The sequence below is a fragment of the Cibotium barometz genome, chromosome 17, assembly GCF_041138505.1.
Source record: "Cibotium barometz isolate CiBa-2024 chromosome 17, ASM4113850v1, whole genome shotgun sequence".
Taxonomy (NCBI): domain Eukaryota; kingdom Viridiplantae; phylum Streptophyta; class Polypodiopsida; order Cyatheales; family Cibotiaceae; genus Cibotium; species Cibotium barometz.
In genome coordinates this window covers 37,418,273-37,562,451 of record NC_141062.1, presented here as the reverse complement: position 1 = coordinate 37,562,451, position 144,179 = coordinate 37,418,273, and the positions used below count along the sequence as shown (strand labels likewise).

The following is a 144,179-nucleotide window of genomic DNA, read 5'->3' as shown; positions in this document are numbered from 1 at the left end:
TGCCATGCAATGCAATACATGCAAAGGACATACAATGACTTGCAACAAACAAGCGCATGTAAAGAGTATTAAAAGACATGTAATCACATGCAAAGGTATACAATCACCTTCAGCGGTATGCAATTTCATGCAAAGATTAATAAAGGACAAAATTGATTATACATGGTCATGCAAGCACATGCAAAGAATAATAAAGGGCATCCATTCCCATGCAATACAATGACATATATGCAAAGGACATACAATGACATGCAAGAACATGCAAGCATATGCAAAGGAATATAAATAAGTGGCTAAGATCTTGAGAAAGGGGGATAAAATGTGTGTGTGTGTGAGAGAGAGAGAGAGAGAGAGAGAGAGAGAGAGAGAGAGAGAGAGAGAGCTTGACAAGGTAGGGGGAAGCGAAAGAACCCTTGACAAGGTTGGGGGAGAGAGACAAAGAAATAATAAGATGAGGTGAGAGAGACAGAGAGGAAGGTGGAGAGAGATAGAGAGAGAGAGAGATGACATGAGAGAGAGTGAGAGAGAGAGGGAGTGAGGTAAGGTGTGGGAATGAAGTGAGAGAGAGAAAGGTTGGGGCGCTTAGCGTAGTTTTACATAAAATGAATTACATGTAGTGTAACCATGCTTTGGCCAAAAATAGTAGGAGTAATGTTAACCATTGCGGTTAACATACCCCCTCCCTAATTCGGGTCCGTCCTCAAAATCGGCAAGAAAGCTTAGTGTGGCAGTAGTAGAGGGAGTAGTTGTGGACAAAATCGTACCACAATTTGGGGTATTGGGGGGAGTGGTGGAAAGCTTTGTAGCTGTCTAGAGTACTGTCTCTGGCATCGTGGGTCCCTCCATCCGCCTATTGACATCCCCACGGCCAACTGACGATACGCCGAGTACCTTGCCTAGTGCTTCCAAGGAGAAGATCCATTTGGCACCTCTGCCAAAGCAGAAGCCCAAATGCTCCGCTTGCAAGATATTGTCAATCGCCTCTAGTAGGAGAATAACGCCCTTCGAGATTGGATGGCGGATGGCTAATGGGAGCTGACGGTGGCCAAAGAAAACAAAGTCCGAGCCACCACCATGCTAGAACAAAGCACATTGAGGTGCATTATCACTTTGTGAGGGAGAAGGTTCTAGCAAGAGATATAGATATGGCATATATATTATCACTTTGTGTGGCTGACATCTTCACGAAGGCATTGGACACAGAGAAGCTCCACAGGTTTAGGAGCTTACTTGGAGTGCAGTGTGTGGAGTTGAGCTCGAGGGAGAGTGTTGAGATATCGAGCTCAACTAGTGCTACGGCAGACATTGATGACTCGCCTGGGTGATAGCTTCTGCATCTACACCACTGGCATGGTTGGTGAGATTATGGGTGATATGCGGCCAGTGGAATGACAGGCTGTGTGACAGCCATTTTGGATTACTAGAGACTGGCATAGTTATAGCGCCAGCTCATTTAGTCGGGTTCACATTATGGACCGACCCTTGTATGTTGTAGTAGTAGAGTACTAACCCATATAGTGTGTACTCTTATCTTTATGTTATGTTGGTTGAGTAGAGAAGAAGAAGATAGAAGAAAATTAAGGTATCCATCTCTCTCTTGTGTGTGTGTTTGCTTGCTAGGGTTTGAAGCTATCCCTCTCCCCCACATTCTCTTTAGATGGGGATCCACCACCTTGAGAGTTAGCATGTAGGCCGAGATTCGAGCGATGTGGGAAGCCTTCTAGGGCTCACCCCCTAGATGAAGGCCCCTAACAACCAACTTGCCCAAGAGGGCTTTACCTTGAATAGCTAGATCAATGATGCCCAACCCACTATGATGATGGGGCTGAATAATAACTCTTCTGGCCACCTTGGCCCTCATAGGACAATCATGTCAAAGGATCTTCTACATGGACATTTACCTTGCCCATATTAACCAATCAAATAGAAGAATTCAAATACTATGAATGGAACATCAAACCTTGCACTAAGCATAAAATAAACACATAAGATAATAATTAAATATACAAGATCGGATGTAATCCCCCCTCGGACAATTGTGGCTCCTCCTCCAACACATGATATTTAATTATATTATCACAAATATCCCTTGGAGCCCTATTAAAGATGTATGATTAGGCATGATTAGGGCTAGTTTATAAGTGTATTATGGTTGAAATTAGTAGGTTGGGCATACACAATCAAAATCGATACTTTCATAGAGTGCTTTGCAAAAATCTTCAAGAGCCAAAAATGGGGCCCAAATAACCTCAAATCTAAATTGGGGCCCCATAGAATATATTGCCCCTTTGCTTCACCATGAAGGGCGCCTCAAGGTGTGACAATGCACCTTACTATTGTGCTTGTTTGCTGCTCTTGTGCCTTGTAGCTACCTGCAGAGATTTGCAAATCAAAGGGAAAGAGATGGAGTTACCCTTACTTGTGTACTGCCTCCTTTGCTTGCCTCTTGAGCACATATGTTGATGAAGTGGATCCTCCATGCAATGAAAAGTGAAGTGAGGAAAACTCCCCCACATCAAGAGGAAGTGAGATTTTAAGGACTAATAAAAAGACAAATGCTAAGTTAAAGAGGGATACCTAACTAGAGATAGTTTGGCTTTACACATGAGAAGAAAACCCTAAAAGCAAATCATGAAAACCCAAGAAAGGCTTGAAGGATAGAGAACCGGATTCTTATCTTTAGAAGCAAAAGGATAAAGAATGGGAGCATACCAACAAGATGTCCAAGTTGGAAGGAACCCTCCACAAATCTAAGGCCTCAAATGACACCCTTCCCATCTAACTCAGGCTTCAATTATGTAGTCAAAATTAAGACAAAATTGAATTCATGTACCTTGCCGACGGGTGCGATGCCTTGCTCGTACACATTGCTGTAAAATTGGAACACAAAACTAATAATCACATCAGCCCTATACATCTTTATACTCTAGACAAGAAGCACATCGAGCTGTTTGTTTCAAAACTATGAGAAAACAAGTTTCATGTACCTCGTCGGGCACGACGCCTTGTTCGTACACAAGGCTGGAAAAAGTGAAACAAAAAATTAATAATCAAATCAGCCCTAAACATCGTTATGCGCAAGGCAAAGAGCACATCGAGCCTGTTCGTTTCAAATACTTGTTTGTAGAAAATGGACACCAAGCTAGAAAGTTATGACAAAAACAATTCAGCAGTGGATATATACATGAGAAAAACCATAAAGAAGGCTGATTTGTATTGATTCAATCCAGAAAACTTCAATCTAAATCCCAACACCCAAATACTACCATGTTCAACTCTCATGTTGCCAATGTAGGAACTCCAAAAGCATACAACAATCAGGTGAGCCTGAGCATAAACATACATCATCCTACAAATTGCAAACCCTCCTTGTTTTCACAAGCTTCCAATCTTCGTGTACCTTCTCCCAATCTATGCTCTCCACATTAGGACCAAGAAGAGAAACTCTCATTAAAGCTTCAAGAGTGTTTACTTTCAAACATTGACGTTGATCACTTTTGATCATATTTTGTTTTGAGAAGCCTCGTTCGCATGACATTGATGAAACTGGAAGCACCAAAAAGATTTGCCATAGCTTCATCATGTTGGAGTATGTCTCATGCCACTTCTGAGTTCAAGAAAAGGCACAGTTAGAAAGAAGATCCAATTGCCTCTTCAAGTAGGCAACTCTTGCCTCGTTGCGTACCTAAACATTGCTTCCAATGTGTCCCATGCAAGCTTCGATGTCTTGCAAGACCGAATGTGTGGAATAATAGTCCTTTTCACTGAAAGGGCTATCAAGGACATGGCATGTGCATCCCTAGAGTCCCATCTCTTCTGCTCTTGTGTGGGAACAGGTTCTACCTCAGGAACTCTTTGAGCACCTCCCCTTTGAGGCGTTGCTGGCTGTATGGTAAGTGGGCGTGTGTCGTCACCACAAAAGCCCTTTGGCTACTAGCAAATTACGGATCATGAAACTCTAGAGGGATCCATCCAACTTGTCCTCTTGGGTGAGCACACCAAATACATCTATAGCATTTTGAGCCATGTCGACAAAATACACTTGTAGGCAAACCAAGCACCAATGTGCACTGCCAAGCAACCAAATGTCATGTGTAAATTTTTGCCTACAACCTGCAGCAAGTATAAACCTGCACCAAATTGTCCAATCACACACAATGTGTATGCATATGTGACAAATCACCGCCGCTGTAATCTCCAGTTACATGCTCCAATATGAAAAGCCCCAATTTTTATGCACTGCAATTACTTCAATGTGCATTCAATTGCCCAATTTTCACAAAAGCCCAAAATTTCTGCAACTAGAAGAGGCTTAATTTGTTGATTTTGAACTTAATTTGAAAAACCCCCAAATTCCAACCAAAGTAGCATGTTCAATTTTTGGCAATTCTGCATCAAATTGAGAAGTCTACATATGGTGCTTCCTGCAATTTTCCATGCAAAGGGGAATTTTGCCAAACTTCCAAAATTCTCTAAACCGGCACCAGAATGTCTACAACAAATATTTATTTTTATTTTTCTTTTGGAACAAAAATACCTACAACAAATGACCTTGAGATGACCAGAAGGAGGGACTATTGGTGCTGGTTTGCAGGGTTATTGTTGCAGAGCAAAAGAAGGGACTGCTGGTGTGGAGGTAGCGAAGAAGGGACTATTGGTGTTAGTTGGGCAGGGCCAGGTGCAGGTGGCTACCCAATCGGCGACGTTCGGCGCAAAGAGCAGGCTGTTGGTGTGGCGGTGGCGGGGACTGGGACGAATGGAATGGCAGGCTGCCCGACGGTGATTGGGTGGAGCTGTGCTCTGGCCACCTCACCTGCTTCTGCGAGCGTCGTCGGCGAGCTGGGTAGCGGCGGTGCTCTCCCCACTAACTCCGCTGCTATGGGAGGCCGAATCGGGCGGCAAGCGCCTGGGAGCTGGGCGGTGGCACCGCTTTCCCCACTAACTCTGCCAACTGTGGGAGGCCGAATCGGGCGGCGGTAGCTCTGACAGGCGGTGGACGTCGATTGTGCCAATAGAAATCCAAACGCTACCGGACAGATTTTTCGATGGAAATCCATAGCTCTGATATACCAATTAATGGTGGACTCACACACAGCAATGCATCATGTAGATTAGAGTCCTCCATCTCACAAAGAAGATGGCCCCTCCCTTACCAAAGCAGGTATGGTACTCAGAGGTAGTTGAATGGTTTCATGCACATGGATTGGAGATGGATCATCTCTCCCCTTTTTAATACAGCCTAGACTCCCCACACCTCGTCCTCTCACGGCGGCAGGGGATCAACCGGATCATCATCTATTGACTTGGGTATCATCATCAGAGTAAGGGATGAAATGTGTGAGTTCTACAAGGAGCATTTTTTGAGATTCACCAAGGAAGGATGGATTCTTCAAGATTCTGAGGTACATGCATATCCACATGTCACATGCTATGTGCATCATGATTGGTCATATCAAAGTATTCTCCCACTGCCTCTGAGTAGAGACTAGGAGAGCCGAGAACATCCCACGAGAGGAGTGGATATGCAGAGTATGCACCATAGGGGAAGTAGAGGATGAGGCTCACTATATGTTCAGATGCCCAACATATTATGCGATACGGGGAGATTTCATTGCCTCTTCTGGGAGGGTTTCAGGCCATAGGCATGGGTGATGCAATAAGAGGACAAGAGATGTCTCGAGACGTACCCAATAGAGCTCGGACAACACTAGGATGGAGTATTGAGAGGACATGTTGAGAGACTTTGCCAGCCCATACAAGACGTTGCCCAGAGATCCATCATTGCTTTCTTCACGGCACGAGGATCCACATCAACCACTTGTGCCGACATTGCCACATCGGCATAAGCTCATACTACCTATACACATGGGCCATATTTGGGTCGGAGAGGAGTCCGAAGTGAGTAGACCTACTCCATCCTACATGCTAGCAGCTGTTGAAACTACGGTGAGCTATTGGCTTGAAGGTGAAGGTAGCCATGGCTATGAAGTAGAAAGAGATAGAGAGAGTTTAGAGAGAGAAGACAATGAGTGAAGTACATGACTCAATGATGTGATTGTTGATTGATTTCTTCAATGAAGTACATGCACCTTTATAGGTTACAAAGGTTGCCTAATGATATAATTTCTTATGTCAGGCACATAATTATCTAGATATTATTATAACCCTCTAAGCGATGATTCACACATACACTACCACACTCATAAGTGTGGGTTAACACACAAGTAAGACCTTGATTTCCAACAAATCCCTGCTGCGCCCAGTAGCTCAATGGTGGTAGAAGGCACCGGCAATCCACTCCCCACGTTGTGAGCACCACCTCGGTATCACACGTGTGAGGTGGCAAATCGTAACCACCGGAGAGCCGTTGTCAAGAACAAGAAGACTCAACATAAAAAGGCAACTGGCCTCTACAAATGGGGATGAGAGTTAATGCTGTATTAGGCAAGAGTAGAGATGAATGCTCAGATAGAAGGAATCTATGAAGGGTGTTGTAGTTGTATGCTCAACAGATAGTTGACAGTTGTGTCATGATGCTTGTTATAATGATAATACTCGGGGAATGTTAGTCTGTAATGGGTAATTGCTCTATACTAGTCTGTAATACTTTCGGAATATAACTAAGAGCACGCTTGTCATCTCATTGTTGTTTTGAGTTGTTCTCTACATTGTGTGGATTAAGTCTGTAGTATCTCTGTTCTACTGAATATGCTTGCTTTATATGAGAGTGAGTGAAATAGTTAGTGGATATATGCAGAGTGAGAACTGAGAGAGTGAGCATGAAGGTTTGTTCATCTCAGTAGAGTAGTGTTTTGTGTGTTCCCATAACCATATGAGAGTTGTTCGTACCTGGAAACTCTAGTGGGTGACTGTACGTCTCCCACGGCATTACCTGACTGGTCTGTTACCACAAACTACTACCTTGCCATTTCGCTGAGAGAGAAATCAGCGAGAAACACCTGGGGATCTTGCTGCTGGGGAAACAACAAACATACTGCTAGGGAAAACATCCGTGGAGTAGCATTTTGTACCATCAGCCAAATGAAAGTTTAGGACCACTTAGAACAAGTTTGAGGAGAAACCTTAGCATGGAAGGAACTTTCTAGAGAAGACAATATGGAGAGCTTTGCACCACACCATTCAATCAACTTCAAGTATGCTTCATGCATGTTATTGGATCTAAGGATGGTGGAAAGTAATGCCTTCCAAGAGACCCTCTAGGAAGCTCACAGCTAGGAGTGTCTCCTCACACCATTACAATCAAGAAGAGAGTGCTGAAACTTCTGCAATCCTGCACGAGCAAGAAGAAGTGTCAGAATTCAGGCACAACTTGGACTAAGCAAAGGAGTGCCAAGAGTGAGAAGCCGGGCATAGTCCAAGTCCGGAAGCCCAAGAAGGGTGGAGCAACTAAACGAGGAAGAACAACCACAACAAAACCCTTGGAAAAGATTCAAGGGAGCCATGGTGTCGTTAGCCAAAATTTTCCCGGTGTTCTTAGGAGAAAAAGAGGAAGATGCAGATCTGCATGTGAGGAGGTTTGAGCAATACTGGAAAGTGGCCAAACCTCAGGATGTGGAAGAGCCAGAGCTGAGTGAAATTTGCAGAGATGCTTTCGTGAATACCTTCAAAGACAGAGCCACGGAGTGGGTGTCAAGATATCAGGGAAATCATTACCATACCTTCAAAGACAGAGCCACGGAGTGGGTGTCAAGATATCAGGGAAATCATTACCATACTTATGAGGAGGTCATGACTGCTTTTCTGGGAACATTTCACAAAATAAAGTTTACAACTCAACTCTGTGATCAAATGAAAGAGCTCTGACAAGAGGATATGGATGTGGAAGCTTATGCAACAAAGTTGCTAAGCTTGAGGTGGCAGAGAGTGGTAGAACAAATCCGACCCTCTATGTAAATTGTTCTTGATTGGTTTGTCCAAGGGCTTAAGCCATATATCCACGCAATAATCAGCACAAAAAATAAGTAGAAATTGAAGAGGAGTTCAAAGAACTAAGTGGAGCTGGCCAAAATGGTTGAAAAAAGAAGTCGAGAATGAGATAAAAAAAGAAGCCTAGGAAGAGTGTCACCACTGAAGAGGACGATTCAAGCGACTCCTCGCAGGACTCTCCAGTTAGTGAAAAAGAAGAAAGACAAAAAGAAGAAAATCGGGAAGACACAAACAAGCTCCAGAGAATTGATGTTGCAGGTAAAGTAGCTGATGGGATGTAGGAAATGAAAAAGAGCAAGGGCTCAAATTTTCGCAAGAATGTGTTTTGTTCCCAATGCAAGTATGAGGTTACCTCAAGGAGGAATGCACTGTGCCACCAACTTGCACCATTTAATATGTACAATCATAGCACATGGAACTATAAGTACAACATAAAAAATAGAGCTTCCATGGTGAATAGCATGAAAGGAGCATAAAGAAAACCCCCAAGAATGGGAATGTATGTAAACAGAGGTCACAAAAGAAGGAGAAACCAAGAACGAGCCGGTGGTTCTACAACCTTCACGTGCTATTATTGTCAATAGCCTGGACACACCAAAGCAGAATGTATCATGAAGAAAAAGCATGATGAAGAAAGACAAGCAAAATTGATGCAGCTCAAAGAAAATCCGTCAAGCGTTAACATGATGTAGGCGTATGACATACAGAAGGAGGTGCATGGCATCTTGGCAATCACAAGCACAAAAGCTAATGAATCTGGTGTAGTAAAAACCCCGCTTCATAACCAAAACTCAACCCAAGCCTACAAGAAGGCAGATGTGGACTAGGATCAGTGAAAAAGGTGAGAATTCAAACTATTAAGGAAATCGAGAAAAGGAAAGGAAAGCAAAAGAAGGATGGCTCGTGAAATCATTATGGATTTTCTAGAAACAAGTGGAAGCAAGCATGCAGAGCACCTCAATAAGGAATGCCTGGAAGAACACCAAAAGAATGTTGACTAGTTACAAACCAATGTAATATCAATGATGCTAGATAGACAGGTTCAGTTGAGACAAGTGCTGGACTTATGTCCAAGATTCAAGGCCAAAATCTTGATGGTAGGCAATGAAGGATTGAGCAAGGAACTGAAGAACTCAACAGAAGAAGAAACCTCGGAATGCAGCAATATGCAAGCCGAAGAACCATCAATGTCCAGAGATGATGAAGTGGCCAAAGTCACAATTCAACTTAACAATGTACTCATCAATGATGCAGTGGTGGTGGATGGAGGATCCGGAGTGAATGTCATCACTGAGGAAACTGCATTGGTCTCAAGTGGGAGTCCATTCCGTTCAACATAAGAATGGCAGATAACATGGTAGTAGTACCTGAAGGAATCATCAAGAATGTCCCAAAATGAAAATCAACCAAGTTGACTTCAAGGTCAATGTGGTGGTTATTACCACAAAAAACCATATCGGGTCTTACCAGGTGTTATTAGGAAGGCCCTGATTAAGACATGGCAAGGTGAAGTAGGATGGGCCAAGAACAGAATCATCATCAGAAAAGGAAAGTGGAAAGTGCAGGTTGATCTCTTTGATGCAAGGGGATCAGTGAAACCTGCTCAGAGACCTGTCCATGCAGAAACATTCAACATGTCAGAAGGCTTTGATGACGACGAAGAGAACAAAATACTCCGTGAGCACTTGGACCTGATGCCCTTATACATGTTGAATGTGGATGAAGTAATAAAGCATTATGTAGAAGCAAAGGGTGAAAATAAGGAGGCACCAGACAATCAAATGAAGAAAGAAGTAGATTTTGAAAGAATAGAGGGCTCAAAATTGAGCAAAACCTTGCAAGAAAAAACCTCGGAAGAAATCAAATGGGCTCAGAATCTGGGACAAGAAGAAGAGACTAGTCCATGTAGAAACATTCAATATGTCAGAAGGCTTTGACGACAAAGAGAACAGAATACTTCGTGAACACCCAGACCTGATGCCCTTGTACATGTTGAATGTGGATGAAGTAATAAGGCATTATGGAGAAGCAAAGGGTGAAAATAAGGAGGCACCAGACAATCAAAATGAAGAAAGAAGCAGATTTTGAAAAGATAGAGGGCTCAAAATTGAGCAAAACCTTGCAAGAAAAAACCTCGAAAGAAATCAAATGGGCTCGGAATCTGGAACAAGAAGAAGAGACTAGTCCATGCAGAAACATTCAATATGTCAGAAGGCTTATGGTTGCAGAGGTACACAAATACAAGGCTGAAGTTGAATTCGGCCAAGTGTGCTTTTGTAGTAAAATCCAGAACATTGCTAGGACACATTGTGTCAGCAGCCCAGGGATTGGCTATAGATCCGTCTAAGGCAGAGGCCATATCCAAAATGTCTGTTCCTCAGAACGTTAAGCAACTTAAAAGATTCCTTGGCAAGGTGAAGCGGCATGTGAGATTTTGAAGTATCTAACACATGTAGCTTACCCATTATATGCACTTACCAAGAAAGATGCAAAGTATGAATGGAGTCTAGAATGTCAGAAGGCATTCCATTGGCTGAAAAGCATGGTGTCATCTGCACCGATGATGATCAACTCGGAATGGAATTTAATGTTCCATGTTTATGTAGATGCTTTAGACAAAGCAATAGGCAGCGCACTGATGGAGAGAAAACAAAAAGGTTATATGCAACCTATCCATTATGCTAGCAAAGCCCTCACAAGGGCAAAAAGGAACTACATCACAACAGAACAAGAAGCCCTTTCAATGATTTATGCTGTGAACAAGTTCTGGCGCAGTATCTCTTGGGAAACAAACTTGTTTTCCATGTGGATCATCAAGCACTCATTTATCTGGTGAACAAAACTTTTTTGGTGGGGAAAATGCCAAGATGGATGCTCCTACTTTAAGAATTCGAGTTCACCATCTAGCACACACCCAGAAAAGAAAATGCAGTTGGCAGATTTTTTGTCCAGACTAGATTCCAGAGAACCTGCCTTGGGGGGTGTAGAAGATCAATTACCAAACACTAATTTATTCACAATAGTAGTAGTTGAAGTGGAAGAAAACTGGTATTATGACATGATGATGCAGTTCCTGGAAGATGGGACTTTTTCGGAAGGTTACATCGTTGACAGGAAAAAAAGAATTGCCTTGAGAAGCAAAAATTTCACCATGATTACTGGGTAGCTCTACAAAAGAGGCATAGACCAAATCTTATGCAGATGTGTCCCAGATAGTGAGCAGCAAGCCGTGTTAAGAGAAGCACACTGTGGGATCACTGGGGAAGACACATGGGCAGAGAAATAATAACCTGAAAAATTTTGCAAGGAGGCATGTGGTAGCCAATTGTCATAAGGGATGCCAACAGTGAAGTAAAGAACTATGGTGTTTGTCAGTGAATGGATCAACCTAGAGATTCCGATAGATTGCCCATTTCACCTATATTGTCGCTATCTCCATTCATGAAGTGGATTGGCTTTTGTTGGACCAATCAAGCCACCCGCAAAGAGCAGTAGATGTGAGTACATGATTGTGGCTACTAACTATTTTACCAAGTGGCCAGAAGCTAGAGCTATAAAGAGCAACTCCGTAGAAGAGGTGGTGAAGTTCCTCTTCAAGGACATCATTGCTAGGCATGGATTGCTGGTGGAAATAGTTAGTGACCAAGACACGCATTTCATGAATAAAGTAATGAAAGGGTTGATGGAGAGATACCTGATCAATCACAAGAAGTCCTCACCCTACTACCCACAGTGCAACGGCCACGCAGAATCAACCAACAAGGTTCTGACCAAGATTCTAAAGAAAATTGTAAATGCTAACAAAAATGATTGGGACCAGAATCTAGATGCAACCCTATTGGCATTCCGCACATCCCTACAAAGTCTCAACTAGACAAACACCATTCAAGCTGGTCTATGGGTTGGAAGCAATTATGCCCATGGAGTCGTCAGGGTCCTACAACTCTTCCCATTGATGCTCCAACAGTTTTTCAAATCCACACTTCCTTGCCCACTCCTGATGCTCTTTCTTCCTCATATCGGGGATGACCATTGGCATGCAAAGGCTTTTATCAGGCCTTTTGACTGGCCTCTGGGACTTGTGGATCTTTGACCTGGTGATGTTTTCTGAGAAAGTGCTACAGATAGGTGCAAGAGTTGTGCGCAAGAGGGTAGATTGTGAATGTGTGTTTTAGACTCCTTGTATTCTTTGTTGCGATGTTTTCTCCTTTTCACTTCCTATTTTGGGGCGTTGTCATTTTCAGCTTCCTGCTTTTTGATGTGATGTGATCCTTGATTTATATCATGGCCGCCATCTCGGCATAATGGCGTTAAAGCATTCTCACTATGTTCCCGTCTTACCGTTGTTGTTGTTTGCGAGACGAGTGGGGTTTTAATGATGTTGTGACACTTGTCCTCCATGCAGATGCTTATGCCATCCACGTGGCCTTTTGAGTTGTTGACGTGGATCGGGCTGGCACACACTTGGTCACTTGCTTTTTTAATGTCTTGGCTTTGATTGATTGCGGAGAGTCTGGCTACCCTTGTGGATTGGCAATCCTTTCGCGGCTTTGTGGTCTTTTGACTTTTTTGGATCCGCCTCCACTAGTGAGATCATGCCATAGTATATGCTCCGAAAACCGGCTCCTGGTCTTTCGCTTCTGCTTCTTCCAATGTAGTCACCACAGGGTGGCCTTTGTATTTTCTCATCCTGAAGCCATTCACTGTCTTTGGAAAAGGTGTACCATCCAAGTTTTCTAAGGTAAAGGCATTCTGGCTGATCGGGTCTTTCACTATGAATGGTCTGATCCACCGGATTTTGAATTTTCTGGGGTGAGCTCCCAGCTTGGAACTGTAGACCAATACAAGATCTCCTTTCTCAAAAATCATGTACTCGAGATGCCTATCAATCCAAGACTTTCTTCTTCGCTTCACTATCTCCGCCTTTATAGAACTGATTTGCCTTTCTTCCTTTGATGCATGGAATGCTCTCCCGTGTACGTGGGATCCTCTTCTCCTCTCAATTCTGAATTTTTCTTCTATTTCTTCTCTCGCGCGTGTGAAGGCCTCTTAATAGGCACAATTTTATAAACCATTAATCATACTTAAATTTTGATTATGATTGAGCAATAGTTAAGTAAATGGTTAATCCTCCTCTTTGATTACAGAGAAGGAGGGGGTGGAGAGAGAAGGTTAGATGGAAGAAGATGGAGAGAGGAGAGTGGAAAGAGAAGAGACTTTCTCTCTCTTTTGAAAATCGCAACACCCGGGCGGGGGGGGGGGGGGGAAATCACCACCCCCCCATAATTCGTCCAAGCTTTTCAAAGCTTGGAAAAAAGCTGGAAAAAGAGGAGAAAATACAAAATTTGGGAAAAAAAATCTTTATATATTTCTAAAAATTATTTTCTTGAAAACTCTCGCCTTTCCGCATTCTCGGGAAACCTTTTGGCTTTTCGATTTCGTATTCTAGGAAGACCATTGGGATTCTGAAGTTTTCTGACCGTTCGTATTCTTATGCGTTCAGGGGTAAATTAAAAATTTTAAAAAATTTCTAAAAATTAGTGAAAAATTAGACAAAGGTTATTTTAAATTTCTGGAAAATGTGGAGTTGGTGTTTGGCACATGGTGTGTCCATTCGGGCGCATGTGACCATTCAAATTCCTTTAAAAATATATTTTTTGACCAAGAAAATTAAAAAATCCATTAAAATTATAAATTTTCCTTCGATTTGAGAATTGTCGAGCGGAATTGGAAATTTTGTGAACGATTCTCAGGAGAAATTAGGAATATTCTAGAAATTATTTTTAGAAATCCTAAAAATTGGTACTTTTAAAATATCAATGGTATTTTGGCAAATCTAATTGTTAAAAATTTTCTGGAAAAATATAGGTTGGAATGCCATAAGATAGGATTGGTGGAATTCGGGAGTTTCAAATTGGTAAGGTATGTATGGGTGGTATCATGGTGGTATGGGACGCTAGCGATCCCTCACATATATTATCTTATGGAATAATTTGGGCTCAAGATTGTTGCTTTGCTAACATCACTTAGCATGTTGACCTCAACATTCAAAGACAATCTCATTTTCTGAATTCATTTAAAGTTGTTGTGTGGGCATTCTCTAGATAAACTTCTTTTATATATAGCCTGCATGTATTGATGAGTGTAATCTCGTCGGCATTTTCACTTGTTGAAATCTCTTTCCTTAGAGTTCAACGAGTTTATCTTGTTGTGTTCGGATTAAGGAAATTTGGATTTTTCTTTTATTGGCATTTCTTTCTCTAGTTCCGTACTTTAGGTGATCTATACAATCAACCTAATGGTTTACGGATTGACATATGTGACTCATCGAGACGTTGATGATTCTCTATGTTGATATGGGTAACTCGGGATGTCGATAATTCCATGAGCAGATGTGGGTACATCGGGCCGCCGATGGATACCTGGTTCCTACGGTTATAATGCCATGTTTTCCTACTTTATTCCGAATGGTTTATAACGAGGAAACAACTTTGAGTATGAGTTCCTCTGATCATCCGCAATCTGATGGACAAATAGAGCATATGAATGAGATTGTAGAGGATATGTTTTATGCATATGTCTTTGGAAAATCATCAAATTGGGAAAAGTATCTTCCAATGATGGAATTCGCCTATAACAGTTCTAAACATATGGCTATTGGTTTTAGTCCGTGCGTATGAGTATCAACCCAGGACACCTATTGATGTCGGTCTTAAGGACATCGAGCTTGATGCATCGAGGGATTAATTGCGTGATATGCAGGAAATGCTGACCGAAGCTCAGGATTCTATCAGGAGTGCTAAGGATAGGGCACGGTTCTATGCTGATAGAGGACGCTCAACTTGGTCTTTTGAACCAGGAGCATTGGTTTATTTAAAAGTTCATAAAGATTCTCAGACTTTGTCGAAAGGAAAATGCTCAAATTTATCTCCTAGATATTGTGGTCCATTTCGATTTATACATCGGATTGGCACGGTTGCGTATGAACTTAAACTACCTCCACATGTTAGAGTTCATCTAGTCTTTTATATCAATAGATTGAAAGGGAAACTGGGAGGTGAGGATAACACAATTACTCCTTAAGAACTCGTTGAAGTCGAAGAATTATACTATGTTCCACATGAACCTGATTGAATTCAGGGAAAGGAAACTTTGTAGTTGACTAATCCTTGAGGTTAAAATTAGGTGGAAAGATAGGGAAATAGAGGATTCGACTTGGGAGTCGATTGAGATTGTTCAGCGCAGTTCTCCTTCTTTTCATTGTAAGAGTGCAATGTTTTGAGAGAGGAGAAGTATGTTATATGCACATTATGTATACATATACTAGGAGGCTAACCCACATTAGGCTTGTGAGCATGGGAGCATGGGAACAAGCTCTAGTGGAGCATGGGTTAGGACTAACCTTAAGGGTTAAGGTTAGGGTTAGGCATCCAAGGGTCACACATGGGAGATGGAGAGTCAAGAGTCACTTGAGGGCCCTCCTATATAATAGGGGCATGGGACACACTCAAGGGAGGCTTAGGCTATGGTCTCTTGAGGCTAGGTTATGTTATGTTCCTCTTGTGTAGAGGATCATAACTACTCACCTACCATTTCACACTATAGTTACATGCTGGTGGATTGGAGTTATACCTCTTGATGGTACGGGACACATCAAGGTAAAGGTATGATGTACTTCATTATAATTCATGTGTGCGTTCTTTGGGCTCGGGGGTGGTCGGGTGGATGAGTTTATGCCTGATTTATGCATGTTTATGCATAACAATTATCTAGAGAGATCTTAGGGTTTTAAAAGCAAGATGTGCTAGTGTGGGACCCCCCAACCCCTTATTCCTGTTTTGGTTTCAAAACCCATCTGTCAACGTGATGATGAAGTCCAAGCCATCATATGTGTGTCAGAGTAGCATCATTAGAGAGGTCCAAATGCTCTACTTTACACATACCATTTTTTAAGGCCAGAATTACCATAATAAGCGCTAGCGATGCTAAATTCGTAGTGCACAAAACTATTTCGATTCAAAATTCACAACCCTTTGCCATTTATTGACCGTTCAAAAATCTTATTGTATGCTAGCAATAACATAAACAATATTATTAAACTTAGCTACCCTCAACCAACTACACATGCCTACAATAAAAGAAGTCATCGCTAACGAGAGTTAAGTAAATGATAATAGCCATTTTGCTAATTAACATAATTATTCGCTCCATTTCATAAATGATAAAAAATGAATCGCCATCATTGAGTCCCATTAGCTTTATATTTAAAACAATTGGCAAACACACGATAATTGACACATTTATCATAAGGAAGCTAACTATGGCAGCGAGGACCAAAAAGCACATTTGAAGGTCCTAAAAAAAAGTTTAAACCCTTGAGAAACCTTACGAATAAGATATTCACAGCACTCTAATATACCAAGCTAAATTAATTGAGCCAAGAAAAAATAAAATAAAATAAAATTGGGTGCTCTATTATTATTTGTTATTAGCTTGGGGATTAGTAATTTTCTCTCATAGTAATAATTGTGTGTATATTAGACCTAACAAGTCTGGTGATCAATCTATCTTGGCACGTTGCATTTGCAGTGCGGGGTACATCTTCTCTCCGAGGTTAGTGCGTGCGAGCTTTGGGCTCTGTGTTTTTCTCCCTGCTTCTGTATGGCATCTCTAATGTCTTTGCGCCCATCGTCTCTTTCCCCCCATGGGTTTTCTGATGTGTCTTTATTCTGTGGTTTGCTGTCGGTGTTTGAGGGTTTCATTTGCTTCGTTCCTTTCTTAATTCTTGCTTTTAGGGTTTCGAATTGTCTCAGTCTGTGTGTTGATGTGCATGCGGGAGCCTCTGTCGCCATTTGTTTGCCGATTTTTCTGTTTAGGGTTTTTTCTCGCTGTGTTTTTGTGTCTTTTAGAGGGTTTCCCTGTGTATTTGTGTGTGTGCGTTTCGGGGTTTTCCTTCAGCGTTTTACCCAGTCGAGGGTTTCTTCTGTGCCCATTTTAGGGTTTTCTGGATTTTCTCCCGAGGGCCTTCTTAAACGAGCTCTTAATGACAGCAGAAAGGAAACCTTACATGCACGATGAAAGATTAGTTCAGGGTTTAAGGTGCTTTGTATATGAGCTTCCTGTTGCTGTGTATAAAAATGTGGCTATGTTCTTACTTCCGTAACAGAGACCCTGGATTGCATGTAGGGTTTCCTTTACTGGTGGGATCTCGACTGTGCCTCCTCTCACCTTGTTTATTTCTGCAGGTTTGTGCTTGCTTTGAAGGGGAGCAGCAGTGTTTTGCAAGAACCTTTTTGGACGAAAGCACAGAGGTGAGAGTGTGTCTTGGTGACTGCATCATGGCTGTTGTGCTGTTGATAAGTATCTCTAACTTACCTGTCTTCTCTTGCACATGATGCAGCCCATCATCGCCATGTCTGCCGAAGCTGAGTATCGCTGCTTTATCGGAGGTCTTTCTTGGGAAACCACTGACAGCGATCTGGAAGAAGCGTTTCGACCGTATGGCAACATTCTCGAAGCAAAGGTTCTTGACAGTCGTCGTGATGGTTCTTTTTGGATATGTGCTTCTCTGATTAGCGGTCTTTTTTGGCAAAGGTAGCTTCCTTACGTCTTAGTAGCTGGCTGTTCTGGAGTCTTCGTACAGGAACTGGTGATATTTTTTAGGGATTAAATCATGGAAAGGAAGCATGTACTTGTAATTAATTGGGTTGCCAGATTTTACTTAGATATTTTTAGTTGTTCATATGGCTATCATGAAAGCTAGCATATGCCAGTTGTTTATGTGTTCACTTGAGTGGTGGCTGTCACCATTTTCTGGGTTGCTAGCTCAGGTCGTGTGGCGGTGTAGTGCAGGCTATTTCAGCTAGTTGGAGTTCATATGCCTTTTGCTTATGCTCTTGCAGGTAGTGATCAATAGAGATACCGGGCGCTCAAAAGGTTTTGGCTTTGTGACATTTCGTGAAGAGCGAGAGATGCAGGAGGCGATTGATCAGATGCATGGAATGAAACTGGATGGCAGACCCATTACCGTCGACAAGGCCCAGGGCAAGGCTCAAGGTGGTGGGGGTGGTGGTGGTGGTAGAGGCGGTGGAAGCAATGAGGGCTGTTTCAAATGCGGACAGGCAGGCCATTGGGCAAGGGATTGTCCAAGTGGTGGAGGTGGTGGTTATCGTGACAGCTACAGCAGTGGCCGTGGAGATCGTGATGGCAGAGGTGACCGATATGGAGGTGGTGGAAGTCGATATGGTAGTGAGCGCAATGGTGATCGGTATGGTGGTGGACGCTCTAGCTCAAATCGAGAGAATGGTGGACGTGATCGCTACAGTAGCGGTGGGCCTTCTCGGAATGATGGTGGAGGCTATCGAGATCGATCGGGCCCTTATGATCGTGAGTCGAGCGGTAAATATGGTGGTGGCTCTGCAAGGAATGATAGTCGTGGCCATCGCAGCTCATATGAAGATCGCGATTAAGTCTTGCCATGTTTTCTACTATCAAAATTTTTGATGTGTCTTAACTGCTATCTTTGAATTTTATCAGCTTTTGATAGTGATTTTTCCCTTGCTTAATTGAGACCTGTGTAAGAACGTGCGTGCGTATGGCTATCAAGGTTTGACTTAACATAGGGTTATAGTTTTTTGTCACACTTATTTTTTATTTGCTGGCTTTGTTATCTTGTTTTAACCTCTCAATTTAGAGCTTTTATCTTTTTGCGTCAACATTGCTGTCTTGTGATCAACCCTTGTGGTGATGAATCTAGACCTCTACATTGACTACATACCTTACTGCAAGTATATATCAAGCATGGGAACCAACTACATATCTTCCAAATTGGTGTCATATCTTCATAAATAGCATTGTCCAAAGGTGTACATTAAAGTTACAAGACACTTTGTTAATAGGACCTGCCTTGTTTTTTATTATTCTCATTGCTTAAACAAGCCCCAAAAAACACTTCTTGCTTCCGGAATCCTCTTCTATGGCCATGTGTAATGCCTCTTAAGTCCTCTGTTTCTGAAGCAAACTACTACCTAGTGTTCACATTATGCCACCACCCACCATTCTCATGCTGGATTTGGCATGTCTGGATGCTTCTCATTCTATCCTCATGGCTAAAAAATGGGCCTACTTCCTTTCTCGTTGGTGATTGCTTTTTGTCATAACAAAGTTTCCTTATTTGTTGTTGCCTATTGCTCCTACTACTATGCCCTTCACTCCTCCCAAGTGCTTTTGGAATTGTTTCTGGAGCTAGAGGACCATATCCTACTCTCCCAAAGTCAAGCTATGTGTGCAGTAAGTAGAAATTTTGGTTTTTAGTTAGGTTTTAGCAATTAAACAATAATTAAGCTCTTTTTAGGATTTAATTATGTTGTAAGTATGATGTGGAGTGTTACAATGAGTGACAGGTTCGAACTTGATGTTTTTGAATGAGGAATTCAAAAAGCTTTTACAAGACCACTTAATCTCTTCACATGCACACAAATCCTCTGATTCATGCTACATTCGAGCCACCATAGCTCACCCAGTTTCAACATGGTATCAGAGCGTTGACTACCGCCTGCTGGCCCGACTTTACACTATACGTCACTCGCAAGTCCACTTATGCTCAGCGCTGCCTGCCTGAGATATGCGTGTCTCACTTGTAGAAGCTGCTCGACCAAGCGCCACGCTGCTGCCTTATTGTGCTGTAGCCTGTATATGGAGACTACCCTGTGTCACCACATGCGAACTATAGTCGCCTAGTCAAGTGTTGCTCGCATGTTTGCCGAGGTCTTCAGTCAGCATCACCAACAGAGCTACCCGCTTTCGCTAGCTGTAGCTACTCCATATATATATATATATATATATATATATATATATATATTTCTTGAGTCATCTCTCCACATCAAATATCAAGCTTGGTTTTTTCTTCATTCTCTGTAATTTGCCTAATTAGAGTAATTAGGCTTAGTTACTTTGATAAAATTCAAAATTGAGGGTGCATACCTTGCATTAAAGTGATGCTCTAGCCTCCTATAGCATTAATTTCAAAAAACCCTTTTTTTAAAACCCTAAATTTTAGGGGATATTCTCTGGAAGGGACTAGACACTGACATTGGATCCCTATCCCCTTTGTTAAGACCTTCCCATCATTTCTTTGCCTATTATGATTGAGAAGTATGATGGAGAACACTTCCATACTTGGCAAACGAAGCTAAAATTTAGGCTTATCAGAGAAGGCCCTTGGACTTTTGTGTTGAAGGGGAAGATGAGATGCTTGAACACGAAGATGCAGCTCAAAGAGCCTAGAAACTAAGGGATCAAGGAGCCTAGAAACTAAGGGATCAAGGAGCCTTTGGTTTTATAGTCCTTGGCCTCTTGGACAATTTCATACATCATGTTGTAGATCTCCTGACATCCAAAGAGACTATGAGAAGCTGGATATGCTTTTCAGAGCACACGGAAAGAACTCTAAATTTTCATTGCAGATAGAGTTCTATGGACTTTGCAACCACATGAGAGCTTTGATGCTCATGTGAACAAAATGAAGTCCCTCATGAACCAACTTGTTGCCCTTAAAGCTAAAGTGGAAGAAGATGTAGTCGTAGTCGTATTGATCGAGTCAATGACAGATGAGCTTTACGGAAACCTCATCACCACTTTGAAGAACTTGCCTAGCTGTAAGGGGTCATAACCTCATCACCACTTTGAAGAGGTCATAACCTCATCACCACTTTGAAGAACTTGCCTAGTCTTACCTTGTAAGGGGTCATAACCTCCTTCAAGGAAGATGAACAAAGAAGTAGGGGGAAGCAGCTCCTTCACAAAGAACTTCAAAGGTATGAAATGTTCACTCTGTCGGGTAGGAACAATCATATAGAAAACGATTGTTACTCAAAAAAGCTGTGGAAACATTGTGGAAAAATTAACCACAATGAGAACAACTGGTTTTACAAAAAAGTAGAGACCAATATCATGGATGGGATAGAGATTCCCACAGAGAAAGCAAACTATTGTTATGATTATTGGGCTTTTTAAAGTCCAAGTTATATGTTGTTTTTTGTTGTGAGTGTGTGACATGATCCTGTGTTGTCTCTACCCATGGGATTCCATAATTGGCTTGTGAAACAAGAGCCATGTGATTTATCCTTGACCAGGAAAACTCACATGAGAAATCATGAGCCTAGGTTTTATTCTTGACACATCATGAGGTAATCCCTTGAGGAGGAGGAGGAGGAGGAGGAGGAGGAGGAGGAGGCGGAGGGGGGGGGTGGGGGGGTCTCGCTGATTTTCCTCTCAGCGCGGAATGGCAAGACAACAGTCTGTGGTGACAGACTAGTTAGGCAGTGCCGTGGGAGACGTACAGTCACCCACCAAAGTTTCCAGGTACGAACACCAACTCTCATATGGTCATGGGGACACACAGAACACTACTCTATTGAGCAAACCTTCACTCTCACTCTCTCAGTTCTTCTCACTTTGCATCTATCCACTAACTATCTCACTCCTCACTCTCTCATACAAAGACAACATATTCAGTAGAACAGAGATATTGCAGGCTCAATCCACACAATGTAGAGAACAACTCAGAACAACAATGAGATAGCAAGTGTGCTATTAGTTATATTCCGGAAGCATTACAGACTAGTTCATACTAACATTCCTTGAGTATTATCATTATAATAAGCATCATGACACAACTGTCAACTATCTGTTGAGAGCATACAACTACATCACCCTTCATAGATTCCTTCTATCTGAGCATTCATCTCTACTCTTGCCTAACACAACGTTAACCCTCGTCTCCATCTGTAGAGGCCAGTTGCCCTTTTATGCCGAGTCTTCTTGTTCTTGACAATGGCTCTCCGGTGGTTACAGTTTGCCACCTCCACACGTGTGATATCGAGGTGGTGCTTACGACGTGGGGAGTGGTTTGCTGGTGCCTTCTGCCACACCACTGAGCTACTGGGCGCAACACCTGGCACGCCCGTTGCTCAAGCTTCTACTCCTGAACCCGTTTGCCCTGACAAATTTCTCTTTGAATCTTATGAACATCTCTAGGGGAGTATGGTTCGAGATGTATATGCCATCTAAGTATGTGGCATGCTTCTGCATTCTCTTTAGTTTTTCTGCTTGTTCTTCTGTCGATTTGTGGCATCTTCTGATCAAAAACTTTTGTTATTGGTCTAAGTGGGGTTTGCCCTAAAATCTTCTTTTCTGCCATTGGTATCGGCCTCCACTCAACCTGTACAGCTTCTTCATACTCTGCTGGATCATCTGTAGGTGAGCTTTGCACCTTTTCCGCTTCCGAGTCTCAGGTATCCCACTTCCAGATATTGACACTTGTGGGTAGTTCCATTCTAGGTGGGAGTATCCTTCTTCCCTCTGGTGTCTGTGAGAATAGGAATTGTGAGCATGGGTGTTCTGGGGGAAGAGGCTTCCTGGTGAGCATTGGCCTTATTCTGTCTACATTCTGGAAATATGGTGGTAGCTCTTTGTTGGCCCTCAGCAACTTAGAGAACATTACATGTGAGGCTTCAAAAAATGAGTTATCCAAGCGGGCCTACGGAGCTGTTGACCAGTCTCGATCTTTGAGGTGCTCATTCTCTTTGTGTAGGGCTTGGTTGGCATCATTCAATTTTCAGACCTCAACCAATAGCTCTCCTCGTTCATTTCTGGGAACTCCGGGTGACAACATTGTTGTGCTCTCAATGGCTACCTTGATATCGGCCTTCACCCTTTGTTGAAGTCTGGCCACTTCTTCCTTTGCTTCCATGAGCTCTGTTTTCCATTGTAGTCTTGTCTTCTGGGTTTGCTGCACCCTTTCTACCATCTTCTTTGTCTCTTCTATTTGCATTTGGAGGGTGGCTCTGTAACTTTCCCAATCTCCGGGCCCTTCTTCTTTGAGCTGATTCTCATTTTCCATGCAGTGCTACATTTCTAATTCCAGTGCATTCAGCTCATTGATGGTGTCTATCTCAAATTTAGTACTCCTTTCAAGCCTTTGTTTGTACTCCTCTACCTGATCTTTGGCCTTGATCTCTGTCTTGGAGGGATTCTCTCAATATATCTGCATAGTCTCTGGAAGGTGTGGCATCTTGCAACTCCTATTGCAACGCCTTATTTCTTTCAGCTAATTTCTTTGCCTCCTTTTCCCAGTGTTCCACTTTCCAAGTGGTGACCTTTAGTGCTTGTGCCAGATTTTTGGTCCTCATCTTTCACTTGCTTTCCTTTTCCTGAAGTGCTTGTTTTCGGGGACTCTTGGCCCATTGGCTGTTGCTGTTGTTATTGTTGTGGCTGCTATTTTTGCTGCTACTACTGGCGGCTCCCTGTCTGCATCATCATCTTTATCCAAGTCATGAATGACCTATTGCGGTTTGCAAGACATCTGTTCCTGAATTTCTATCAAGGCTTGCTGCGCCTGATCCCACACCTTACTGAGTCTGGCCTTTGCTATTTTCATCACCACTGCTTTGGCGTCTAGTGGTAGGCACAAAACTTCTTCTTCGTCTTGGTTTTTCAGGGCTTGGGTTTCTGATTATGCTACAGCCACCGCTATTGTGTTGTCCGGTACTTCGTCGTTCGATCCTTGTATGGTATTAGCCCAGACGTTTGCTGGCTTTCGTGCTTCTACTAAGTCTGTAGAGTCTCTACACCTGAGCTTGGAGTAGGTGCCTTTCGCTGATGAGGGATCTGATGGTCCCCTCACTCAGCTCCTTTTATTGCACTAAGGTCCTCTCTGTGATGGCGATCTTTTTCTGCATCTCCTCGTTTTGTTGTGCCATCATCGGTGTTTTGCTTTCTAACTCTTTAGCTTTAGTCGTGGCGTTCACTAGCATTCCATGCTGTTTACGATTCCAGGCACACATGTCATTGATTGTGCTCCGAGCCTTCTTCTCATACTCCTTCTCAGACCAGAGAGCTTGTGAGAGGATGTTCTGGGCTACAGTCTCATTAGCCCTTTGTATACATGTGGCTGCTGGCTGGGAAGTCATGCCTCCAATTCTCCGGATAGCTTGAAGTTGTGTCTTGGCCCTTCCTGCACCTTTTGTGCCAGATTTGCTACCTAAGGCTGTAGTTCTACTAGAATAACCACCTTCTGTTCTTATGGGCAGTTTCCCCTTATGAGCTTCTTCTTCTTTCTTTTTCTGCTGCTCTCCCTATTTCCTTTTCTTCTCTTCTTTCTCCTTTCTTTTTTCTTCTTCTTCCTTCTTCTTTTCCTCTTCTTCAAGCTTCTTCTTCCTTTCTTCCGCAAAACAGCTTCCTGCTTCTGTCTCTCCTCCAACTCCTTTTTTCTTTCTTCTTCTGCCCTTTGTTTCTTCACCTCTTCTGGGTTAGGTAGCATCTCTTCATCTACCTTGTGTTTTCTCTTCTTGCTGGCTTTCTGAGCAATCTTTTGCCATTCCTCCTCATCATCTAAGTCATCCTCAAATGAACTCAAAGTGACCTTGGCAGCTTTCGAAGATCCTCCAGCTTCCTTATGTTGATGTCTGACATGGACATCTCCTATCCGATGATCCACTGACCTGGTAGCTTGAGAAATTGCTTGTAGATGCGCGTGTATTACTGTGGACTGTTTCTCCTTAGCCCAAGTGCCTACTGTTTGCCATATTTTCTTTGTAGATGGCGGCCCAGTTTATTTTTTCTCCCACCTCTGCTGCTCTGAGCAGTCTGTAGTTCTTGTTGGACATATCCTCTGTCTTACACTGCATTTCAGTAGAAAATTGGCAGAAAATCGAAAACATATCTGCGGAAAACCCGCAAAAATGCAATAAAAATACATTTTTACCCATAAAAATGCTCTAAAAATTTCTTTTAAAATTAGAATTTTTTTTTAAAATTATAGAAATTCAAGGAATTTATTCTACCAAAAATATCCGCGAGATAAGATATGCAGGATTATGGTAAAAATTTCCATTAATGCTTATTTTAAACCACAAAAAATAGAAAAAAATAGCATTAAACTCACGAAATTTCCCCGCAACGTCGATTCATCCATTGAATAGAAGAAATGCGCGTTCCAACCGCCATACCGATGATCCACGTGTAAATCATAAACACAAATCAATAAAATAACATTTTTATTTAGTAAATATTAAAATTTACTTCAAAAAATGCTAAAAATTATAATAAGAAAGAAAAAATAACAACAATTAACTAGAGATTACTCTGATACCACTATTAAAACCCTAAGATCTCTCTAGATAATTGTTATGCATAAACATGCATAAATCAAGCATAAACTCATCCACCCAACCACCCCCAAGCCCAAGGGACGCACACATGAAATAATGAAGTACATCATAACTTTACCTTGATGTCCCATACCATCAAGAGGTTCAAGATAACATCAAGAGACCATAGCCTAAGCCTCCCTTGAGTGTGCCCCATGCCCCTATTATATAGGAAGGCCCTCAAGTGACTCTTGACTCTCCATCTCCCATGTGTGACCCTTGGATGCCTGACCCTAACCTTAGCCCTTAAGGTTAGCCTTCCTAACCCATGCTCCACTAGAGCTTGTTCCCATGCTCACAAGCCTATTGTGGGTTAGCCTCCTAGTATATATGCACACATAATGTGCATATAACACTGCATGTGGTTGCTATGAGTTTGTGTGGGTTAATCTGGATGACTACCTCTACATTACTAGTCTTGGAGGCTTAAAGACATATACTCTAAGCCCTAAGTCTGTGTCAAATATTCCCTACATCACTACCAAGATTACAACAAAGCAATGGAAAGAGCTATCGAACATGAAGGAGAAACGATGTGCTTGCTTGGGCTTCACTTTGGAGAAGTGATTCTACATTTTGTGAGCCTTGTGCAAGGATGGCCACCCTCTCCATTCTATGCATGGGAGGCTTGTGTGAGGATGGCCACCCTCTCCACTCTAGACAATGGAAGCTTGTGCAAGGGTGAGGAGTGAGCTTCTTCTCACTATCTTGGGAGGCTTGTGCGAGGGTGAGGAGTGAGCTTCTTCTCACTATCTTGGGAGGCTTGTGCGAGGGTGAGGAGTGAGCTTCTTCTCACTATCTTGGGAATCAATGGTGCTCCACATTCTCAGTGCACTCCTTGATTCCTTCCTTACCACCATGAGTCAAAAACCTTCAATGCCAACATAGTAGTTTTACATTCTCAACACACTCCTTGATTCCTTACCTACCATGAGTCAAAAACCTTCAGTGCCAACATAGTAGTTTTACATTTTGTTCAAATACACAAGCATGGAAGATGAGATATTGTTACTACTTTTGTTACTTTACTTAATGCATTGAGAAGACACTTTCTTTAGCCTAGTAAGGCCTCATCCCGAAGCTGACTTGAGGCGGCCTAGCTTGTCTTGGTTCAAGAAGGAGAGTTCATCCTAAGTAAGCAAAGATCTAGATCTAAAATCTTGTTACATTTTATTTCAAATACACAAGCATTTTGTTTCAAATACACAAGCATGGAAGCGGAGCTATTGTTACTATGGGTACTTGTTACTTTTACTTAATGTAATGAGAAGAAGCTCCCCCTAACCTGGTAGGGCCTCATCTTGAGGCCTAGCTTGTGTTGGTTCTGGAAGGAGAGCTCATCCCGAGAGCAAGCAAAGATCTTGATAGTGTAAGATTAGATAGAGCAAAGGGTGTTGTTGTAGATCCAAAATCTTCACTAGCTCTTCCTATGTTTCACTGTAGGCAATAAAGATGTCTTACATGCTCAAGCTTTAAGTTAATTTTTTGAAGGTTCAAAAATTAGCATTTTAAATTGTTATTTTTGTTGCTCATTTATCTCTTCACTCATGATGAAAGTATCTTTCTTGGGCCCGATTCAAACTATACTTGATGGAAGAGGTAGTGCGCTAAGGTGGGGGGAGAGGAGGGTGGTGGGAGGCAACTTCATTCAATACACTCACCCACACAATCCACTAACGAAAGCAAGCAACAAGAGAAAGCAAACATGCAAGAAGGCCTCACCACAAGAGTACAAGACTAGATTTCATTATGGTAATGGGATTATGTGTATTCTCATTAGTTAAAAATGAATTATATACATACCTCATATTTACAATTCCAAGTTTCCCAAGGAATGTCCAGCAGCCCAAAAAAACTTAAAAAAAAAACTAATTTACTAGGATATGTACACACTACCATTGTATATGCTACACATGTCAAAAACTTGATAATTACGGATCAATTGACTTTATACAAGTCGTAAGCTTGGTGATATCCCAAAATCCATTACATAAAGCACATTGTGCGCATGTAAAAGATGTGATAAAAGAGTGCATTGTACATATATAAAAGATGTGACTAAAAAAGGTGTCGTGCTCAGAATAATATTAACAAGTGTGGTATTAGCACCGAGTGTTGATCATTTTTGGGTATTTAGCTCTACTACTACATATGCCTTTGTGCCACCTTAAAGAAGGACAAAGCTTGATGATAAGAGAGTCAATTTCATTTTCATAGGTTATAGTAGTGAAAGCAAGGGCTATAGGCTCCCCAATCTCACTATTATGAAGATTCAAACTAGCAAGGATGCAATTTTTAAAGAAGAGGAAAGTTTGCAATCCACTCACACTCCATTAGAATAAGTTATTTTGACACTTCTGATTCATGAAAGTGTAGGATAGGATCACGTTAGCCCTCAAAATCAACCTCATTTAGTCATTAGGCGAATTTTAGACTCAACTTTGGGCCTTTTTCCTCTAGAGAGAGAAAGGCTTTAGACTAATAGGAAGAGAGCCACCATAACGGAACTTTTGATAATTAGATGTTTTTCATATATTCTTTATATGAATATATTGTTATTAAAGAAATACGAAATGCATTTGACCACACTTTATAATGTCATTTCTTTAATATATATGAAAATTAGAGTGTTGTCAGCTCATTTAATAAATCTTAGCTCATTTAATGAACGATTTTCAATCTAAAAATTTCCCTCGTTTAGCTCATTTAATAAAAGTGCTTTTTTTCCTCTAAAAATTGAAATGTTCTCTTCAAAGTTCCTAGCTTAGTTAATGAATGGATTTCCCTCTAAAAATTTCCCACATTTTGGAGGTTATCTCTTCTTCCATCTCATCTTCTTTCATCTTCTTACATTTGCTTTTATTTTCTATTTGCTTCAATGGAAACCACACATCCTAGGCATCCTTGCTCCTCTACTAGAGCTATTATAGTATACAACAGTTTTGATATGGATAATCAAAGGTATATTCCTACCACAATCTCTATAGGTAGTTGGATTATGTTGCAGACGAGGAAGCGGAAAAAAACAAAGAATGAGTTCATCGACACTTACAAAGGCAGAGTTCAAGATTTCAAACTCTCTGACACAGGTAGGAGCATTAAAGAAGTCCTTATACAACATGCCTACATGCACTTAGAACTGTGTCTGCAACGTTTGCCTAATGGAATTCCACTCCATAGACCAAACTGTAAGTAAATGTTTTTACATTATGATTATGTAATGTGTTTCATTTCTATACTTTACTTCTCTTGTATTCGTATGTATAGATATATATCCTTTATAATCTTGGTTGACTCTAGCAGCCTATAGATAGTATTGTGGGAATCTTCGATGCTTTTCATGTATCCATTGGTGTGGTTGAGCAGCTATACAAAGAAACATAAAGCAGGTCTTTGGCAAAGAGAGGAGTTTTCTTTTATAATGAATTTTACACGGCACCTCATAGTGTTACACGTTATGGATCTTTGAAAGCATTAGCACCGCCTTCATTCGACACTCCAGAATGGCCAATACCAACAGCACAAACAAGTGAGTGCTTTAGATTAAAGATATACCAAGACGTGCAGAGGTGTATAAGACCAAATGTCACAAGTCGTCAGGTGAAAATCGTTGTCTTTATGTCATTGCATGTTTTTGTTGACTTCTTTTATGATGAGGAGGTCAGAAAAACATCTTCAATGTTTATCTATAAATTAGAGAAATGTTTGGATTTCTTAGGTCAAAATTGGGATGTGAATGAATTAAATGGGGTTACCTACAAAATCCATAGGAAATCTATTGTCTGTAAATATATAATTGGCTCCCAGAATTTTCTTTTAGCCTTTCATTATATGAGATAGCATTATGTCAATGGAAAATTTATAGCAATTGATCAGGACTTGGAGGATGACATTGAAAATCCATTGATGTTATTAGAGGTATGGTTTGAACATGAGCTCTTCACAGTACTCAATATAAGGTCAAACATCTCACTGCATCAAGTGAGAACAAACTTGGCAAATGAGGATGACCTACAAGTGCCTGATGATAATATGTTCAAGTGCAATGACCATAAGGTATGTTATTCAATCTAACCTCGAAAAAGTATTCATTTCAAAACTATGCCATAATCATTATTAATTATATACATTACTTTGATTTTTGGAAATAGGTACCAAGGAGAAAAGAAAGGACCATTCAATGTAAAGATATTACAAGGAAGCAAGTTTTTGTGGTGCAAACGACCATCACATAGAGATAAATGGAGATGAATGTATTTTTGACAGCATATAGTTACATCAATCATGATAACATTTTGTATTTCTTAGAGCAATAGAAACTAAGAAAAATATTTTACATTTTTTTATTGGATGTTTAAAACATTGATAGCATGTTCTCTTTTTTTCCTACTAAGTTTGCTCTTGGGTGTGGGAAGATTCTTGTTGTTGGGGCGGTGAAGCTTGTCGTTGAGGGGGTGCTTGCTCTTCGAGGCGCTCTTGGGGTGGTTGCTCTTCCGGATGCTCTTGGGGTGGTTGCTCTTGGGGATGGGAAGTTTACTCTTCTGGAACAAAAGTTTGCTGTCATTGTTGCGGGGTTGAAGCTTGACTTTGCACAGTTTGCTGTTGTCAGGAACTCGAAGGTTCCAAATCGACGTCTTTAGATCCATCAGATTTTGGAAGCTCGACAACCAACTTGTCGACTTGTGTTCGGGGGTACTGCCGTGGTGGCGGTGGTCCTGGTTGTAGCCGTGGTGGAGGGGGCACAAATGCAACAGGAATATTAGGCGGCCTGCTATGAATGTTGATAATAATATGCTCAATGGTCTGTTCCCTGAACAGCCCTAAATCCACATCGGAGTATTCTAATAATCGTTGGATTCTACAAAAAGCCAAAAATAGATATGTATCGTTAAAGAATGAGCAAGGAAAGTAAGATATATTAAAAAAAGAGCATGCCTACATTTTCTGTGGGCAATGAGAGAACTAAGTGTAGTAGCAACTTTGCATTGTAGCACACCCTCCAACTGCAACTATGGCCATCATGTTACTGTGTGGGACTCTACATCTCACAGTCCTTGTGTGTTCTAGTAGTGTGTCTTGGATTATGGCCTCAAGACTAGTTATTAGCTTTCTAACCGATCTGCACGAAACATTACTGTTGTCAATATACTGAAAGTTCTCTAACTACTTCTCCCTATCCCTCTCTCTCTCTCTCTCTCTCTCTCTCTCTCTCTCCAACAACTCATTACGATATATGAATAATGATTGTGTAGACTTACTGTCTCACGGTGCCATGGAATTCTTCACCTGAATTGGCCAAGTAACAAGTCTTGGATTCCATATCGTAAAAGATCAAACTCCAGTGTGAACTACAACATGCAATTAGGAGTATCAGAAGTAATATAAAAAATATATAGTAAATTTAGGTCACAATACTAAGACTATAAATGAGATTGCATGTCACTAACTTCTCATTATATGCCATTAGAATTATTTAAGCTACATTGAAATTTATCGGACTAAACCATGGTCATACATCAACCAATGATGTATGTTGTGCAGTAAGGACCGAGGAAAGGAGGGAATCTACAATATATACATGATTTTGAACATCGAATGGGAGATTTGATATAATCAAGCTGCACAAGAAAATTACATTATATTAGTTACTTTGGACAAGCAAACTGCTTTAGAATCAAGATGATGATGACAAGGCGTAGCAAACCTTAGAGCTGCTATCATAATTCTATTGTTGACCTCCCTTGAAACATTGGACAAAACATCAATCTCCTCTGCATCGAAAGGGAAAAATTGCGCGGTGCCTCGCATCGGAAGTCTAACGTGAAACGAGGGGAAAAAATAACTCAAAACTTGAAGATTCGACTTATGCATTTCTCAAACTGCTGCTTTCTTCAACCACAATTCTTGGAGCTCCTGCATCCTGGCTTAGTCTCTAATCCTTTGTGCATTGAGCCTTGTGTCACGAGAATGACTAGGCTCTATCACTTCTGTGATCTTAACTTTCTTCATCAAAGGAGGGATTTCCAAAATTCCTTTCATTCTTTTGTCACTAAGTAGAATGGGCTCCAGTGTACGGTCATATCTGAACCTGAGTAACTGAAGTGAGTTCATGTCTTTCGACATTACAATGATTCTAATTTCTATGTGCATGCGCGGCAAGGACGTAGCTATCTTGAAAAAACTCGACAAACCAGTCTTCCGCAGCCTCTTGCAAACATCTTAGGCCAGAGGCCTGCTAATGCATACTAATGCCAAAATCTTCGCATATCGACCTCACTACACGCTGGAACGGCAACTTTGGAACCGCACAATGCATATGTTTCTCCATCTTCCTTAGAAGGACGGATCTATGTTGGTCATATCTGCGTCTCCTCATTGAGTGCAGTGCATACATTTTCTTTCCCGAAGTAGCTTCTTTACCTACTTTAGGATCATTTGTAGATGAGAGACTTGCGATCTTCTTCGTACGCGCCATCTGAAAATAGTCATAATGTTACATGATAAGTTTTCTCAATAAATACATAGGACAATAAAATAGCAACAAATCACTACAATGCGATTTGGGCATATCAGATACAATCACAACACAATCCTCGCGTTGTAGTGATTTATCACGCTTAGCGCTTAAAAAAATAAAATAATACAAAAACTACTGAAAAAGTTAACTTGGATATAACAAAATAACTTCAAATCACTACAACGCGAGATATGGGTACATCAGACAAAATCTACATCAACTCCTCATGTTGTAGTGATTTCTCACACAGACCCTTTCATTTGACAAAATAACACATGAACAATACACCCAACAATACCAATGACGATAAAATAGCTTCAAATCACTACAACGCAATATAGGTACATTAGACCTAATCGTCATACCCTCCTTGCGTTGTAGTGATTTCTTGCACAGAGCGTTTTATTTCACAAAGTAAGTCATGAAAATAAATCATAGATAACATACATGACACAAAACAATGTATTGGACAAGAAAGTATGTCCAATCCTTTATTATCTTACATAGAACTTTCGTGGTGGTCGACGTGACATATTTCCTAGCTTTGTAGATGGATCCTTTCGGGAGGATTGAGGTCGAGTCTGATGCTGGCCTTCAAGAAACCCCAGATGAAAAGTTGTTCGACTTTCTTTATAAAGTTTAATAGCATCATTGCTATCCTGAAATCTCACGCATGTTTAATTTCAATTTCTCCATCGAAGACATGATCGTTTCTACATGTTCGTATCTTGAGGAGAAAGAGCAGCAATTTCAGCAGATCACTTCGAGTGGTATAGTCATGTTTGATGGCGTTTAGTACGTGTACGTGAATGATATTGAGCCTTCAACAACCCTAAGACAAAAGTTAAACATGAATGCTTTAAAGGTGCCAGATGATAAGAAGAGGATACACAGTAAGTGCCCCATTCACAATCGCAAGTGTCGTCTCGTCGCCTACCACTATGGATTTATCTGCTACCTGCATGAAGAAATTGAGGAGAAGGCAGAGGAACCTCCAAGAGAAGAAGATGAAGTTCAAGAGATTGCGGAGGAGATAAACTTGGATGCGGAGAGGGACTTAAGTGAGCAGTTGGATATTGACACACTCAAAAGAGAAGACACCTCTGTGGGTATAGGTGACGAGCAGCCCTCTACGATAGAGGAGGCAGGGGACATTCCAACCCCACTCCTCCCCACATTTCCTATTGGTGACAAAGAATATTTGTTAACTACATATATTCAAGTTGTGTTTGCACATAAGGGAAGACTACTATCTAGCCATCATTGTACATAATCTTGAGGATGATGAAGATTTTGTCGATCCAGATTTGGATAAATATCTCTTATTGGATTCAAATGTCAAGGACAATGAGTTCCATTCTACGCATCATATAAACTAATGGTTCCCTTGAAACCCTCTCCTACCAACTAACTTGCATGTTTTATTTTAGCTAGATTGGTTGGTTAGCATGTGTGACAAAGTGGCATCAGCTAGATTGGTTGGTAGGCATGTTTTATTTCAGTTAGATTGGTTAGCATGTGTGACAAAGTGGCATCATCCACATCCTACAAAAAAAGATTAACATATGAGAATCTAAAGTGTAAGCTCTATGTTCTGAAAATAACTTACCCCCACAAGGTGCTTCCTCCAATGGGGGTATCTTATGTACCATAATCTCACCAACCATGCCAGTGGCACAAGTGCGAAAGCTATCACCCAGGCAAGTCTGCAACACTAGTTGGGCTCTATATCTCAAAAATCCTTAGGTAGCATCCACCAGCATGCATCACGGGAGTTACCGGCATGCATTGGGAGCTACGAGCATGCACCAAGAGAGCTCATGTTGCATAGTGCATATGCCGAGTACTACCTAAGCATGAGGCTTATGCATATGGCTAATGCATTAGTCTCATGCATAAGGCTTATGCATGAGGTTTACGCATGAGGCTTTAAAAATTAGCCTCATGCATATGCCATATGCATAACGGTTGTGCATTACCTCATGCATAAGAAGCTATACGCATAAGATATATGCATGATTTATGCATTAGAGAGATATAACCTTTGTTGTGATACCAATGTAACATGCCTTTGTAAGGACTGTGGCACGGGTATCTAGCTTATCTTCAAGAAAACAATAAATTCACATGTAAAACCTTGATAAAATCTGAAAATAAACAAAAGAGAGAGAGAGAGAGTAGAGAGAGAAGACAGTACACTAGGGGTTGGAATAGCCTAGGGTCGAACCCCCCCCTTCAAGTTATATTAGATAAAACTTCTTAGAGGAGTCTTGAGTATAAGTTCTTAAAGGTAGAGAGCTCTCTTGTCTTTCTACATGTCTCATCAATGAGAGAACAGTTGAATGTCTCAACAATGAGAGAGAGAGAGAGAGAGAGAGAGAGAGTAGAGAGAGAAGACAATACACTAGGGGTTGGAATAACCTAGGGTCGAAACCCCCCCCCCCCTTTTGAGTTATATTAGATAAAACCGCTTAAAGGAGTCTTGAGTACAAGTTAAGTTCTTAAAGGTAGAAAGCTCTCTTGTCTTTTTACATGTCTTGAGTACAAGTTATTAAAGGTAGAGGAGTCTTGAGTACAAGTTATATTAGATAAAACTGCTTAGAGGAGTCTTGAGGACAAGTTCTTAAAGGTAGAGAGCTCTCTTGTCTTTTTACCTGTCTCAACAACAATGAGAGAATAGTTGAATATATAGTTCTTGCCCAAAAGCACTTTAAAACTCACTTATAACAAAAAAGGCACCTTTTTAATAAGCCACCAACTAAGCCAACAATCCATGGTTAGTAAGTTTCCATCAGTGATTTTCTTGTTTATCCACCATGATCTAATGTACCTGTACTTCTAAAGTGCCCTTTCTTCACTCAATGCACAACGTCACTAATGGGAAAAGTCATTTGTGCTCGTCTTGAAAATTTTGACTACATATTGAACTATATGGATATTTAAGCTTTGTTCCCAATGAAAAAGACATAACTACTCATGACCTTCCAATTTATTTTCTAGTCCATTTGTTGTAGATGCCTTACTGCCCTCCAATTAGCTCCTATCTTATCAACCCTTATTTACTGGTCTATTGTTGTAGACTCCTTACCTCCAATTAACTCTTGTCTCATCGGCCATAAAGCCATAAAAATCTAGTTTAGGAAAGCCTTTGTGCATACACAACATCATTAATCATCTCCCTGAATAAAACTTGTGCATCTGTGTCTTCTTCTTTCATTTTACACAAGTAATTATCAAAAGCTATCACAAGCTACATGCCATCATATAACATTTGTACGAAAATGAATAAATTTTAGGAGTTCTACAAGATCATAGTGTATCTTGGATCATACACATGCACAACCATGGTTGTCCATCATTGCACATGCTTGATGTTGATCAAAGCAAACCTAAGCCTTTTTAAAATCATCGTCTCCTGTTTGACGCATATGGTTTGCTAACTCAACCTGAGGCGGGTCCTATGGTTGACATTTTAAATACATAGCACCTCTCCGACTCATCCAAAGCTTATCCTAGAAAATGACTACCATGGAAGTGCATTGTCTCTTCAAATAAAAAATACTGGACTCTACACCTTGCACTATACCATTGTTTTTCTAAAAGCACGTACCATCCTTCTAAATCTACAAGAGAAATTGATAACTTATAAATTTATTTAAAATTGTATTAAGAATCATAATCATGAAGTTAAAATGTGTATAGAGTTAAACTTACCTTTGACATTGGACCAAGGTATGCATGTGTTCCAATAATTATGACAACTCTATATTTTGCGAATAACCAGCACTTATACATTTTCTAACAACTGCATGCAATACTAGTTGTTTTTTAATATCCATTTGAATCTTCCTTGGACCAGTTGTAGCAAGACTTTTGCATAAGTATCCTTATCTTTTGCAATGCTAGCGGACAAAAACTAGCACTCCCTTACCGGCTAGGTTTCTCCGCCTTGAAGTGCATCTTTGCACCTCATGCAAACGTTCCCCTTGATATATCATTAGTCTGCTCATATATATGTCATCGGGCATAAAATAGTACATTGTAGCGTCTTAAAGTAGAAGCAAGCTAGAGAGCCATATCCATTTGATATAAAGTTGCTTATAGTGTAAGTTGATAAATATAATGAAATTACAAAATGTAAACCTTTTCTTTTGTAAGTTAGAAAATATAAAGCAAGGTTCAATTCATGCTAACTAGCATCTATCCTATTTGCATATATTGCAATTATTTAGACAACATCAGCACATGCTAACATATCTTCTACTAGTAAATTTGACAAGTGTAAACTGAGTTTCAACTCAAATTACTTCTACCCCTATCCTAAGTAATTTCACAAATGTAAAGCAAGATTATGAGGAGAACTAGCTAATACTCAATGATGGATTTGTTTGTTACAAGTTGCAAGTTTTAGCTTTTTACGTGGTGCATGTAGTAGTGGCTCTCTCTCTCTCTCTATATATATATATATATATATGTGTGTGTGTGTGTGTGTGTGTGTGTTTAGGGGTTGCACTACGCTATGGCTATCTATCCCCTTCCTCTCTCTGTTTCCATGTGTTATAACATATTTAGACATTTTAGGTCCCTTTGAAACATCAAATTAAGATGTGGCTTTGTTCAATTTTCCAAAATTACATACCCTTATGATCCAAATTTTCTTGATTTTTTTCCATTTTTTTGCTTCACTTGGATGCCCTTTCTATTTCATTTTGTAAAGGGAAGCTGAACAGACATGGCGAAACCTAAAGGAAACTTTGTCTCTCTGTGTCATCAATGCACAAAAGCTTCTTTTGGATAAAGATAAGTTTATCTCACTTTCTTGTGGTGGCTACAAACGGTAACACATTGCCCTCTCTTTTTAAATAGTTCAATCTCTAATTTTTAGACAATTTTTTTCTCTAGGATTGAGTTGCTACAATCAAAATTTTTACCTCACTATCTTTTTTTGGTGGGATAATTTCTTAAAATTTTCTCTTGGGATTTGCGTTTCACATTTTGTAGGAAATATTATTTTATTATGTTTTACATGTTTAGAATCCTCAAACATTCACCTTTAAAAAAAATAGTGTTTGTCTCATGATTTCATGTATTTTATTTTGTGTTTTAAAATATTTTTCAAGCTCCTCATATTCATGCCTTACCAAGGTTCATACATATCATGAGATAAGTAAGGTACACTTATAATTTTTTTGAATAATCTTCTAGACATATGCATGGGGGATAATCAACTTAGTGTGCTAAATTTTATAATCTGGACAATATCAAGGTATATAGTAAAATTTCTATGAATCAACTTCTAAAAAGATTTAGATATATTTTATCATGTTTAGAATAGAAAATTAATGAATTTGTGTGTGTGTGTGTGTGTGTGTGTAAATCCATGTATCAATACATTAAAAAAACTTAGATAAATAGTGGCACATCCCTCTCTTCGTCTTTTGGGATAGGTTATGGGACATCAATTCAAGCACTAGTTATTTGAGGAAGAAATTGTTTAAGGTAGTTAGAGATTGTTTAAAATAAAGTTTCATCCAACTTGACATCTCCATGTGGAAACCCCACCCTAGATGGTATGATAGACCCATTTTATGATCTCAACATCCCTGAGACCTGGGCTCACAAATATTAGAAGATAACAAAAAAAAACTATGAGGTCCTCCATAGATAGATCTCAACAACTTCTCTTCACTACATCTCCACCCATGACTTAAAACTTCAACAAAAATAGCACTCATCTGACACTTAGCAGCTTCACTTGAGCAGATTTGCAATGAATCAAGTATCTAAAGGGGGTCTTGCACATAAGTCCAAGGGCACACACCTGTTATGCTCCTCTTCTCTGCAAACTTGAAAAAAGTGTAGGTACTCCAGCGTGCATCTTCGTGATAAAAACAAACCTACAGGAGACTCCCTCTTGTGTAGTCTTCCACTCTGGTGGTCTCACATGCCCAACCCCTTGCAACTATCCTTGAAAATCATCTCCCTTGACCTTCATATAGCTGTCGCTACCTTGATTCTCTTCCAGAACCTTTGTAGCCCATCTCCCTAGGATCGCCATACTCTTCCTATTTAAATTTAGCGCACCTGCGCCTTTTTTATTGGATGCCACGTCACTTTTTGCCACCTTGGATTGACTATACATGACCTTTCATACTTTACATCCATCTATACAGTGGGTTTAGGAGGGGTTTGGGATTCCCCACACATTTAGCCCACCCCACTAGAGTGAAAACACTATTTCCCTTATGCTCCCAACCGCTCTCTTCCACACACTATTTTATATAGTTTTATATACAACAAAAACGTGATCCATATAGCATCTTATCTCCCTCTTGGATCAAAGGGGTAAAACTACATCCTTCCAATCCATCTAAACAATTTGATCCATCCACCTAGGATCAAACACTTGCATACAATCTAGAAACGACATCATGGTGGTCCTGCCCTTATTATCAATTGGCTACATCATCCATGCATATTTACTGTGCAGCCTCTTGCCTACCTCTCCATTCTTGTTATTTTTGAGCTCACACATCTCAAAACACTTTATAGATCTCTTCTCCTTCATTACACCTGCACAAACATTTTTATTCACCACATCATCAAGCCCAACTTCCGCAACATCCTGAACACTACCCTCCAAAACACTCAAATCAAAGACTGCTGCACCTCTTCGTCAGCATCCATAACCTCCTCATCCCACTATTTGCTCACAACATCCAAGACTCCATCATCTTCGACATACATTCCATAATTCACCTGGGCAGCATCAATATGTTCACCATCATCTAAACCCTCAGGTTCTTCAAACAAAACATAGAAGCCTTCCAAGGCGTCACTCAATAAAACATCCTTATCCTCATCCATGCTACTGTCCATATATTCACACATATATGCTTGTTGCACCATGTTAGCACCATCACTTGAATCACAGAAGGGCAATTCTGACAAACCCTCTCCCTCATACTCCACTGCATTATCATCAACCAAACTTGCCAACTCCAACGTCTCATCCTTTGATGAATCTTCCTACAATTCAGGCACTTCTGGTTCTTCCAACATTCCAGGGGTTTCCTTTCCCTTCATAACAGACCCACCAATCACTAAGAATTCCCTCGTCCCTTCACCAACATCCTTTACCTTGAACTGTGGGCACACAAACACACAACTTGTGCTTTCTACAGCTTCACAACCATACTGATCCAAAGCCTTTGCATCCATTGATATACTACTCACACATGAATCCATATCCAACACACTGCTTCTGGCAGGTCACATATTAAGTAAATTAAATGCAACAACTCTACTAGGGGCCTAGTGGATGGCATTCTAGCCTTCCATCTCACCTTCTTCTCCTGATACATAGCCATCTTCATAGCCTCTACAAAAGTGGGTGGGTCTTTCACCTCCACCCTCTCCTTGATCTTTCTAATCAATCCTCCAACAAACCTGTCCTTCTTAAAAAAATCAGGATTCTATTTTCCTCCCAAGCTCTTCATCATCTTCCTCCAGGCAGCTCCCAACATGACTACAAAGTCTGACACTTCCTCATCCTCTCCTTGGCTCAACCTAGTCAGCTTTCTCCACAAGTCTTCTGAAGTGTCCACCTTCCTATACTTCCTCCTTAGGGCTTCCCTCAAAGTGTCCCAGCTTGCTCTCTCAACATTTGTAGCCTCATACCCATACCATTCCAAAGTTGCATCCTCTAGTAACAAACTCACCATCTTTAGCTTGTAGGAACCCTCATCCATGTTGTTCCTCAAGGCTTCCAATTCAACACTCCTCAAAAACATATCAACATCTTCTCCCTTTTGACCTCTGAACACCTCATACCCAAAATAAGCCATTGGTCTTGAGTTGATTAACAAATGGAATCCAACCTGCTAACCAAAGCCCTAAGCAAAAGCTTTCCAATCCTCAGTGGGGGCACCAAATGATGTGTGGTGGCTAGGTGATGGCCTCTCCTACACCACCTGCAGGCACACAAGAAGAAGACATTGTGGGATGAAAACTGGGGGACAACCAAATCCTAGCTCCAAGGGCAGCAATCATATCACCAATTGTCCCCAACCCTCCAGCTAACTGAATGGGACACTTCAACACCCTCCCAACCTCCCTCTCAGTCTCAATTGCCTCCTCAAACTGACCTCCCAAGTCAACTCTCCTCTCCAAAAGCTCTAATCATCTACCTCTAAGAGCCTATGCTAACAACAACTTACAACCATCACCTGAATCACAGAAGGGAAATTTAGACAAACCCTCTCTCTCATACTCCACTGCATCATCATCAAAGAAACCTGCCAACTCCAACGTCTCATCCTTTGATGGATCTTCCCACAATTCAAGCACTTGTGGTTCTTTCAACATTCTAGGGGTTTCCTATCCCTTCATTAATAGACCCACCAATCACTAAGCGTTCCCTCATCCCTTCGCCACCAACATCCTTTACCTAAAACTCTAGGCACATAGCCACACATCTTGCACTCTCTGCAGCTTCACAACCATACTGATCCAAAGCCTTTGCATCCGCTGATATACTACTCACATAGGAATCCATATCCATCACATTACTTCTAGTAGGCCACACATCAAGGCCACACATCAAGTAAATCAAATGCAACAACTCTGTTAGGCCTAGCAGGATGGCATTCGAGCCTTCTGTCGCACCTTTTTCTCCTCATACATAGCCATCTTCACAGCCTCTACAAACGTGGGTGGGTCTTTCACCTCCACCCTCTCCTTGATCTTTCTAATAATCAGTCCTCCAACAAACCTGTCCTTCTTCAAAAAATCAAGAGAACTGTGTTTTCCTCCCAATCTCTTCATCATCTTCCTCTAGGCATCTCCAAACCTGACTATCTGACACTTCCTCATTCTCTCCTTGGCTCAACCTAGTGAGCTTTCTCCACAAGTCGTCCACCTTCCCATACTTCCTCCTCAGGGCTTCCCTCAAAGTTTACTCACTTTCTCTCGCAACATTTGCAGACTCATACTCATACCATTCCAAAGTCACATCCTCTAGTAACAAATTAACCATCTTTAGCTTGTGGTCTGTCTTGTTGATCAACAGATAGACTCCAAAAGCAAAAGCTTTCTAATCCTCAGTGGGGGCACTAGCGATGTGTGGTGGTTGGGTGATGGCCCCTCTACTACACCACCTGCAGGCACACAAGTAGAAGACACAATGGGATATCAAAGAAGAAAGTTTATAGTAGGTTTGAAACCCATAATTAAATCAGAGGTGAACATGTTTCGATCGCATTCTCTTAGCTTGACTATTTCCTTAGCCTTGATTTGTGAAAAGAAAAATAGTTTTCCCAAGGAAGTAATGACATCTCAAACCTTGACATCAAAGTTTTTAAAGCCTAAACCTCTCCAAAATCATTTGATAAACCCCTCAATGGTAATAACACAGGTTTTGATACTAAGGTTGATGTTTCACACCAATATGCTAATAAAGATACTTCAAAGAAGTGTTATAGGTGCAACGAGATTGGACATATTGCACCGAATTGTCCAGAGAAGTCGAAGTTTACTTCACTTGGATTAAAAATGATCGATGTGATTGATGATGAAGAAGAATACCCGGATGACTTCTCCGACTCTTGAGGTAACATATTCATTTCATTTGATTAATTTTTACAATAAATTTTATTTAAGACTTTTTGTAAATTCCAAGGAGAGTTTTTATGCATCAAAAGTAGAACTTCTTGAAGGAACGAGCCCTTCCATCTTGAACTATGATTTATGAATTTTTCACTACTATGTATTAGTCTTGTGGTATGGGACACAAAGATTAATATTGTGTGAAGGATTCCGATGCATACTAATCTCTAGATTTATGTGGGATAATTTCTGGTGGTATAGGACACTAGAATTTATTACACATAGAGTTCCTTGATACAATGCCTCTATATCATAATTAGAGAAGATTCTAGAATTTGTATATGGTAAGACATTGATCTCCTTTGCTCACAATAAGCAAACATGCAACAGAGGTTAGTTGCTTATCCAAGCAGGAGGGATGTTACATAATGTCCACCCTTTAGCTGAACAGGGACACCTGTACGCTAGTGTGCCATCCTAGTGAATTGGTATTGAGGGTGATCCCCACATTAAATACTAGTTACTTAGTGTTATTGGTATAGCTTGAGACCATGCTTGATGGGTGTATATTGTTGAGGTGTAACAAGTAGTGCCATGCTTGTCGATTGTATTATGGCAAAGTGAAACAAGTGGACTATGCTAGATAACTGCACGGTTGAAGCGTAACAAGTGGTTTATGCAATTGACGTGCCATGCTAATTGAAGTGTAATAAGTGGTATAACATGCTAATTGAAGTGTAGAAAGTGGCAATACATGCCATGCTAGATGATGTGTGTAATGATATTCTCATCGTAGTGAAACAAGTGGTGAGTGTATGTTGTGTTTATGCCTGTCAATGTTTCATATTGGGATTGATTGTAGAGAAGGTAATTAATTGAAACAACTAATGTGTTTATGTTTGTGAGATAGGTGAAGAGTAGTGCGTGTGTTGCACATGGAGGATCTTGTCTATATCATCTCAAAATATTGTTATTTTGTTGGCCAGGTGCCAAATGTTATACGAGTTATTTATGCACGCTTGTGTGTGGCGTTGGTATATTACTAACACATATGTTAAAAGAATTTTGTTTATTTACACTTAGTGTGTGAATAAGCTCTAGTACTTGAGCTATTTTTATAAAAGTGGAAAAGTAACCCCTAATTTATACACACAACTATTATTAGCCTCCTAGGGCTGTATACTGAATACAATTCTCAAAATACTCATATCGTGGAAGTGGGAGCTACACACATGAGGGGAAAGATTGCACCCAATAGTGTGTTGATGGTGATGTCTACTTTATCTCATATTTTATTTTATGCTATGCTCAATCTTTTCAATTTGATTCGATTCTATGGTTTAATTCTTGATGTATATGTGAGATTTGATTAATTCCTCAAGAAGTACATGAGTTCCCGTGATAACTTTACCACATGGAGAGGTGTGGAATACCTCCATTTCTTTACTATTGGTCCATGAGTAGAAAAAAATGCTAATGTGTTAAGAGATGGGTAGTTGATTTTTTTAAGTGAAGTAGCAATAAACATTTGCATATTCCATGCATCTAAACAAGCATACCAATAGCTTGAACAAACAATTTCTTAAATTTAAGGCCTTGCAAATTAAACTAGAAATAACGAGAGGAAAGGTAGAGGTTTTCAACCAAGGATAGCTCCTCACTTAACCACATATAAAGAGACTTGATATTTAAAGCTATGCATGTAGGTTCTTATGGAGGTAAATACTTAGCTACCTTATTGTTACTCTTTTTCTAAAATTTGAGAGTGGGTAGTGAAATTACATGCCACTAGGGTACATTGGACCTAATACCACCACTTTGGGAGGCATAGGTGCTACCATACTTGAATTAGTCATAGATTGGACTAAGGAGAACATTTCTCTATTTTTTGTGAAAAGAAGATGGAGGTAAGATTGCACAAGAAGTTCTTCATATTGAGACATTTCAAGACGGTTTATTAGTGTTCTTAATTCTTTAAAAGAATTTCCATATCCTTAAGCCATAGTGGAAAATGTGAATTTGGGATTCTTTAAGCAATTGAGAAGGATTCTCAAGAACTCATTACACACGAGGGTGAAAATGCAATGAAAAAAGACCATAACTTCTCTTAATCATCTTATTGACATAGACGATTATATGTTTTGCATATTGCTAAATCAGAGAGCAAAGGCTAATAATCTTTTTCTTAGAGATAAACTAATATTTCCTAGTGTATATACTTTCAAAAAAAACTTTGAGACTTTCCTTAAACTATGGTATTTTTTACACTAACTATAGAGGTAAAACATTACACCACCTTTATAAACTAATTCTTTAATACATTTTTACTTTATGGTCCTTCTTCATACAAATATTATATTTCTTTTATTGTCCACACATGCCACATTACTATCCATATCCAATCTTGTCCGTTAGGAACTTGCACATGGCAATATGTACTTCCAACACCTAATAAGAAAAAAATCCAAACAACACTATGTGGCTTTTGTTAGTTTCCTTAGTATCAAATTTGACAAGTGAAGTAATGATTGGACTCTTTTAAAAAATATGGCACCATTGAATCAAAAGAGGAGGTGTCTTTAAAAAAAAGAGGAGGTGTCTTTAAAAAAAAGAAAACATTGAATGTTGGAACAATGTTAAAAGGATACATAATAAAGTCAAATTCAAAAAAGAACTTTTCCTTTCTAACAAAAAGCGTGAAACTTGTTGAGAGCACATAATAAAGACACATACGAACATGTTTTTGAGAGGCTCTCCCCTTGAGTATGTTTTAAGAGGTTCTCTCCTTGAATAATGGATGTGTGTTGTTCTCCCCTAGAATAATGAAGGATCTTATGCAAAAAGGAGAAGCATTTTTTCTTTAGTAACTTTTTTTTAAATATTTTCTTAGAAATCTCTCTCTCTCTCTCTCTCTCTCTCTCTCTCTCTCTCTCTCTCTCTCTCTCTCTCTCTTTACCTTTTCTTCTCTCATAATACATGACACAAATAAGCCAATCATTAAGAAAAAACCCATATCTTGGAGTGGTAGCATGTTGCTAATCATGGATCAATACGAAAAAAATGGAGGCCACACATTTCCATGTGATAGTGTTTCACATCCTTATGATCCACACACACACACACAAAGTACATTTTATATATTATATTGTTTCCAACTATCATTAATGTGTTATCCACAATATCCCTTTTTTGTCATTCCTGAAAAAATCTAAAAGGGCCCTCCCCCCATGTCATTCTAGGGCTAGTAGCTAAACTCTTGCCCTTTTTCCTTGCACACTCTCTCTCTACAGCCATGGGGAACATATTTTCCCATCACCCTTCATGACATCACTACTTAGAAACCTTAAGAAGGTGGATACAGATAGCAGGGAAGAAACTAGCAGCAGGGAGAGCTTTTTCCATGCCCAACAAGAAGAAACTAGTGTGATGCCATATCTAGAGGCAAAAGTTACCCAACTTCTATATAACCAAGCCAACCACACTAGATAACTAATGCAAAGAAAGGTAGAACAACACTTTGAGGCCCAAATGCTATCCACAAAGCCCATGCCAATATGCATAGAGCCCACGTAGGTACCCTAGAGTTGCTCTCACAGAGGCCTAGGACAATCTTCAAGAAGAATAGTTAGAAATCCATAAACTCAAGGAAGACGATCAGGTCAGGAGGAATGCATCACAAAAACTCAATGAAGACCTAAAGATCACAAAAGCACAAATTGCCTCTATGTAAGGTCAACTCCAGTTACAAGGGACTCAGTACAAAGGACATGGAGCTTAAGGAAAGGCACTTCATACAAGGGACATAGAGATTAGGGAAAGGGAGACCCAAAAAGAGATCATAGCAAACCAACTCACAAAAGCACAAGATCAATTAAAGGCAAACAAGGAGGTTGAAGCGGGACTCCATCTCTCTATATTGGGAGAGGACATGATTAGGCTAGTAGAGAAGGAACTCAAAAGCACCCGCAAAGCTCGATCCAAGCAAGTGAAGACACAAAGGAGCTAGTGGGCATGGCCCACCACCCGTTTTGGGAATTGTGTGGCTAGACAAAATGGCATATTCCTTATCTCCTCCAAAAAAAGCATTGGCTCTACAACTTCCCTCAACAATAAGCTCCACATCACTAAATATTGGATGATCCAAACTATGAACTGTTTCATCGAAGCTTGTGGCAAGAAGGAGCTTATTCTAGCTTTTGGACCCCGGACATTACTTGGGCGGTGACATTGTAAATATGAGGTAGCTTGTATATAATAATTTTGACTAATGATAAAGACATAATCTCTTGTCACAATTGAGTCTAGATTTGTGCTCTTGTGGTGATGCTTGCTTGTATGTTTTCCTTCTCTCTTTGATGCACGATTGCTTGCTAGTGGATTGTGTTTGAGTGTAAAAGTGATGATACTTGCTCCCCTCTTCTCCCTTTCCTTATCAATCTCCTTCTCTCCCCTATTCTTACACTCACATTGGCATTGAGGTTGAGATAGAGCTTTCCATAGCTCTCTTTCCCTTTACTACCTACCCAAGTGCATAGCTCCTTTGTGGTGACACCAAAGCAAGCAAGTTTGAGGACCCTATCTTTTTCACAATAGAGGGTTGTTCCCCTAAGAATGGCTAAGGGTGCAAACCGGCTATGATCCTTGTGTTCTTCGCTTTTTTTCTCTTATGTAAGGTACAAGAGTTTGGTGAACAACTAATATTTACACAACCTTTAAATACAACCTTTAAATCATATTACTTGCTCCCCTCTTCTCTCTTTCCTTATCAATCTCCTTCTCTCCCCTATTCTTGCACTCACATTGGCATTGAGGTTGAGATAGAGCTTTCCATAGCTCTCTTCCCCTTTACTACCTACCCAAGTGCATAGCTCCTTTGTGTGGTGACACCAAAGCAAGTTTGAGGACCCTATCTTTTTCACAATAGAGGGTTGTTCCCCTAAGAACGGCTAAGGGTGCAAACCGGCTATGATCCTTGTGTTCTTCACTTTTTTTCTCTTATGTAAGGTACAAGAGTTTGGTGAACAACTAATATTTACACAACCTTTAAATCATATTATTATAGCTTATTTGTCTTTTTTTAAACTCATTTTCACAACCCCATTATCCCATTATACCTCTCATACACAATCTCTCTAAAAAAAAACCTCCACCACCCTAGACAAGATATTGCACTCTATGTTGTATAATCCTCTACATAATCTATGTCCTCGAATCTCTAATTAGCACCTCTTTCTCTTCAAATCCTTTGTCTTCTTGTTTGCCTTGTAGATCATTTGCCTATACAACATCTAAACTCACTTGATTGGTTTAGGATGTTGTTAAAACTTGAGGATCCAAGCTCCCATGAAGATTGTGATAAGCTAAGCTAAGCTAAGATTAGTACTAATCTAAGCTAGGGTGGATGAAACCTAAGAAGAATCATAATGATGAATAAACTAAACTATTAAGCTTTAGACTTAAGCACAATTAGGTTACAAGATTAAGACTTGTACTCATAAAGAGGCTTGAGAGCATTGCTTGATTTCAATAATGGAAAGTGACCCCTTTTATGAGGGAGGTACAACGAGGCTTTGATAGATCACGTGGCATAACTCTAACTAAGTGACTTGGCACTCTAGCATCACTCATTTCAACACCCCCCCTGATGCTAGATTGGGTACGCCTCTCTCTCCCCTTGTGATAGGCTACTTTGGCCCTTGTGCTACTTTGGTAGTACTATAGCTACTTTGGCTATGAAAAATTCAGCTTGAGTGCATCATATGGCCTTAGAGGCTGATTACATCACACTTTTTGTAGAGATAAGAGGGGTGAAGTATATAATAGTTCTGTCTTTAGAAGGGTGCATCTTCTGATGGAGTGTCTTTGACCTCGATGTAGTTTGCCTACTTCTTTTTGTGATAGCAATCTTCTTCTAGGTGACCAAATTTTCCACAGTAGTCCACAAACAAGCTTTGGTTCATCTTTATTCCGACATTTATTCTTTATGTGACCAAGTTTTCCATAGTGATAGCATCATGCATTGATTTGTCCTTTGAAATCTCCCACCCTTTGCATAGAGTGCTTGCTCACTTAAATGTGATTTGAATGATTCTTTATCCTCTTGAATTTCACACATTTTTAAGTGTATAAATAAGTGATTCATATGGTTCTTTGTCAACACTCTTTAACAACACAACAATAGATTTATCTTCTTCAATAACTTTCTTCAAAGCACTAAGTTGTTGCTTGATACCTTTGAACTTGCTAATGTGTTGTGCCATAGTCTCGGTGTCCTTCTTGTCGAGGTTTCTTGTCGAGGTTGTAAAACTCCATGAGAAGGTTGATCTTTGAGCTCTTTGAGTCAACGCTATTAGTGTTTAATGAGCTAATATTAGTGTAGTGAGACCTGAAGGACGTGAACGCTGAGCAAGAGACTAGCCATGTTAAAGGTTGAGGATCCAAGCTCCCATGGAGATGATGATAAGCTAACCTAAGCTAAGATTAGTACTAATCTAAGCTAGGGTGGATGAAACCTAAGAACAATCATAATGATGAATAAACTAAACTATTAGAGATAAGAGGGGTGAAGTATACAATAGTTCTGTCTTTAGAAGGGTGCATCTTCTGATGGAGTGTCTTTGACCTCGATGTAGTTTGCCTACTTCTTTTTGTGATAGCAATCTTTTTCTAGGTGACCAAATTGAATGGACATGCAAGATCCTCATATTTTTACATGTAAAACTTTTTTTCTCAATTTCAAAAAATTATGTAAATCTTAACACATTTTAGTTTCGATTTAAAAAAGGATCCAACACATGTTTATGAACATGGGTACATAGGACAAGACAACATTGAACGTATATTGCATTCTGGATTGTGGGACTATGTGACAAGTTGGATGGCTTGGGTGGTCAACTCCCTTGAGTCAAAAGATTAGTAGCCAATTTTGTCAACTAAATCGGTATTAGTCTTTCTCGCCCTAAACACAACACACATATACCATATGGTAAGCAATTCAACATTTTACACTTAAAAAATCACCTATAATGGGAGTTTTGATTGTGTAGTATAAAAAAGATAGTTACCTATAATGGGGGGGTTTTCATTGTGTAGTATAAAAGATAGTTACCTAAAATGGGGCCTTACATTGTGTAGTATAGGGGCTTGAATTTAACAAGCTAAGAGACACTTACATAAATGCCCTTAAACAATTCCACAAAGGGTAGTGATTTGATGAGTGGAATTTCTTTATCATAATTTCACTTGAGCATGATTTTAAAATGTCCGTCTAAGCTACATTGAGGAGTGACCATGATAGTTGCTAGTAAAGGTATCAATGAGCAATGCTATGGATTGAGTTTGGACATCTAATACCAAGGTCCCCCATATCTTTTGAGTTGATGCAAGGAGGTTCACTTAACTTCTCAATTGTGACCAATAAATGGCTTTGATTTTAGCCTTGATTTGTAGCATGAACCCATTGGAAGCAATTTCCTAGATAGAAAATCCTATTATTTTGGTTGGCAATCCAAGTGGGTAATAATCTCATCTGTGTCTACAACTTGACAAGGGAAGATGGTTTTGCAATGAAAATGGGTTGAAATTTGAAATTTGAAATTTGTGGGTATTTATCATGATTGCCATATGCAACATGGAAAAATTAGAAGATATGGCCCCAAGGTCATTAGTGGCATCTAAAGTAAAAGAAGATATATCCTAACCTCATCCAAGGTGAAATACGTAATGTCACACGACAAGGTACATGATACTGGTAATGCTAAATCAGCACCAAAGAAGGTATCCATAGGGTGAAGAAACCCCATTATTAATGGAAGCTTTGATAAAAAAATAGTTGTTTGGCTCATTTTGCCAAGTGGTTCAAAAAACAAAAACAAAAAAGCATCTTTTCTTAGTTGTAATATCAATTAAATTAAAACTGTCTTGTACAACTCCAGGAGCTCTACTGAAAATGCAAATGAGCAAGCTGGAAACATTCCTTAAACCACGGCTAGAACATAACTTTTGCAAGTGCTACATGAAAATTGAGCTTCTCATGCCAATTTCAAGCAAGTTCGCAGGCCCCCCGTGTTTGAAACCACTATGGTGTGTGGGATTTATTTACATGACCTCTATTGCCGATTACTGCAGTCTCAAGGATATAAATTCCTTGTGAATCATGCTTCTTACATTCAGATTATGTCAAATGAACATGAGGCACACATATGTAAGGCTGCGTAGTCGTCCAACTAATTGCAAGATTTACAGACAGATTGAAATGGACACACACACACACACACACACACACACACAGAGAAAGAGAGAGAGAAGGTGAGCTTGATGAGTACTTCAGAAAAATCATAGTGAGACATTCATACCCTGATGCAGATCACATGCATTTCACAATGCAGCTTCGCTCTGATACCAAATCTGACTTCATCTCATAAGCTTCTTAAAGTTCAAACACTGGTTCTTCTGAACTCTTTAAAGGACACCATGAAATGTAGTAATTGAATAGAGATTTTTACAAATGGTAAGCGACGATTCCAACAGGATAGTCACAATCTGCACAATTTTTTCACAATCCAAAATGAAACTCTTCAGTTGTGAATTATTTAGGCTGTACCAAACTAGTGCACAACAAACCCCCCCCCCCCCCCCCCCCCTCTTCTCATGAGATGTAAGTGCATGTGCAGCACTGCTTGAGACTCCATGTTTCTAATGTACAGCAAGAGCCAGATGCCTGTAAATCTTTCCACATGGAAAAGGCTAAAGGCCACATGATTGGTCACTGCCATGTATCTTGAGGCGATTTAAAATGATAAAATGGCCTTGTTTTCACTGCTCCAAATAGAGCACTAGTATATGTACCTCCTCTCAATCCTGAATTTAAGTCCAAACCAAATTTTATGACATGTCAACTTCTGTCTTCCATACTATGTCCTTTAACCCTGTTGAAAAGTTCTGGCAGAACTGCAAGTAAGAGAAGTAAACCGAGTTAATTCATACAGTGATGAAGCATTGAGGGTCTTTACAGACAGGTGTGTAAGGACCCTAAATCTTCACAACTTCCACCATAAAACAGAAACTGTGTTTATACCTTGTGGTACTCTAGTGTGTCACCCCCTGCCTTTTTTACTTCCACAACAAAAAGTGCAGGAGCAACCTCAAAAACCTGTCATAAATCACCTCTAATCTTGTAAGAGATTCCCATCCCTACAGAAATGCTCCAGCCTTCAGACAGCACAAGTCCTCAGTTTGTAGCGGCTTACCTCTGTTGCTATCGACAAATGCCCTTTTCTCCCTGTTTGAGCACCTTGCAGCTTCATCTGCATGAGCACGCCTCAAAATTATTCACACAAAGATGCGTGTACGTGTGCACGTGTGAACAAAACAACCTGCAGAGAGTGCATGTCCATACCTTGTAGTCATGTTTTTGGACATTGAAGCCAAGAGGTTTGGCAGTCTCCTCCATCTTTGAAATGATCTCAGGCGCAGGGTGCTTGGACGTGAATCGTGTCTCCTGCTTAATCCCCTATTCAAACATTGCAAGCAACATCAATCGTAAATCACATTAGCACATGTGTGGGAATGTGCATGCAATGAATCAGGAAAAAGGCTGCACACCTGTTTCATCTCAAATAATCCAGAAAGATTTAGACCCCTAGAGAGAGAGATGAGCTCAAAGGCATTGAGAAGGGTAGGTTTTGATGCTTTGGGCTCTTTCTTCTCGGTCACAAAATGCTCCTGCAAGGATGCCATGGAAGAGCGTTTGAGTAAAACTAAGTACTAAGACCTTCGCTCAAGCATCAACCCATTCATAAGGGCATACTTTTGCCTCGCTGAAGACCGCATCCACATCATCCAAATTGATTTCCTCATCCACCTTGAATTTCTCGGGTTTGTAGCCTTCCTTGAACCATGCATCTTTAAGAATTTGCACAATTGTGATTCGCTGTATAACATGCACATGGCTCTTAGTCGGGATGATAGCTTGTCTCTTCACAAAAAAGCAAACTAGTCAAACGAATCATGTATTCATGCTTTCAGTGGAGCATTACATGCTTGACATTTGAAGTCAATATTCTTTTGATCAAGTTTTGAGCTCCCAATGAGAACCAAGGTGGACATGTGTATTCACCTTTGCGAATCTGGTACCATGACAATAGCAACAATAAGCATCGCACAAAGTATAGATTAATATTTAAGCTATGTTAAAGGCAGCCATGGTTCAAAGCAAATAGGCTGGATACCCAACAGTCCCCACCCACTTAGCAGACAGGATTTTGACGGTCAAGGTTGCCAATGGACAGCGGCCCCCATCGATGGGTGGAGATAATTGTGTATCCAGCCTTAGTTTCAAAAGCAGTAGACCACAGGCCAACCTTTTTGTAAAGCTGGAGTAGATTGCTATCTTCAAAGGGCAAGAATCCCGCCATTAAGACAAACAGAATTACACCACACGACCACAGGTCTGCTTTTGCTCCATCATAACCTTTGTCATAGATGACCTGTTATTAAAAGATGACAAAATAAATGCCACTTAACAAAAAAAGAAATGAATGCTAATCTTGTATGCTGCAAATCCACTGTAGTAATACCTCGGGGGCAACATAATTTGGTGTTCCGCATGTGGTATGTAGAAGTCCATCCTTCTGTAGATAATGCATCAGTGACAAAACTATCAGGAAAGCTGTTCCAACACCCGACTCAATAACACACAGCACAGCAAGCTTCCAAACCATCTGGATTGCTTACTGACATACCCAGCATTGTTCTGGCAATGCACTCAATCCGAAATCAGAAATTTTCAAATTACCATTCGCATCCAGCAGAAGATTCTCAGGCTGCAACACAAAGTTTTATAAGTCACAGACTGCAGCATAAAAAGGATTGGGCAAGGGGTGGAATTGGATGTACCACACACTCGCATGCACATGCACAAACATATACATGCATAATTGCGTCATGTAAGCATACATACTTTATTAAGATGAATACTCAATACCTCTCCTGTCAGTTAGAAACTAATAAACAATACATCTCCTATATGTAGAGACCTTATTAAAAAAACCATCTCCTGTGCACTCAGGTGACAGTACCTTGATACATAGTACATACTTTATCAAGATGAATACTCAATACCTCTACTGTAAGTTAAATACATTAGAAGGTCATAATATAAAGAATAGGTCTCATGTACATAAAGAGATCTTTAAAAGAAAACCATCTCCTGTGCACTCAGGTAATACATCATATATAATTTTCAGTGATGCCCGCATTTGAATGATCGGCAGGAGATTCAAAGCACTAATAAACACAACAAAGGTAAGCTTGTAACCTTCAAATCTCGGTGACACACCCCCCTGCTGTGACAGTAGTCCACTGCATTGATGAGTTGTTGGAAGTACTTCCTGGCTTCCCCTTCTGACAGTTTTCCTTGCCGTTTCTGAGCACAAACCGCATGTCGATAAGAATCATGACAATGAGACCTTCACATCCACTCTCTCCATACCTAGAACAGTGGTATTTGTTTGAAGAAAAGAAGCTTCTAAAGCCATTCAATACTTACAATCTTGTTGAAGAGCTCCCCTCCAGTGACAAACTCTAGAACAAAATACACCTTGGTTTTGCTGGCCATTACCTAAATGCACAAAAACATCTTCATTAAGGTGTGATTCTTCACGAGAGAGGATCGGTTGGAACTTGGATTAGACCCAAATTAAGCAGGATCAAAGACCCAAATCAAGCAGGAATAGAGACCCAAATTAAGTAAGATTACAACCACATTGAGATCTGGCATTGCTTAGGCTTACCTCGTAGAGCTGCACGATGTTTGGATGCTTTACCAGCTTCATTGTTGAAATTTCTCGTTTGATCTACAAAAACAAGTGCCCAACACATAATTACTCAGAAAAGGAGTGATTAGGAAGGGGATTAGGAACGCGCACGAGAGAGGATTCAAATTTCAGACACACCCACCAGCTGGACCATCTTGTTCTTGAGGATTTTCTCCTTGTCGAGGATTTTGATGGCGAAGTGGTGGCCGGTGTGAATGTGCTTGGCATGCTTGACCTTGGCAAAGGTGCCCTCGCCCAGGGTACGACCAAGCTCGTACATCCCAACGCGAGTCCTCACCGAAGCATTGGAAGAAGAAGAAGAAGAAGAGGAGGAGGAGGAGCTCAAAGCTTCACTCATCTTTTCACCTTCTACTAGTCGAAGATCTTCTAAGTCTCCTCACAATATGCTACACAAATCTTATCACAGCTCCCATGAAGATCACACCTGTGTGCACAGTTATCTGCGCATACGTGTCTGCCTATCAAGATGGCGCTGGTATTTGCCAATCTCCTCTTGCCCCCTGTTTGCAAGCTTCCTTACGCAACAACGACAGCCTTCCAGTGCGAATTGGCTCTTCGAGCTTTTAGGGTATGGCGCGCATGATATACGAGAGGCACGAAGACAGATGGCTATGGCGCGCTGAGAGAAAAGGTTTCCTTCAAATCAGTTCACGCCACCAAATACTATCATGAATATAATAATATATGCACATCCACCACCAAATATAAATTATGTATATAATTTGTATTTATTTATTTATTTAGACATGTTACATCCACATATATAATTAGCTCACTCTAAATCCCTTCACTATATATATATATTGTTCTATATATATGTATGTGGGTATCTTACAAAAGGTGGAACTTAAGTAGTAGCTCACACTAAAACCCTTCACAATATGTGCCTCTTCATGAGAGAGCCGGGAACATCTCTCGTCGTATATTTGTGTGCTTGAACGCATGTATGGGCGTGTGCACGCACATGTGTGTGTGCATACGTGCGTTTGCGTATGTGTGAGAGAGAGTCTTTAAAGTGTCGTTCTTATCGGTACACAAAGATAAACTTCATCATCTTTGGGGACTTAATCTAGATAGAAAATGTGAGAGATTATCTTTAGCACTTATGTCTTACAAAGGGTTCATGCACCTTGATCATCTCAAGTAACTCGCTCCCTTCCAGTGAATGATTGAATGCGAACCGCAGAGGTGAAATGTCTATTGAATGGTGGCCAATAATGGCTCATGGGGCAATAAATATTTAATGCATGGCCAAGGTTGCCTAGTAATTTATGGCTCATGGGGTAGCAAATATTTAATGAATGGCCAAGAGCGCCCTATTATGCATTTGGGATATTACCTCTATCAAGATTGCTGATTCTAGTTCTACTGACACCTTTCCAAGTCAATGGACCTTGACTATGATTTTCATCGTTTTTCATGTTACACTGAGTCTCTTATTTTAAAAAAAAGCCTTTAATTGCGGAAATTTGATATCATGCTTCAAGTTCCTTTCATACATGGGCATGCTTCAAGACATTTTAAAACTAGAATAAATCTAGATAGATGTGCAACCTATTAGCTCATCCCTTACCTCTTGTGTATCAATAAAAGAAAAATCTCATGATTATGTATTTATTTTAACCACTTTTTATTTATTTAAATCCCTTACATTCACCTTTTATTCTAAAGCTTGTTCTACAAATTATGAAAGTCTTCCAAGCATTGAACTTTTTGTGACACCTAGTTATATTTTTTTAAGGGCATGCTTGTAAGAGATTCCAAGTTCGCACTTATATGATTTTTTTTGAGGTGAGAATACGCATTCCCTTTTGAGGTTTCACTCAACCGAAAACTTGAAAGGAAAGGACATATAATTCAACAAATTTATGCCATTATTATTATTAAACAAATTACTTTTTGAGTTTAGAGTTTTAAAATTTCAATCGACATTAGGATGAGATGAGGTAGACCTTCTTCAAATAGTGGCTCTCACACACCCACATATTTTATCAAATAGACCAAGATAAAATACTACCTTTACAACCAAAGAAAAAAATAGGGGCTAATCTTCACCAATTAGCTATTTTTTTGGGGTTTTTTTGTTAAAAAAAATAATCTAGTATCTTAAAATATTCACCCAAATTTTTGGCCATTTTGAAGGTTTTAGAAAATATTCGCCCAATTTTGGACATTTTAGGACATTTGTTGAAAACATTCTCCCCATTTTCTATAATTTTAGATTTATATAGAAGAAATAATCGCCAACCCACCTACTCTCATATATTCATCGAGGCATCTTTTTTTTAACCCTGTTTACAACTATCAATAACATGGCACATGTCTTTTTGAATAAATTCCTTTTTAAGTTCATAGTTTTAAAATTTCAAGCAGCATTAAGATGAGATGAGGTAGTCCTTCTTCAAACAGTGACTCTCACACACGCACATCTTTAATCAAATAGACCAAGATAAAATACCACATCTTCTCATGAAAGCTAAAGGCTAAATCTCTTAAAATTCAAATCAAATAGACCAAGATAAAATATTGCCTTTATAACTATTAATAACATGACACAAGTCTCTTCTTATGAAGGCCAAAGGCTACGTCTCTTAATTCACAACTTGTAGAAGATCATTTACCGTTGACAAAATTTTACAAACATAGCTATCCAAAGGCATGCCTTAGTTCATTTTTTTGAGAAGTTAACACATCTTACAACCTCGCATATCCAAATTAACCCATGCACACAATCTCCCAATGCTTTACTTACTTTTTTCTACACATGATAATTCTTTACCATCCTCCTCCTAAGAGCATTTGTCACATTGAACTTACCCTACTTATCCATGTTATTGTCACCAAGTTCCTTCTCCCAATGCTGTACTTACTTTCTTCTAAACATGATAACATTCTCCTCCTAAGAGCATTCGTCACATTGAATTTACCTTGGTTATTTATTTTATTTTTAACAAGTTCCTTTGTGCTCATTCTAGGATTCTTCTTTGATTCATATCTTTATTTTAATGCCATGGGTAATATTCTATTCTCCTTTTCTTTCATTAATAACCTACTTTGTGTATTTTATGCATGATATTGTTATTATGTTAAGTCACATTCTTATAGTAGGCCCATTATTTTATCCACTAACCTTTCTCTACCTAATTTTTACGAAGGCTCGTGTGCCATGCAATGTGTACTTTCCATAATGTATGCTTATTTTTAAAACGAGAAACAAAATTTCAAGGATCCTTTCTCACACATGCATGTTGGATAAATGTAATCCCAACTCCTTAGTCCAATTTAATATGTGGTGGTTAGGCTAGTGGTCAGTGGTTGGTGTAAAGCCTACAAATGGTTGGTGCATATGGTTCATGCAACTCATGCAACTAAAAATAGGGTAGAGGAGTCTCTAAATAAGATACAAGTCGTGATCAAGTGATTATGTAATTTTGGTTCATGCCTAATCATAATTAGTGTCTTCTTGTGTTAATCTCAAAGCAATTTTTTGCATATACTAGTTTTTGTCCCTCATATTCATGATGTTTTGTACAAGCTTTGATCCACCTTGAGTATGTTTTGATCAATGTTCATAGGTGAATTATCATATCCAACATTTGGTATTAGAGCATGACCCAATTAGGTTTAGTTTATTAGCAAAACCCTAATTTTTCTCTTAATCACCATAGCCAGTTTTTCTCTGTTTAGACAGCATACTATAGATTGCTTCCATGCTTGCATCTGAGGTGATTATACCCCAATACTTTGATATAGGCCTCTTGCCTTGCTCCCACGCATGCCCTAAAATGAAGATCATAGGCAGATTTCGTCGCATCTTCACGAATTTCTCATCGCCATCAAAACAGGCCGTTTTCTGCTAATCCGGTTCATTCAGCGCCGTCTCTACGAATTAGTCTAATTCCTCTTGGGTGCTTCAAGTCTATTATGTGAGGATTCAGCATATCAAATCTTGTAGCATTTGGTCCACATGAGCTGCTGTACGACACGTTTTTCCAGTCGCCTGTTTTCTGCCTCTTTTGCTCCAACAACATGGTGATTATTATTTTGATCTATATTGATGATATTATTATTATTTGGGCTTAAATCATCTATATGAGCAAGTTATCAACATCAAGCATCATATTGCATCATCATGAGCTCCAAATTCCCCGACAAATTCAACAGAACTGGGTTTCATACCTGGCAAATCAAGGTGAAGGGCTACCTCATGAAGAAAAATCTGTGGAGTACGGTCAAGCCACTTCCTGAAGATGAAGCACGTATTTCACAGATTAGTGTCTTCTTGTGTTAATCTCAAAGCAATTTTCTGCATATACTAGTTTTTGTCCCTCATATTCATGATGTTTTGTACGAGCTTTGATCCACCTTGAGTATGTTTTGATCAATGTTCATAGTTGAATTATCATATCCAACAATGCATTCCTAAGAATAGTTTTTGCATCTTCTATTTTTCACTAGCATGCCCCTATCTCGATTAAGATATTAATAAGCACATGAAAAATTTGACTTTATTTGTTCTTTGTATAGGCTTTAGGATCTTGCAATTACAATGAAGTGTTTTGGGAGCCAAATCATAGAAAAGAACTTGCTTTTTTTTGTCATAGATTTGGAAATATCACCCCAAAAATAATTCCTTGAAGTGTAGAAAGTTCTATAAGACTTTGTATCCATCCAAAAAAATAGTGGAATTTGTTGAATAATTTAAACATCAAGTTCATTATTATTGTACGTGAGACCTCTACTCCTCTATCTATGGTAGCGGAATCACACTAAGGGCAGAGCGACTCACTCAAGGCCTCATATCACAATGTCCTAACACTTAACTATTGTATTAGCTCCTCCTAGTCTAACTAGAACAATCCTTTAGTAGGAAAGATAAATGATTCCTCTAGGTGTTTTCCCTTTATAATTTTCACAACCAACCAAGTCACATCGAGTGGCTCTCCAAGGCTCAACAAGATGTCCTCACTCCTCAATTATAAAGGTAATTCTTCTATCTATGTTTATGACTGCCAAACTAAATTACTCGTCCCAAGTTTTTCTCGTTCTAAAACATAACTTTGTTTCATTCTTGAAAAGTACCCGTAGCTTAGGTTTTTTTCGTATTTCAGGTGCAATTTGGGGCTCGTTTGCAAGCTATAAGGTTTTTGCAGGCATCTCGAGGGAGTGTTAGTTCGACTTGTTTTTGTTCGATTTTGGGTATTCTTCACAGCAGAAGCAGCATATTTAGTGTGTTGATAGGGCTGTCATCATCTTCGACATTGTATCTTTGAGCTCATCTTCAATAGCTTCAACAACATCGTCAACATTATCATCGATTTCTGCATTCCTGCGAAGTATCATTATAGGGTTTAGTTTAGCTTAACCTTTTTGACCAACTTTTGCACCTTCTTGAATGCAAGGTTTTTTTGACACTAGGTTGTGGCACACACTTTGGGTCACGTGCTTGGGTATTTTGGGACACACAATTAGTACATTAGTGTTAGATATTTATGGTAGTACTAAAGTGAGGCCATGTACTGATGCCATGGGAACTTTTGTCCCACTGGGTTTTCCTCCCTGGCCATGTGGTGTGAACAGACACATTAAGTTTAGATACTACATAAGTAACCACATTAAGTTTAGCTACTACATGCGGTGTGAACGCACACATTAAGTTTAGCTACTACACAAGTACCCACATCCATTGTTGGCCCTTGGTCTGGAGCATACATTGTATCTAAAGCTGCCTTGCATCCCCTTACCGATAGTCACCACAAAAGCTTCAATTCAACCCACTAATGATTTTGTTGGCTTGGTTGCTAGATTTAAAATTTTAATTTTCCTGCTCTGCAAAGACGTGAACCCCACGCCTGGGCCACTTGGTGATGGACGCCATGTGCCATGTGGTAGATCCTTAGTTGCTTTCCACGTGGTACACCTTTCTCCTTAAGAGAATATAAAGATAAGAGATAGAGATATAGAGATGGCCAAAATCCATCATGGAGAGACTGAGTGTAAGTTTTATCTAATAGGGCACCAAAATGTTGTTTTGCATTTCTATTAAATATATTCTGTGAGTTTTTCAAGAAGAAGAATGTTTTTCTAAGGTTGAGAATTGATGCTCATTTGTTCTTTCTTCTTTGTAATTGTAGAGAGATTCATCTCTTTGCCCTTTGAGCTAGCCATTCTCTCTCATACTCTACACCCTTTTGTTCTTCTCATTGAGCATTGTGTGTGTGTGTGTGAGTTCATCTCCATTGTGAGCTAACAGTGGTATAAGAGCCGGTTTCTTTTCTTCACCATTGAGAGCTTTGATTTTAGTTGTGGAGTCTTCTACTTCTTGTAATCAGCAAGTATTTGGTGTTTTCAAGCTTTCATTAGAACTCTCAGTTCAGCAATGGTATCTCTAAGCTTCTTCGAGACACTTTCCTCTTTGCACACTATAACTTAGGAAGGATCTTTCTTTTGAGGTTCATTATAAGCTTTTCCATAGCACACTGCTTTACTGTGTTGTACTCCTAAAGATTTTTCAGTCAAAAAGATTTTTTACAAGATTTTCCATAGCACACTACTTTGTTGTGTTATGCTCCTAAATATTTTTCAATCAAAAATATTTTTTACAAGCTTTTGCAACTCGTGCTATTGACAAGAATTTGGATCTTGGGGAGACACTTCACTTTCTATCATACAGACTTAAAATATAAACTTCAATTATTACCATGAGCAAGATAGTGTAATTATAATTAAAAACACATGAGAGAGTATTGGGTGCAAATCTATCCCCCCCCCCAAGAAGTATCGACATACTTCTACTTCTTGGGTTTTCATGACTTTATTAATAAAATTAACCCATATGCCAAAAATAGTTGCACGCTTATGCATGGGCTTGCCCTTTACAAAAATAGAGATTGCTTTTTCCCAAAGCTAATACAAATTATGTTGTAGTAAATACTAGGCCAAAATACAAAAAATGAGAATCGTTCAAGTAATAGCTCACGCCATATCACCACCATCATGTCCCAGCCATACTGGCTTACGAGCACAAAGCTCGTCAATCTCTCCAACCTACAGGTTGTCCATTCATACACATCAGAAACTAGCAAAAAATACTAAAATTACACAACAACACATAAGCATTAAATCCAACAACTAGTTCCAGCCATCCCCAATTTCATATGTCCTACACATGGAATATTCGGAATCACCCAAGTGCTATGCTATGAACATAGTGGTAATTAGGCGTCCCCAATTAACCACAAAAGGACAAACGACGGACAAACCGTAACATCCCTCCTACCCAGGATAGCAACTTTCCTCAGTTGTTGCGTCAGATAAAAAACTGGCCCATGTTTGAAAGTAAGTTTGGATGAAGTCGGGATAGGCGTGGAATAACTGCTCAGGCATCCATTTAGCATTCTCTTGCGGGGATGATTTTTAAAGGTCAAAAGATATCTATTATACATTGTACCTGTGCGAGTGGTAGTGGTCTCATGGTCAATAATAGCTTTAGGTTGAAGTTCTTCTACAAGACTAGGTGCTTCCTCATATACGTAATGTGTATGGAGTGGTCCCTTATAAGGCCTCAATCGACTAATATGGAAAGAATTATGAATTCTCTAATGAGAAGTGAAGGCCTATAGGTCATTGACCTTATGATGAGTAATTTGAAAAGGACCATTAAAACGAGGAGCTAACTTAACAACATGGTTAGTTTCAACACTTTTAAGATATCTCTTTTCAATACGAAAAAACATATTGACCTACTTGAAAAACCATGTGCTTTCTTAGCATGTTTAGTGTATTGCTCTTGTGCTTTGAAAATGGCATTATGAGAACATGATCATGAATGGAAGTAAAATCAATGGTGAATTGATCTGCAGCTTCAATAGTGTGTGACAAACGAGTGATAGGAGTAGGTAAAACTTTGTCATACACAATTGCAAAAGGTGCTTTTCCACCAGTGGATGAATGTGGTGTGTTATTGTATGCAAATTGCAAAATATGGATATACTTATCCCATTGTTTAGGTTGTGATGAAACATATGCATGAAGTAAATCCAATATTGTGCTATTTGTCACTTCAGTTTGACCATTAGATTTAGGATGAAATGGAGTGGAAAAATCCAGTTTAGTGCCTAAATTATCAAATAATGTAGTCCAAAAATCACTACAAAACTTTGAATCTCGATAAAAAACAATCACTTATGGTAAACCATGATGTGTGAAAATCTTTTTAACAAACAAGTGTACAACTTTATGTGCAATAAAAGTCTCGTTTTACAAGGTAGAAAATATGCATGTTTACTAAATCTATCAATAATAGTCCAAATCATATCATTATGGCTTGCAGTCATGGGAAATCCAATGATAAAATCCATAGAAATATGTTCCCAAAAGGATCGTTAGTAATTGGAAGAGGCATAAGCAAACCAAGCTTCTTACCCTTGTAACTTTTCACTTTTTGATAAACATCACATTAAAAAACAAATCTATCTACATCATATTTCATTTTAGGCCAATAAAAGTCACTAAAGATGGTCTAGAATGTAAATGAAACACCTCAATGCCCTGCATAAGGTGGCTGATGTAATTCCTCTATAATAGAATGTCTAAAGGGTCAAGTAATGCATAATCTTTTCTGAAAGAAAAGATATCCATCATCATAGGAATGCTCAGCAAAAGGGTTCCAATGATTTTCTCTCAATCTAGACCTTACAGGGTTATTTGTTAACTTAACTACAAAGAAAATTGAGTGCAAGGTATGGTTCACAACATTTTTTAAAGTTTTATTTTAGTTATTTATTACATTTCCATAGCCACCACCATAGCCAAAGAGGGGCAAGAGCTCTAGTCACCACCCAACAAAAAGGAATGAGGATAAGTGTCCACATTGCCAGGCTTATATAGTGGCTTGTTTACCCACACTAGCCCGTGCACCCACGGGGCTCCGACCCGGGCGCCTCACCCCTGAACCCCAAAAACACCCACCAAACGCACTCTGGCGTGAAATGTGGTGCCAAAGAGCACAAGGAAGAGGTAGGGAGTGAGAAAGAGTAGCCAAGAAAGTGTAAAGCATAGCATATAGCCACATGAGAAAAGGGATTTATGTCACATTGTTGTACAAGTCGAAGGGTGCATCTCCTCATACAAAAGGGAGCCATTTCAAGCAATGAAATCATATCACTTGCACTTATCTCAAGTCTTTTTATGTGTCCAAGCTAATTTATCTTGGTGTCTAATTGTACTTGAGTGCATCTTTTATCCACCCTAGATTAGTGTTGTGATTAGTATAGGATTAGTTTATCATTAGGTGGATGTTTTGTCTTTAGGAGAGCTTGATCCATAATTCTTAACATGGTATCAGAGCCTAGGTCTAGCTCTCTTAGTTTAGGTTTGGCTTATTAAGTGATTAGTATATTTGATTAGAGCTTCATTAGTGAGAATTAGGGATTAATTAGAGTACCCTTATTCTCATTCATTGTCATGTAGTCTTCTTCTCCAAGCAAGTAGGAGCTCTATTGTATGCAAAGTAGGCACCACTATTATGTGGTAGCAAGAAACTCAAGAAGAAAATAGTAGAGGCAACATCAAGTTCAGCACAAGAAGAAGAAAAAGAGGTAGATAGCCATCAAAGCAAGGAGTTTGTAGGAAGAAAAAGTGGTAGATAGCCCTCGTCCATCAAAGCAAGCAGTTTGTAAGTGTGTTTGCCATTTTGGGCACATCACCGATTGTGCCCTCATCTCAAACGGCGCTGGTTGATGTGACGAGCCTAATCCCATGCAAGAGGACTCGAAGGCGTTTGCCAAGAGGGAGGAGAAAGTTCTCGAATTTTCTGACCAAGCCGTTAACAATAGAAGAGGCCACAAGGACAGCAATGAGCTCAGCACTTGCAACCATGCCAGCCTGATGGTGGTAGAGCCAAAGGAGATTAAGTACGAAGCATTATGCAATGAAGTTCACACCAAAGGAGCTATCAAAGAGCCAAGATTCAAGCCAAAGAGAAAAAATCAAGAGCCAATAAGCATCCAGCAATGCAAAGAAGAAAAAGGACATGACATCGACATGAAGAACAAAGGAATCAACAAGGGATCTTCATCAAGCAAAAGCGAGGAGATCTCGAGACAGCAGAGCAGCACTAAGCAACTACCAACCAGTACGCAATTCTTAAACAAAATTTGTTGTAAAAAATTTATAATTCCTACAAAAAGTGCCTGTAACTACCCTCTGCAACCGATGATGTAGCCAAGGTAGAAGAAATAGCCAAAAAATTTGTAACCCTACTCTGAGAAGAGACCTCTAGACCTCAAAGATAGGTCAAGTGTCTATCAAGGGGGGGGGGGGGACCTCACTCTTAGAGTTGACCTCTAGGACTCAAAGATAGTTCAAGTCACCATCAAGGGGAGGTGAAAATATGTTGTAAAACCTCGCATCCAACCACCTTGAGTAGCCCAAAGATTTGGCACCAAGGGGGGGTATTGAGAAATGTGGTGCCAAAGAGTACAAGGAAGAGGTAGGGAGTGACAAAGAGTAGCCAAGAAAGTGCAAGGCATAGCATGCAACCACATGAGAAAAGGGATTTATCCCACATTGTTGTACAAACCCAAGGGTGCACCTCCTCATATAAAAGGGGGCCATTTTAAGCAATGAAATTATATCACTTGAACTTATATCTTAAGTCTCTATGTATCCAAGTTAATTCATCTTGGTGTCTAATTGTACTTGAGTGCATCTTAATTAGCACACACTCATCATGAGTTTTCTTCATTTTTATCCACCCTAGATTAGTGTAGGATTAGTTTATCATTAGGTAGATGTTTTATTTTTAGGAGAGCTTGATCTATGATTCTTACCAATATAGTGGCCTGCCTACCCACACTAGCACGGCCACCCACGGTCCTTCGACCTTGGACACTCTCGCCGCCACACGTGCTCCGGCGTGTGGACTCCATGTTCAGTTGGGCTCTGCCCCACCACCGCTCTACGGGTGACGCACGCGTGCCGTTATTACAAGCTACGTGACATTACCCCCCCTTCTAAAGAGTTTTTGTCTGTGAAAACAAATTGGGGAAAGCTGTTAGTAAGTGTATGTAGTTGGACCTTTTCTAGTTTATTCTTTCACTTAACAAGTGAATATTGATACGTAGTAAACCTTGTATTCCGATCTCTCAACTATAACTTCAAGGCAAACTACGTGCCCTAGTTTTTTCATGCCACTAGCACAAAAGTTAGATGTACTTGAGATCTCTCTGGGAACTCAAGTTTATGACTACACTACCAACCATTTGTAGACTATGCTACTAAATATTTGTAGACTATGCTACTAAATATTTGTAGACTATGCTACCAGGCTATGCTACTAACTTGTTGACTCTTTTCCTTGCATATCCCTATGGCCATAGGAGATCTAGACTAGAGTCCATAAAACAATTTAAATGGAGCAAATCTAGTCATGAACAACAAAAAACAGATTTCAAAGGTGAGAGGTACTCCTCTCCAATAGATTATTCATCTATGCACGCACAAGCATATGATCTAGAACCTCATTGGGTTTCTAGTTTGACCACCATTAATCTACGGATGGTTAATATCACTCTTACTTAGAGTGATATTTAACCTTTGAAGATTTTCCTTCAAAGATGAATAATAAACTTTCTATCTCTACCCAACACTATATCTGCGGGCAGGCCACATAGCTTGTAGAGATGTTTGATAAAGAGCCTAGCGACCTTAGATGTTTCACGTCTTTTTAGTTGGAAGAAACTTTGTCATCCTATTTACTCTTCCCTCCTTCAAGAAGAGTTTTCGTCCACAAAAATGGTTTAGAAAGTTGTAAATAAGTGTCTGTGTGTAGACCATATGGTCATCTACACCTGTAACTTTCCTAAGTACTACGACAAGGAAAGCAAGACACACAGCCCCTTTTTTCCCTAAGGACTACGACCAAGGAAACATGTATGGTAGGAAGTCCTCTTTTCATGTTATGCATAAGAATGAATTATGTATCAATTTCTTAAAATTTTTGCCATAGCTCTGCTGCTATTACTAAAAATTTTCAATATTTTTGAAAAGAATAAGACTTATAATGTAATTATAAGTCTTATTTTTTTGCCATAGCTCTGCTGCTATTACTGACAATTTTTAATATTTTTGAAAAGAATAAGACTTATAATGTAATTATGATAGTATAACTATCTTTTAACCTTAAATCCAATTTATGGATTTAACTCATAAGATTATCATAATTTACTAGCATATAAGTATAAAAAACCATTTTCTTAACCTCTAGCTTCACAAGCCTAGAGTTTGATTTGTGAATTGAGAATTTCTCCATGAGAAGCATCAATTGAATAGAGAATTGGTCATAGGAATGACCATTCTTTGGGAGAGAGAGAGAGAGATAAACATAAAAAGCATCCTAATTAAGCATAAATGTAAACTTTTCTTAATTATTCATTACAACTCTTAAGAAAAGCTTGATTTGCATTATAAACACTTAATTTAGAAACTTCTCAAGCTTGAGAGGAGTTGAGAAGTGAAAACATTGAGAATAGTAGAGAAAAACTATAAAATTACACTTTACCTCTTGTTTTTGCTTGCTTCTCTATCTTAGAAGAAGCCCCCAACCAATCAATTGGTTAGTGTGTTGAAAGGAAAGCTCCAAGGATGGTTGAAGAGAGAGAGAGGCTCCACTCTCTCCAAAAGTAGAGGATTTTTAAGTGATAATAAAAAATATCATTATTTTAATGTATAATACTGGCATGGTATAGTTCACAGATTTTTTTACAAAAGACTAAGGATCTATTTATAGGTGAGGGAGGCCTCTAACCAAGTCCAACTAGGTTCTAGAATTTTCCAGGTTCAGTTTGGCTGAATTTGGACAAGATTTGGACCTAGTTTGGTTCCCTTTTGATTTGGTTTGATCTAGGAGAGAGGAGAGATAAAAATATCACAATTTTATTGAATTAAAAACTCCATCACATGTGTGAAATAGGCGCCTCCTTGAAGTCTCTCCCCCTCCTTACCAAGGTGTCAAAAATGTATCATTATACCAAAATATCTCATTTTTTTAGTAATATCTCATAGTTTTTAACTAATAAACCTTATACTACTCAGTCAACTCTTCATCTTATGTGGGCATTTGCACTACCAGAATGCAAGGGCAATCATGAATCTTATGCAATGAGAGCTGAAACTCCAAGAGGATGGAAGAAACAAAGGTGTTTCCCTGGTAGCGACGCCCAAAATGTTATGGGTTACCACACCTCCAATAGGGAACTCAACACATTCAACTAAAGGATGAGCAATAGATCACAACTGTCGTAGGGCACTTACCAATGCTTCGAACTTGAGTCCCTTGAGGTCTCCAAGCTCGCTTGTTAAGCTCCACCTCCACGCTGTCACCGTAGAGCTGTCACACCGTAGAGTCGCTCGCAACATTGCATAAGGCAATCACTCTCTCTCTCTCACTCTTCCACACAAGCATGAATCACACAATCATAGAAGAGGAACAATGCTAGAATCACTCTCTCAATCTCTCTCACTCTTCCACACAAGCATGAATCACACAATCATAAAAGAGGAACAATGCTAGAATGCTCTCTCAATCTCTCTCAAGACACAAGGGAGAGCTCTCTATAGCACAAAGGGGATTTTGTTTTTTCATTATGAGAAAATGCCTTATATACATTTGGCCCTTATTCACACTTGGGCACCCAAAACATACTTACTAGGCCTTGGGTGGCCAATATCTCATAATGTACAACTTTTATAGTGCCGTTTCATGATACTTATTAATGTCCTCAATTGGAGGATCATGCTTGTTTATCCAAAATGGGATTAACGTCATCATGTCCAATTATTGAACCATTATCGCGTTGTAATGATTTGACAAACTTTACCAAATCACTACAACACAATAGGGGTCGTCATGTCTAATTATTGGACCCTTTTCACGTAATGATTTGAAAACTTTGTCAATCCACTACAACATGATACGAGTTGTTATGTCCAATTGTTGGACCCTTATCGTGTTGTAGTGATTTTGTTTTCCTAGGGCTATCTTCTTATTGTTGGTCCAAATGCTTACTCTCTCTAGAGAAAAAAGACGCGAAATTGAGTCTAATCTCCAATAATGCTTTCACTACTACTAGTATTGTAGTGATTCAAAAACTTTGCCAAATCACTACATAATAGGGATCGTACATTGAAGTGATTTGGAAACTTTACCAAATCACTACAACGCGATAGGGGTCATCATGTCCAACTGTTGGATCCGTATCACATTATAGTGATTTGGCAAACTTTTCCAAATTACTACAACCCAATAGGGGTTATCATGTCCAATTGTTGGACCCTTATCTCATGGTAGTGATTTGGAAACTTTGCCAAATCACTACAACACGATAGGGGTCGTCATGTCTAATTGTTGCACCCTTACCACATTGTAGTGATTTTGTTTTCCTAAGGCTCTCTTCCAATTGGTCCAAAATCTTTCTTTCTAGAGAAAAAAGGCCCAAAATCAAGTTCAATTCTCCAGTAATGATTTTGCTAGTGTTGTAGTGATTTGGAAACTTTGCCAAATCATTCAACACAATAGGGGTCTTCATGTCCAATTGTTGGACCCTTATCGCATTGTAGTGATTTTGTTTTCCTAGGGCTCTCTTCCAATTGGTCCAAAATCTTTCTCTCTAGAGAAAAAAGGCTTGAAATCTAGTCCAATTCTCCCCTAATGCTTTTGCTAGTGTTGTTGTGATTTGAAAACTTTGCCAAATCATTACAACACAATAGGGGTCTTCATGTCCAATTGTTGGACCCTTATTGCATTGTAGTGATTTTGTTTTCCTAGGGCTCTCTTCTTATTATTAGTCCAAACTCTTACTCTCTCTAAGAGTTTGGACCAACAAATATTTTATGCCTCAAAATTCTAGAGGGAAGAACTACACAACATATAGACTGAAGATAACTCTTGAAATTTTATTATAAGTAGAAAGGTTACAATCTTAATGTGATTCGAAAACCTTTAGGATATGTGGTTCGATACAAACAAAGCAACTTTTGGAAGCTTCACTCTTGCTTCTGATTTTCTTACCATCTAACTTAAAATATAAATCTCTTAATGAATCACTACACATTAATTGGATCTCTTTTCTAAGAAAGGCCAATGGCTAATGGCTTTCTAGATTGAACACTAATAGGTCTCAAACTTGTGATTGGATTACAATAACTATGATGGAGAAGAGTGAGTTTCATCATGCCGGCTTCAACGGCTCACTTTTCACGGCCTAACTTTTCATGCCTAACTTTTTCCTCACAGCCTGCAGATTCACAAACTCACTCTAACCATGCACCTCCATGCCACAACCTTCCCCTGACTATTAACACACCCCAGGATTGCTCCTCCAATAACAAACTCCTAAATCCAACTAACCTATTATCCATTATTTATTTATTTTTTTAAAAGGAAAAGAAAAAAGAAAAGATGGTATCAACCCCACCAGTCGCGGTAGACTGATCCGAGGTGCATGTACACATGTCAGCCTCGGAGTTAGAAGCTCTTGAGACCCCAACTGCGACTCAAGCCAGTGCCCCCAGCAAGTCAAAGAAAGAGGCTAGCACAGCGCCCAAAGATGAACTTTTTGGGCCCTTATGCCCAAACCTTCCATGGGGCCATCATCAGCAAAGAAGCTCTCACGACCCATGGAAAGGTAGTCCTCCAGTAACACAGCCCAAAATGCCTACAAATTCTGGAGGAGGCTGGGGTTAAAGCAAAGCTGGACAAGGTTGGTCAAGGTAAGATGGCGCAGATACTCCCAATAAGTATGACACAGAACTATGTGCAAAATACCTCAAGACCTATGACAAGGGAACCAAAAGAGGAACCATCACCAAAGCAGATGGCACTACCAAGCAACTCCTCATCACAAAAGATCTCATACGGGATGCTCTGCAACTTCCGCTCTTAGTCAAGGTCCACGCACACTCCATTGACAAGATGCCTCTGGATGCCATGCTCAAGAAAAGTTCATACAACTCGAATAGGGCCGAGTACGAAAACAACCAGGATGAGGCTATTAAGAAAGCTTACAGGGCCATGTCCTTGATGCTGCAAGTGAAGCCCATGGACAGATACAATAGGGTTAGTCTAAATAGGATTACAAAAGCACATGAGGAGAAAGAAGATGACTGGGCACACTACGTCCATAAGGAGATGGAGAATTACTTGAAGACACACTAATCAAAAATTTGTAACCCATACCTCTTCACACAGGTTCTAAATCATGTAGCAAAAAGGCCTCTCAAGGAGCCCGAACTAGAGGAGCACATGCAGTTGGCACTGCTACCAGACCAACCCACATTAACAGCTGAAGAAAAGCAAGAAGGGCAGGCAATCTTGATGGAGACTAAGGAAATCATGAAGCAGATCAAGAAGGGGTGAAAGAAGAAAACAAATAAGAAGATGAGGGGAATGCTACCAGATATAGCTGCTGAGTCATAGAGATTAGAGGCGAAAGTGGCCCAGGAAATCCGCACGTACCAAGAGGCCCTGCAAGAGACAACTCTCAACCAAGAGGCCCTGCAAGAGACAACTCTCAACCAAGCCACATAGGAGCCCCTACAAAACATTAAGGAGCAACAACAACAAATGCTTACATGGATAAGGGCATGGCACAGAATTCCAGACCCCGCAATTGTGGCTAGTGTTAGATTTTTAAAATTGGTGGTGGTGCTGATAGACCAACCAAAGGACTCCTATGATGGATATGAAGCAGAACACCTGAAGTTCAACATGAACCAAGGGCCATCCGACAGAGGTATCATGCTTTACTACCACCGACTACGATGTCTTTCAGGCTACATGCATATCAGTTTCAAAGACATGGTGGATACAGGATTCTAGAGATCACACTCAGCATTCAGACCGCAGACTCAAAAAGCTCCAATCCAGAAGGAACTTCTACCGACATGAGTTCAGTGACCAGGTCTTTAGACCTCGGTAACAGGTTTTGTAGACAGAACCTACATTAGGAAGGGGGGGAATGTTAATCCCGTTTTGGATTAACAAGCATAATCCTCCAATTGAAGACATTGATAAGTGTCATGAAACGGCACTATAAAAGTTGTACATTATGAGATATTGGCCACCCAAGGCCTAGTAATAAGTAAGTTTTGAGCGCCCAAGTGTGAATAAGGGCCAAATGTATCTAAGGCATTTTCTCATAATGAAAAGACACAATCCCCTTTGTGCTATAGAGAGCTCTCCCTTGTGTCTTGAGAGAGAGAGAGAGAGAGAGAGAGAGAGAGAGAGCATTCTAGCATTGTTCCTCTTCTATGCTTGTGTGATTCATGCTTATGTGGAAGAGTGAGAGAGAGAGTGATTGCCTTATGTGACAGTGTGAGTGACTCTATGGTGACAGCGTGGAGGTGGAGCTTAGATGCCTCAAGGGACTCAAGTTCGAAGCATTGGTAAGTGCCCTATGACAATTGTGATCTATTGCTCATTCTTTAGGTGAATGTGTTGAGTTCCCTCTTGGAGGTGTGGTAGCCCATAACAGATGACTCCTATCGTATTATAGTTATTTGGCAAAGTTCCAAATCACTACAACACATGCAGAAGCATTAGGGGAGAATTAGACTCCAAAGTTTCCAAATCACTACACAATACTGGCAAAAGCATTAGGTGCATAATGTTGCCAAAAGACTAGGAAAACAAAATCACTACAACGCGATAACGATCCAACAATTGGACATGATGACCCCTATCATGTTGTAGTGATTTGGAAAAGTTTTTAAATCACTACAACACTGGCGGAAGCATTAGGGGAGAATTGGACTCAACTTCATGTCTTTTTTCTCTACAGAGAGTAAGAGTTTGGACCAACAAGCCTAGGAAAACAAAACCACTACAACATGATAAGGATCCAACAATTAGGCATGATGACCCCTATCGCATTGTAGTGGATTGGTAACGCTCTTCCAAATCACTACAACGTGATAAGGGTCCAACAATTGGACATGAAGTGTGGTCTACATATTTTATTAAGCAATTTGTATTTATTTATTAATAATATATCCATACTAGGAATATATAAAATATATCTAATTATAAAAAGTTCCGTCAACCCAGCTCTCTTCTTGTTGGTGGTCCAAACTTTCTCTCTCTAGAGAAAAAAGGCCCGAAGTTGAGCCCAATTCTCCCCTAATGCTTTTGCTAGTGTTGTAGTGATTTGGAAACTTTGCCAAATAAACCCAAATTGACTCCAATTCTCCCCTAATGCTTCTACCAGTGTTGTAGTGATTTGGAAATGTTGTCAAATCACTACAACACAATAGGGGTAGTCATGTCAAATCATTGGAGCCTTATCGCGTTATAGTGATTTTGTTTTCCTAGTCTTTTTGTAATATTATGCCCCTAATGCTTCTGCCAGTATTGTAGTGATTTGGAAACTTTGGGGTCTAATTCTCCCCTAATGCTTCTACTAGTGTTGTAGTGATTTGGGAACTTTGCCAAATCACTACAACGCGATAGGGGTCATCATGTCCAATTATTGGACCTTTATCATATTGTAGTGATTTGGCAAACTTTGTCAAATCACTATAACACGATAGGGGTTTTCATGTCCACTTGTTGGACCCTTACCAATCCACTGGGGGTTGTGATTATCAATTATTGGACCCTTATCACGTTGTAGTGATTATGTTTTCCTAGGGCTCTCTTCTTGTCGTTACTTCAAACTATTACTCTCTCTAAGAGTTTGTACCAAAAAATATTTTATGCCTTAAAATTCTAGAGGGAAGAATTGCACAATATATAGACCAAAGATAACTCTTAGAATTTTATTAGAGATGAAAAAGTTACAATCTCAAGGTGATTCCACAACCTCTAGGATATAGGGTTCGATACAAATAGAGGAAGTTTTGGAAACTTCACTCCTACTTGTGATTTTTCTACCATCTAACTTAAAATAAAAATGCCTTAGTGAATCACTATAGATCAATTGGATCTCTTGTCTAAGAAAGGCTAATGGGGCCAATAACTTTCTAGCTTGACCACTAAAACATGTCTCGACCTTATGATTAGATTACCCCATCTATGATGGGGAAGAGTGCATTCCATCATGCATATCTTAATCCAAGCTTTACCAGACGCCTCTCCTCTCAGTAGTCGCCATCTTATGTGACAAAATCACATGCATATTGTTTACCTTCCAATGAGATACCTAGCCATAAAAATAACAAATGCTAAAAATTAACGGCTGTCACCCTAACAGAATTTGCTACAAATATAAACAAACATTATGATCTCATTTCACATGAATGTAACTTCTGGCATTGTCACTTTGCATTCAATGGCATCTTCAACAGAGGTTCTCTTTACATCCCATCTTTTGGACCAATAGGAAGAGAGCCCTAGGAAAACAAAATCACTATAACGTGATAAGGATCCAATAATTGGACACGACGACCCCTATCGCGTTGTAATGATTTGGCAAAGTTTGCCAAATCACTATAACGCAATAAGGATCAACAATTTCAACAATTGGACATGACGGCCCCTAGCACATTGTAGCGATTTGGAAAAGTTTTCGAATCACTACAACACTTTACGGAAGCATGAGGGAAGGATTATACTCCAAAGTTTCCAAATCACTGCAACATTGGTAGAAGCATTAGGTGCATAATGTTGCCAAAGACTAAGAAAACAAAATACTACAATGCAGTAAGGGTCTAACAATTGAACTTGAGTGACGACCCCCTATCATATTGCAGTGATTTGGCAAAGTTTCCAAATCACTACAACACTGGCAGAAGCATTAGGGGAGAACTAGACTCAATTTCGAGCCTTTTTCTCTAGAGAGAGAGTTTGGACCAATAACAGGAAGAGAGCCACCATTAATGAAACTTTTGATGATTAGATATATTTCATATATTCCTTATTTGAATTTATTAATAAATAAATACTAATTGCTTAATTAAATAATTAGACCACACTTCATATTGTTAGTTCTTTATTATATATGAAAACTAGAGTGTTGTCAGCTCATTTGCACTTTCTGCCCAATAATTTTGGAGATATGTCAAAGAAGTCACTTTTACTAGTGAGATATGTCAATGAAATGGTATCATATTACATTATGAAGAACTTGTGTGAAAATAAAGTAGATTCACTATAAGGCGATTAGATAGTCACAATCTTGTTGGATGTCCCAAATCGCTTTGTAGTGACTTTCTGGGTGTCAAAGAAATAACTAGCTTTTGATATGTAGCTCGGATTGACACGTTATAAAAAGCAAAAGTGCTTGATTTTTCATGCTCTATGCAAATATAAATTCAAACTTAATTTAATAGGAATAAAAAGTTGGAAATTTATGTGTGAGATGTTGAGCGGTGACTATCTTAGAGGAGACCCAAGCGTGTTTTTTAAAGTAAGTACAAATCTTTTATGCCTCAAAACCTATTAAACATTACTAGGTTCTTGCCAAAAAAACCAAGGAACACATCATCTTGATACTAAAGAATTTTCTTGCATTTTCATATAGTTGCAATGGAATGATCAGTAAGACTCGTTAATCATACAAGGATGCAAAAGAAGTTTGAACTATATATTGGCATTGAAGGAAACTCAATCCCTTTTATATCTCATATTTTACTTCGTAAAAAAGTAGCTGCCAACTAGTGGATGGGACTGAAGATGAGTGGATGAGATCCAACCATTTGGAAAGCTTTCAAGAAGAAATTTGTAGAGGTTTAAACTGTCTTGGTTATAGAAAAAGTTTTCTGAAACTTTCTCATTCCAATGGGCCTTCTCCATTAGAAGATCCTATTAGTCACTATCCATGAAAATTCAGGTGGTGGTTGGGTTGAGGGATCAGGTGGGTAAATTGATCCTTCCACCCATATATTAACATGCTTTCTCCATCCTTCCACCCATACATTAACATGCTTTCTCCCCAACGTCTTGGCATGTTGCATTACATAAGGGTTGACCTTAGAATCCTTTGTTCTCTTATAGAGAGGAGTATACTCATCACCCAGATCCACATGTATAATCGCTTCCTAAAATTGTTCTCGATGTTCTACAAACCATAAAATAATACTGAAATTGTAATTAACTCCTTTCTTTGCAAAATTATAAGTGCAGTAAAACATTATCATTAATTTCAATAACTTGTATTTCAAATAACATAAAATTAATGCCCTCTAAACGTATCCATACCTCCATTGAGCACTTCTTCATGCAACAACACTTCTTGATAGTAGAGGAATTAGGTATAAAAAATCAATGAAAGCAAATATGACTTTTTGGTTCCACTTGATGGCACCAGAGAATCAAATATCTCTTCATTGTTGTCCATGCATAAATAGTATGTAAGGAAAGAGGAGATTCGTGTGAAATCTTAGAGGCTTGCTTGAGAGATTCAGGTGATAGCTTAGAGGGCTTACTTGAGAAATTAAAGATTTGAATGGTGGAAAATTCAAATGGAGGCTGAGCCAGAAGAGTGGTTATTGAACAACAATCACCATAATTTATGAAAATGCACTAGAATAGAACTGAAGCGTGTTTATATGCACTTGAAAAAAATAAATTAAAATACGAAGTAAGCTTCAAGATATATTCGATTTTTTTTAACATCTTTTTCCAATTGACATCTTTGAATTCCATGTTGTACTTGAAGTTACATTATTACTCATGTTAGAAGTATTCTCGTACTTGTTTTCTTACTTTATAGAGTACTAGCTTTTTATATTTTTAAATTTTGACTCACAATGGTTGAAGTTACGTGGAATTTAAGCACATTAGAATAAAATAAGCTTTGAATATCTTTAGAAAATATAAAAAAAGTGAATTTAGATTCTAAAAGAAGAAAGAGAAACCTAATATAATGATATTATTTTTACACTTTTCCTAGATTCTAGGAAGAGAGAAAGTCCTTAAAGGGCCCATTTGGAGCCCAAAATTCCTCTGATGTTCCAAACTCAAAGTTCACTACAATGATTTGACCCTCAATGATACTTATAACTATCTAAATATATCACGTGCACTATGCATTCAACCAAAGGAGTTTTTTTAATTTACATTATTGAATAAACTTATATCAATGTACTTACATAAGATATTTTTTTAAAAGAATTTTAAAATTCATAAGTATATATGAAAAAAGGATCTTTTGAGATACTAAAAATTTACGAATAAGAGATTTAAAAAATACCCCTTAAACGCACATGATATATAGTTTTCTTCAGAGTGAACCTCCAAGGGACATAGTTGCCATAAGCTATGGCAAGTTGACCTCACTCAATCTTATATGTAGTAATCCTATGATCAATATCACAACAATTCCATCATATCGATTTCTCCATTTATGTAGTAATACTTCGAACAACATCACAACTCAATCATCTTCTTCCTCGTATTGATTTCTCCATTTATGTATTTATTTATTTATTTTTTATTTTAAGGATAAAAACCTTAAGATCTAAAACCCAAGGGCTTCTAAAGCATGTGTATGAAGAGTCCTAATCCAAAAACTAAAAATTGACCCAATGTATGTAGAAATGGTTCACATCATGCAATTGCTATTGGGCTTTCACATGTAGAAACTTGCACACACAAAAGTTATTGTTCACATGAGTACCAATGCATTCTTCACCCTTGAAGTTTTCGACATCAAACCATTCATGTAATACCTTTTGTTTAAGTTTTTTAGGACGACCTCCAATTGTTACTGAAGGAGAATTTGAAAATTACCGTAGATGGCAATGTCAAATTATATGGTGTTGATCAAATGTTCACAAGTCAAAGGTTGTTTGACAAATGTAATTAAGTCAAGATGTTGGTTCATGTAAAATGGTCAAATGAAAAGTGATGGGCACATGTTGTGTGCTAGTAGGCACACAAGATAGCATAGATCGCAAACCGTGTTGAGTCAATAAGGTTCGTTTGGTCACATGTTGTGTGCTAGTAGGCACATAAGGTGGCAAGGATCGCAAATCATGAGTCGATAAGGCTCTTTGGGAGCATGTACTTTGGGCACTCCTTATGAGAGATTTCAATAAATAGATCATTGATATTTCAAGCATATTATCTTGTTAACCCTCTTTATATTAAATGATAATTATCTCTACATTCCATCATAATTTGGTTTATTATCCTCCCTACCTTTAAGAATTCAATTTGGAAAGGGTTCAAAGAATGTCAAAGGGGGATGCAGAGTAGCAAATGATGCATAATGAACTAGGGGAGTGGAAGAGGTTCTACAGAAATTTAGAGACTATGTCACAGCGGTTTCATAGTGCAAGTGGGGTAATAGAAGGGTTTCTACGGTGAGGAGTGATGAAAGGGATTATGCGGTGCAATGGTCATGGGAAATCTTTTTCCCCTCAAGAAAAGGTGGAAGGGATTATGCAGTGCAATGGTAATAGAAGGGTTTCTACGGTGAGGAGTGATGGAAGGGATTATGCAGTGCAATGGTCATGGGAAATCTTTTTCCCCTCGAGAAAAGATTTCCCATGACCATTGCATTGCAAAACCCCTTCCATCACTTCTCACCTAGCTCTTCCATCACTCCTCACTGTAGGAAACCCTTATATTATTCCAAATGGGGAAAAGATGACCATTCCTGTTCTCATGGTCATGGGGAGTCATTTGAAAATGACTTTTCAAATCAAGGTCTTGAGACCCATCAGGATGTTGGAAAATATTCAAATGTGATAAAACATGTACAAGGAGTGCTGATGATTATGCTCACTTGAATGCTGGTATGTGTAGGAGCGCTAGTCTTTATAGGATATTACACAGGACTAAACAAAGTGTGTAATGGATATTACATTGACCTAAACTACCATGAATCCTCATTTCATGTAAGTTGAATCCTAACGACCTTGCAATTAATATCTCAAGAACTTCATTAACAGCTCCTTGCTAGCAAACAAGGAAGTATCCTTGGCCAATGGGGCATTGCTCGGTAAATAGTTAAATCTTCACGTCTCAAGTATGCGAGCACATGTACTCAATGAAGCATGACATGACAAGTGGATGGGTTTGGTTCAGCATGCCTTCATTTTTATAAAAAATTGGTACGCTACATCTCTATATCAAAAGGGACTGATTTTGTGAGCAAATTGTAGAAGAACTTCCGGGACCATTCTTCTCTGCAGGCGTGTGGAAGGCCCCAAATTCAGAACCACAAGAATGTCTTCCAGAAGTGCATTGTAGCCACCTCGCATAGGATCCTGCAGAAACAGGTCTGTGTGTGATTTGCCTTCATAAAGTCTGGTTGTTGCTTGCACTCCAGCAGACGTGAGGGCCTCTGCAAATGATGTGCTGTGAGAAAGAACAGCAAAATCAGGCTTCTCTACCTTGCTGTAAGATACTTACAAAACACTACACATTTGACATGCATTTATATACCTAGCATCGCATGGTATCGAATGATCATCTGTCCCATGAAACAAATAGATAGGTGGTAGCAGAGAACCCGCCTTTTCTACACACAAGCTCTGCAAGCGAAGCTCTGGAGAGTAGCGGAGGAGAGATCCCTCACCTTCCATGATGCTGAAGCAATCAATTAGAAAGTCAAAACACTTAAAAAGAATGTAAATGCAAGGGCTGGCTGTATCAGCAAAAGAACCCATATCTACTGTATATGACGTCTGAACAAGTCTATTATCCCACAACTCATTGTCCACCCTCCCCAGTGCCCACTAGTTTATTGATGTTTTCGATAGACCCAAACAGCCATGAGACCATCAACAAGTGCGAGTACTGCGGTGGGAGATGCACAACGCATCCCCTATGAAAAACAAAAAATAATGTAAGTGGAAGTTAGGTGGTGGGAGTTGTAGTTGTGCCGAGAGAGAGAGAGAGAGAGAGAGAGAGAGAGAGAGGTCTTCACAGGGGGCCAAAACAAACCATAAGATCAATGATGATACAATAAATGAGTACTACGGTGGAACCTTGGGGGGGGTTCGGATTTGTGTCTTCTGGTGATTGGGGTGATTTTAACATACACGGGAGGGCCTACGGGCCCATACAAGCACATGCATTCGTTTACATGCCCATAACATCAGTTAAGAACTGAGTCCATCGGGTTGAGAAAATGAACAAACAGAAGAAAAGGAAAGAAAACCTACTAACCAGCTAGTATAGCCCGTGTGTGTGTGAGAAAGAGAGAGTAGAGTGAGAGAGAGAGAGAGAGAGGGGAGGAATAGTTTTAACACCATAACCAAGCTAGTGGACGATATATGATCCAGATGACGGCAATGAAGTGCAGGGATTGGGGGGGGGGGGGAGGGGGGGAGGGGGGGGGGGGGGGGGGGGAAAGAGAGAGAGAGAGAGAGAGAGAGAGAGAGCGCATCCAAACAAGGCCCATCACGACTGGTTTACCTGAAAAATAAGGTGCGGTACAAGCCCTTGTTATGGAAGTGATCCACAAGTTTGTATAAATTATATCTGCAAGGAAAGAGTTCGCAAGAACATTAGAGCAAATCTAAAGATAGTTAAGATCGTATGAGAGCACACCTAGACGCCTTCACACAGAAAGCAAGTTCTTACTACCACCTTAAGCCCCTCGCCCCAGCTTCCTGCACAACCCACGTCATCCATAGTGCCAAGCATGCTGCAGCTCATACCGCTCCTACTGCCGTCACCTCCCACCCTTATGCCTGCTGCACTAACCAGTAGCAGTCATCCTGGCCAGACACCAATCTCATTTTCACCCCGCCCACCCATGCATTGGACCAAGCACCCTGCAGCTCATATTGCTCCTGCCTGCCTTCACCTTCCACCCTCCTGCCTTCACACTAACCAGCAGCAGCCATCTTGCGGACCTTATTTGCACCCGTCAATTTACAGCCATCCGTTGTTCACATTTGCTGTACCCTTGTTCTGCGCCTTTCTTGGACAATTCACACCAATCACTACGGTTTTTGGTCTCATAACAAGGACTCCTCCTCAAGAAGAAGCCCACCTGATCAACTGAAAATATCTACAACTGCATCAATTTTGCAACAGAACCAGAAACATCTATCTGCATTCACTTTGCAGCAGAACCTCCAAGACTATTCTGCAGAAAAAGTGGATAACCACCTCTAAGCACAAAAAACTCCTTATAGCGGGCTAATCCAAGGGACAGCCTTATTGGGCATGATTAAGCTCATAGGCAAAAGCTACTTTCACAACAAGACTGCATCTATTCAAATAAACAAGCTGCATCACTAGTTCTTCTAGCTCAAAATCAACTCCACTCATACTCACCCGCCTGAAATGCCAACAAAGGCTTTGAACTGAGAAGCCTTCCACAGCAGCGACATCTGTTGAGTTGACACTTCTCCATCCTCTCTTTCACTTTGTTTCTTTGCTTGCTCCACCAATGCACATGCTCCCAAATGTGCTCCAGCAGATTGTCCAACCAAATATAACCTGATAGAGACGCCATGTAAAATTCAGAATCAAGGACTATCCACGAGATTGAAAGTATGCAACCCTACTTACCTATCAAGGTCACCGCCATAGTTATCGATATTGTTACAGATAAAGGAGATCCCTTGTGAGACATCCTCCACCATGTCACTGATGGTCCCTTGAGGAAAATTTCTGCCAGAAACAACAGGCATCCTTAATGCTAAGACCAACAATAACAGACATGTCCATCATTGTCAATTAATGGCTTGCAACTTTCTGAACATAGCTCACCTGTAATCTATGCATGCAACAATCACATCCTCCTTCACCAGTTGGAGCGCTAAAATAGAGCCCCATGCTTTATACCTAGCATAACACACATGCATCACAAGACTTAAGCAGTTTCCTTCTAGATCTTGAGAAAGCTGCATCATATAAACATCCTTCCAAATAGTGTTGCTTCATTGATCCATCTGTCCAATTTCCATCCTGAGCAGCGCCATTTTATGTACTGACAACTTATGCACACTGCAGACAAAGGTGAAGTCGATCCCTTTTATACCTGGGCCTTGCCTCCCTACAGCACTTGCAAGTGCACTCTTCAAAAGTGTCAATGGGTGGAGGTGCCACTAATAACAGCCTTCATTTCATTATCATGCACAAACTTCATTCTCAACTCAATCAGTGAATCAAGTCACCAAATATTTTTGCCACTGCATGCCTAAAACACAGGCAGGATGGTGTTCATTGCATTCAAGATTCAGAGGGCATGTGCTGCCTAAGTCTGAGCCCCATAATTGTGGGAGCTTGCCTCAAACTTCTACATGATCCTTCACTGCAATTCCAAACTATGTAGCCAAGGACAGGGCTAGGTAGCAGGTGTGGCAACATACTCCAACAATTGAACCCCCGTCCCCTGGCTGAAGGAAGTGCCTGGAGAAAACGGCCCTTGGTACTTTCCAGAGTACTGGGGCTAGTTAAAAAGTGCCCTGCCAACAGCCTCAACAAGATCATGTAGATGCCAAAGAGCTTATTGGAGGGATTTACTCACTTATTCCGAATGACGGAGGTGATCGTAAAGACATCTGCCACTTGTGACCCTTACCCTTGGCATGGCCTGTAAAATCTTAGTGAAAGTCCCTCCCTCATTGCCTCCAGCCCTCAACTGTAGTGACCTAGTCATAGATCAGAGCATCCTTGGCAACATGTTACCTTTTGCGAGGATAACACAAGTATTGTTGGACTCAAAGTTTGATGATGACACAAGGGCCCATTTGGAGGTCGCAAGAAGCTTCTTTAATGGAGCACATTGCATTTGTCCTTGGCCAGGTTCATGGTGGAGGTTACTCAGTGCTTCTGGCCACGCCGTGTCCTCTTGTTGGACAATCTCACAGCCTTGCATTGGTAAGATCCAGAGGCTAGTCCACAACTTTCTATGGTCAAATCAGAGGACTTGACATTGTCGATTCTGAGATCCAAAGCACGATACTTCCCTACAGACATTTAGTGCAAGGTCTTCAGTCGAGGAGAGAGCTTTTAAAGAACTCCTTGAAACAAGCTCAATGTAACACACTAAGCAGAAGCATGCTGATTATGTGCTGCAATTGACACTAATTAACGCAGGATTGAATATACAGAAAGAGAAGACGAGAAAATTCACCCAATCTACTCGATGTATTAACTGCATGAATGATTGTTTACAGTGATTGCTCAAATCTGGACTCCCAAATGATGTGTTAAACTACCAATCATACTACTAACTGTACTTTGTTGCTCCAAAGCTATATAGGGCTGAAACCAGGCTGCTCCATGCTTGGGCATACGTTTTCTAATACTGAATGATGACAAGTGACCCTAGCCTGGCTGTATATCTATAGCTAAACTAAATGCCCATGAACAAGATGAAGAAATGAGATTGAATTCCACTGATTGCCTTCAACGGTCAATATTGTTAGAATATTCCAATATACTAGCACTATTCATAATCCTTGTTGATAAATTTTCACTCGTGCTGCTGTTCGCAAGTTGGGACAATGCCCTTTTATACAAAAAGCCAGTAGGCATTACAATCCCTTCATGTGGGATAGCTTACACACACCTCGTGATTTCACATGTGCATACCACGGGGAACCTACCCCTCTACAGGTGCCCCAGGTATTAAGAGTTCACCGTCCCCGTGAACAAACATGAATACTAGCACATAACTCCCATACATGTGTACAATCATGAACCACCACAATCCACGAAACAAAAAATAGCCATCAGCAACCGCGTAAGCAAGAGAAGGTGGAGTCATGCTTGAGTAATCATGTTATCAAGCCATCTTCTGGTAGTGTATAAGCGCAGGCGATAGGTGAGAGGGGTTGGCGATATATGTGGCAGTTTGGGCCCTATATGTAGGTAGCGGACGTAGGTGATAAGCAAACGAGAGCCCGATTGGTGGGGTGGCAAGTTGGTGTGAAAAGGAGAGGAGTGGAATCGGGTGGCCAAAATGTCAAACTACAGGCCCTGCAACGGCCGGTTTGGTGTGAATGACAAGGACACAGCAAGCTGGCCAGGAATGCAGGGTGTGAAGCAGCGGTGTGGCAACCCGAGCATGAAGATGACGAGCAGTAGGTGGCGGATGATAGGGGGCAATGAGAGAAGGAAAAAGGGGGCTATGACAGCGAAGGGGGCAAGGAAGGCAATGAGAGAGAAGAGGGGAAAGGGAGGCGAGGAGAAGATGGGGTTCTGTAGGTGAGGGAAGGCAAGTCGGAGGCGACCAGGACCAAATTTAGAAGCAGCAGAAGAAGCACAAGCCACGCCAACACCTGTACAAGGATAGCACCAATACCATGCCACCTGCAGAAGCCGGTGACGAAAGGCGCCAGCGTAAGAAAACAGAAGCTATATGGAGCAACGAACGTTATCGAATCCTAAACTAGAAACCTGGAGCAGCACAGCACAAGCGCACAACAAAAAATGACTAAGCTATGGCTTGAGATCTGGGGAGGGGGCACGATGGAAGCTCGACCCCTTCACCAGAATTTAGCTAACCTGTAGCTAAACTAAATGACCATGAACAAGATGAACAAATGAGATTGAATTCCATTGATTGCCTTCAACATTGGGAAAATCCCCTTTTATACAAAAATCCCGTAGGCATTACAATCCCTTCATGTGGTATAACTCACACACACCTCGTGATTTCACATGTGCATACCACGTGGTACCTACCCCTCTACAATATTGGCACTATCTGCCACCACCTCTGAGACAACAAAAAGCAGTAACCGAAAGAAAAAGCTAACCTAGTCAATAGACCTAGTAGTCTCGTAAGTGAAGGATACAAAAGGAAGCAAGTGTGTCAACACATGAACCACACAACTCAACTAATGAACATATGGAATGGGAGAGGCCAGCCCATATACATATAGGTAAGGGGCTGGCCGACTGGACATGAAGACCCAACCTCGGAAAAATACCACAAAAATAGGGGGAAAATGAGGAAAAAATAGGATGGCCAGCCCACAATCCAAGGACATAAAAACGGAAAAAATATGGGCAGCATACAAGGATGAAATGCTAACACCCCCTCTCAGCACCGGATGTTGAACAAACTCCAAGAAGCCGAAGATGAGGAGCCAAGGAAACCCGAGACACCGGCTTGGTGAACAAATCTCCTGCATTCTCTGTTGAAGGACAATACTCCAAAACGCAAATCTCTGGCAAGAACCCGTTCACAAACATAGTGATACTAAATCTCAATGCGTTTCATACAGAGCATGAAACATAGGGTTCTTGGCGATGGCGATGCAACTCTGATTGTCACACCAACAAAGAGTAGATCCGGTAGGAGGAAAGCCAAGTTCTCCCAATAATCTCCGCAACCATATTGCCTCACATGCAGCATAGCAAGCTGCTTGATACTCTTGCCTTTGTAGAGGAAAGCACCACAATAGGTTGCTTTTTACTGCTCCATGAAATGGCTCCCGACCCAAGTGAGAAAACACAACCAGTGGTCGAACGCCGAGTATCCGGCTCTCCAGCCCAATCTGAATCAGCCCATCCAAGAAGAGTGCACCCCTAGCCATAAAAGATGCCAAAATCCAAAGTACCACTCAAGTACCAAAGCACCCTGATATCACACTGTTGACGGGGCTTGGATATCAAAGAACTCAGTAAGCTGATTGTGAAACAAATGTCCAATCGGGAGTACCAAAAACTGACGAGAATCCGATACTGTCCCAAATCAATCCCTAGAGAAGCATCAAGAAGAGAAAGCTTCTCATACGGAAACAACCCTGTATATGATGGTGAGTGAAAACATGTACAAGAGGTCCTCTGATGTGAGGAGACTCTGAGTAGAAGACCGGTGCAGAAGCAAAGATGATGTCGGAGCTGAAGCACAGTCGATGACGAAGGCTTGCATCGATGTGAGGCAAAAGCACAGGATGAGATAATCCCGGTTGAAACTAAAGTATGCAGCTGGTTTTTGTGTCATATTTCCTTTGTTCATATGACGGTTTTAGTTTGGATATCTGTATATTGTGGAAGATATTGGTCTACACCCAGTCATCTGAAACCCGTCAAGAATCACTTGTTTCTGTACTTCTACTGAGAAAATAAAATGTTGCAACTTCTGAAGCATTTGACAAACTCACAAACGGGCATTCTCTCTGTGTGCGCCAAAATTTGGATCCGTTCATTGAACTTAAAATGATTCATCCTGTCCTTGGTATCTAGCATCCATGTTTGAGTTAGCCATTTATAGGGTTCCGAGGATGAGATCCACACGGTGACATCTCGACGGCAATCCAACCTGCAAAATCTCAAAGCCAAGAAAGTAATGCAAAAGGCCAAGATCTGTCATCTCAAACTCTTGCTCCAAAGCATCCATGGCTGAACTAATCCTCACAGAATAAGAGCCTGTAAAAATTGGGTCATCAACATAGACCACAGTGACAACTAAACCCCTCTCAAGAAGGATATAAAGATTCGAATCTGCATGAGAACGGTGTAGGCCAAGCTTCTGAAAGGACTCATCAATCCGTTGGGTACCAAGCCCGCGGAGCCTGCTTCACATCGTACAAGGCTTTCTTCAACTGATACACTCCTCAAAGGGGAGGTGCTCAAAGAGCTCCTGAAGTAGAACTTGCTCCCACGCAAGAGCAGAAGAGATGGGACTCCAGGGATGCACAAGCCATGTCCTTGATAGCCCTTTCAGTGAAAAGGTCTATTATTCCATACATAGGACACATTGGAAGCAATGTGTTAGGTATGCAACGAGGCAAGAGTTGCCTACTTGAAGAGGCAATTGGATCTTCTTTCTCTGGATGAGTGTGACTCCATGTCAGATCATCTCACCAAAGTGAAAGATTTGCAAGAACAATTGCTCAACATTAATGAGGTTATCCCAGACAGACAGCTGGTCACCAACACTCTTAATTCTTTACCACCCTCCTATTTGGGCTTTCACACCTCTCTCAACCTCTCTATGAGAGGAGGTGCCGATCCCATCACTTTTGAAGAGCTAGTAGGTTTACTCTTGCAGGAAGAGCAAAAACAAGAGCAAACCTATCGGGCAATCGTGGTGGAGACAAAGCATTTACAGCCAAGGATAAGGATAAAGCAAAGAGCTTTAAGCATGGGGGGACACCAGTCTAGTAAGGCTAGTCATTATTGGTGTTGGGACTCACACACACACAAACCTGCACATTAGGGTTAGGTGCAGGATGCAGAAGCTCACACAGAAATGAGAGAGAGAGAGAGCCAAAAATGAGAGAGAGAGAGAGAGCCAAAAGTGTGGTAGCCACAAAATGCAAGTCAACCCTTGCATGTGTGTCACATCCATATAATATAGAAGTACAAAATATTATATGTAGAGTGTCCTTTCATATTTGATATCCAAGGGGAAAAACCACATGGGAAAAGTGTCCTTGGTTAAGCCTTGTTCACACATTGCAGTACCATAAGTGAGCATATGCCTACAAATCCCCCCTGTAGTGGAAGTGTGACCTGTACAAGGTAGTAGATCACTCTCTGTATGAGAGTAAGCCCAAAGCTTTGCGGAAAGCTTTAATCTTTTCTCGAGGTAAAGCATTTGTGAATAGATCTGCAACATTATCCTGTGTAGGGCAGTAAGATAAACTGATCTCCCATGCATGTAACCTCTCTCTGACATAGTGATAATGAATCTCAATGTGCTTGGTACGTGCATGAAATACTGGATTTCGTGCCACAGCCATAGCACTCTGGCTATCAGTGAGAATGGTGGTGGGTGTCTGCTGACACTCACGAAGATCAGCCAATAATCTTCTCAACCATACACAATCTACTGTAGCTGTGAAGACTGCCCTCTACTCAGCCTCACAAGTAGATGTAGCAACAGTGGGTTGCTTTTTACTCAACCAAGATATGCATGAACTGCCAAGAAAAAAACAATTCCCATTGGTGGATTGCCTGGTATCATAATCACCAGCCCGATCTAAATCACTGTTGCATAAAGCTGCAAGCTGCCCCCCCTGGGATAGAACAAACCAAGATCCAGGGTACCTTGAAGATAACGAAATATGCGTTTGACTGCTTGCCAATGCTTTGTGCCTGGGCTATGCATGAATTTGCTCAACAAAGACACCCCAAACGATATGTCTGGCCTCGTGTTACACAAGTAAATGAGACATCCCACTGCCTGGCTGTAAATGCCGGCCTCAAAAGGCTCTCCAATATCATGCATAGTAAGCCGTACACCTAGTTCTACCGGAGTAGAAATGGGCTTACATTCATCCATGTGAAACCTTTTTAGCAAACTTTTTATGTACTTAGTTTGCTGCATAACAATGCCATCATCTGTATGCATAATCTGTATGCCAAGATAGTAATGTAAAGGCCCCAAATCTGACATATCAAATTCAGCTTTCAAATCAGCTTTGAAATCTGAAATTTGTGCTTTGCTAGTACCTGTAATGAGCATGTCATCTACATACAAGATGACTATGAGAATATCGGCACCGGTTTTCTTCACATACAATGTGCTTTCAGCTGGACTATTCACATAACCTTGGCTGGTTAGATGAGCATGTATTTTATCATACCAAGCTCTTGGAGCTTGCTTTAACCCATACAATGCTTTGTGTAACCTGCATACTTTATGTTCCTCACCAGGAACTACAAAACCAATGGGCTGATTTACATATACTTCCTCCTGTAAATCCCCATTTAAGAATGCAGTTTTGATGTCCAATTGATGCACTTTCTATCCTTTATGTGCAGCCAATGCAATCACTGATCTTATTGTGGTCATTCTCGAAGTAGGAGCAAAAGTCTCCTCCTAATCTATTCCCTTTTTCTGGGAGTAGCCTTTAGCCACAAGTCTTGCTTTGTACCTATCAATAGTACCATCAGACTTCCTTTTCACTTTGTACACCCACTTTGTTCCAATGACATGCTTGCCTTTAGGCAATTCCACAAGATCCCAAGTATTGTTCTTCATGATAGAAGAGATTTCAGCTTGCATAGCTTGCACCCAATGCTCATTCGCATGTGCTTCTTCATAAGAAGAAGGCTCTTCTAAATCAAAGAGGCCACCCATGGCTAATGCAGACTCCCCACGATGTATATTCAATGCATGGCTAGAACTAGCCCTTGTTCTACCTGAGAGTGGAGCTGCAAGTTTGCTTTCTTGCAAAGTTTTCAGCAACCATCTTGGCACCGACTTGGCTGTGTCTATGGCTGTTTGCTCTTCCCTGACAAGATCTTCCACTTCTTCCATAGAAGGGGGCTGAATGGCTGGCTGTTCCACATGTTCTACATGAGGATTTTCTTGTGTAGGAGCTGGCTGATCTGAATCCCCACTAATTGCAATGGGTAATAGTCCATTAAACATGTCCTGTATGCCCGTATCATTACTTTTATACAAGCTGTACATGGGCTGTTCTAAATTTTCAGCAAATACCACATCTTTACTGACAAAAATCCTTCGTGTTGTTGGATTATAAAGACGGTATCCTTTGCTCTCATTGCTGTAGCCCACAAAAATGCATTTCATTGCTTTGTCATCTAGCTTTGTTTGGAGTTGTTCTGGCACATGTGCATATGCCAAACACCCAAATGTATGCATATAATCCACTGTTGGCTTTCGGCTATACCAAGCCTCAAATGGTGTTATGGTTTTCAAAGCTTTTGTTGGACACCTGTTCAACACATGAGTTGCACACATTATAGCTTCCATCCAAAAATTGTGAGGCAACTTTTGTGCTTTCACCATGCATCTTGCCATCTCCATGAGAGATCTATTTTTCCTCTCAGCTACACCATTCTGCTGCGGTGTATAAGACACAGTACATTGGTGTTTGATGCCCTTTTGAAGCATATAATCCTTGAATGCATTTGACATGTATTCTCCACCTCTATCTGAGCGGAGTGTTTGGACTTTACATCCACACATATTTTCAGCCATTGCTACAAAGTGTCGAAAGCAGCAAACACCTCTGCTTTCGCTTTCAAAGGGTAAACCCAAGAAAACCTGGAGTAGTCATCAATGAATGTGACGAAGTAAAGATGCCCCCCTATGGATGGTGTCCGCATTGGACCACATACATCACTAGGTATGAGCTGTAATTTACTTTCAACTCTAACCGCTCCATCTTTGGGGAATGGTTTTCGTTGCATCTTTCCCAAAATACACCCCTCACATACATGTCTTGGTGGAGACTCAAGAGGCGGCATATTATCAACCATATGATGCTTCTGCAAAAGCATCAAACTCCGAAAATTTGCATGCCAAAAACGAGCATGCCATAGCTATGCATCATGCATAGCAGGAGTGTGGGCAACCACTGTATTTGCATCATAAGTACGCTTGTCATAGCTGTCCAGCTTATGCAAGCCTTTGTATCGTGTTCCAGAAGTGACTATTTCATAACCCTTTGATGGGTCTTTTACCAAACACTTCCCATCTTCAAATTCAACCTTTAAACCTTAGACGGAGAGCAGATTTTTCTTTATGCCTGAACATACAATATATTTTTCATACATATATTGGCACCATTGGCAGCAATAAGTATGACATTGCCAATTCCCTTTACTGGATATGTGGTATGATCTGCACACGATACAGTGCGGCCATTTGAAGCATAAACCAAGTGCTGAAATACATCTTTGCATGAAGTGATGTGGCTCGAAGCACCACTATCAAAATACCATGATACATCCTGTCTGTCAGATGCAATGCAAGACATATCATTGTCTGAAGCACTTGGTGCGTCACTAGTGCATGTGACCAAAAAAGTGTACTCTTCCTGAATTACATTAGCTGATTGCTGTGCTTTGTCATCAGAAGAGTTTGCTACTACATTGCCTGCTTCTTTCCTTTTCTCTTTTGCAATCCCCTTCCTACATTCACTGATGTAGTGTTCAGGGTTATGGAAATAGTGACATTTGCCCTTCTTTTTGGGCTTGTTTGCATCCCCTTTGTCAGACTTTTCACCACCAGAAGAGGGCTGTCCATGACCAGCCTTGCTAGACTGTTGTCCCCCATGCTTAAAGCTCTTTGCTTTACCCTTATCCTTGGCTGTAAATGCCTTGTCTCCACCACGGTTGCTCACTAAGTTTGCTCTTGTTTGCTCTTCCTGCAGGAGTAAACCCACTAGCTCTTCAAAAGTGACGGGATCACCACCTCCTCTCATAGAGAGGTTGAGAGAGGTGTGAAAGCCCAAGTAGGAGGGTGGTAAAGAATGAAGAGTGTTGGTGACCAGCTATTTGTCTGGGATAACCTCATCAATGTTGAGCAATTGTTCCTGCAAATCTTACACTTTGGTGTGAGATGATCTGCCATGGAATCACCCTCATCCATGGAAAGAAGATCCAATTGCCTCTTCAAGTAGGCAACTCTTGGCTCGTTGCGTACCTGATACATTGCTTCCAATGTGTCCCATGCAAGCTTCGATGTCTTGCAAGAACGAATGTGCGGAATAATAGTCCTTTTCACTGAAAGGGCTATCAATGACATGGCCTGTGCATCCCTAGAGTCCCATCTCTTTTGCTCTTGTGTGGGAGCAGGTTCTACTTCAAGAGCACTTTGAGCACCTCCCCTTAGAGGCGTGGCTGGCTATATGGTAAGTGGGCGTGTGTCATCACCACACACGATGCCCCAAAGCCCTTTGGCTACCAGCAAATTACGAATCATGAAACTCCAGAGGGAGTAGTTAGATCCATCCAACTTGTCCTCCTGGGTGGTGAGCACACCAAATACATCTGTAGCATTTTGAGCCATGTCAACAAAATATACCCGCAAGCAAACCAAGCACCAATGTGCACTGCCAGGCAACCAAATGTCATGTGCAAATGTTTGCCTGCAAACTGAAGCAAGTGTAAACCTGCACCAAATTGTCCAATTACACACAATGTGTATACATATGCGACAAATCACAGCTGTAATGCCCAATTACATGCTCCAATCTGAAAAGCCCCAATTTTTATGAACTCCAATCGCTTCAATGTGCAGTTAATTGGCCAATTTTCACAAAAGCCCCAGATTTTTGCAACTGAAAGAGGCTCAATTTGCTGATTTTGACCTCAATTTGGAAAACCCCCAAATTGCAAGCAAAGCAACATGTCCAATTTTTCAATTTGGCCTCAAATTGAGAAATCCCCCAAATTGCCTGAACCCTGAACCACCTGCAATTTTCAAATTTTCCCTGGCAATCCCCCAGAGCTTGTTGAATCTGGAGCGGAGTGCCTACAAAGCTTTTCCCCCCTTTTATACGTTTATTTATTTTGAACATGTAAGTTTCTTGGAGTACAAGTATCTGCACGTGGAGGGGTAGGTGGACGAATTGCAGGCGAGAAGCACATGGCACTAGAGGCGGAAACGAGCGGCAGTCGTGTTCTGGGCACGTGCATCCCCGACGGGCTCTGGGCGGCGGTGGCCGGAACTGGCACAGCGATGGACGACGGCGGTCCTGGCTGCACTATCGCCGCCGGCTGGAGCAGGAGGTGCCGCTCGCGGGCTGAGCGGCGGTGGTGCTCTCCCCACTAGTGCCGCCGGCTATTGGCAGCCGGAAGCAGCAGCGACGGACCCAGTCGGCCAGAACTGGTGGACGGAAGCATCAGCCGGACCCAGTCGACGGAAATTCGTAGGCGATGGACAGAATTTTGCAGGCGAACAAAACTGTGCAAGCGACGGAATTTCGTAGTTTTGGACGGAAACTCACAGTTTGCTGCAGATTTTAGGGATAGAACTCCACGGGCAGCCCCCAGCTCTGATACCAATTGTTGGTGTTGGACTCACACACACACAAACCTGCACATTAGGGTTAGGTGCAGGATGGAGAAGCTCACACAGAAATGAGAGAGAGAGAGAGAGAGAGAGAGAGAGAGAGAGAGAGAGAGAGAGAGATTTTATTAACGTCTTCCAAAAGACCGAACTCGGCCTATGAGACAAATCGGTGTACCTGTATGGGGTATCCTCTGTCATCCCAACAAAATGAAAAAGTACTAAACTAAAAAGCTGAGTCTGGGTGTGCAATAAGTACAATGAGTGGGGGAGGGGATGGAGCTCTACTACTAGGAGACTGTAAAGCTGTATGCATGGAGTATACAATCATGATATGCAACCTAGCTAGCTCCATCCTGTACCATACTGGGGGTATAAAATGGTATACATCAATGAAGGGGGTGTCCACAGCTCCCTGAAGAACATTCATGGGTCTGCTCTGAAGCAAGCCAGTCGCTCCGCACCCTCTCTATGAAACTGAGCTCTGATCTCTGTCATCTCTCTCTCTGGTATAGGCGTGGTGTCCGAAAGCCAAGTGTCCTCTGTCTCCTGCAGGCTCTCAGTGTCTCTGCTCTCTAGAGAGTAATTCCCTGCCCTGTAGGGGCTGGGAGTGGGATGGATCTCTGAAAAAATATAGTAATTTGTGTCTGTCGTCCCCCCTCTGGAGCTGTCTGAGCCTGTAATGATGTCTCTCTGTGACGCTGTATGTCTCTCTGTGACGCTGTATGTCTAGAATGAATCTCCCTAGTATGCTCTGGTCTGCTGCCTCAAAAGTCTGGCGTAGGGAATGTGGCTCTCTGAATAAAATGGGATCTCTCTCTCTGATGGCTGTATATGCTCTGCATCTGCATACACTCACTCTCCACCTCCTCTCTGCACAATCTGCATACCCTCTCCTCTCGAAGGATCCGTGCTGCTCTGCCAGTCTCGATCTCCAATCGATGTGATGAAACTCTAAGCTGACCAATAGCCACTCGGGAGCCGTGTGGTAAAAAGCCCTCCATGTATCTAGGCCTCTCTATAAATCCATCATCAATGATACTCATGAAGTGATCTCTGTAGTAGTATAGCATCTTCGGTGGAAGAGCCTCTGTAGGCGATATCCATGTCTCTCGTGTATAGAGCTGCCATAGGTCCTGTCTCAATACTCTGTTCCTCTCACTATGAGAGAGACGGATATGTGGTGCATCCCTCTCATACTGGAATGGTGGAATGGAGAATGAGGTGACAAGTTGTGATGCCTCCAAAGACCCCATAATGTAGTCTACCACCGTGCCTCTCCGGTCCGGGTATGACCCCCATGTGGGAAGCATGTCAGCCCTCCTAATCCCAGCCACTGTAGCATTCCGTTATAAATAACGAGACGATGCCTGGCTCCCAACTCTAGTAAGTGGTCCCCATAATGTCCTCTGTCTGGTCCAGTGTCCTCTGATGCCCGACTAGCCCCTATCTCCTTTGGATCCACAGGGTGGAGGATCTCCATGTCATCATAGTCATGCACCTCACACTGTCTGCTCTGTGTGTGGGCATTGAAGTCGCCCGTAAGAAATACTTCCCCTAGTGTAGAATAATGCATAATCTCCTCTGACAGACAAGTGTATGGCGAGGCTCTTGTCTCCTCCTCCTGTGGCATGTCCTCTGTAATGACATAGGAGGATCCTAATGGAGGAAAGTAACATAGGGCTATGTATATAACCCTGTCCTGTGAGAGCTGTAAGCTATCTGCTACTCTCCCCGACCCTCTCGAGGTACCCTGGCGTGTGGTCCTCCTCATGCTTAGTTTCGTACGTCATACGGATCAGATCGTACGCACGATTCGTTCTGTACGGTACCGTACGTATCCGTACGGTCGGGTACGATTTTGCCCTATTTCTGCCCGTTGGAAATAGCCATTTTTCTGCCCGTTTTTTTGGCTGTTTTCCTTTCAAAATGGGCATCTCTCTTGAGTCCTTCTATAAAAGCCTCAAGGACCAAGCCTCTCCTCCACCTTCCTCCACCCTCCTCCAAGCTCCTTCCATCCCACTCGAGCCTCTACTCCAAGTTCTCTTCCTCCAAGCTCTTCCCATACTTCATCTTCTCTACGCTCTCTCCTCTACTCCACGCTTTAGCATGAGGCTTTTGATTTGCATTGCCTCAATGTGGAGAAGGACACCAAGAAGTCCAACTCCCATCATTGGACATGCCGATGTTGCGGCAAGTCATACACTAGTGGTGCAACAAGGCTTCTCCAGCACCTTTCAAAGATTGGGGGACAAGTTGCCCCATGAAAGGAGATTCCGCAAAGCATTGCCGATGACATTTCGTGGAAGATGAGCGGCGGCTCAAATTCAAGTAGAGGAGCATCATCAACACACGCACCGGCACCACCACTAGCACCACCATCGGCACATGATGAAGCGGCCACCGGCTCTTTCATTGGTGTATCCTCCACTGCCACTTCCACGGATTCACGGTCCGCCTTCGCATCGGGCAAAAGGCAAAGGGTGGTGGAGCGTGAAGGGGTGCAACCCTCTCTCCACCAAGTCACGGGTAGTGTGAGAGGTTCGGTTGCATTCCTTAAGGAGCGGCAACGCCTTGCGGAGATGGAGATTGCCCGCACCATTATTGAATGCAATCTTGCCTTCAATGTACTCCAAAAGGAGCAATGGAAGAAGATGGTGACGGCGATTGCGAATGTGGGCCCATGTGAGGGGTGGACGGGGGTCTCTTACATGGCTATGCGCACAAGGAAGATTGATGAAGAGAAGGAGAGAATTGATCGAGCCCTTGACCCGATTCGAGCCGCATGGACGAAGTATGGATGTTCTATTCTCACAGATGGATGGAGTGATCAAAGGAAGCGTGGCATTATCAACATCCTTGTGTCTTGCCCGCTTGGCACATTCTTCTTGCGTGCGGTTGACACCGGGAGAAGGGGGAGAAAGACTACCGAGAGTTTCATCTACCGCCATATTAGGCAAGCGATCATAGAGGTAAGCATTATTTTAAGCGTGGCTGATTTTGTCATTTGTGCAAAGCCCTCAACTCATTTGATTTATCTACCATGTAGGTTGGGGCTCAAAACGTGGTGCAAGTCATCACCGACAATGCATCAAATTGTCGACGCATGGGCCGCTTGCTTGAGGCGGAATTCCCCACCATTGTGTGGACTCCATGTGCGAGTCATTGCGTTGACTTACTCATGGAGGATGTGGCGAAGCTCGGGTGAGTGAAGAGGATTGTGCAACAAGCTACATCTATTGTCAACTTCTTCATGCTAAAGGTGAAGGTGCTTGCTATGTTTCGTGAGCATAGCAGGCTTGACTTGAAGAAGCCATCGGCCACCCGCTTTGCCTACATGTGGCTGGTTTTGGAGCGTCTATACAATGTGAGGCCAGACAGTTGTTTCCACCATGTGGAACGAATGGGATGAGCACGTCACTGAAGAGGCCAAAGCCATGCAACGCTTTTGCCTAGAGGAGAGATTTTGGACTAGAGTCCGAGCAATTGTCATTGCTATGACTCCATTCTATAGGCTCTTACGGATGACAGATTGCGAGGGGTCCACCATGGGCCTTCTTGTCCACTTCTTTAGAGCTGCCCTTGTGTAGTTGGAGGCTTGCACATACATTACATTTGACGAGCGAGCACAAATCATGGAGATTGCACAGAAGAGATGGAGGTGGATGCACAAACCAATCCACGGGTTTGCAGCATTGGTACATCCAGCCTACAAGTCTCCAGTAGTTTGCACCGATAGGGAGCTTCGACAAGATTGGGATGCATATATGCTTCGAGCTGTGCCAGTTGATGAGCACAATGCCTTTCTAGAGGAGTTGGGCTGCTATGTTGATCAGAGAGGACAAAACTCCTTTTCGTCTCCCACTTGCTGGAGGAGGGAGTCACTTGTGAAGCTCCTTTTTTGGTGGGACAATTTTGGGTATGGACTAGAGCATCTCCAACCCATAGCCTTGAGGGTCCTAGCCCAGCATTGTTCTACGGGTGCATGTGAGAGGAATTGGAGTTCCTATTCTCACATACACACGAGGATATGCAATCAACTGAGCACACGACAGTTGGAGCGGTTGGTCTACTGCCGCACTAACTTGCGCATGATGCAGGGCATTCTTAGTATGGGTAGTCCCAAGCAGGTAAGTGACAAGTCTAGACTCTAACTTGTCATGACTCATAACTTTTAAGTTTTGTGTACAGACTCTAACTTTTGTGCCTTAATGTGTAGGTCAATGTTGACACTTTCACGTTGACGAGTGAAAACTTTGCAAGTGTCAAATCAACAACCTGATGAGGAGGAGGAGGCAATCTTCATGGAGCTCTATAGTGAGCTTGTGGCAGCAGATACTCGCAGCACCAGGAGTCAGCATGGGTGGGACCGAGCAGTTGGAGTTCATAGGCCTCCGCCTTCGACATCGGCAGAGGGTGGCCTTCGCACATATGTGAGGCGGGGATCCTCGAGCTCCAATCCCCGCCTTCATGATGATATTCCATTGCCCCCTCATGATGATACCCCAATGCCTAGAGAGCCCTTGTTTGATGATGACGGTATGCATACATTTGGGTGTTTGACATATGCACATGTGCCAGAACAACTTAGAACAAAGCTAGATGATAAAGCAATAAAATCCATTTTTGTGGGCTACAGCAATGAGAGCAAAGGGTACCGTCTTTATAATCTAGCGACACGCCGGATTTTTGTTAGTAGAGATGTGGTATTTGCTGAAAATTCAGTTCAGCCCATATACATCTTGTATAAAAGTCATGAAACAAGCATACAAGACAGGTTTGATGGGCTATTACCCATTGCAATTAGGGGGATTCAGATCAGCCAGCCCCTACACAAGAAAATCCTTGTGTAGAACACGTGGAACAGCCAGCAATTCAGCCCCCTTCTATGGAAGAAGTTGAAGATCTTATCAGGGAAGAGCAAACAGCCATAGACACAGCCAAGTCGGTGCCAAGAAGGTTGCTGAAAACTTTGCAAGATAGCAAACTTACAGCTCCACTAACAAGTAGAACAAGGGCTAGTTCCAACCATGCATTGAATATGCACCATGGGGAGTCTGCATTAGCCATGGGTGGTCTCTTTGATTCAGAAGAGCCTTCTTCTTATGAAGAAGTACAAGAGAATGAGCACTGGGTGCAAGCCATGAAGGATGAAATCTCTTGTATAATAAAGAACAATACTTGGGATCTTGTGGACTTGCCGAAAGGCAAGAATGTCATTGGAACAAAGTGGGTGTACAAAGTCAAAAAGAAGTTTGATGGTATCATTGACAAGTACAAAGCAAGACTTGTGGCTAAAGGCTATTCTCAGAAAAAGGGAATAGATTATGAGGAGACTTTTGCTCCTACTTCGAGAATGACTACAATCCGATCAGTGATTGCATTGGTTGCACATAAAGGATAGAAAGTGTATCAGTTGGACATCAAAACTACATTCTTAAATGGGGATTTATTGGAGGAAGTATATGTAAATCAGCCCATTGGTTTTGTAGTTCCTAGTGAGGAACATCAAGTATGCAGGTTACACAAAGCAGTGTATGGGTTAAAGCAAGATCCAAGAGCGTGGTAAGATAAAATACATGCTCATCTAACCAGCCAGGGTTATGTGAATAGTCCAACTGAAAGCACATTGTAAGTGAAGAAAACTGGTGCCAATATTCTCAATCATCTTGTATGTAGATGACATGCTCTTAACAAGGACTAGCAAAGAACAAATTTCAGATTTCAAGGCTAATTTGAAAGCTGAATTTGATATGTCAAATTTGGGGACTTTACACTACTACCTTGGCATACAGTTTATGCATAGAGATGATGGCATTGTTACGCAGCAAACTAAGTACATAAAAAGTTTGCTAAAAAGGTTTCACATGGAAGAATGTAAGCCGATTTCTACTCCAGTAGAACCAAGTGTACGGCTTACTATGCACGATATTGGTGAGCCTTTTGAGGCCGGCATTTACAGGCAGTGGGATGCCTCATTTACTTGTGTAACACGAGGCCTGACATATCTTTTGGGGTGTCTTTGTTGAGCAAATTCATGCACAACCCAAGCACAAAGCATTGGCAAGTAGTCAAACGCATTTTCCGTTATATTCAAGGTACCCTGGATCTTGGTTTGTTCTATCCCAGGGGAGCAGCTTGCAACTTTATACATACAGTGATTCAGATTGGGTTGGTGATTATGATACCAAGCAATCCACCAATTGGAATTGTTTTCTTCTTGGTAGTTCATGCATATCTTGGTTTGAGCAAAATGCAACCCACTATTTGTAGGCATATGCTCACTTATGGTAGTGCTATGTGTGAACAGGGCTTAACCAAGGGCACTTTTTCCCATGTGGTTTTTCCCCTTGGACATCAAGTGTGAAAGGACACTCTGAACATATAATATTTTGTACTTCTATATTATATGGATGTGGCACACATGCAAGGGTTGACTTGCATTTTGTGGATACCACACTTTTGGCTCTCTCTCTCTCTCTCTCTCATTTCTGTGTGAGCTTCTTGTGCAGGTTTGTGTGTGTGAGTGTGTGAGTCCAACACCCAACAATTGGTATCAGAGCTGGGAGCTGGCCTTGAAATTCTGCCTGCTGGAAGAAAACCTGCAAATTTCCGTCGCTCTGCGAATTTCCGTCGCCATCCGTCCGACAGTTCCGTCGACGCAGGTTCCGTCCATCGATTCCGGCCGGCGGTTCTGCCGCCTCTGCCTCCGTCAGCCACCAAAAACGGGCGGCACTAGTGGGCAGCCCACCACCACCGCCCAGCCGGCGGCGATAGTGCCCATAGCCCCGCACCCGCTCCGTTCCGGCGGCGATAGCTCCGTTCATCCGACAGCTCTCCGTTCCGCCCGCCCTCTCCACTCCGTTGCACCCGCCTTCGACGTCCCGTTCCCGCCACCTTCGACATTTCATTTCGGCCGTCCGTTCGCTCTTGCCACGCACCCGCCAGCGACTCCAGCGCGTGCCCAGGTAACGGTTCCCGCCCGTTCCGACTCGCCTACGGCTTCCGACTCCAGCGCCGTGCTCACCTTGCTCATACTGCATCCGTACGCTGTTCGCGCCCAGCGCCCGCCTCCTGGCCTGACCGCTCTCCGCGCCACAGCCATCGTCGGTGCTGAAGCCCAGGCGGTTGCCTTGCCGTCCAGACCACAGACGCCATCTTCACCTTCGGCTTCTCCTGGCAGCTGCTGCTCGCTCGTCGACTCTGCACCTCCGGCAACCCCCTGCCACTCAGCCCACCGGTGGTACCACACCTCGACCTACATGCGCTTGCCTGCCCCGACACTTGCACCTGGCCTAACGCCTGCAAGAGATGTCCCTGCCATCCGTGCTGCACTCGCCTGCAGGCACTTTCAATGTGAGTGAAAATATGCATTGAAATATTCAATTTTTGCAGACACTTCTGTGCAGGTCAGATTCAAAGGAAAATTGCAGGTGCAATTTGGGGGATTTCTCAATTTAAGGCAAAATTGAAAACTGCAATTTGGGGGTTTTCAAAATTAAGGTCAAGATCAGCAAATTGAACCTCTTTCATTTGCAGAAATTCGGGGCTTTGTGAAAATTGGCCAATTAGATGCACATTGAAGCGATTGGAGTGCATAAAAATTGGGGATTTTCAGATTGGAGCATGTAATTGGGCATTACAGCTGTGATTTGTCGCGTATGTATACACATTGTGTGTAATTGGACAATTTGGTGTAGGTTTACACTTGCTTTGGTTTGCAGGCATACATTTGCACAGGACATTTGGTTGCCTGGCAGTGCACATTGGTGCTTGGTTTCCTTGCAAGTATATTTTGTTGACATGGCACAGAATGCTACATATGTATTTGGTGTGCTCACCCAGGAGGACAAGCTGGATGGATCTAACTACTCCCTCTGGAGTTTCATGATCCGTAATTTACTGGTAGCCAAAGGGCTTTGGGGCATCCTGTGTGGTGATGACACATGCCCACTTACCATACAGCCAGCCACGCCTCAGAGGGGAGGTGCTCAAAGAGCTCCTGATGTAGAACCTGCTCCCACACAAGAGCAGAAGAGATGGGAGTCTAGAGATGCACAGGCCATGTCATTGATAGCCCTTTCAATGAAAAGGACTACTATTCCGCACATTCGTTCTTGCAAGACATCGAAGCTTGCATGGGACACATTGGAAGCAATGTATCAAGTACACAACGAGGCAAGAGTTGCCTACTTGAAGAGGCAATTGGATCTTCTTTCTATGGATGAGGGTGACTCCATGGCAGATCATCTCACCAAAGTGAAAGATTTACAGGAACAATTGCTCAACATTGATGAGGTTATCCCAGACAGACAGATGGTCACCAACACTCTTCATTCTTTACCGCCTTCCTACTTGGGCTTTCACACCTCTCTCAACCTCTCAATGAGAGGAGGTGGTGATCCCGTCACTTTTGAAGAGCTCGTGGGTTTACTCTTGTAGGAAGAGCAAACAAGAGCAAACTTATCGAGCAACCGTGGCGAAGACAAGGCATTTACAGCCAAGGATAAGGGTAAAGCAAAGAGCTTTAGGCATGGGTGACAACAATCTAGCAAGGTTGTCTGGTCATGGACAACCCTCTTTTCTGGTGGTGAAAAGTCTGACAAAGGGGATGCAAACAAGCCCAAAAAGAAGGGCAAATTTCACTACTCCCATAAGCCTGGACACTACATCAGTGAATGTAGGAAGCGGATTGCAAAAGAGAAAAGGAAAGAAGCAGGCAATGCAGTAGCAGACTCTTCTGATGACAAAGCACAGCAATCAGCTAATGTAATCCAAGAAGAGTACACTTTTTTGGTCACATGCACTAGTGACACACCAAGTGCTTCAAACACTGATATGTCTTGCATTGCATCTGACAGACAAAATGCATCATGGTATTTTGATAGTGGTGCTTTGAGCCACATCACTTCATGCAGAGATGTATTTCAGCACTTGGTTTATGCTTCAAATGGCCGCACTGTATCATGTGCAGATCATACCACATATCCAGTAAAGGGAATTGGCAATGTCATACTTATTGCAGCCAATGGTGCCAATATATGTATGAAAAATGTATTGTATGTTCCAGGGATAAAGAAAAATCTGCTCTCCGTCTCAGCCATAAACGACCAAGGTTTAAAGGTTGAATTTGAAGATGGGAAGTGTTTGGTAAAAGACCCATCAAAGGGTTATGAAATAGTCACTTCTGGAACACGATACAAAGGCTTGTATAAGCTGGACAGCTACGACAAGCGTACTTATGATGCAAATACAGTGGCTGCCCACACTCCTTCTATGCATAATGCAGAGCTATGGCATGCTCATTTTGGGCATGTAAATTTTCGGAGTTTGATGCTTTTGCAGAAGCATCATATGGTTGATAATATGCCGCCTCTTGAGTCTCCACCAAGACATGTATGTGAGCGGTGTATTTTGGGAAAGATGCAACGAAAACCATTCCCCAAAGACGAGCCGTTAGCGCTGAAAGTAAATTACAGCTCATACATAGTGATGTATGTGGTCCAATGCGGACACCATCCATAGGGGGGCATCTTTACTTTGTGACATTCATTGATGACTACTCCAGGTTTGCTTGGGTTTACCCTTTGAAAGCGAAAGCAGAGGTATTTGCATGCTTTCGACACTTTGTAGCAATGGCTGAAAATATGTGTGGATGTAAAGTCCAAACACTCCGCTCAGATAGAGGTGGAGAATACATGTCAAATGCATTCAAGGATTATATGCTTCAAAAGGGTATCAAACACCAATGTACTGTGCCTTATACACCGCAACAGAATGGTGTAGCTGAGAGGAAAAATAGATCTCTCATGGAGATGGCAAGATGCATGGTGAAAGCACAAAAGTTGCCTCACAACTTTTGGATGGAAGCTATAATGTGTGCAACTCATGTGTTGAATAGGTGTCTAACAAAAGCTTTGAAAACCATAACACCATTTGAGGCTTGGTATAGCCGAAAGCCAACAGTGGATTATATGCGTACATTTAGGTGTTTGGCATATGCACATGTGCCAGAACAACTCCAAACAAAGCTAGATGACAAAGCAATGAAATGCATTTTTGTGGGCTACAGCAATGAGAGCAAAGGATACCGTCTTTATAATCCAACAACACGAAGGATTTTTGTCAGTAGAGATGTGGTATTTGCTGAAAATTCAGAGCAGCCCATGTACAGCTTGTATAAAAGTAATGACACGGGCATACAGGACATGTTTGATGGACTATTACCCATTGCAATTAGTGGGGATTTCAGCCAGCCCCTACACAAGAAAATCCTCATGTAGAACATGTGGAACAGCCAGCCATTCAGCCCCCTTCTATGGAAGAAGTGGAAGATCTTGTCAGGGAAGAGCAAACAGCCATAGACACAGCCAAGTCAGTGCCAAGATGGTTGCTGAAAACTTTGCAAGAAAGCAAACTTGCAGCTCCACTCTCAGGTAGAACAAGGACTAGTTCTAGCCATGCATTGAATATACATCGTGGGGAGTCTGCATTAGCCATGGGTGGCCTCTTTGATTCAGAAGAGCCTTCTTCTTATGAAGAAGCACATGCGAATGAGCATTGGGTGCAAGCTATGCAAGCTGAAATCTCTTCTATCATGAAGAACAATACTTGGGATCTTGTGGAATTGCCTAAAGGCAAGCATGTCATTGGAACAAAGTGGGTGTACAAAGTCAAAAGGAAGTCTGATGGTACTATTGAGAGGTACAAAGCAAGACTTGTGGCTAAAGGCTACTCCCAGAAAAAGGGACTAGATTATGAGGAGACTTTTGCTCCTACTTCGAGAATGACCACAATAAAATCAGTGATTGCATTGGCTGCACATAAAGGATGGAAAGTGCATCAATTGGACATCAAAACTGCATTCTTAAATGGGGATTTACAGGAGGAAGTATATGTAAATCAGCCCATTGGTTTTGTAGTTCCTGGTGAGGAACATAAAGTATGCAGGTTACACAAAGCATTGTATGGGTTAAAGCAAGCTCCAAGAGCTTGGTATGATAAAATACATGCTCAGCTAACCAGCCAAGGTTATGTGAATAGTCCAGCTGAAAGCACATTGTATGTGAAGAAAACTGGTGCCGATATTCTTATAGTCATTTTGTATGTAGATGACATGCTCATCACAGGTACTAGCAAAGCACAAATTTCAGATTTCAAAGCTGATTTGAAAGCTGAATTTGATATGTCAGATTTGGGACCTTTACACTACTATCTCGGCATACAGTTTATGCATATAGATGATGGCATTGTATGCAGCAAACTAAGTACATAAAAAGTTTGCTAAAAAGGTTTCACATGAATGAATGTAAGCCCATTTCTACTCCGGTAAAACCAGGTGTACGGCTTACTATGCATGATATTGGATAACCTTTTGAGGCCGGCATTTACGGCTAGGCAGTGGGATGCCTCATTTACTTGTGTAACACGAGGCCAGACATATCTTTTGGGGTGTCTTTGTTGAGCAAATTCATGCACAGCCCAGGCACAAAGCATTGGCAAGCAGTCTAACGCATTTTTCGTTATCTTAAGGGTACCCTGGATCTTGGTTTGTTCTATCCTAGGGGGAGCAACTTGCAGCTTTATGCATACAGTGATTCAGATTGGGTTGGTGATTATGATACCAGGCAATCCACCAGTGGGAATTGTTTTTTTCTTGGCAGTTCATGCATATCTTGGTTGAGTAAAAAGCAACCCACTGTTGCCACATCTACTTGTGAGGCTGAGTACAGGGCAGTCTTCACAGCTACATTAGATTGTGTATGGTTGAGGAGACTATTGGCTGATCTTCGTGAGTGTCAGCAGACACCCACCACCATTCTCACTGATAGCCAGAATGCTATGGCCATGGCACGAAATCCAGTATTTCATGCACGTACCAAGCACATTGAGATTCATTATCACTATGTCAGAGAGAGGCTACATGCAGGGGAGATCAGTTTATCTTGGTTGAGGAGATTATTGCCTGATCTTCGTGAGTGTCAAAACAAACACCCACCGCCATTCTCACTGATAGCCAGAGTGCTATGGCTATGGCACGAAATTATTGGCTGATCTTCGTGAGTGTTAGGAGACACCCACCACCATTTCCGTATTTCATGCACGTACCAAGCACATTGAGATTCATTATCACTATGTCAGAGAGAGGTTACATGCAAGGGAGATCAGTTTATCTTACTACCCTACACATGATAATGTTGCAGATCTGTTCACAAAGGCTTTACCTCGAGAGAAGTTTGGGCTTACTCTTGTACAGAGAGTGATCCGCACTTTTTCCCATGTGGTTTTTTCCCTTGGATATCAAATGTGAAAGGATACTCTATCCATATAACTTTTGTACTTGTATATTATATGGATGTGACTCACATGCATTGGTTGACTTGCATTAGTGATCACGACACACTTTGGGTCTCTCTCTCTCTCTCTCTCTCTCTCTCTCTCTCTCTCTCTCTCTCTCTCTCTCTCTCTCTCGCCGCCCGCAACGGTTCGCTACTGTCGCCACTGTTCATCGCCCGCTGTTCCCGCCCCTGCTCACCGTCGCCGCCTTCTCTCCCGCTATGCTGGCCTGTCTGCCTGTCCGCTAGCCCCTCCGCGTCCCTCTGTTCGCTACTGTTCGCCGCCCGCTGTTCGCGCCCCTGCTCGCCGCCGCCTTCTCTCCCGCTATGCTGGCCCGTCTGCCTGTCCGCTAGCCCCTCCGCACGCCTTTGCCCACCCACCCTTCCTCAGGACCCCAAGGCAGCACCATAACTCTCTCTCTCCTCCCTGCCTGTGGGAAGGGCTGCATAGTAATCTCGAGGAATGGCCCCGAGTCTCCAAGAGAAGCTCGAGGCCCTCAAGACAGCAATGAAGGCACTAATCAAGGAGAACAAGAAGACATCCAATTCCAACCTCAATGAGATGGAGAACAAACTACACCGGCACATCATGGCCCTCGAAGCACGGGTCACGGACCTTGAACAAGAGAACATAGCACTCAAGGAGGAGGTGAGTGCATTGAAAGTGGTAGCCATCAAGAACACCGAGAAGGAAGAAGGGGAGATCAATGACAACACTCTCACGGCCATCAAAGAAGAGATCTCCAAGGAGATCACAAAGGACATGGAGGGAAAACTTGAAGCCAAGCAGTCAGGATGGGTTGAGGTGGTGAAGAAGAACATCCGTAAAGAAGTGAGGGAGGAGACTCAAAGGGAAGAACACCAAATCATTCACACCATTGAGGAGGAGAAGATGAGGCATGCCCGCCGCCTTAACATTCGAGTCATAGGTATAGCCGAGACACCCGACTCCACTCCCGAGAAAGATGGACAGCTTCTATGCATGAAGCTCGGCTACAGGGAAGAGGACCCTCTCCCCTTCACCAAAGCATGGAGAGCCGGGAAAGACTCAACACGCAAGCGAGCCCTCATCCTACAGTTTGCAGGAGAGACGGAGAGGGTCACTTTCATGAGGAAGAGGGTGATTCTACGAGGATTACAGGGAGATCCCATCTATTTGGATGACGACCTTACAAGGATGCAGATAGAACACAAGAAAACATGCATGCCGAGAGTCCTACAGGCCCGGAAAGAGGGCAAGAGAGCATTCTATCGCGATGGCCGTGTCATCATCAATGGCAAGGCCACCGATTAGTGCCAGGCGGCCTATGGGACATCAGCTATGGAGGATCCCGATTCACAGATACACATAGCAGTTTGGAACTGCAATGGAGCACTTTGGACACATCCTGGGAGGATGGAGGGGGTCATGGAGGGACGGGACATCATACTACTCACAGAGACGCACCAAAGCCAAGAGAGGGGGCTACCCAAAGTACAGGGCTATCAGTGGGAGTTTACATACAGAGGGACCACACGGCAGAGCACATCGAGAGGATCTGGAGGTATAGCGGTACTCTTCAAGCGAGAGCTACAGGAGCGCCTACAGGTGGTAGCACGTGACCAGGAGGCTAGATACATGTGGATTAGACTGCAGCTCTCAGGCAGACAGGGTGTTATACATTGCTCTATGCTACTTCTCTCCTAGAGGATCGAGATATGCCATGACAGCAGAGGATGAGAGTAGAGGCCAGGAGGAGGACACAAGGGCCATTGGGAGAGTCACCATATGCAGCCCTTTCAGATGAGATCATACACTAGTCCAACCTAGGGGAAGTCCTCCTTATGGGGGACTTCAATGCACGGACACAGAGCCGACAATGCGACATTTATGATTTCGAGCACCCCGAGGTGATGCACACACTAGAGGTGGAGGACACGGGAGCTTGCAGGGTGTCAGAGGACATGGGGCCGGATAACACCAGATATGGTCATCACTTACTTGAGCTGGGAGCGCGACACCATCTCGTTATTTATAACGGGATGAGACAGTGGCAGGATTCAGGAGCACTGACATGCTTTCCACGATCGGGGGGGGGGGGGGGGGGGGGGGGGGGGGGTATAGCACAGTGGACTACATCATGGGGTCCATGGAGACCACACAGGCAGTGACATCTATCACCATCCCCCCCTGTCCTATTGGTGCGGATCACACGTACCTCTTACTGTCACTGGCGAGCTCCACACCAACACCCACACAGCCCACACAGGCATCGCATACGACTTTCTACTTCACCCATGACTTGGCAGACATATATGAGCATCATGTATATGACGGGCTATTCCAGATGGATCCCCTGTCACCTCTAGACACACTCACCACCCAGCTGTCATCTCTACTACATACGGCCGCCACCAGCTTCCCCCATCATACACACATTGCACACACAGATAGATCTAGGAGCATGCCCCAGAATCGGTGGTATGATGATGAGTGCAGAGAGCTATATACACACCTCCGTGCCCAGAGAGCACTCGGGACCATTACACAGAGGCAGGCGGGCCGACAGATGAGGATCCTCACACGCCGTAAGAGGCGTGCATATGAGGAGGCACAGTACTGGGATATATACCACCTACTCATGAGCAGAGATGCAGCCACTGCATGGCGCAGGATGAGAGAGCCTCGCCCTCGTACCTCGATTGAGGATCCACACACATGGCACACATATGCAAAGAGCCTCTACCATATCCCTCAGCCAACCGCCCATACCACAGCCACAGGAATCCCGCCCTACCACCTCTACTTTCTTTACCACCTCGATGATAGAGAGAGCTATCCACCGGTTACAGCATGGGAGATCGACTGACCACACAGGTATATAGAGTGAGCATCTTATTTATGCAACTGACGCACTGGGACCCTTTGTTGCTCACCTCTTTAATAGGGCACTAGTGGAGGCCCTACCAGCTGAGTGGACTGCACACCATCGTGCCTCTCCACAAAGCGGGAGACATGCTAGACCCCAGCAACTACAGGACTCTCATGATTGGTCATACATTGGCCAAACTTTATGGCGCAGTGCTCGAGGTAGAGTTGAGCTCATATGCAGAGGAGGAGGGACTGCGAGCACCAGGGCATGCTGGATTCCGACGAGCTTTCTCCACTATTGACCATATATTCACTCTGAGATGTCTGATTGACCAGGCTAGGGCGCAAGAGGAGAGATTATACTGCTCCTTTGTGGATTTCCGCAAAGCATTTGACACGGTGCCACGAGAGAGACTCTTCCAGCGCCTACAGTCATTGGGGATCCCATCAAAGATGGTTTGGGGCATCTATGCTTTATATGAGCAGGTCTTCAGGCGCATACGATGCCCCGAGGGGCTATCTGATGTTATTGCTAGCACCATAGGTGTGAAGCAAGGATGCCCACTCTCTCCTACACTATTTGGGCTATACATCGATGAGATGGCTGACTTCATTGGTCACGGTGGTGGGGACGGGGTAGACATCTCAGGTACCACAGTCCACATTATGCTATATGCAGATGATATTATTCTGGTCTCTGAGTCGCGGATGGGACTACAGCACCATCTCCATGCACTCGATGACTTCTGCACACAGAGGGGGCTTACAGTGAACCTTGGGAAAACCAAGGCCATGATTTTCCACACCTCAAGGCCGGTTCAACGACAAGACATCTTCACACTAGCAGGAGGGCAGGTAGAGGTGGTAGACTCATATGTGTACCTGGGGATTACATTTACGACTCCGCCAGGAAGATTTACTATGGCACAGGCAGCCACGGCTATATAGACTCACACGAGGGTATGCAACTCTGGCCATGCTAGAGAGACAGTGTCACCAGGCACACTTCCACGAGCCCCGCACGAAGGGGTGGTTGTTTGACACACTAGTCACCCCTGCTTTGATGTATGCTGCAGCACAATGGGCACCTGGGCTCGCCACCTCCACATGGTCTCAGATAGAGAGGCCTCAGATTCTCATGCTCTCACGGATGATCCGCAGCAAACCCTCCGTCCCACATGACATTGTCCGGACGGAGTTTGCTGCACCTCCTATGCTAGTAGAGGCCCTCTTCCAGACGATCTGCTTCATACAGGGGATCAGAGATATGCCATCAAATCGTGCCCGAGTGGTGATTGGCCAGCTCAGAGTGTCATCACACCAGCTTGAGATTGAGGCAGGTAGGGCAGCACGGATCCCCAGAGCACAGAGGATATGCAGACTATGCCTATGCAGATGCAGAGCATATAGTGTCATTAGAGAGAGATACACCACCATCTTCAATGGACATCCCTCACTCCGCCAGATCATGGAGTCCGCAGACCAACGCAGATTTGGCCAGTTCTTGCTAGAGACACAGCGCCACAGAGAGACACTGCTACGGACTCATACCACAGGGAGAGGTGGGCGACAGCTCCAACTCACTGATTTCTTCCAGAGATCTATCCCAGTGCCTATCTTGACACAAGAGGGGGGTTACACTTCAGCGCGATGCGGACCTCCGAGCCAGACGGAGACCGAGCACCAGGCTACCAGACTCTCAAACTACATCAGAGGGAGATCATAGAGATACGGGCTCGACATCAGCACCATATCCAGGAGCGGCTAGCTCGCTTACACTCACACCCGGAGATCATGCTCCGAGGTATTTTTGCCTCGCCATCGCCTATGTATCACATATTACACCCTCATTATGGTACTGGTTGGAGCTAGACACATCTGCATTGCATTCTTGTATACCCTACGCATATAGGTTGCATACTGAGCCTCTAGTAGTAGTGCTCCATCCATCAGTTATACATTGATTTGTCTCATAGGTCAAGTTTGGCCTCTAGTAGACGTTAATACAGCTTTCTGTCTTTCTTCTTTCTTTCTTTCTTTCTTTCTCTCTCTCTCTCTGAGCTTCCTGTTTCTGTAGCTAACCCTAATCTGCAGGAAATCCTACTGTGTGTGAGTGTGTGAGTTATTTGTAGGCATATGCTCACTTATAGTAGTGCTCGTGTGAACTGGGCTTAACCAAGGGCACTTTTTCCCATATGGTTTTTTCCCTTGGATATCAAGTGTGAAAGGACACTCTATTCATGTAACTTTTTTACTTGTATATTATACGGATGTGACTCACATGCAAGGGTTGACTTGCATTAGTGATCACCACACACTTTGGGTCTTTCTTATATCTTTCTTTCTTTCTCCCTCTCTCACTGTGTGAGCTTACTGTTTCTGCAACTAACCCTAATCTACAAAAAACCCTACTGTGTGTGAGTATGTGAGTCCCAACAGGAGACCTGTTTTGAATATAAACAGCAGTAGATGCCGCCTTAGTCCAAAAACGTCGAGGTAAAGAGAAGTGCTCAAGCATAGCACGAGACATCTCCATGATAGTCCGATTCTTCCTCTCTGCAACTCCACTCTGTGATGGAGAGTATGTTGTGGTCAACTATCTTCGAACGCCCTGATCCTTGCAATATTGTTGAAACTCCTCGGATGTAAACTCAGCCCCTTTGGCAATCCTGAGAACCGTGATCAAAGAACCGGTTGCTTTTTCCACCTCACACTTCCAATCATTCTCTTTAAGAAGAAAACCCAAGTAAATTTAGAGAAGTCATCCACCATCACAAGCATGTACAATGCCTTCCTCAAAGATGCGGGCAGCAGTACTCATCCGACCACACAAGTCTGCATGAACAAGAGCAAGGGATGTCGACGATTTGTGCGTCACCTCCTTCAGAAAGGTGGCTCGGTGTTGCTTCCCTTGTAAGCAAGAAGAACATACAGAAGTTGGAGCCTTGATGGTCGATAAACCCTCGACCAACCCATCCTTTGAAGCTCATTGAAGAAGTTGATAGCTAAAATGGCCAAACTGAGCATGCCAAAGAGTTGAGGAAGAACCGTGAGAGATCAAAGGGGTCAATTTGTATAAGCCACTTTCCTAGACTCCCTGAGCCAAGATGTTACCAGTCTCCTTATCACAAATAGTAATCTCATGATGAGAGAAGATCACCTCCGCACCTTGAGTTATAAGGGCACTCACCGACAAAAGGTTAAATGCTAGATCCGATATGTAAAGAACATTAGAGAAGTACCCCTTGTCGTCAGAGGAGCGGAAGATGAGAATGGTGCCACGTCCATGAACTGGCACGGAAGAAGAATCACCCAATGTGATAGTGTTTGTCCTGGCAATAAAGTCCTCGAACCAATCCCGATGAGGTGTCATGGAAGCAGTAGCACCGCTATCCACAACACAAGCCCTGGCTTGAGAAGCCACAAACGCCAATGTACGAGTAGTACCGGCTAATAGGAGAATACCATCATCCTTCTTGGTTTGGGACAACACTGTAGAGGTAGAGTCCTTTCCTTCTTCATCCCGCTTCTTCTTGTAACATTGGAGCTGTTTATGACCCTTCTTGCCCACAATAGTGACACTCCGTCCTTGTTTTTAGAAGGCTTTGTCTTTGTCTTTGTCATTGTTCTTGGAGCTCTTGTCACAACCCCCTTTCCCTTTCTTCAGTCAATTCTTCCCTTTATCTCGAGCAGCCAAAGCTCCAAGAGAACTTGAGATAACATAGCAAGGAGAGGCTGAAAACAGGGCTGTAGATGAGGGCAAAAAATGCAAAAGCCTAGAGTGATGATACCATGATAGAGTGTGCACAGAGTAGAAGCAAAGAAGCACTAGAATGTGCTGAACTGAGAGTGCAAGAGAAAGAGAGATATGAAGCCAAAAGCATGAATATACTGCAGTGAATACAATCCCAAGCAAGAGACCTAGTAGTCTCATAAGTGAAGGATACAAAAGGGAGCAAGTGTGTCAACACATGAACCACACAACTCAGCTAATGAACATATGGAATGGGAGAGGCTAGCCCACCTATATATAGGTAAGGGGCTGGCCAACTGGAGCTGTAACCAGCCTCCTACTTTGTTCTTCAAATTGATCATTGTCCTGCTCAAAACTGTTCCATATGTGAGTTGGTAATTATCAGATAGTTCATGGAGCATGAATTGTAATTGTATATCTTTTGAGTAGCTAATTAAGCTAGAATGCTCATTTCTATTTGCGGAGAAGCCCTACTGTATTGATCCACAATCCTAACCCTGATTAAGAACAAGATGCTGGTTTAAACATGATTAAGACAAAGAAGAGAGAAGAAGAGAGAGATGAGAGATTGGTGTTAGGATTTTCTTGTATTTTAATATGGTACAAAAGGTGACTTTATGTCTGTACATGGTTGGGCTCTTGGTTATCCCCAAAGGTGACTTTATGTCTGTACATGGTTGGACCCTTGGTCAACCCCAAAGGGGTGACCTCTAGCCGCTACTGATGACTTCAATGATGAAATGATGAGAATACTAAATGTGATGCAAATGATGGGTTATGCTTATATATGTGTGGAGGTGGCTAGTCGGCCAACTATAATGCCGTCACCCAATTCTTGGACAAACAATTCACGATTTAATGCCTTAAATGTGGTGCTTTACTCAATGTGTTGCCCAGACTTAGCTGGCCTTCACAATGTCATTGTTCCCTGCTGCCTAGGTCACCTGTTGGCTGCCGACTCAGGTTTTGCTGGCTGCCGATAGGCTCCCATGCCCTCATGATGGTGGTGATGATGATGATGATGATGGTGATGATGTTGATTCTGATGCTAATGCTGATGGTATTGATGCTAATGCTGATGGTATTGATGCTAATGATGGTACTGATGTTGAGGATGATACTTGATAATGACCTAAATGCTATCCTAACCCGATGGATTAATTAGGGATTAGGTTGTTCATGCTGGAGATTAGCCATTGGCACAGGTGTGCTTGATCCCCTCTTAGTGAGGTCTCGTTTCTCTTTTCTTTGAATTCTACTTTCTTTCATTATTTGTGGTTGTTGATTAAGTGGGTTTGCTACAAGTAGTTCTTCAATTTTGTCACTTTCACTGTATTACATGGTATCAGAGCTAAGTCTTCTCTTGTGAGAACTTTCCCAAGGTGACAGAATTTTAGGCCAGCCCACAGATTACATCCACCATGTCAAGAGAAGGAGAGAAGACTATTCATCAACAATCTGGAGGTTCTCAACGTTCTTTGACGGTGTCGTTTTCAGACTATGAGAAGATTCAAATGTACAAAGAGCTCGAAGCAGATCCAGAGATTCAAGTTTTGATGGAGAGAAGAGCTAACATTAGATCTGAAGCTAAAGTTTTTGAAGACTTTCTTAATGAGAAGGCTACTACGATTGATGGTGTTGCTGCAACAAAAGCCTACGGCAACATGAAAGGAATCTCTACTTTCAGAAAAGTCAAAGACCATGAAATTTACTTCACCTACCATAATCAGAGGAGGTAGTCAAGGTGTAACCTCGAAGTCCCATCATACCCAAGCCACTTGTCTTGAAAATCCTCACAAGGACAAGGAGAAAGCCAAAGAACCACAAATGTCCATGGTGGCTAATTCGTCTAATGCTTTTATGGCGAAAGGACTAGCGGTTCATGAAGTAACTTCACAAGTAGCTGCCAAGCGGGAGTTCAAGCCCAGAGAAAAGAGCGTCAAATTTGATGCTTTTTATGGTAAGAGAGATTCTCAAAAAGTTGTTTCTTTCATTAGGCAATTCGCATCTCAGTAAGAAGGATTTTATCTAGTAGAAGATGCTACTTGGGAACGGCTTGAGGAAATTCGACTTCTTTTGCGAGCTAAGGATAGCTCGACTTCTTTATCGTTGCTTGTATAAATTTATCAAATTTAGTAATAAATGACACACAAAAACTAACCCACTATTTAATTGGAACCATTGATGGTTTGATGATTATCCAAATTCTCCAAGATGAATTGACCCTTTGGAAGCTTGAGCTAATTATGGAAATTTTAGACTGCTAAGTTCTCTTCCTGTATATCTTGGATCAGAGTTTGTGTGTGATTATGGGATTTTTCTCTTATGAACTTACGTTATGTGTGCTGCCCAAGTTTCTACATAGTTATGGGCAAGTTGAGTGTGTTGTGTGAATTTGGGTGGTTCATGAGATTTTAAGTCTTACTCTAGGGTGAAACCTTGTGTAAATATTCAAATTTCAGTGTGTGAGACTCATAAGCAGGGCTTTGGAAAATTAGCAAAAACAAATAATTTAAAACCCAATGAAAATTTAATTAAGAAGGGGGTCATTCTCTAAGGTTGAATTTAGCATTGAAAATTATTAATTTATACATGTGATAATACCCACACTAGCAAGGTGTGTAGCATTGTGCCATTTAGCGTTCTAGTAAATGTGGTGTACGCATCCCATCCTCATACCCATAACCTTACTAAAATTGTTAGCCCCTCTCCTACTTGCCAAGTGGTGGGCAACCTCTTTAGTGGGCACATACAGGGAGTCTTCATCATCCCTTTGCATGTGATTTTTGAATTTCTATACCTCCGTCGTCCGGCGCATTTTGCACCCTATTGCTGGTCGAACCAGGCTCTGAGCAAAGAAGACGAATCGTGCATCTACTTCCAAGCTTCAATTTGAATCAAAAAGTTATGAAATCCGATATCTCTAGCTTGAGATATGGCCGAAATGGTTAACTATAAATTTCTGCACAATTCTATGGTGTTCTTTTTCTTACTCATTTCTGATTTCTCTATCAAATGGCCCCAAGTTTTCCAATTTCTTCATGATGATAGGGTTTTGTTAAGGATTAGGTATTATTTAATTATATTATTAATTCTTTTCGTCTAGCTTATGATGGAGGAGAAAGAACATGCATGGTTGATTATGATATTAATCCTCTTGCCCTTGCTCTTGATGGAGAAGAAAGAACATGCATGGTTAATTAGAATCCTCTTCATCTTGATGGAGGTTAATCTTTTATGAGCTTGTCTTGTAAAAATGAATGAGAGAGGGCTAATTAAGCATGGTTATGCAAATTATGAAAGTCTAATCAACTCTATGATTCTCCCTTCATTATCTCTCTCCAAAGCTTATCTATTATTCTCTACAAGTGGTAATTTGAGAATCCCATTAGTCTACATAGATTAGGGAAGCAAGGAAAGCATTCTTGGGAGTAATTGGAGGTTTCCATGCTCCATGAGATGGTCAATTGAATATGTGGATAGCCCTCCTCAAGTCTTCATCATCTACAAGTTTACAATTAAAGCAATTTTTCAAGGCAAGCTTCTCTAAGATTGTTTCCTATAAATTTCTTGATTTTTTATGATTTAAATTATGGAGAAGTCTTGGGATTCTTTTCCAAAAAGAATTAAGATTTGATTAAAAATCATGTGTTGTGATTAAGCTTAATTGCATATTAATCTTTTTCTTAATCATGATTAGAATAGAGATTTCCTCATAATCTTTTCAATATGTAATTGGACATGGAAGAATCTAGTTCTCCATGATTTTACCTCATGAGATATCAAGATTGTAATTGTAATTAAGAAAAATTAGGGATTAGCTAAATGACTAGGCTAACTAGACAAGGTTGGTTAATAGAGTTCTTAAATATTGATGCATATGCATAATTAGTGGTTTGCTTCAAGATTTATGGTTTATCTTTTTTGTTAAGCAAGCATGCAAGGCTATTAATCCCGTTTAGGTTGATTATGTATGCTTAGTATGGGATTAGATTAATGTTAAAATTCAATCTTATGGTTTTGGCAAGTTAAAATTAACATGATAAAGGATTAGGTTTTGCTATATGCTTCTATTTGAATTGAAATAGGCTTTCCTAACCTTTTTTAGTTTTTCATTTATGCCCTTCTTTTGGGATTAATTTGATTAGGAAGAGAATTAAGTACTAACCTCCATCCCTAGGTCAATGTAGAGTGGATAAAAGTATGATTTCCATGCTAGCTATGGTATAGAGATAGATTGGAGCTATGCTAGAATAATTTGATTGTTTCTTTTTCAATTAAGATGCATGCCATGTTAAAAATGTGTCTAAATGTTTTATTGATTTGTAATTCCTCAATTAAATATTAATCTAGGATGACTTATGGATTATGTCATGCCTCTCATGAATTGATTTAGAATCACTAATCTCTATGCTTAAATGCTAGGACTCTTGCAAGTCTTTGGGGATTATTATTTGTATGATGTCTTCTTGTTTATTGCTTCTAAAGTTGGCATTTATGTCATAAACTTAGACAAAGGAAGTGAAAGGGAGCAGGGAAGGTAGCAGGTGATGAATAGTGTGGTCTCGGGGCTGCACAGCAAAGAGGCGTGAGCACACAGAGAGAGAGGCGTGGAGGTTCGAAAGAGAGAGAGAGAGAGAGAGATCGTACGATTTTGGGGGAAAATCATTAGGGCATTTTGCCCTTGTGTTCCCTTTTATTAAAAGTAAGGTCTTGAGACCTTTTAAAAAAAAAATAATCTTTGGCCCAAGTTCAATGTGAACTTGGCCAAGGACTTTTTAAAAAATCCTAAGCCTTTAAAAAAGGCCATGTACAAAGATATACTAGGGGTCATTTAGGCCTGTAACCCAACAACCTCCCACTTAAAGGCATAAATGGCGCCTTTAAGCTAAGTCACTCCCACCATCTGTATGCATAGCTGATGTTGTGCTTTGGGTAAGCACTTAGTGAGAGCATCTGCAGGGTTTTGTGACGTATGTACCTTAACAACTGTGATAAGGCCATCCTCAAGCACTTCTCTAATGAAGTGATACCGCACGTCAATATGCTTTGTGCGCGCATGGAACATGGCATTCTTTGCCAGACATATGGCACTCTGGCTATCACAACCAAGCATAGGTGCCTTGTCAGGCAAACCAAACTCACTGCATAAACGTGCCAACCATATGGCTTCTTTGGAAGCCTCAGTGGCTGAAATATATTCAGCCTCTGTAGTAGACAGTGCAACTATCTTTTGTAGTCTAGAGCACCATGAGACAGCACCTCCTGCAAGAGTATATACATAACCACTTGTGGATTTGCGTGTATCCACATCACCAGCCATGTCAGAGTCACAAAATCCCTTCAATTCCAAAGGACCCTTACCATAACAAAGGGATTTGTTTTTAGTCCCTTTTAAATACCTCATAATGGACTTTACTGCATCCCAATGCAATTTGCCTGGATTAGCCATAAACCGGCTCACAACTCCCACTGCATGGGCTATGTCAGGCCTAGTAGCAACCATAGCATACATAAGTGAACCACAAGCTGATGCATAAGGAACACCTTGCATATCATTGGTTGCTTGATCAGATTTGGGGCAATCATCCTTGGAGAGCTTAACATATGGCTGTAATGGCACACCAAGAGGCTTTGCATCAGCCATGTTAAACCTGTCCAGCACCTTTTCAATGTATTTTTCTTGAGACAAATACAATATGCGCTGGTCCCTTTGCCTTCTAATCCTTACTCCAAGAACATGTTCAGCTGCCCCAAGGTCTCTCATGGAAAACGCAGATTTCAGCTGCTGTTTAAGAGCATCAACAGTGCTTCTTTTCTTCCCAGCAATCAACATATCATCTACATAGAGCACAAGAATGATAGGACTGCCATCCTCATCAAATTTTGTGTACAAACAATGATGTGCATGGCTCCTTTTGTACCCATGTTTGAGCATGAAAGCATCAAACTTTTTGTACCATTGTCTAGAGGCTTGTTTCAGCCCATACAAGCTTCTTTTAAGCCTACATACCAAATGTTCCTTTCCAGGAATAACAAAGCCCTCGGGCTGCTTCATGTAAAGTTCCTCATCAACATCGCCATGCAAGAAAGCTGTATGCACATCCATTTGGTCTAATTCCAAATCAAGGGCAGCCGCTATGGCAAACAATACACGCAAAGTGGTCATCTTCACTACAGGAGAGAACACTTCCTGAAAGTCTACGCCCTTCGTTTGAGCATATCCCTTTGCAACCAGCCTTGCTTTATACTTGGGTTTTGCATCAACTGTCTTGATTTTATACACCCATTTGTTAGGAATGGCTTTCCTTCCCTTGGGCAATTCCACCAAGTCCCAAGTATCATTCGCATGCAAAGCTTTGATCTCTTCCTGCATAGCAAGCTCCCACTTCTTACTGTGCTCACATGTCTTTGCCTCTTTATAAGTGAGAGGCTCCCCCTCATCTGTCAACATAATATAATGCAAAGAGGGATCATATCTACTCACATTCCGCCTTGGACGAATAGACCGCCTCACCCAATGATCCACATTATCTGGAAATGGGTCTACATCAGGTGGTACATCAATATCATCAACAATGGGCTGCTGTACATCATTTTCAGCCCTGTTTTCAGCATTGTTATGTGGCTGCACATGCCCTTCAGGAGCTTCATTTTGCTGTCCAACATCATCTGGCTCAAACACCACTGGTTCATCAACATTTTCAGTCATATGTGGTGCATCCTGAGGGTCAAAATCAGGCCTAACAGGTGGCTGTACATGCTGAAATTTGACCTTTTTATGGTCATCCTTGGAGGCACAATTGTTTTTAAGCAGCCTTGCCTCATTAAAAACAACATCCCGGCTGCGCACAACCCTTTTGAGCTGAGGTAACCAAATCCTGTAGCCCATTTCACCTTCTTCACCATATCCCATGAAGAGGCCTTTAATGGACTTTGCATCCAACTTACTCCTCAACTCAGGTCTTATATGCACAAAAGCTTCGCAACCAAAGACGCGTAAGTGATCATATGAAGCAGGTTTGCCAGACCAAACCTCCTCAGGGATGTCACCTTTCAAAGACATGTGAGGGGATCGATTACATATATGCACTGCAGTTTTTAGAGCTTCTCCCCAAAATCCATGAGGGAGATTAGCTGTGGACAGCATGCATCTCACCCTCTCACATAGAGTCCTATTATATCTTTCAGCCACACCATTAGAAGAGGGGCTGTATGGAACAGTAAGCTCCCTCTTAATGCCCAAATTTTCACAAAACTTCTTAAATTCAGCACTTGTGAACTCCCCCCCATTATCCGTACGCAAGCATTTCAGCTTTTTACCTGTTTGGGTGGTCACAAATGCATGAAACTTCTTAAACGCAGCAAAGGCTTCATCCTTAGATCTGAGCAAATGAACCCAAATTTTTCTAGAATGATCATCAACAAAGGAGACAAAATAATGTGCACCCCCATTAGATTTGGTAGGCATGCTACAAACATCAGAATGTACAAGATCAAGCACATTAGATTTGCGAGAGACACCGGAGTAATAAGAACTCTTCACTTGCTTACCATATTGACAGTCATTACAAAAGTCAAGCTTTGTGCCTTTAGCATCAAGCTTATTCAAATTACAAAGCTTAGTAAGGCCTTTTTGGCTCATATGGCCAAGCCTCTTATGCCACAACTCCATATGTGAGTTAATTTCAGCCAAAGCAATAAATTTGCCCAACAAGGTCTTTCCATGCAAGCAGTAAAGTGTCCCTTTCTTTGTACCTTTCACAATCAGCCTTGAGCCTTTGGTCATCTTCCATGATCCTTTCTCAAACCAAAAGTTGTAACCATGCATATCCATCTGGCCAACAGAAAGCAGACTTTTCTTGATTCCCGGCACATATCTAACATCATGCAAGACAAACTCATTCGTGCCATCTATAGAAAGATGCACGGTGCCAATACCCTCAATGGAACATGCATGATTGTTTCCAAGGTATACATGGCCATGGCTGCCTGCAGCAAGAGTAGAAAAACACTCCTTAATAGGAGTCACATGAAATGAAGCACCGGAATCGACTATCCAAGTCTGGGACAATACATCATTAACAGTCAACAAAGCATCAATGAGATCACTCTTGGTGATCTGCATGTCATGTGCATGAACATTGAGAGAGGCATCAAACTCATGAGCATCGTCGGCTGACAAAGTGGCACATAGGATATCCTCTACATCTGACAGCTCCTCAATAACAACACTAGAAGCCACATTGGCCTTCTCTTTGTCCTTTGAGCTGTCCTATGTGTCTGTCTTGACTTCCTTCTTCTCTTTCTTTTTGTCTCCACCGCTCTTCTTCCTTTCCAACTCTGCTTTGTAGTACCTACATTCGGGTTTCTTGTGACCTTTCCTGCCACATTGATAGCATGTCACATCACCCTTGCCTTTGCTGGCATTTCCCCTTTCTTTACTCTTACTCTTACTCCTCTGTGCATAAGCAGTCTTCTTCACTGTCCTGCCTCTAACCATGTTGGCTGAACTGCCACCCTCTCCACTTGCTTTCCTCCTGATTTCTTCGTTCAATATAGAACCCCTAACACCATCAAAGGTCAAATTGGGATTGTTTGACAATGAGACCACCAATGTCTCCCAAGAATCAGGTAGAGTCATCAGCAAGAAGATAGCTTTGAGCTTATCATCAAAAGGGGGCAAACCTGAGTCCTGTAACTGAGATAGAGTACCTGTAAACAACGACAAGTGCTCTGCAGCGCTCTTGGACTCATCTAACTGCATGCCAACAAGTTTTCGCATCAAATGCACCTGATTAACTGGCGTTGTATTCTCATACGTTGCCTTCAACTTCTCCCACAGCTCAAACGCATTCACAAGACCCTTGAGGTCTACCAAAATCTCATCAGAGACGGCCATTTTAATGTAGGTAATGGCCTTCCTGTTCAATGTAAGCCACGATGCATCTGTCATATCTTCTGGCTTCTCTGCTTCAAGTGCCCTGTCACAATCTTTGAGAAAGAGGATTCCTTGAATCCTATCCTTCCAAAGATCAAAACCTGTTCCCTCAAAGCGCTTGATCTCAAAGAGATTCTTTACGTCAGAGGAAGATGATGCCATGGTTGCACAAACGAGAGGGCTAAAGTGCTGAAATTTTGGGCAAACTGCACCAAAACGGGAATGTAGCCTCACTACAAAGTGCACAACGGCTCCAAAGGGTCACAGGAGCAAATTGGGCCAAAATATGCAAGTTTCGGCAAGAATAACAAATTCTGAATTTTTTTGTGCAAAAATTCAGCGAGCGAATTCTTGCCTAAAAACAACAAATGTTGTTGTTTTTACCCTCACAGAGCATTCATAATGCAAAAACACAGCAATTGGGAGCATCTATAGGCAAAAGCCCCAATTTCTGGCATGAAATTGCAGCAAATTGACTCACAATTGGCCTTTCGGAACCAAAACTTGCTCAATGTTAAGAAATTACAGCAAATTAGACATTCCCCAATTCAAATACATCGAATGTGCACCTGTGTAAACCTGCGTAAACCTGCAATTTGCTGTAAACACCTGTTTCTGGGACCTGTTTTCAGCAATTTTGCCGATTTCGCGTAGTGGGGACCAAGTACAATCGTTCCCACAAGTTAATACATCTTTGGAGAACCTGCAGTTTGCTGTTATGACCTGTTTTTGACCTAATTACAGCCTGTTTTGGGCTGTTTTGATACTCTAGGTACCCCAGACGACCCCAGAAGCAAGGGGGTTCGCGATGGAAGCGAGAAATAGCGCATGAAAAGCACTTCTTGCTTGCTGTCCAGCCACCTGCACATAGGATTTTGAAACCCTAATGGGCTCTGATACCAGTTGAAAGGGAGCAGGGAAGGTAGCAGGTGATGCACAAGGTCCAATAGTGTGGTCTGGGGGCTGCAGCAAAGAGGAATGAGCACACAGAGAGAGAGGCGTGGAGGTTCGAAAAAGAGAGAGAGAGAGATCGTACGATTTTGGGGGAAAATCATTAGGGCATTTTGCCCTTGTGTTCCCTTTTATTAAAAGTAAGGTCTTGAGACCTTTAAAAAAAAAATAGTCTTTGGCCCAAGTTCAATGTGAACTTGGCCAAGGACTTTTAAAAAAAATCCTAAGCCTTTAAAAAAGGCCATGTACAAAGATATACTAGAGTACATAGAGGGGGTCATTTAGGCCTGTAACCCAACAGGAAGTGATCTCGTTCGTGTGAGTGAGTTATATTATAAGCATTAAGTTGTACCTTGGGAAGTTACATTCTTGTGGAAAGAACTAAACATAAGCATGAGCACTATTTAGATTCTTGTCTCCTTAACTTAATTTAAGGACAAATTAGTTATTTAAAGGTGGGAATATTGTTTGTCTACGCATGCAAGAAAGAGAATGAATTTAAGGACTTTAAAGGAACCCCTGTTGAAATTTACTCGCAAACTCTTGTCTTGGGATGGAGCCACAATAGAACTTCAAGATGTGGGAGTAAGAAATGTATGGTATGTGGATTGGTTTTATGATTTGCTGCTTGAAAGAATCTGAAAGTTTTGGATTGGATTGGCCACCTTTCCAAGGTAGGGCTCTAAAGTGCTATAGAGACCCTAAGGGTACCAAACGCCAAGATTGGGTTGGTAGCCCCAGTTATAATGAGAAGTGGGGTCACGACCCAACCCCTTCCTTGGGTTGCCACTAGGTGACCAGGATGAGTTCGGTGAGAGAGCGGACCATGTAATGGGCGCTAGTCACAACTTCTAGAAAAGTCCGAAAGTGACATATTTAGAAATCCCAAGGTTCATATGGGTATTGGTCCCTCCAGTAAATCTGGTGATGAGTAACCAATGACGCACTTTTGTTTTAGAGGAATGACCCTCAGTGCGAATTCTTGCAACATATGAGTCATTCTCAAAGTGGAAGACTGAAGTTGTTTGTCTTGACTTGTAAGGAAGTAATAAATCCATCCCCTAGGACCAAGTGGTAGGGTAAGGGCAGCTCGATTACGGGTCACATAGATCCAGGCTTGAGTCTCCACTCCTATTTCCCCGACATGAGTGGTAAAAGTTTAAGTAGGATCAAAGTTTACAAAAATTCCGCAGCTGAAAAGAGAATCTTGCCTAAGGAGAGGTTTGGCACTCCGGAAACGTGAGGTTTGTAACTCAGCAGGACTAGAAGTGTTTAAATGTGTTGGTACCTTTTCATCTGATGTTAATTGTGGTTTATAACCGTTACGTTGGATGTTTGGGGGACACTAGTTTAGGAAGCATTAGTGCACGGTTTTGCAGATGTTTTCTCTGATGAGTGAGTTGTGGACTTCTAGCTGGACGGTTGGTTGATCATAGGATTGTTTGGATCCCAAGGTCTCAGCCTTTGAGGATGAGCCAGCAAGGGGAGGAAGAGATTGCTTGATAATAGTCAGAATATCTTAGGATTGGGGCAGATCGTTGTGAGAATATGTGAATATGAAGCGGAAACAAATAGAGATCACATGAGAGAGTAGACAGCCAAGAGAGATCCAACACTTGAGTCAAGAACTGAAAGTATTGAATGAATTATTATTTTTTTCAGAAAGGAGACTTCTATTAAGCATGAAAAAAATTTACAAAATGGAGAATTCACACCAAGTAAGGTGGAGATCTCAACCAATTAGGAGCCCTGTGCTGCCAATAGGGTCCCGAATGTGAGGACGCGAAAAAGATAACAATGTCCCACTCTCTCATAAACTGGCCGCGCTTCCTCTCCGCAACCCTTGAAGATCCCTGGATTCTGGCCCAGGTAGCCATGATGGTGTGAATAATATCACTCCAAATCCTGCAAAGACACTGCGAAACAAGACCGGGAGTACCCTCAATGGCCTCGGTGTATCTAGCCTTCCAGATATTCCAAGCTGAGATGCTAGAAATAATCTCCCAAGAGCTGTCTAGCCTCTGTGCCGGAGGGACAAAGTGTGAAAGTGGCAAATCCTGAAGACAACACTGCCAAGCAACTCCTTGCCTAACCATAATGGCCAAGCTCCTATCAGTCCCCTCGAATTTCAGCTCAAGCTCAGACTGTGTCAACCAAATGATAGAACCAAAAGAAATGATAGCATCCCTCTTAATCCTACCAAAGAGGTGTGCAATCGCAGACCAAACCCTCTGTGCTTCCTTGCATTCCCATAAACAATGGTAAACTGACTCCGAAACTCCTGCACATCTAGGGCATGCTGGGCAAGCACCAGTAACAGACCTCCACTGATTGGTGGCCAGACCACCATAAAGAGAAACCCAGATAAAGGAGGAAATCTGTGGCTTCCTATAAGAATGCCACAATCTCCGCCAAAAAACCCTCTCAATGTCAGTCAAAATGCAGTAAGATTCCCAATGGGGTCTAAGAGTAGGGACACTCTGAATGTGTCCCAAGATAAGATGTCTGGCATTCCGCACCGTATAACTAAAAAAAGGCATGCTTTTCAAAGGGTTACAAGCATCCTTCCACTCCCACTCACCGGGGTCCCAATGCAAATGTCTAATAGGGCCGCCACCATACAACCAAAGGCTAACACTCTCTATGATCATCCCTGGGGGGGGGGGGGGGGGGGGGGGTCAACAAAGACGTGCTTCCCTAACTTGCCAACAACTGTGACTGGACGAATCTGGGGACCCTCAATAAGGTCCTGCACGTCACATCTCTCCAGCTGCCATTCATCCTGTACAGAAAAAAAGACCGGTACATCATCCTCCCTAGGCAAGGGGAGACCCATAACCTGAAGAGGAACACATGTCCCAGAAAAAACCCCAAACCAAGAATGATGACGGCCTTCCAAGAAAGATCCAGTAATCCAGTGGTTGGGAATGGCTGCATCAATCTGTGCAATCCTCCGGCTAGAGCCTCTCAAATGCTGCGTGAAATCCAATCTCTGTACCTCGGTGAGGCTCTGAAACCTTTTCCAAGCCAGCACTGTGGGGCATAGGGTCTCCTAGCCAGCCCAAAGAATATGCATAGCTGCCCCAAGAGTATTGAATGAATTATGAATGAACAATGTCCATGCCTATATACATATATGTAGAACCAGTCAGCCTGTATGGCTGGAGGACAAATGTCCACGATTGATAACAATGCCTAAAATAGCCCAAAAAATACAAGAAAAAACCCTAATTACATCATATAAATATCTGGATAAAAGGGAAAATAAAATGGGATAAAATGGAGCTTAAATGTTGGAGATGACATGTCCAACAATCACATGATACATTTCCCTGTGGGAGATCCATTCAAACGAGATTTGTCAGATATGTGGACATGTGTGAATTATTTCATTGTTATTCCAATGGTTAACTAGTAGGGCGGATCGTGACATGGGGAGGAGGTGTAGTGTACCAAGGCTTAGTTGGGAAAGGATTAATCACCCTAATCTGACTTTACAAGTCTCAAGGGAATTTTATATGGTGTGTATCCTAGTGGTATGGCAACATGTAGAGTTTCTAGGTGTGTGTTTTCTAGCCTTCCAATGTCCTATCCATATGGAGGGTAGTTACCCTAACGTAGACAAAGTTACGTAAGACTTGACAAGGAAATCGGAAGGGTAACTTGGGTGGGAATGCTAGGATTGTGTGGGTGAATCTTTTACCCGGTTTTGCGCTAGCCTGTATGATTCCTTGGGAGAGCTATGTCAGGCCGATGGGCATTTTATTTGGCATGGCAATAGGTCCAGGCAAGGAGCTCTATTGATTTAGACTAGGACTCACGGATCATTCCACCTATTAGAGTGGAAGGTAGTCAATAGTTTTATTCAAAACCGGTTGTTGTTCCATGGTGATGGAGTCTGTGTGACGGATTGTGTTGGGATTAGGGGAGAAATTTCTTATGTTGCAACACTCCAACAGGTCATCCGGTATTGAGCATATGGTTCTAGCAGTAGCTAGAATATGTTTGGTAGGAGTTGGGTTAAAACCCAGATTCCCTCAGACTTTGATTTCTTGAAGGAGACACTATTGAGTTAGGATCTCTTAGAGGGAGGTATGATATCCCTAGGTACGAGGATTTACCATATCCTGGAAAGGATGGGTATGATGTTACAGCTAGCAGATAGTTGTCTTGGTGATTTAAGGTTTCCAATTCCATGAGGAGTTGGAAGATTGAAGGATGGTTTATATTCTTCAGGAACCTGTTAAGAAGGTTTTGTTTTTTGTCTTATTCCCACGGTCATATGTTGGAGGAACAACAGCTTCAATTGAGTTGGTTCTTGAATACACAGCTATGTGGATTGGATAGACATGTCTAAACCTAATTTCAGAGACAATTGATGCAGGCAGCTGATTTCTTCTTCATTTACTTCCAAGAGTGGAAATGTTCTAAGTGGGGAGGAATGTTATGTATCTAGTATTATCATATTTTCCAACCAATTCTCTAGTCAATAGATGGTACAATGTGTGAGAATATGTGAATATGAAGCGGAAGCAAATAGAGATCACACAAGAGAGAGTAGACAACCGAGAGAGATCCAACACTTGAGCCAAGAACTAAAAAGTATTGAATTGAATTGTATTAAATGAATTATGAAGGCACAATGGCCATGCTTATATACATCTCAAGTAGAGCAGTCGGCCAATAGCACTAGAGGACAAATGTCCACGACAGATAAAAATGCCTAAAATAGACTAAGAAAATATGGGAATAATCCCTAAAAATATCAGATAAAATATCTTGATAAAAAGGGGAATAAAATGGAGTAAAAGAGAGCTGGAGATGACATGTCCAACATACGGGTATGGAGCTGATCTATAGCATGCGCCGAGCTAGGACCGTGTGAAACAACAAAGCCTTTCTTTAAACCTGAGTTTAGTGAGTCTTTAGCAATCCTTTAAAACAACATACATGAATCTGAAAGAGATGTAATAGAGACGACACCAGATGGGGTCCCAAATTACCCACTGAAGGCCACCCCCCCCCCCTCCCTGTGCAAGCAAGAGTATTTGCTTTATTTCTTCTTCTGGAGAACTGTATACAATTAGGGAAAGTTTGCGCAAAATCCTCAACCATCCTTACTGCTTTATTTATGGAAGAGGGATTTGCATTCTTTACTAGTCTATCTAGAGGAGGATCTAATCTTCTGACAAACCAATATGAAGAAGGGTCTCATCATCCATTACAGGAGCATAATGGACAAGGCTTGTAAAAGACTATACATGTGCTGGCCGACTAGCTTTTACCCAATCGTGGACATGTTGGCAGCCTGTCGGCTGTATTTGGGCTGGCCGACTAGTACCATAGGGTGGTATAAATACCACCCTTGCCCCCACCTCCTCATTTGTATCGGATCTTCATGTATATGGCAGAGTTTATACAGCTTCTCTCTCTCTACACTTCTGCGTTCTGTTTTCCACGGCACTTGTCTCATTTTCAAATTTCCGCTGTGCATTCCGACATGGTATCAGAGCCCCAGGTGGCTTGAAGCTTGGAGACAGTGGGAGCTTGAGGGTTTGCTGATTTTTGGTGCTGATTGGAGATTTCTTGGACTGTTCGAGGCTTGGAGATCGGGTATAAGGCGGCCATCACCGTTGGACAACCACCTTGCATATTATTTGCAGCCTCTTCTTCATTTTTTTTCCCACCCACCCTCCCTTCACAAGACCTTGTGAACCCTTGAGATGGCAGATTTGCTTGAGATGGCTAAGAAGCACGTGAAGATTGAAAGAGTGCACAAAACGGAAGCAAAGGGGCACTAGAGTGTGCTGAATAGAGAGTGCAAGAGAGAGAGATATGGAGCAACTATGCTGAATATACTGAAGCAAAACAGTCCCAAGCAAGAGACACAGATGGTCTCATAAGTGAGGGAGCAAAATATGTACAAGACAAGATGAAAAAGTGAGAGGCCATCCCACCTATTTACAGGTGGTTAGAGCTGGCCCACTGGAGCTACATAAGCTAGCCGACTGGGAAAAAACCATACGGGCTGGGAAAAATCCCAGAAAATCATGTAACATAGGGGTGGCCAGCCCACAATCAAGGGCCATGCAAAAGGGACCAAAAGGACACCAAAAATGGGCAAAAACTGGGGATGAATGTGCTAACACCCCCTCTCAGCACCAAATGCTGAACATACTCCAAAAAGCCAAAGAAGTCGTCCTTTGAAAGACAAAAGAATGCAGCAGAGGAGTCATTGAACCGGGAGCGATGATACCATGAAAGAGTGCACAGAGCGGAAGCAAAGGGACACTAGAGTGTGCTGAATAGATAGTGCAAGAGAGAGAGAGATATGGAGCAACTATGCTGAATATACTGAAGCAAAACAGTCCCAAGCAAGACACAGATAGTCTCATAAGTGAGAGAGATATGGAGCAACTATGCTGAATATACTGAAGCAAAACACTCCCAAGCAAGACACAGATAGTCTCATAAGTGAGGGAGCAAAATATGTACAAGACTGAATGAAAAGTGAGAGGCTGACCCCACCTATTTATAGGTGAGGAGGGCTGGCCGACTGGAGCTCAATAAGCTGGCCGACTAGAGCTGAGAAGCTAGCCGACTGGTGAAATACCAAAAGGGCTGGGAAAAATCCCAAAAAAATATGGAAAAAAGGGGTGGCCAGCCCACAATCAAGGGCCATGCAAAAGGGACCAAAAGGACACTAGAAATGGGCAAAAACTGGGGATGAATGTGCTAACAAAGATCCCTACTCTCCCCACAATCCCGGTGGATCAACAGCTGGACGGGACCAAAACTACGGCATCTGGAAGGTAATGATGGAGTCTATCTTGGAGTCTTATGACTTGGCTGATTTCATTGTGGTTGGTGTTCCACGGTTGGAGTTGGAGGACAGGGAGCTTTTACCCTCTACTCGGAAAGAACGGGAGGCTCAGGCACAGTTGTGGGGTCGTGTCAATGCCCGTGTGCGTTCTTTCATCTTCCTTTATTGCACACCGCAGGTGATTAATCATATCAAACATATGATGTTGGCCAGAGGGATTTGGCAGCATTTGGCTTCTCTGTATAACAGGGTATCACCCATGAAGCGAATTTCCTTGGAAGTGCAGATGCGGGTGATGAATCCTGCAAAGTCTTCGACGATGCGGGAGCACATCAACAAGTTGCAAGCTCTTCAACAGGAGGTTCTTCAGGCTGGGAAGGAGATATCTTCAGAGGACATGGCCATCACTTTGTTGTCTCATCTGACCTCTCAGTATTCACCTTTTTACTCCTCTTTGATCACCAGTGGGAGGCTCAGCACCATCACATGGGAGGAGCTTGTGCCTATGGTCTTGGACCAGGAAGAGCATTTTAGGAACTCTCCACAGGGCGGAGGTTCTGAGACCTTAACAGGCCAACAATCGAAAGGCTGTAACAACAACAACAATAAGGGCAAAGGAAAGTCTTCATCGGAGAAGTATTATGAGAAGAAGCCCGATTCATAGCGTGATGCTTTGAAGGCCGAGCGGACCTGTAACAATTGTGGTGAGAAAGGCCACTATTGGAGGAAATGTCCTAAGCGGAGTACCGAGAAGAGTGTTGATTCTTCAGCTGCAGCTGCCAAGACTCCAACTTTTGTGCACTTGGAGATTATGGACACAGATGCTTCATCTTCTTCGAGCAAGGAGGCAGTTGGTTTCACCGCCAGGGATACTCGGGAGTGGTGTCATGTGCACACACATGTTCACGCTAATCTTAGGGCTAATCCTGGAGGCAACATGATAAAGACTCACTAGAAAAACACAGATTTGGAGCATGGTAAGCTGTTTTGGCAAGGAGAGTTGACCAGTAGAGGACATGGGGGCTGTCGGCCAGTATACAGAAGAAGAGGATCCAGTCGGCTGCAACATATGTTTATTTTATGTCCAAGAGCTGGCCGACCAGTAGTCGGCCAGATCACACGGTCACTTCAAGGCCTATAGATAGGCATAATTGCTCATCGTTTTTGATCATTCAGCCCCTTGTTGGCTGGGTCATAGATTTAGGGCTGAAAGAAGCATCTCAGATCCGCGTGTAACATTGGTATCAGAGCATCACATGGTCACTTCAAGGCCTATAAATAGGCATAATTGCTCATCGTTTTGATCATTCAGCCCCTTGTTGGCTGGGTCATAGATTTAGGGCTGAAAGAAGCATCTCAGAGCTTCCGCATGTAGCATTGGTATCAGAACGCATCAGACTCAGCAAGGCTAAACACTAATTCAATCCCATATGAAGGTGTACAGGTCCAAGGTACAGGAAAGTGCACAGGTACGAGGCCCAAGGCAAGGAACTCAAGACCGGGAAGAGCTCCCAAGAGGTTGGTTGGTGGTGTTCCACAAAGCCCAAAGGGAATGGCAGTCCCATGAGCTAGGAAAGGCTTTTGGGCAACGGTTCCAAGGGAGGATGATCCTCCAAGGGGTGGAGTGAGAGTGCCAGACTCATTTCTTAGGAATGAAGACCAGGACGGTGTTGAGAGACAGAGCAAGAACGGATTGGGGACTAGATGGAATAGATACATAGATCTTCTTTAGAGTTAGAGTGGATTTGGAGACTGGGCCGGGTATTCAGTGAAAAGGTTGCCAGGGTAGGAAGGATGACAGAGGGACTCCGGGAATAGAATGGGATAATGACAGTCGTCCAAGAAGCAAATTGGAATCCCATCATCAAGTTTAGCAGAGGGGGATGTCATGTGCACACACATGTTCATCATGCTAATCTTAGGGCTAATCCTGGAGGCAACATGATAAAGACTCACTAGAAACACAAATTTGGAGCATGGTATGCTGTTTTGGCAAGGAGAGTTGACCAATAGAGGACATGGGGGCTGTCGGCCAGTATACAGAAGAAGAGAATCCACTCGGCTGCAACATATATAAATAGGCATAATTGCTCATCGTTTTGATCATTCAGCCCCTTGTTGGCTTGGTCATAGATTTAGGGCTAAAAGAAGCATCTTAGAGCTTCCGCATGTAACAAGTGGATTCTCGATAGTGGTGCTTCTAGGCACACGACTCCTTCCCGAGAGTTATTACAGGATCTTAAACGACAGTCAGGTCGCATTTTCATTGGCGACAATTCCACTATCCCAATTCACAGCAGCGAGAGCAGGATGGAGATTATTTTTCTTGATGGCACAAGGGGGAAGCATTCCTCTCGTGTTCTTTATGTCCCAACACTTGGTTTTCATCTTTTGTCAGTGCATGAGGTTTGCAAGACTGGCTTCCGGGTGGAGTTTGATGAGCATTTTGTTGCTCTACGGGACAAAGAAACAGGCCAGGTTGTATGGGAAGGCGAAGTGGAGAATGGTATCTACAAATTCTCAGCACTCTCTTCTCTGACAGGCACTCAAATCGGTGACTTGTGGCATTTCCGTTTTGGCCACTTGAATGTGGATGCGTTGCGGCGGGCTTTCCAGGACCAAATGGTGGATGGCTTGCCAAATGTTGGCAGCAGGCAGGGACACTGTAGTTCTTGCATTCATGGTAAGCAGCACAGGCAATCTTTTCCGAAGCAGGCTACTAGGCAGGCTTCAAAACCTTTGGAGTTGGTACACACTTGACTTGTGTGGCCCTATGCAGACCCCATTCTTGGGAAGCTCTTTGTACTTTATGCTGTTATGGTGGGAGTAGTAGTCTGGATTGCAGGTGAAGACTCTTCGGCCTGACAAAGGAGGAGAATTCTCTTCTAATGCTTTTGTGCAGTTTTGTGCGGAACATGGCATCAAGCGAGAGTTGGCCAATACAGGTTCGCCTTCAGAGAATGGAGTAGTTGAGCGTAAGAACCGGACTGTGGTCGAGATGGCGAGGACGATGCGGGAGCATCGTGATCTTCCTTGTCCACTTTGGGGAGAGGCTATGGCTACAGCTGTCCATATCCTCAACCAATCTCCGACAACTTCAATACCAAAGATGACTCCATTTGAGGCTTATTTTGGCAGGAAATCAGATGTCTCCCATTTTCGTGTGTTTGGGAGTGATGCCTATGCTCACATTCCAAAGAAGCAGAGGGGGAAGCTTGACTCGAAGTCCCAAAAGCTTGTATTTGTGGAATATAACTCTCTTTCCAAAGACTAAAGGTTATATGACCCACAGTGGAACGCGGTTGTTGTCAGTAGAGATATTGTCGTTGATGAGCATGTTCCAGCTTCCACTATTGATGAGCTGCCACTTCTTGGAGAACCAGATGAGTCTAAGGATGATTCCCAGTCTATTGTTCCAGCTAGATAGCCTCAGTTAGTTGTAGAGATTGAGCCCGAGGCTAGTGATGAGGCCCAACAGCAGAGCAGGAGGCTCCGCGTTCTGTTCGAGTACCAAAGTGGTTGTTAGACACCATTCAGGAGTCGAGTGTTGAGGAGCTTCCCTCCGAGTGGACCACAGAGGATGGACCTCGCAAATCGCACAGAGTTCGTGACAAAAGTCATTCAGAGGAGCTGTTACAGGTGAACTATGCTTTGATGTCTCGTATCATTCGGGACAAAGAGCCCACTTCCGTGAAAGAAGCTCTTTCGCAGGAGACTTGGAGGAAAGCCATGCAAGTGGAATTGGATGCCATAGAGAAGAATAAAACTTGGGAGTTGGTTCCAAGGCCGTCAAAACAGTCAGTCATTGGTGTCAAGTGTGAAGAAACAGCACTTTTCCAGCCCTAAAAAGGGACTTTTTGGTTATTTTATATTTTATATTTTTGGGGTTTTTGTCTTGGCTGCTGGCCTACACCTTTATGGTGACCGACCAGCACCCCCCCTTCACTATATATAGCGTTGCCTCTACCTCATCTTTCATGTACCACTTCATCGCCATATCAGGTACCATCTGGCCGCCTTCAGCAAGGGTTCACCGCGTTTTCCTATGCTGGTCCAGGCCGCCATCTGCAGGGCTCACATCAGCCTTACCACAGGCTGTTTCTTGGCGCTTACATCAGGCCTTCTTCTGCTCATATCTGCGTTTTACGTCAGCTTGTCCTCAGCGCCTACATCAGAGCATACATCAGCGTTTATACATCAGCTTACATCAGTGTTTTGCTTCAGCAGACATCTGCGTTTTGCTGCAGCTTACATCAGCGCAACACATAAGCCCACATCTGCGCTTACATCAGGCTTACGTCAGAGCTTATATCAGCGTTTATCTCAGCCTTCTTCAGCGCATACATCAGGGCTCACAGTGCTACCTTCAGCATATCTTGTGCGTTTTGGCACAGCCCTTGGGACAGCAGCCCTCTCTGCTACATCAGGACAGCAGCCCTCTCTGCTACACATCGGGACAGCAGCCCTCTCTGCTTCAAGTACGCAACACCCGTGTCACCAGAGCTTGCACCACTTGGGACAGCAGCCCTCTCTGCTTCAGGACGCAGCACCCGTGTCATCAGATACTGCACCACCATCATCATCATCAACGTTACCTTTTTCCGAGAGTGCTTTGCCTCGCATCGACGCAAGCCTTCGTCATCGACCGTGCTTCAGCTCCGACATCTTCTCTGCCTCAGCACTGGTCTTCTTTCTGCTCAGAGTCACCTCTCATATGAGGGCTCTTGTACATATTTGCACTCACCCTTTTGTATATATTCACTCTCATATTTCATGTTGTGTGGTTTTACTTTGATCTCTCGTATATCCGGTCCTTCCGTCCTTTTGCCCTCACAAAGTGGGTCTTCAAGAACAAGTATACATCTGATGGGTCGATAAACAAGCACAAGGCCAGACTTGTGGCTAAGGGCTATGCTCAGCGGCCTAACATCAACTGTGAGGATACCTTTGCACCAACAGCGAGGATGACCACGATTCGGACAATTCTTGCCTTTGCCTCTTCTTAGCGGTGGCCCGTATATCAGATGGATGTAAAATCTGTGTTCCTTAATGGTGACTTGCAGGAGGAGGTGTATGTTGAGCAGCCTCCAAGCTTTGAGGTTCCAAGATCAAAGGGGATGGTTTACAGGTTGCGGAAGGCCTTGTATGGTCTTAAGCAGGCTCCCGGGACTTGGAATCAAAAGATTGATTCCTTCTTTCTACGGACAAGATTTTAGAGATCAATTGCAGATCCTAACTTGTATCTCTTTTGGGACTGTGGTTTAGTCCTGTTGATTATCCTTTATGTGGATGATCTCATTCTCACTGGCGGTCATCTGAAGCACATAGCAGTGACGAAGGTTGTCTTGTCAAAGGAGTTTGAGATGACCGATGTAGGCTTACTTCATTTCTTCTTGGGATTGAAGATTTGGGGGTTCTTTATTTCTCAGCAGCAGTATATTCATGAGTTGCTGGAGACATTTGGGATGGAGAACTGCAAGCCTATTACTTCACCGATGGACCCAAACACCAAACTTACAGTGAATGGTCCTTGTGAGCAAGTTGATGCCTCTCTGTGTCGAAAGCTTGTTGGTTCACTGATTTGGTTGCTGAACACCAGATTGGACTTGAGCTTTCATGTGGGACTGTTGAGCTCATTCATGCAGATGCCTTTGAAGACTCATTGGGACGTAAGATTGCGGATCTTGTGGTATCTACAGGGTACAAAGGATCTTGGACTCTTCTATGACACTAGAGGGGGAGCGACGGATGGAGTCAAACTCCAATGTTGGAGTGACTCAGATTGGGGAGGAGATCCAGACACGAGGAGATCTACATCAGGCTACGGATTTACTCTTGACTCGAGCTATTTCATGGAACAGCAAGAGGCCACCAACCATTGCCTTGTCTTCTACAGAGGCAGGCAGAGTATCGGGCTGCTTGTGGTGCTGCTTGCGAGGTTGTGTGGCTGCAAAGGTTGCTTAGCGAGATTGGGTTTCCACAGAATGAACCCATGGTCATCCAGTGCGATAACTAGAGTTGTATAGCTATTGCCCAAAACCCGGTCTTCCATGCCCAGACCAATGGGAAAATTTTATTCGTGAGAAAATTTTGGCTAGTGACATCTTGCTTGTTTATTGTTCGATTGAGGACAATGCAGCGGACCTCTTCACGAAGTCTCTACCTCAAGCTATGCTCCGGCAGCACTCCAGCTCATTGGGGTTGGTTCCACATCTAGGAGCTGAGAGGGGGTGTTAGCAGTCATCTCCTATCTATAGTGAGAGCCTTTGTTGTGGGTGTGCCCGCCGCCCAGAAGCTTTTCTTTTTTTTTCTCATTTTTTCCATGTTTTCCCTATATTTTTTCTGGTCGTGGGGGCTGTCTGTCTTCGACTCACACTGTGCTGGCCAACTGAGTTCTTGTGCTACCCGACTATACATGTGCTAGCCGACGGGCTTTTACCCAGTCGTGGACATGTGGGCAGCCTATCGGCTGTATTTGGGCTGGCCAACTGGTACCATAGGGTGGTATAAATACCACCCTTGCCCCCACCTCCTCATTTGTATCGGATCTTCATGTATATAACAGAGTTTATACAGCTTCTCTCTCTCTACACTTCTACGTTCTGTTTTTCACAACACTTGTTTCATTTTCTGCTGTGCATTCCGATAGTTTATGCACAATCCCGCAAGTAAGCATTGGCAAGCTGCTAACAAGCGAGTCTTTAGATACTTATAGGGCACTCAGTCACTTGGCCTATTCTAAGCTATGGGGAGTGATATTTAGCCGCACGCTTTCAATGATTCCAATTGGGCTAGATATTATGACGTTCGAGTGTCCACTACTCACTTTTGCTTTCACCTTGGTGATTATGACTCAACAAGACGCAAACAGTGGCCACTTCAAGCTATGAAGCTAAGAACACCGCAGCTTTTACGACGATTTTGGAGTGTGTATGCTTCAAACACCTTTTGACAAATCTTCACTGACAACCAAAATACATTAGCCATTGCAAGAAACCCAATGTTCGCTCGCACAAAGCCCATTGAAATGCATTATCATTATGTCAGGGAGAGCCTCATTGCAAAAGAGATTAGCCTGGCTTATGTCTCTACACACGACAATGTGACAGATATGTTCACGAAGGCTCTCTCACAAGAGAAATTCGAAACTTTTCGCAAAGCTTTGGGCTTATTGCCATTCGGGGATTGATCAGCCACATGATCCCTGTGCATGTTCACATCATCACTACAAGGAAGAGTGATATGTGGACATAGGCTAATAATGAGCTAGGGCACTTTTTCCCTCTTTAGGAAATTTTTTTCCTCTGAATGTATATACACATGCTTATGAGTGTGTGTAAGTGGCTTTATCATGTCAATTCACTCGTACTTCACCCATTTTTTTCATCAATCTTCTTTGATTGTTGTGCTTCTATCTCTCTCTCCTTGCTTGCTGCATCTATGTGTGTGTTGCTACCTTGATCTCCACTCCAACACCACCATAGGTCACAAATGTCTCATGCCATAGAAATATAAGAGCATGCAGAGTTTATATTAAACATTCTATCAACCCCCTCAAACAAGAATACTTGCATGAATTGAGATATTCAAAGTACCCACTAGTGCATTAAAAAAAAAATTAATCCATACTAACCCAATTATCCATGCAGAATATATTAAACATTCTATCAACCCCCTCAAACAAGAATACTTGCATGAATTGAGATATTCAAAGCACCCACTAGTGCATAAGATTTTAAATCCATACTAACCCAATTATCCATGCACCACCAGTCACAAATGCTACCACTGGCTTTGGAGTTTCAAGATTCTCCGGCAAGTAGAGATCCAACCTTACACAAAAAAATACGAAGGTTAATCTGGGCATTTGAATTATCTCAATCAAGCATCATATTCATGGAAGTGTTTCTCTAGACCTACAAAGTCTAGATTTCTTAAACCAGGGCTTAACTGAGATTGACTCACAATAAGCATGAGATGCATACACATCCATCATTGGAATGTGTAGAGATGAATCTTCAATTCAACTCCCAACCTAGAGCCATGGATCCATAATGGGAACAGCTCATGGGCTTACACCACAAGTATAGAAGAATAAATCGACACATCTATATGTGAGACGCTAGATACGGTGCATCCCAAAACACATTAAAGCCCCTTAAGAAGGTCCTCACTCACATAGGCTAGTCCCAATAGAACCACCCAAATTCCCGATCATGCCCACTAAGTGGGGAGTACATGATGTCACAATTGGTAAACTTACCGGTTCCTTGGTTCTTGTCCATAAGGGATGCTTCGGTGGATCCGCTTGTCAAAAAAGTAGTGCCAACCAACTGATCATGGTAAGAAGCTGAGTATTAATACCACTTCATACATTGATACATAAAATTAAACACAACAATCTTACATGTTAAAGTTGAAACTATCCTCTTATAAACTAGACTTGCCCATACACTCCACACCAAAGAGTAGATGAAAGTTATGTATAGAGACAATCTTCCATTAAGATTTCTATCATTAGAGCACAGCTAAGGGTAGACTCAACCACCAATAAAGGCTATAAAAGGGAAAGGGGGGGTTGGGGGATGGAGGGAGCCACAGCCAACCACATGTTGGACATACGATGCAAAAGGTGTGTTGGCAGAAATGCATCTACCCTGTAGAGAGCATGCCCTAGTGCTTCAATAATGCTAGATCTAGAAGTTAGATTGCTAATAGCTTGTTCATAATGACCTTGCAATTGCAGCACCACCAAACACCGGAATGTAAATATGACCAACATTGACATTGACTTGGCAAACAGATGGGAATGAAATGAAATTCAAAACAACAGCCACAAAGTATTGAGGAGCATAGGGATGAGACCTTGGACAATTCCTGGCAGAATAAACAAGCCATAGAGGAAAAGTGTTGCAAAATTTGTCATCCACCGATACCCTATGCTGCAATGCAAGGTATTGATTAGCAAATAGACAAACATATATATGTATATAATTTTCTTTTAATGACTTTTCCATGTTTTCTTATTTTTCATCACATATCATAAGCAAGGAAGCTACCCTCAAAAAACAGCCATTTTTTCTAATGAATGATCATTTTGAGGCAGCTGATTTTCCATGTTTAGAAAATCAAGGTTCTATTTCTGAGTTTCTTTTTTATTGATATTGATTAAACTTTAATTTTATGAAGTGTTTTAATTTCCCACACCTGCTTGGGAAAAAATTTTGGAAATTCTTAGATTCTCTTTTTAATCGAGGACCTAGAAACACCATCTACATAGTGTATACCCTAGGTTGAGAGAAAATGTCAAAAACTACTCAGAGGCATCACTCTTACCCTAAGTATCTGAGAAGAGTCAAGCTGAGCCGAGTGCACAAGTAAGTGTCTGCAACAGCTTGGCCAAGGTCATCACCACTAAAAGAAACCTGCCAGGATGGTAATAAAGATGAAAGGCCTCCTTCTGCAGAGTTCCTCTGATCTGTTAGGAGAGGCTGTTGCTCAAGTGATGCAGAGTTCTCCTGTGAATCTACAGAAACGATAGTGGCTTGATGGAACTCTTCAACATTGATGGTGTCAATTTTGATTTCGAATCTCGAACCAGCGTCTGTGCAGCAGTCTTCTTGTTCGATCCTCATGCTGGCAACATGCTAAACTGCCCTAGAATTTCGAGGTTACTTGACCTAAGCTTTTATGCTTGGCTAGGATTACTTGACCTAACCTTCTATGGATTCTTGCCCCGGATTGGCTATGGTGTTGATGATGGTGAGTATCTTGCCCTGACAGAGTATGTTGTGTATGATGATGGTGATGGTTGTTTAGTGCAACAGCAGCAGGAGAGGACGGGTCAGATCGCAGCGATAGATCGTGCAAGTAAGAAGGGAATACTGCGCGACCTTGCTAACTGATTCTGATAGATAGCAGCGTTTTTTATTCCAAGCGCAGCTCCGTGATGACTAGAACACCTTATACTTAAATATTTGACAAATAATAACTCTTTTAACATTAGAATTCACATCATCGTATAAGGATGAATAATATGTTTGAACTTTCAGCACAAAAGTGGTACAAGTAAGGGACCCCCTTATTGCTACGGCATGAAGTTTTTGCTTGTATGCATATGTGCATACATATCTATGTGCTTTTGCAAGTGTGTGACTGTGTGCATCTATGTATACATCGATACATGTGTATGTGTGTGAAAGCATGTGTGAGTGAGTGTGTGTATGTGTATATGTGTGTGTGTGTGTGTGTGTGTGTGTGTGTGTTTGTATATGCAGGTGTGTATTTGTGTGCACGCGTGCATGTGTATGTGTGACTCTCTCACATAGACACATATTTACGTGTGTGTCTCACATGTGTGTATGTATGTCACGTCCACGAACACAGCCCTTTCTCACACACACACATGCACATGAACTCTCTATCTTCTCGCACCCGTACTCTCCCACACACATAGAAACACTCTCTCTCTCTCTCTCTCTCTCTCTCTCTCTCTCTCTCTCTCACTCTCACACACACACACACACACGCACGCACACACACATCCACACGTTGTGACTGTGTGTACATGTACGTATATGTGTGTGAATGTGTTTCTATATAATAGTATTAATATAATATTTACATATTAATTTATATATCATTATTATATTATATTATTATATATTTACTATATATATTTTTAGTTTACTTATTATATATTTTTTATTAATTATAGATTATAATTATTTATATATATTTATATTAAATTTTTATATTTATAATATATTATTATATACTATATATATATATATATATATAACATTATATTATAATATATTAGTATAGATTTTATATATATATATATATATATATATTTGTTTAATATTCTTACTTATTATGTGTTTACATATTGTTATTATATATATTTATATTCTCTATATATTTTATACTTACTTATTATATATTTTTATATTATATTATTTATTTAAATTTTCTTCTCTCAACATACCTCTACACTTCTCTCTCCTTATTCCTCTCTCTCTCTCTCTCTCTCTCTCTCTCTCTCTCTCTCTCTCTCTCTCTCTCTCTCTCTCTCTCTCGGGAGGAAGGTGGAATAATCCATCGGCTCACACAAGCAGCCCCTGTCGCGTAGCTCACACATATTAATGATGCTCAGTGCAAAGAGTACAAATTAATGATGCTTCAAGAATTAATGGTTTACCATGAGGATATCACACATATGTGTTGTTTATCATCAGCCATGTGGAAACCCACCTTTGGATCTCATAACTTCATGAAAATGCACGAAAAGGTAAGGGTTCAAGGTGTAACAATAATGACTGATGATAGTGCAACACATAATTTCTTAAATTATGCTTTAATCTAGAAAGAAAGAAAAATTACCAAAAAGTGAGTACCCACAAGTGTGTGGTCTCTTTGGCAGAGGATACTACTAAGAGGAATGTGATATCAAGGTGGAAATTAAAGGTTATTAAAAGACTTTGGATTTCCAAGACATGCATTTGGATAGGGGTGATGTGGTCCCAGGTAAAGAGTGGCTTTACAACTTGTGGCATTCTTTATGGTTCCAACTTCAAGAGGCAAATGAGATGTTCCAAACTCTCCACTCATTCATTTGATGGAGCTAGAACGAGCGATGGAACGTGAGCATATCATTGATGTAATCATCTTTTTTATAATATTCTTTAGAAAAGTATTAAAGTTATTACATGATTTTTTTTGAATTAATGTCTACTTCAAAAGATATATTCCTAAGGATTTGCTAGATGATTTGTCTTCTACACATGAATTGAATCATGGCATATATCTTATTATGTGGTAGTGTACCTATATGTAAAAATCCATTTATATAGGTAGAATAAGAGAACGTAAAGAGACAACTGGTTAAATACTTAGGAAAGGACAAATTCAATCAAGTAGCTCTTCTTGGGTTTAGCCTAACTTACTAGCGAAGAAGAAGGATGGTACTATGTGTTTATGCATAGATTACTGAACCTCCAATGCCTCGCACTAATGAACTCTTTGATCAGCTTCAAGGAGCTACATATTTTTCTAAAATATATCCTAGATATGGGTATCATCAAGTGCGCATTAGGTACGAGTCTATATTTAAAACAACATTTATATACATTTTGAGCTCAAACTTATGCCATTTGGATTAACTAATACACCATGAGATTTTATGACACTCAAGAATAGTGTCTTTACATCTTTTTAAGGGAACTTTGTGATAGTATCTCCAAGTGATATCTTAATCTATTGTAGATTGAAGAAAGAGCATAATGAATTTATAAGAAAGATGTTATAATTTCTCTCTATGCAAAGGAATCAAAATGTGATTTATTTACAAATATCTAAGATGTATTATATCCCAGATAAAACATGCAAAGGAATCAAAATGTAGGATAGTTGTCCCTATTTTTTACTAACTTCAAGCAAAAGGGAAAACCTTTCAATGGGAAGACTCAAAGCTTTTGATAGCTATACCCCTATATTGATGATAGTAGACCCAAACGAGAAGTTTGTGGTTGAAACAGTAGATGCTAGTAACTATGATGTAGTAGATGCACAACAGAAATATCCAGCATATAAAAATGAGTATTCATGCTTTGAAGAAATGAAGGCACTATTTATATGGTGCTAAATTTGAAATCCTAATAACTGATCGTGAAAGTATTGAATGGATTTGTAATTGTTGAGATATCGAGCTCAACTAGTGCTACGGCGGCGGACATTGATGACCCGCCTGGGTGATAGCTTTCGCACTTATGTTACTGGCATGGTTGGTGAGATTATGGTCGATATGCCACGAATGGATGACAGGCTGTGTGACAACCACTTTGGAGTACTAGAGTTATGGCATAGTTATAGCGCTAGCTCATATAATCGGGTTTACACTATAGACCGACCACTTTCTATGTTGTAGGAGAGTACTTTCCCTTTATGTATGTACTCTTATCTTTTAGTTATATGGTTGTAGAGAAGAGAAGAAGATAGAAGAAATTTCAACCATCCATCTCTCTTGTGTCTTGCACTCTTTGGTGTGTGTGTGTGTGTTTGCTTGCAAGGAACTCAAGCTCTCTCTCTCTCTCTCCCCCACATTCTCTTTATGATATCAATGCTTCGGTTCGTGTGAGAGCTAAGGAGGCAAGCAAGAGGCAAGAAAAAGCAAGCAAGCAAGGAAGCAGTACATGAGTAAGAGCATCACCATCTCTTTCCCTTCTTGGTTTAGGTACAACACCCCTCGGTAGCTCCGGGAGCTACACATCTCTGATTGAGAAGCTGTCTTCGCAGGCTTAGAGGTGTCTATCTGGTACGTAGTTTTTTTTGGCTAGAATCACGTTTTGGGCGCGTCTCGGTCTCCGTTCTATCATTACAATGTCTTTTCGACAATTTCGAGAAGTTCTGGTTAAGAATTGTCTCTAGTCAAAATATGGTTATTGCAATACTGTATTTTGGGAGTGCAAACAGTGTTTGCACACATATTGTTGACATTGGGTGTATATACATGTACTTTGGGCAGATCTGGTGACCTACAAGTTGTATTGAAGTACCGCTGCAGTAGTCACTGAAAATATTGTTGTGTTACAAGTTGCATACAGAAATTGTCTTGCAGTTTTTTGGTTGTTGTAGGAAAACATGTATGGGCACGAAATCAATCAAATTATCAGTGAGAAGCTGGACAAGAACAACTTCCATGCCTAGAAGTTCAGAATAACCAATTTTCTTCTAGGTAAAGGATTTTGGGACTATGTCGAAGGAGACAATGAGGAGCCTATGAGTTGTCTGAAGAGAATGCCACTCTAGCAGACATAAAGGCATTCAAGGATTGGAACCAGGGTGCAAGGAAAGCCATGATTGGATTTTAATTAGTGTCATAGACATGATGATATGACACATACAGGATGCCAACACTCCAGTAGTTGCATGGCAAAATCTAGTGCAGATGTTCCAGACCAACACAAAGGCAAGGAAATTGCAGCTAAAGCAAGAGTTGCATAATGTGGAAAAGAAAATCATGTTAATCAATGAGTATGCTTTAAAGATCAAGGGCATTGTTTTGAATCCCTTGGGTTTATCAATGTATCGGTGGAGGACGATGACTTGGTAATTATATGTTTGAATGGGCTTGGCAAAGAGTACAAGCCATTCAAGGCCTCCATTGCAGTCAGGGAGAATATTCCCAACTTTTGGGACTTGGTGTCTATGCTAATCATAGAAGAAAATTCTTTAGGTGAGGACTCTTCTTCACAAATCAAGAACACATCAGAACAAGCCTTCTACTCCAATTTAGGTAGAGGCAAAGGCAGAGGTCGTGGTGGAGGCCAAGGTGGTGGGCCGATAAGGAAATCAGAATTCTAGACAACAACTGTCCAATGATTCACAACAACAATTATACACGGGTGGAAGAGGCCAACAGGGGGAGCCAAAGAGGCCGAGGTGGTTGGCAAATAAGTCAGAATACAAATAGCATAGTGTGCTATTATTGTGGCAAACCAGGGCACATGGCAAAGGATTGTTATAAAAAGTAGAATGACATTAAAAGTGGAAAGTTGCAACAAGGAAACTATGCATCATCTAGTAAACAAGGAGGTAATGACAGAAATGAGCAGCTGTTTCTAATGCAGCACATACTCAGTTCCATAACAAGAGATGTGTCAAGATCTCAAGATACATGGTGTGTGGATTCTGGCAACTCTAACCACATGACCAGTCATGTTGAGTGGTTTAAAGACATGTAGAAAATGGAAAAACTAGGTTATTTAGAAACAGGTGATGATACTAAGCATCCCATTACACATGTTGGTAAAGTGTCGTTGTCTATGCAGGATGGCAAAATGAAGTACTTGGCAGGTGTACTTCATGTTCTAAATATTACAAAGAACCTGGTTTCTGTTGGACAGATGGTTGAGCAGGGTCTATAAACGAGGTTTAATCCTCAAGGATGTTTTGTGGAAAACTTCAAAAATTAGTGTCTTGGTTGGCAAAGGGAAATGGCAAGATGTTTACTTTAGATGTGAACATGCCTAAAGTAAAGGTAGCCATGTTTGCATATGAAACAGGAATCATTGCAGATATTTGCATATGACACAAGCACATTGGTCATGTGAATGTAAAGCGAGTGAAGTCTATGCACGTTTTCCAAAGTTTAAGGTTGATGGTATGCACAAAGTATGTGAAGCATGCCAACTTGGTAAGCAGGCCAAACATGCTTTCCCACATGAAAAGCATGTCAGTGTAAGGCCATTAGATGTCATACGTTCAGATATATGGGGACCGACCAAGACTGCAACAATTGCAGGTTGCAGGTACTATGTTACATTCACTGATGCCACAATAGAAAAGTGTGGGTTTACTTCATGAAGGAGAAAAGTGAGGTGTTTGCTCACTTTCAGAGATTTAAAGCCTTGTCTCTAGTAATCCAGAATGGCTGTCACATAGCCTGCCATCCCACTGGCCGCATATCACCCATAATCTCACCAACCATGCCAGTGGTGGAAACATGGAATCAAGAGACAGTTTACATGCAGGTACACTCCACAACAAAATGGTGTTACAAAAAGAAAAAACAGGCACATTGCAAAAGTGGCGTATGCCTTGCTGGCTGAAAAGAATATGCCACATTATTTTTGGGTAGAAGCAGTAGCAACTGCTATGTACATTATGAACAAGACACCCACTGCAATCGTTCATGGTATCATGCCTGAAGAGAAGTTTACAGGCATAAGATCGGATGTGTCTCACTTGAAAGTGTTTGGGTGTGTTGCATATGTGCATGTTCCTGATGAAGTGAGAACAAAGTTAGATCCAAAGGCAGAGAAATGCATCTTTATTGGTTATGCTATGGAGTAGAAAGATTATAGATGTTATAACCCTACCACTCGTGAGATGCGAGTAAGAAGAGATGTTGTTTTTGGCAAGATGAGTAGTTGGTATACACCAGCAGTGAAGGCAACAAAAGATGCAGATGTAAGAAGTGTTGATGCTGCACCACATGTAGAGCAGCAATCACAAGTGCTTAGTGGACCTGGAGAGTCCTCTAGCAGTGGATCCAATGTTAGCCTATGGTGGTAAGGCAGGTTGAGGATAGATGTAAGTACACATATATCACTCAAAGGAAAGGAAAAGGTTGAAAGTCATACGTAAAGAGGGTCCCCATAAGAGGAGTATTAAGGATGATGCTAATCCTGTTGAAAGTGCATCAAGGATAGATGCAATGACAGTGCTACCCAAAGAGGACCCAAAGAGGATGTGAAGTTGCATCAAGAACAAATGCAAATGAGAAATGGACTCAAAAGGAAGAAGAATACTATTGATGAGTATCTTCTTTACAAAAGTATAGTGTACACCTGCCCGTGGCTCATGCCATCAACATTATGTGCCAAATTCTTTATGAATGTCATGATAATCCCAATGCTAAACATCCAAGAATATAGAAAAACATATGCTCTTCTTAAGAGATCTTTTTTTTTGGCCAAGCATGAATAAGGACGCCCAAGACTGTGTATTGAAATGCTAGAAATGTCAAGTAACCAAAGTAGAACATCTAAAGGTAGGTGCACTCTGGTACACCATTGGAGATCCCATGTGGTAGTATTTCCATGGATTTATTGTAGGGCTATCAAAGACATAGAGAGGACACACATTTGTGTGGGTAGTAGTTGATTAATTGACAAAGATGGCTCATTTTATTCCAATAAAAAAGAATGTAAACTTTCTTGACTATTTGTGGAGGGTACATTTAGGCTTTATGGGCTACCAATTGGTTAGTAATCGGGATAGTATAGCCACTTTCATCGAGCTGCCTTTGAGAGGCTGGTTATTACGAGGTTGCATATGAGCACAATTGGATATCCTAAAACATATGGTCTAAGTTCAACATGGAAAAAGGTCAAAGAAGAGGACGTAAATGCTACTTAGGGAAGGGAAATGTTGAATATCCTGTAATGTTTTAATCCATATGGGGTTTACAAGACTAAGGAACATAGAGGGCTTGCCAATGAAAGTGTAAGTGACTAAGGAATATGTATTAGGCCTAAAGCTATACCAACATAGACAAGGTTTCTTAGGTAATGTGTTGCATGCCACTTAGACTCTTAAATATCCTCAACACTTTGTTGATCTTCTTGTAAACATTTAGCCTAGCTTCAAACAATTTCTAGTCCTTCTACCCATAAAAGAAATGGTCTCCATATCTAGCAACATGAAGACAAATAAGAAACATGGAAACATGTGCAAAAGGATATCTTTGAAGTAGCATAACTTAAATTAGTTGTTGTTAATGTCCCAAGGTATCATCTGATCTGATTTATTAATTTAAGAAGAGATGGATTTTGAAGGCATAGACTCTCCCCCCACCCCCCCCCCCCAAAAGAGAGATTACTCTCCCCCCACCCCCCCCCCAAAAGAGAGATTCTACTAAAGTTGCCAATTTTAATGCCTAAAGGCAGCCAATGGTATCTAACTAGAAGATGTAAACGTCAATTTTCCACCTACTTCTTGCGGTAATCCAAAAAAAATCATGTGTAGTTCTAATAACAATCCTTCCAATAAGTCAATCTTTCCTATGCCAGGCATAACTCATGTTTCTTTACACATGCATGTAGTTTTATCCAAAAAACAATCTGTGAGTTTTAAAATGTCAATTTTCCACCTACTTGCCCTAATCTAAAAAAACCATGTATAGTTCTAATAAGAGTCCTTCCAAAAAGTCAATATGTCCTATGTTAGACATAACTTATGTTTCTTTGCACATGCATGCAGTTTC

General features: G+C 41.6%; 3 protein-coding genes across 5 annotated transcripts; 1 reads left to right on the top strand and 2 right to left on the bottom strand.

Moving 5' to 3' along the window:
- Positions 1–16,457: 16,457 nt before the first annotated feature.
- On the top strand, positions 16,458–18,587 carry LOC147629961 (glycine-rich RNA-binding protein RZ1C-like). The gene is made up of 4 exons (XM_086811511.1): positions 16,458–16,560; positions 17,193–17,258; positions 17,348–17,470; positions 17,850–18,587. Exons 3-4 carry the CDS (start codon positions 17,360–17,362, stop codon positions 18,414–18,416), a joined length of 678 nt encoding a protein of 225 aa, XP_086667637.1. The 5' UTR covers positions 16,458–16,560; positions 17,193–17,258; positions 17,348–17,359; the 3' UTR covers positions 18,417–18,587.
- Positions 18,588–49,604: 31,017 nt separating this feature from the next.
- On the bottom strand, positions 49,605–53,772 carry LOC147629960 (CBL-interacting serine/threonine-protein kinase 9-like). Its single transcript, XM_086811510.1, has 14 exons — positions 53,239–53,772; positions 53,073–53,135; positions 52,829–52,900; positions 52,598–52,705; positions 52,023–52,103; positions 51,858–51,911; positions 51,642–51,767; positions 51,318–51,407; positions 51,089–51,211; positions 50,884–51,003; positions 50,678–50,791; positions 50,529–50,585; positions 50,357–50,431; positions 49,605–50,229 (listed from the first exon to the last, which is right to left on the bottom strand). The coding sequence occupies exons 1-14, from the start codon at positions 53,452–53,454 to the stop codon at positions 50,164–50,166; spliced, it is 1,365 nt and encodes a 454-aa protein (XP_086667636.1). The 5' UTR covers positions 53,455–53,772; the 3' UTR covers positions 49,605–50,163.
- Positions 53,773–76,959: 23,187 nt separating this feature from the next.
- On the bottom strand, positions 76,960–136,360 carry LOC147629959 (putative isoprenylcysteine alpha-carbonyl methylesterase ICMEL2). 3 transcript variants are annotated; one of them, XM_086811507.1, is made up of 10 exons: positions 135,746–136,360; positions 135,275–135,351; positions 134,673–134,742; positions 134,161–134,241; positions 79,792–79,866; positions 79,591–79,692; positions 79,354–79,518; positions 78,484–78,549; positions 77,509–77,652; positions 76,960–77,421 (listed from the first exon to the last, which is right to left on the bottom strand). In XM_086811507.1, the coding sequence occupies exons 1-10, from the start codon at positions 136,042–136,044 to the stop codon at positions 77,193–77,195; spliced, it is 1,308 nt and encodes a 435-aa protein (XP_086667633.1). In that variant the 5' UTR covers positions 136,045–136,360; the 3' UTR covers positions 76,960–77,192. The 3 variants fall into 3 exon arrangements, with proteins under 3 accessions (XP_086667633.1, XP_086667634.1, XP_086667635.1); XM_086811508.1 differs by lacking the exon at positions 79,792–79,866; XM_086811509.1 differs by lacking the exon at positions 134,161–134,241.
- Between the last annotated feature and the right edge of the window lie 7,819 nt (positions 136,361–144,179).

Excerpts from the sequence above, each read along its gene's own strand:
- LOC147629959 (XM_086811507.1), bottom strand. The coding sequence starts at position 136,044 with ATGAGGATCGAACAAGAAGACTGCTGCACAGACGCTGGTTCGAGATTC. Across the intron at positions 134,242-134,672 it reads GGACAAGAACCAAGGAACCG|GTTGGATCTCTACTTGCCGG; the intron begins GTAAGTTTACCA and ends TTTTTGTGTAAG. Across the intron at positions 77,422-77,508 it reads TCGATACCATGCGATGCTAG|CACATCATTTGCAGAGGCCC; the intron begins GTATATAAATGC and ends TCTTTCTCACAG.
- LOC147629960 (XM_086811510.1), bottom strand. The coding sequence starts at position 53,454 with ATGAGTGAAGCTTTGAGCTCCTCCTCCTCCTCTTCTTCTTCTTCTTCT. Across the intron at positions 51,212-51,317 it reads TGACTTCAAATGTCAAGCAT|CGAATCACAATTGTGCAAAT; the intron begins GTAATGCTCCAC and ends CATGTTATACAG. Across the intron at positions 50,586-50,677 it reads TCCAAAAACATGACTACAAG|ATGAAGCTGCAAGGTGCTCA; the intron begins GTATGGACATGC and ends GTGCTCATGCAG.
- LOC147629961 (XM_086811511.1), top strand. The coding sequence starts at position 17,360 with ATGTCTGCCGAAGCTGAGTATCGCTGCTTTATCGGAGGTCTTTCTTGG. Across the intron at positions 17,471-17,849 it reads GCAACATTCTCGAAGCAAAG|GTAGTGATCAATAGAGATAC; the intron begins GTTCTTGACAGT and ends ATGCTCTTGCAG.